Source organism: Lepidochelys kempii, chromosome 6 (assembly GCF_965140285.1).
Source record: "Lepidochelys kempii isolate rLepKem1 chromosome 6, rLepKem1.hap1, whole genome shotgun sequence".
Taxonomy (NCBI): Eukaryota; Metazoa; Chordata; order Testudines; family Cheloniidae; genus Lepidochelys; species Lepidochelys kempii.
Genome location: NC_136385.1, coordinates 13,695,328 through 13,835,935, shown reverse-complemented (window position 1 = coordinate 13,835,935; position 140,608 = coordinate 13,695,328). Strand labels below are relative to the sequence as shown.

The window sequence follows — 140,608 nt, the reverse complement described above, 5'->3', positions numbered from 1 at the left end:
TTGCAGTGGGGGAGGTTTCGATTGGATATTAGGAAAAACTTTTTCACTAAGAGGGTGGTGAAACACTGGAATGAGTTACCTAGGGAGGTGGTAGAATCTCCTTCCTTAGAGGTTTTTAAGGTCAGGCTTGACAAAGCCCTGGCTGGGATGATTTAACCGGGAATTGGTCCTGCTTTGAGCAGGGGGTTGGACTAGATGACCTTCTGGGGTCCCTTCCAACCCTGATATTCTATGATTCTATGATTCTATGATTCTATGGTTTCAAGGTTAACACATGACACTTAATTAGTACACAGTGTTTTCCATTAAACAATATATAGAGTGTGTTAGTATAAAATATATATGTTGAATTCTGATTTGGGATCCATAGGAATGAAGTAGCTCCCCTGATTGTCCAACAGGTACACACCTAGGAGTTAAAGCAAAAGGACAAATGAAAAGTATATAGGAATAAAGATTGTCTTTTAATTGTTCATTTGTGTTTCTAAGGCAGGCACTGGCAATGGCTTGGAGGAGAGGTGCACATCTGTGAGAGGGAGGATATCATACCTCATACTGAGATGTTTGAACCTCTTCCATAAACTCAAGGCTGGTGTGTAGGAAGGCACCTCTTCTACAGAAGAAACAGGGCCCCTTTCATTCCTTTGGTCTGTTTGCAACTTTGAGATAAAGCCCCCAATTATAATTTCCACCTGGCTTCTTGCTGACCAAGCTTATCTTAGCAAAAAGCAAGGTTGTCCTATGTTTGTTCTGCTTCTTAGCTAATATTGTTCACTATTTGCTAGGCCTCTGTCTTCTTGACCAAACTCTGGATTTTGGACCTGTAAAAAGAGCTGAGTCAGTCTATATATCAGGTTGTAACATAAACAGCATATGGATTTTAGCCCTTCATTGTGTTTCCTGGATTCCACAGAAGGAAGCTAATTGTTCATGGCCCCAGACATCCCTTGGGTTATTGCCAATGTATTTATTTTTCTGTATGGTAAAGGAAGCAAGGAAAGGTGCCTGCCCAGAGCCCTGGGCACCCTGCCATTGCTGAGATATACAAACTGTGCACATGCCAACAGCCCCTCCCCGGGACAGCAGCCTCCTTCACTCCAGCCAGGTCTATATGAGGAAATTAGGTCGGTATAACTACATCGCACAGGGAAGGAGGGGGGGGGGGGTGAAAAATCAACACCCCTGACTGAAGCAGTTAAACTGACCGATGCCCAGTGTGGACAGCTAGAATTCGCCTGATAACCTAGCTACCACCTCTCGGGCAGGTGGAGTACCTACGCCAGTCGGACAACCCTTCCCATCAGCATAGGTAGCATCTTCGCTGCAGCGTTTTAAGTATAGACAAGCCCCATGTAACAACCCTAGAACCCCAGCCCACCTCAGACCCTCTCTGCAGAAAGAGTCACATTGGGCAGTGGATCAGGCCCGATACTGCCACCCTTTTCCAGTGCCTGCGAAAAAGAGACCTCCTCAAGGTCAATCAATTCAGGCGATTTTTAGACCAGGTGGAGAACGCCCTGCCGAGAGCCCTCTCTCTAGTACTGGTTCTTATATAACCCTGTATAGCCTAGGTCTCAAAAGCACTTTATAAAGGAGGACAATATCATTTTGAAGGTGGGTAAACTGAGGCACGTGGAAAGACATGACTTGTCCACAATCTCCCAGCAGGCCAATGGCAGAGGGAAGACTAGACTGCAGTCCTCAGAGTCAGAGTGCTCTTCTCGAGTCACTAGCCAGCTCAGGTCTCACCCTGTATCATTGTCCGTCCTTATGCAGAGGTCATCCACCAATGCAACCAACTTCAGTGAGGCTCCTGCACAGGCACTGATAGTGATCTCAGCGGCTTGTGGTGGGTTTTTTATCTTTCTGTCTCAGTATCCTCTGTGCTATGTGTGCTTCTGTGTGGGACCTGGGAGAAAGCTAGCTCTCTGCTGTTTCTTTTATATGATCTTCCCAGTATCTCTTCTCTGTGTGTGTTTTGCGGGTGTGTGTGATAACAAACAGTGTCTGCTCCCATGGCTTCCTTCCTGTTTGGGAAATGAACCTTTACGTGTGTGATAGAACCCTGGTAGCATCCTGCCATCAGAAATGGACAAGGGGAGTGAAATTCTCAAAAGCTTTAGGAGCCTCAATTCTCTGAGGTGTTCCAGCTTAGGCTCCTAAGTCACTTGGGTCAAGAGCCTCAAAGGTATTTAGGTGCCTTTCAGAATTAGACTCTTTAAGCCCCTTTCTTGTCTCTGGGCCATATATCTTGCCTGTTCACAAAAGTTGTACTGCTTTAACTATATCAGTATAGCTATACCTCCTCTATAGGACTTTTTTTAATCCATCAATCACAAATGGGGAAACTGAGGCACTGAGAGGGGAAAGTGACTTGCCCGAGGTCACCTGAAAATCCAGTAGCACTAGGAATTGAACACACAGTTTCCTGAAGCCCAGGTAAGTGCTCCACCCACTATGCCCTCCACTGTCTCTGTGTAAAGAGCCCATACTAGGAGTTGTACCTATGTAACGATAGCTGTTAAAAATTGCCCTAACCAACAGAATCACATTGATGCGAAACCTGCAGGTAGAGCAGATCTTAGGCACTTCTGAAGTTTTTATCCAACAATCCTAAACGGATCAAGAGCATAAAATTCTACTCTTTGGCATAGCTGGGCTGATGTATGCTGTATTGGATGTGCCTGGGAGCGATACCTGTACCAACCTGCACCTGGTGTGTGAAACAATACCTGGTGTTTTGGTCCTTTACCAAGCTGGGTAGCTGTGTGATTCAGCTGGGGGGAGACTGCGAGCCAGTTTGCAATGAACTCATGTGTCAGTTGGGAGCATCAGAACAGCAGTCAACATTGGCAACGTTCAGCAGTCGCATTATCCAGCACAGCTCAAGGGTGACAGTGTAGCCTAGTGGGTGGAGCATTGGACCTCAGGAGACTTCCATTCTGTTTCTAGTTTGGCTGCTGGGGAACCTTGGGCATATCATGTCACTCTGTGCCTCACTTTACCCACCTGTAAAATGGGGATGATTGTGAAGCGTTTTGAGCTTCATGGATGGAAAGTGCTATAGAAGAGCTGTGTATTACCATCTCTGCTCTTCTTTTCTCAGCCTCTGGGCCAGAGTCTATCCTGTTCTAGGGCCTGATCTGAAGCTCACTGAAATCAATGGAAAGATTCCTATTGACCTCAGTATTATTGAAACCTAATATTGATTCCTATTGACCTCAATATTATTGAAACCTATTGACCTCAGTTTATTGAAACCTAAACCTCTGGTGCGACCCGTCTGGACTCCATAGCAAGGGCATTGGAACCTTTGTAGAAGTGGGGGGGCCAAGGCCAAAGTGTACCCTCCCTTTCTGCAGCTGGCTGCTCTGGCGGTTCCCTCTCTTCTGGCACCACAGCAGTCCCTAGTGGGTGAAAGATGTAATTGCAGCATCTCCCCAGCAGAATCTATTATTCTGCTGGGGATGTGGGGAACTGTGGGGAACATGAATTCTGCACTTATGTTTCTTTTGTTAAAAAGTGGGGGGCCATGACTAAGGCTATGTTTATGTTATGGAGACAATGGAAGTCACGGAATCCATGACTTCCAGAGACCTCTGTGACATTCTTTGTTTCAGCTCCAGGGGCCGAGGGACTGGAGCTGGCAGCCAGCGGGGCCCTGGGAGGATTCCAGCAACAGGCAACAGCCTCCTCATGGGGCCCCCTGCAAGGTTCCAGCAACAGGTAACACCCTCCTGAGGAGGCCTTCCTCGGGGTTCCAGTAATGGGTGACAGCCTCACGCAAGGCGGTGGGGATGGGGTGTGCCCTGGGTAAGTGGCTGGGGGTGTCCCATTTTCTCTTTGGGAAATATGGTCACCCTGCAGCTTCCAGCTGCCGTGGGCAGAGGGGGTACCCCACAGCTCCAGTGGGGGGAAATCATAGAGCTGCAGCAGCAAAAGTCATGGACAGGTCACGGCTTCCGTGAATTTTTGTTTTTTGCCTGTGTCCTCTCTGTGACTTTTACTAAAAATAACCATGATAAAATCTTAGCCTTAGCCATGGTCCCCTGCCCCGCCCAGTTCCAGCTCCAGTTCTCCATAGAGCACGTCTCACCATTGCCTACCCCTTGTGGAGCCATTTACACTGGGTCTGGGTGTAAGCCCTGCCATTCTGATTGGCTGTCGCTTGGCCCTGGTGAAAATGAAAACCAATGATATTACACCAATGTAAGACAGAGCAGAATTTGGCATTCCGTGCATTCTCCTCCTGTGGAAAGCTCTCTCCCCATGGCAGGATCCACTAACTTTGGATGAAATCAATGGGAGTTATTCATATGCTACCAGGGAAGAATAAAGCCTTCAGTTTCCATCTGGCTCTCTCTCTCCATGTCGTTTGCTCTCTGATGCTCATGGGAAGCCAGCTCTGGGCTCCTGCCAGTGGAAAAGGATTAGACAGGGACCTACAGAGGGAGTCTCAGAGAGCTGGAGAAGGAATATGCTTGAGATGAGGGAGGGAAATCCAGGAGGTTTGCAGTTACTAGGGTTTTGCCCTCTCCTGAGGAACTGGTCTGTTGAATGGCCCACACTAGAGCAAAGAGACCCAAATCTACTTGGGATTTTAGTCACATGGGGCACAAGTGGCCAGCCAGCCCATCACCAGCCCTGCTCAGGTGTTAGGACTCTGCCCCTCCCCAATCTATCCACTCTCCTCCACCAGGGCCCAGTAACCTAGAGATGACAGACTCCATTTGTGTAACCCATGCTAGAAGAGGCCTCTCTGGGTGGAGTGGGGATGTGACTGGGCCACAAAAGAGGATAAGAGTTTGCTAAAGCCATTAATTATGGGACTTTCTTCTTTAGCTCATGCTTTTAGTGCTGAAGGTCCCAGGTTCAAACCCCCATGTGGACCCTAACAGGGTGGTGTTAGATACATCTTGAGCTATGCACTCCCTTGAACTATACACTGTGGAAATCTCCAGGCCCAACCTGAGCTATCCAGACTCTCCCCCAGAGGCCATGCTGTCTGGGATACACTCAGAAACAGGTCCAGACATGTCCCAGGATTGGGGAGGGAGTGATAACGGTCACAACCTGCAGTTTGGGATGCCTGAGCCATCTCAGGAGTGAGGGCATGAATTGGGTAATACTTGCTCTAGCCATGTCTGGTACGTGAGGAGAAGAATCTCCCCTGATCTCCTGCATTGGGAAGGAAAATCAGTTCTTCCCCTGGGGTATTTTTAAGAGATTTTACAGGTAGATCTGTCCATCTCTAGTTGGTCACCAGTTTGATCCAACCCCAGGACTTAGAATGGAGCAGGGCAGCTCTCATCTGGAGGCAGCTAATTCAAGCCCAGCCCAGGATGGTGGGTACTGGAAGCTGTTACCAGCGGACACTTGAGTGGGAGCCTACATGGAATTAGTTTTGCAGGGCTCAGTGCCGTTGCAGGGGGTGCATGTGTCTACTTTGCAAACCCCAGGACCAATTGGCCCCCTTGCTGGCAGCCTTGGTACAGAGGCCAAGGGCTATGTGGGCCACAGAGCCTAAATTTCACTCTGACTCATAGGGGACATCTATCCAGGGCTGGGGGAGGGAGGCAGCCTGGCTGGGTGGGAAGCCTGCCCTGATGGTGCCCATGAGCAGCGCTGGATTAATGCAGGGGCTTTAGGGGCTGCAGCTCAGGGCCTTGGGCTAAGGGGAGCTCTGCAAAAATAAATCCATAATTATATACAATTCAGTGGTCGATCCTGGAGCCTCTGCCAGTTGATCGTGATCTCCAGGCCGCTAAAAGTCCAGCAGCGCAGCAGAGTTCAGGCAGGCTGCCTGTATGCCGTGGCCCCACGCCACTCCCGGAAGTGGCCAGCTGCTGGCATGTCTCTGTGGCCCCTGGAGGGGGGGTAAGGAAGCTCTGTGCACTGCCCCCGCCCCAGCACCATCCCTGCAGCTGTGGGGGCAGCACTTGTGGGCTCGGGCAGCGCATGGAGACACGCTGTCCCCCTGCCCCCGGAGGTGCACAGAGGTGTGCCAGCAGCTGTCCACTTCCAGGAGTGGCAAGAGGTCAAGGCAGGCAGGCAGGCAGCCTGAACCTTGCTGTGCCGCCGGCCGGGAGCTGCCTGTGGTAAGCGCCTACCGGCTGGAGCCTACACCTCACACCTCCTCCTGCACCCCAATCTCCTGCCTCAGGTCAGAACCCCCTCCTACACCCAAACTCCCTCCCAGAGCCTGCACCCCTCACCCTCTCCTGCACCCCAACACTCTGCCCCAGCCTAGAGCCCCCTCCTGCACCCAAACTCCCTCCCAGAAAGAAACTAATATAACAGCTGTTCTAAGGTAAGAGGTAGGCTATTTTGAATTAACTTAACTATATTCTACATGTTTTAAGACTGAAATGTAACCACAGAACGGCTTTATGATAATTAAAAGTCAAGTTTAGTATAGCATTAATAGCCTCGATGCCATAATTATGATCATTTTGTTTTAAATTAGGAAAAAGACTTGTATACAGTGGCCCCACAAAATCTAATAGCCCCGGGCCCACAGGAGAGTTAATCTAGCCCTGCCCATGAGCCATGGATAGCTGAAGGCCATTAAGCCTCCCAGGCTGTCAACCCAGCACTGAGTTCTCCTGAGGGTGGAACAAATCTCCTGCAGGTTTGCATGGGAATCAGCCGGTATGGGCTGTTTCTCTGGAACAACTGCAGCCTGCACAGTTCCAGGGCTGGGCAGGTCTTGCCTCCAGCAGAGGGATGGGGGGGGGGGGGGGGGCAGGAAACAATCCCACAGCTGGACCCTGCGCTCCCCTATCCCCCCAAACCCTAGGCTCTCAGCAAAAGCACTGAAAGAGGAGGCAACTCATGATTCCACCTCTCTCCTTTCTAGCAGAGTGGGACTGTCCCCTTGCTCGGGGCCACATATTTTGAGTATCAGACAGGTCCTGGGGTTATCCTCAGTGGCTTCCTGGGGCCCATTAGTCTGGTTCCTGGGGAAGTTGCTAAGGGAAAAGACTCCCCATAAATCTCAGGCTGATTCCCTAGATCCTTCTCTTTTGGTTCACAAAACCAGTATGGTAGTAACACAACAGGCCTGTCTACCTGTGGACATTATTCTGGAATAGAAGTGACAACTCGGGGAGCTACTCTGGCCAATATCCCCATGTAGACAAACCCTGATTTAACCCCAGGTGAAGAGAAGGGCTGTGAGAGAGAACTGGAGCCAGGAGCAATGGGCTAGAGCAGGGGTCGGCAACCTTTCAGAAGTGGTGTGCCCAGTCTTCATTTATTCACTTTAATTTAAGGTTTCGCGTGCCAGTCATACATTTTAACGTTTTTTAGAAGGTCTCTCGCTATAAGTCTCTGTATTATATAACTAAACAAGGTTTTCAAAATGTTTAAGAAGCTTAATTTAAAATTAAATTAAAATGCTGATCTTACACCGCTGGCCCGCTCAGCCCGCTGCCAGCCTGGGGTTCTGTTCACCTAGGCCGGCAACGGGCTGAGCGAGGCCTGTGGCCGGGACCCCGGCTGGCAAGGGGCTGGCAGCCAGAACTCCAGACCGGCAGCGGGCTGAGCGGGGCTAGCAGCCAGGACCCCAGACCAGCAGCGGGCTGAGCGGCTCAGCCCGCTGCTAGTCTGGGGGGTCTGTCCGCCGGCTCCTGCCAGCCAGGGTCCTGGCTGCCGGCCCCACTGCCAGTCTGGGGTCCTGGCCCTGTCCACGTAGAGTGGGTACCTACCTTCTCCCTGGTTCTAGCCCATTCTCTTCCTCTCTCTACACTGAGATGAGGCTGGGAGTGCGCTGAGTACAGGGCTGGGGGTGAAGGAGCAGGCTGGGGGATGGGGTGCAGGGTCTGGCCAGGAGCTAGAATGAGGGAGGGGGCTCAGGGTTGGGGCAGGAGGTTTGGGTGTGGAGCGCTTACCTGGGCAGCTCCCATTTGGTGTGAGGGGTGCAGGTGGGAATGTGGGTGTGTGTGTGTGCAGGAGCTCCCGTTCGGTGCTCAGGATGGGGGTGGGGATGTGGGGCGTGCAAGAGTCAGGGCATGGGGCTGGGGGTGTGTGAGTAGGGTGCAGGAGTCAGGGCTGGGGGGGCTGGGTATTTGTGGGGGGTGCTGGAGTCAGGGCTGGGGTTGTTGCGGGATGCAGGGGTCAGGGCAGAGGGCTGGGGGTGTGTGAGGGGGTACAGGGGTCAGGGCAGAGGGCTGGGGGTGTGGGCTGGGGTCGTGGGGGTGCTCCCAGCCCCCTGCCCTGAGCGGCTCACAGCAGGGGGCTGGAGGGGATATGCTGATTCCACCCCCCTTCCCCAAGGTCCCCGGAGTGTGCTGCGGCTCCACTTTTCCCTCTCCCCATGCGTAGCAAGGGCCGTCAGCTGATCGGCTGCAGGTAGGGCGAGAAGGAGGGGCAGGAACCCAGCATGCTGGGGGAAGAGGCGGGGGAAGGGGGAAGCTTGCCTGACCTGCAAGGAGAGAGCGGTGAGCAGAGAAGAGCGGGCTGGGCCAGGCACGATTTTTTAGGCGTCCCCGGCAGACAGCAGCATGCCATTAAAAATTGGCTCGTGTGCCGTAGGTTGCCGACCCCTAGGCTAGAGGCTCAGGATGTGTCTACACTGCAAAAGGAACCAAACCCTTAAGTGTGTTCTTAGCTGGATGGAGTTAGCTACATGGGGGTAAAATAGCCATGAAGACAGGGCAGCTCAGCTTCAGCCCCAGGCTCCCCTGTTTGGTTGAACTCCAGCTGCTAACCCAAGTTAGGAGCCACTGTGCTGCGTCTCCACAGCTAAGCCCAGCCCAGGTAAGAACACACCGTTCTGTGATTCAATGAAGGGAAAGAGACGAACAAATGTCCCAAGGAGATGGTGGAGGTTATGGTCTCCCCTTGTCAGTCTCCGATTTCACATACGCCCCCCAACCACCTGTCTCATATAGGCCCCTTCCCAGGGCAGCTGACATCTGTGTCCCTAACAGTTGTGGGCTAGGGGCGTTATCACCAGAGGACGGGGGAGAAGAAAGATAGGGGCATTGAACAGTGCTGCCGACTGGGGAGCTGGAGTGGGACCAGCTGGCTCCTTCCTTAGGCAAGCTGCCCCTTTTTTGTCTCCCTCCCTCCTTTTTCTCCTTCTCTTTCTCTCGCTCAATCTCTCCCAGCCATCCCTTTCTTGCAGACACAGGACACCCTTTCCCCTCCCCATAGGGGAGGACCCCTTTTCCCACACCCCCACTTCCAGACCTCTCTGTCCCACCCACTCCACAGGAAAGGGATTCTTCTCTCCTTGCAAGGTCATTGGGAGGGAAGCCTCCTCCCACGAGGGCAAAAGTGGGACAATGTGAAATGGGAGCAGGGTGGGGGAGGCGCTCATGGGGAGGGCATGAAGGCGGAGCACCCACAGGAAAAGATATGGGAGGTCTGTCCATGGCAGAACTGGGGTTCTATTGGTGGAGCAGGCTGCAAAGGGAAAGGGTGTCACCCTAGGGGGCAGAGGCAGTGTGCTATGGGGGGAGTAGTACGTGGGTGTCCCCCTCTGGGGTGGGATCCCGTGGGGGGAGCAGTGTGTGGGTGTCACCCTGTGAGGCAGGGGCAGGGTCCCATGAGGGGCAGTGTGAGGGGAGGTGGGGTCTCTCTGGGGCAGAGTCGGGATCTCACAAGGGGAGCTGTGTGAGGGGAGGGGGAGTTCCTCTGCAGCTGGGTTGGAGCCCCATTGCTGGTGCTGTGCATGTGTGGAGCTGGGATCCTGTTGAGGAGGCAGTATGGAGGGGACTGGGGGTATCCCTTCAGGGCAGAATTGGGGTCCCTTGCCAGTGCCATAAGAAGGTCTCCCCAGGGCAGGTTGTTGACCCTGGGTGAAACATAAAGCAGTCGGGGTCCCTACAGCCCTGTTTATCACCTCCGTGTCTCTGCCCCTTTCTGCAGGGCCATGGTGTTGTTGGGAGCATGAGGCCATGTCTGGCAGAGGTTATCCAAGGCAGGAAATGGAGAAGAGACAGGAAGGGGAAAATAGAGAAATGGGCCCAGGGCCCAGCTCACACTCAGCAAATCCCCAGCCAGCGTTAAATATAAATCTCTGCTTGGCAGCATCCTTAAACAAAAGGATGATTTGCCAAACAAAGGACATATGGGCCAGGGAATCCCTGCCCAGAGAGAAGCTGCTGCCCAGGAAGGTCCTGTGTCCACCATCCAGATTTCTGTCTCCTATTTCCCTCAGAGTTTGCACTCAGTGTCTGGGGGGATATGCAAGGATCCAGGGCTGGTTCTCTCCCCTGGTGCCTTCCTTCTCCACGCTCCCCACTGGAGTTTGTTCCCTTTCCATCCTGCAGTCTCCATCCTTTTAGGTCAAAAAATGCCTAATGCTGCCAGTTCCCTGCATTCTTTGCTGCTGCTGGCACTTTGCCCCAGTGATTTCATTGAGAACTTTGATGCTTTCTTTAAAGCCCCAGCTCCTAGAGTCAGGTGATCACGGCAGACTCTCAGCTTGCATTTGCAGAAAACAAAGAAAGTTTCTTAGCTCTCAGAGACCAAGAGGCAAGGGAAAAGAGCCCTATATATTTAATAGCATAATTTTTACGCCAATCTCGTGATGTTTTTGAGGCCTGTCGCATGACCTTCATATGTGTAGAGTTGGCAACGCCGCTCCCTCCACTGGCCCCAAATGTGGAGTGGCAAAGGATCCAAGCATCCAGGCTGCCTGGCACAGCAGCCCCAAGTGTGCCCCTTAATGGTGGGGTGCAGGAGAGCCGGTTTAAGAAGTTCTTCACTGTCACTACTCAAGGTGGGTCAGCTAATATTTCTGTATTGCCCCAACTTCTGTTGGTGAGAGATACCTGCCTTGTCTTGCTAATATCCTGGGACCAATATGATTACAGCAACACTGCAGTGCACATGGCTTCTTCTGAGCCCATGCGCAACGTGCCTCAGGTGGCACGTGACCAGGGTTCATCACCGGATTTGGGCCGCTGGTTGGATCATTAGCTTCTCTGGCCCGGGCTGGGTGCTGACAGGGAATGCAACGGGAATACTGATCAGGCATTTTCCAATGGAATGTCTTCCCGTCAGAAAATGCCAATTTGATTAAAGCAAAATATTTTGTGGAAACATGTCAATTTCCATCAGATTTTGTGTGGGGGAAATGGAAGTTTTGATAAAGCTGAAATGTTGCATTTTGTCATTTCTAGGAATGGACCGTTCTGGTTTTTTTTTTGTTTTTGTTTTGAAGAACAGTTTTATTTTATTTGATAGAGTTTTTTCCAAAATGTTAAAAATCAGAAAGAAACATTTAATTTCTTCATCTCAAAATGGAACATTCTGATTGATCTGAAGAATTTTGGTTTCAGAATTTTGTTGCAGGGGAAATTTCCTTTTGTTGTTGTTCATGTTGTTTCATTTTGGAATGGGGAAAAAAAATCAAAGGTGGAATTTCCTGGAAAGTGGAAATTCAGCAGGCAGGACAGACCTGGTGTTCTGTAGGGTGGCAAGACGGGTAACACTGAAGTCTGGCTGGCCTTGGTAATGCACAATGGCTGATGGCTCTACGCTTTAGAGCAGTCTAATTTGTGTCCCTAGTTCACTGGCTTCTATGGACCATTGCAAGGATGCAAAACCATGAGGGCCTTAACCCTGCTCCCAGATCCCTGTACTGGGGATCCCTAGGAATGGAAAGGGAACACAGGGCAGCCATTATTTAGTCCCCATGTGGCATTAAAGGTACCTAGCTCTTCCCTTAATTTTTCGCCTGTATAACTTAGCTAAGTAGCAAAGGAATGATAACAGAAGCTTCTATGCTTATCTAGTGCTTTTCATCAGTCGGTCTCAAAGTGCTTTACCCAGGAAAGCAGTAATCATAGTTTCCTAGAATCATGGGACTGCGAGGTAATCTAGTCCAGTCCCCTGCACTCATGGCAGGACTAAGCATTATCTAGACCAGTGTTATCTCCGTTGTACAAATGGGTAAACTGAGGCACAGAGAGGGGACGGGCCTTGCTCAGGGTCACCCAGCAGTGAAAGAGCTGGGAACAGAGCCCCGTTTGCCTGCCTCCCAGTGCTGTGCTCTTGCCACCAGGTCACACTGCCGCCTGTTACAAGTCCCCATGTCAGAAGGCAGTTCCCTCCTTTTCCTGCAAGCGAGTCCCTGGGAAAACAAAGGCTGGACTGTCATGCGGATTTCTCAGTTGCAGCTGGTGCTCTCCCAAGCCCCGCCACTCTGGCTCAGCCCTTTCCATGCACCCCGAATTCAAACCACATTGAATTGCTACACTCCTTGAGTGCAATGAGCTGCTCAGGAAGAGGTCTTTGACCCTGGGTTTTACGCTGCCCATGCATTGTATAATATATGAGGTTTAGGCCACTGTGGGCATGGCTACGCTGCATTATAAACCTGGCCTTGTGGACTCAGTGTTTCCAAGGCTATACGTCCACAGAGGCCTAGATTGCAAGGCCAGAAGCAGATTAAGGTTTCCTGAGGCCCTGGGCCAAACTAAATGGGGGCCCCTCCCCACCCCTTCCGCCAGCGGCCCCACCCACATCCCTACCCCTTTCTGCCTCTTTCCCGGGCCCATCCCTGTTCCACCCAGGATTCCACCCATTCTGCGTGCCCTCCCTGCCACTGCAGCCCCTCAACCCCTTTTGCTCTTTTCTGCCCCCCCTCCCTGCACTGCGGCCCCAAGACCAGAGAAGGTCTGTCCCCATGCCACAGCCCCGGGGTGTAGCAGGGAGTGAGAGCTCCTCCAGTCCCAGGGCCGCAGGGGGGTCCGGGTGCTGGGGCTTCCCCCACTACCCACTGCACATCTGCCGGGGACCAGGGTCGGGGTGCTGAGGCTTCTCCCACCCCACCAGCCTGGCAGTTCTGCCAGAGAGCGGGGTTGGGCACGGGGGCTTCCCCTGCTGCTCCACAGCTTCTGCTGGGAATGCATGGGGTGTGCTGGGACTTCCCCTGCCCGGGGGCTTCTGCCAGGGACACTGTCAGGAGCCACTGGTGGGGATGGGGAGCTTCCCCTATCCCGCGGCTTCTGCCAGGGCTGGGATCAGGCCTGGGCCGTTGTTGGGGGGGCTTTTCTGCTGAGGATGGGGTCAGGGGCTGCTGGCAGGGGGAGGGGCTGCCCCGTCCCACAGCTTCTGCCTGGGCTGGGGTCAGGCCTGGGCTGCTCAGGGCTGGGGGTCTTTCCTTATCCCGTGGCTTCTGCTGTGGATGGAGTTGGAAGTCGCTGGTGGGGATTCCCCCACCCTGCCTGCCTGGCACTGTTGCAGGGGCATGGGAACTTCCCCTATCCTGCCCGTGGATTTTTTTCTGGGGGCCCCCCAGTTGACCAGGGCCCCTGGGCACAGACCCTGTGGGCCCAGTGGCTCATCTGCCACTGCAGAGGCCTGAGAGCTACCCCCAATCATTCCTAAAGGAAAAGTTTGAAAAAAACATCCATCTTGCCTGAAAAATTGCCAGTGTTGGAGAATCCACCTCGACCATCCTTCACTGGTTGATTACCCTCACTGTCAAAAATTCACACCTTATTTCCAATGTGAATTTGTCTAGCTTAAACTTCCAGCCATTGGGTTGTGTTAGACCTTTCTCTGCTGGACTGAAGAGCCCATTATTAAATATTTCTTCCCCCTCTCGATACCTACAGACCGTAATCATGTCATCCCTGAACCTTCTCTTTGCTAAGCTTGAGCGTTCACACACCACATTGTAAACCTAAGTTGCTGGCCCGGGTCTCACAGCTGTGCCAATAGTCCGGCCAGCAAGATTCAGACCTTCTGACTCGGGTCTGCAGCTTAGGGCATGTCCACACTGAAAAAATGACAGGCCTTGGACCCCAGTCACATCGACCTTTGGCTCTGATCCACCTCCCCAGCATGGTCCTAGCGCCTGGGTAGGGTTGCCAGGCATCTGGTTTTCAACTGGAATGCCCTGTCGCAAGGGGACCCTGGCAACTCTGGTCAGCACTGCTGACTGGTCCGTTAAAAGTCCGGTCGATGGCACAGTGGGGGTAAGGCAGGCCCCCTGCCTGCCCTTGCTCTGCGCAGCTCCCAGAAGCAGCAGCATGTACCCCCTCCAGCTCCTATGCATAGGGGTAGCCGGGGGGCTCCACATTCTGCCCCTGCCCCAAGTGTCGGTTCCGCAGCTCCCATTGGCCTGCCCAGCCTCCTCCCATACTCCCCTCCTGCACCCCAAATTCCTCATCCCCGGCCCCACACCAGAGCCCACAACCCCAGCTGGAGCCCTCACCCCCCCTGCACACCAACCCCCTGCTCCAGCCTGGAGCCCTCTGCCTCACCCTTAACCCCTCGTTTCTGGCCCCATTCTAGCACCCACACCCCCAGCCCAGAGCCTGTATGCCCTTCCACACCCCAACCCCCAGCCTCAGCCTGAAGCCCCCTCCCATACTCCAAACCCCTCGGCTCCATCCCTCAGTTTGGAGCACCCTCCTTCACCCCAAATCCCTCATCCCTGGCCCCACCCCAGAGCCTGCACCCTAAGATGGAGCCCTCACCCTCTCTTGCACCCCAACCCCCAGAGCCAGCCCAGTGAAAATGAGTGAGTGAGTGAGGGTGGGGAGAAGGAGCGACAGAGGGAGTGGGGGATGGAGCAAGCAGGGGAGGGGCTTAGAGAAGGGTGGGGCCTTGGGGGAGGGGCGGAGCAAGGAGTGTTCGGTTTTGTGCGAGTAGAAAGTTGGGAACCCTAGGCCCGGGTCCTGAGTCAGACTGATTTGTGTGTGGATGGGAAATGGGACTTGGGCTCAAATCTGAGTCAGACGCTGGACTTAGTGTAGATGTACCCTACCAGAGCCAGGATACCCATCAGGAATCGTGTTTCAGACCTAAGGGAGCAAATCCTAACTTCCTGCATCTGTGCCATGTTCTCGGTCTCATCCCTGAGCTCACAGCAACACCTGGTGGTGGCTTCCATGTCTGTGGCTTTCCATTTCGTGTGCTCTAAGCCAGTGCTTCTCAAGCTTTCTGATGTGGGGGACTGGCAATTTTTTTTTCCAATGTGTGGGCAGACCGGCAGCCAATGGCTCGCGGACCGGCAGCGGTCCACGGACCACCACTTTGAGTAGCACTGCTCTAAGCAGCTACATCTCCTGTTGTTATTTCCTGCCTGTGTTTTTAACCTTTCCAGGTTCCTTTGTGTTATTTCCCTTTTCTTACTGGTGTTGGGGGCCCTTTACAATGCAAGAGCATCTGTGAACACCATTAAGAGGCTATTTACTCCCTTTTGCAGCTCATTAAAAATGCTGTTAAGCCAGAATGGGCCTAAACCTCTGGGGTGCCACCCCATACAACGCCATTTACCACCCTGAGGTCATAGGGCGATAGGACTTCCCAGACTGAATCAGATCACGTCCAGCCCAGCAACGTGGCTCCTGACAGCACCAGCTGCTTCAGCAGAAGGTCTCTAAACTCTGCTGTGAGCAGTCATGGGATAAGCTGCCCGCCCCACAGGCAAAGGGTTTTTTTCTGATCCCAGACTGTGGGAGGTCAACTCATTCTCTGAAGCATGAGCATTTATAGCCCTAATAAAACTCTTGGTTTCTCAACATCCCCTGCTGCTCCTGATTCTCTCATTGTCCCTACAAATGTCCAGTTCTGTTTGGAATCCGGCTAAGCGTTGGGCCCCAGGCAGCGGTGAGTCCCACAAATGATTACTGCTGCGTGTGAGAAAAAGCATTCCTATTTTGTATTGCTTTGTTTTGTTTTGACTTTCCCACAACGTCAATTTCATTGACTGGCATTTTGTTTAAATATCATGAGACAGGGAGAACAGATGGGCCAGATCTCCCGTCTCTGGACCAGTCATTCCTGGTTGAGCTTCCAAAGGCCTCACACTCAATATACGAGACCCTGATGGGGGGAAGGGGGCACACGGGGACCCTGGTATGTGGGAAGGAGGCCACATGGGGTCCCTGGAATGGGGGAAGGGGGCACACAGAGACCCTGGTATGCAGAAAGGAGGAAATGGGTGTGCATAGAGAGCCACTGGCTGAGGGGACTGGGATGACCCTAGTATGGGAGGAGGGGGAAATAGGAGCCACACAGAACCCCTGGCAGGGGGAGACTGGGGAGGGGGGTTCCACGGAGACAGAAGGGGATAGGAGGGTAGCTCACAGGGAGTTTTCAGGGGCAGGAGAAGAATGGAAGGATGCACAGAGCTATGAAGTGTGCACCCCCCAAGTTTGATCACATCCCCTCTTTTCGTGCTAATATTAATAGATGAGGAACCATTGTATCATCTAGGCTGACCTGTACAGCGCAGGCCAGAGAATTTCATCCAAGTGACTCGTGCACTGAGCCAAATCTGGAGTATTGCATCCAGTTCTGAGGCCCCCGCTACAGAAAGGATGTGGACAAATTGGAAAGAGTCCAGCAGAGGGCAATGAAAATGATCAGGGGGCTCGGACACATGATTTATGGGGAGAGGCTGAGGGAACTGGGCTTATTTAGTCTGCAGAAGAGAAGAGTGAGGAGGGATTTGATAGCAGCCTGCAACTACCTGAAGGGGATTCCAAAGAGGATGGAGCTTGGCTGTTCTCAGTGGTGGCAGGTGACAGAACAAGGAGCAATGGTCTCAAGTTGCAGTGGGGGAGGTCTAAGTTGTGTTGTGGAAAACGAGTCACACCATCTGTTTGGTTCAAACAGTCTGAGGTCCTTTTATTTGAATACAAGCATGCAGGGAGGAGGAGACAGAGATGGCCACATGCAGGTGCCACCCTGGTCTCTCTCTGTCCTGCTATAATACTAGTCTTATATAGTTTTTTACATTCAAGTCAAATGATACATTTCCTTAATTTTTTTATCACTCAAGCATTGTTAATAAAGCTTTATAAGTGTAAGCAGTGTCAGGATGAGCTCCACCCTGACATCTGGTGGTGAGGTGTGGCAAGTTGTGGAAAAGAACTTCAGGGGCTGATCTAATTTGCATAGGCACACCCACCCGGCCTAGAATGAGGCCCAAATGGTCACTTTGGCTGCTGTGGGATCCCCAGTGTCTCTGTTATTGGGGCAGAAAGAATAAATTGTTATTACCCTGATTATGGGAACTGTGCTTGGAACTGTACTTGGCCTTTTGTTATGATGGAGGGACTCACCATCAACTAAGTAGCACTAGCTAGGCAAGGGTCATGGGTTCCAAAACTGTGTGAATTGAGAGAGGCTGGGGACAAGTGTTAATACTTGGTGGCATGGGCCCCTTAGTAAGGGCCTTATATGCTAATTGCACTTCCTTCTCTCTCCACTGTGGAATATCAGAGTTAATTTTGATTCTATTAGGAGTCTAGTTACAGGCTGCTGAGCTCACTTTGGTGCACCAGCACTGAGGCTCCCCTACCACAAGCGGAATTCACATTGGAGCTGAAATCACTGAGTGTTGTGTTAAGTAGTGGGGGAGCCTGAAGATATATCGTACGCGGGCACGACCCCCTTAGTAGTGCCTGCAAGGACGGAGCAAGAAGTGCTTGTCATGAGTACCTGGCTGAAAGGCAGTAAATGGACGTTAGCAATGATAGAGCAGCCAATGGAAGGAGAGCTCCCTGAAGGAGTGCTGGTCCCCAGTGGAGTCATAACCCTACCTGCTGAAGCCCAGGAAAGGGTGACTATACTGATTGCTAATGAAATGAGTCGTGACATTGTTGTGAAGCAAGGACAAAAGATAGCAGACCTCTTTGAGCCTGAGTTGATTGTAAAACCCCAGTGTGAAACTCAAGTTCCGACAATAGACCCAGCAAAGTTTGACTTTGGAGATTCACCAGTGTCCAAGGACTGGAAAGATCGCCTGAGGAAGAAACTTTATGAAAGATCCAAGGTGTTCTCACGGCATGAGTGGGATGTGCAAAAGGAGTAGAGCACAATATCAGACTACATGACTCTCGACCTTTCAGGGAGAGATCTAGGAAGATTGCTCTCTCTGAGATGGAAGATGTGCAACATCATCTTCAGGCATCGCTGGCAGCGAATGGCATCATTACAGAGTCCCGCAGCCCATACGCCTCACCCATTGTGGTAGTCCATAAAAAGAATGGGAAAATCTGGATGTGTATTGACTACCGCACCCTAAACAGCCGTACTGTGGTCGACCAGTACACTATGCCTCGAGTGCAAGATGCCTTAGACCATTTGCTGGGAAGCCAGTGGTTTTCTGTGTTGGATCTTCGAAGTGGATACTACCAGATCCCTCTGGGAGAAGAAGATAAGGAGAAGACAGCCTTCATCTGTCCATTAGGGTTTTATCAGTTCGAACGCATGCCCCAAGGGATTTCTGGAGCACCTGCCACCTTTCAACGTCTCATGGAGAAAGTTGTGGGAGACATGAATTTACTGCAAGTGTTAGTTTATTTGGATGGCCTGATTGTGTTTGGAAGAACTTTAGAGGAGCATGAAGAAAGACTTCTTAAAGTGCTTGATAGGTTGGTCTGAAGCTTTCAATTGACAAATGCCAGTTCTGCAGAACCTCAGTGAAGTATATGGGTCACATCGTGTCCCAAGATGGTGTGAGTACTGATCCTGATAAAATAGAAGCACTCACTACATGGCCGCGTCCAAGTAACTACAGAGAACTCAAGACCTTTCTTGGATTTAGTGGCTGCTACCGCAGATTTGTGAAAAACTATGCTACGATTGTAAAGCCTCTGAATGATCTTACTAGGGGACATCAGTCCAGCAAGAACAAATCTAAGACCAAGAATAAGGGGAGGTCCACAAAGCCTCCTGTGCAGAGACACTATGGCCCCTTTGAACCATTTGGGCCACGGTGGGATGAGAGATGTGAAAGGGCTTTTCGAGAAATCATTAATGGTCTCAAGTTGCAGTGGGGGAGGTTTAGATTGGATATTAGGAAAAACTTTTTCACTAAGAGGGTGGTGAAACACTGGAATGTGTTACCTAGGGAGGTGGTAGAATCTCCTTCCTTAGAGGTTTTTAAGGTCAGGCTTGACAAAGCCCTGGCTGGGATGATTTAACTGGGAATTGGTCCTGCTTCAAGCAGGGGGTTGGACTAGATGACCTTCTGGGGTCCCTTCCAACCCTGATATTCTATGATTCTATGATTCTATGACTGGCTACTAGCTTACACAGCTAGAAGGATGAAATATGAAGCCCTTCACCTTTAGAGCACATGTTCCCATCCAGCCCTAGGTTGGGCTATTTAAATAATAGGCATTTTTTGATGGAAAACAGTTTTGATTAAAACTTTTTCACCATCTTTACCCTCCAGGGCAGGACTGTGGCACATTGGCAGGTATGTGGGGTGTGAACCTTGCATTTCTGCTTTTCATGCTCTAGTTTAGGGGTTCTCAATCTTTTCAACTTCCAGGCCCTCCTCGCATCTTGCCGGGACCTGCATCCCATTCAGCAATATGAGAATGGTCATAACCCTCAACGCTCATTTGTGATCCCCTGATGAGGGTCATGACTAGGAGTGAACAAAAAAATTCCATCAAAACTTTCATTTTCTTTTTAATCAAAAGTCTAGGTGTTCATTTAAATGAGACGTATCATTTAAATGAGACCTGAGAGTTTGGTGAGTAATCTGCTGGAGCATGTGGTGAGAAAGTTTGCTTTGCAACTAAGAAAGTTTCTCAAGTAGATACTAGTAAGCAGTTTATTTTTCTGTGACCATTTCTGAATGTTATGCCTCATTACTTGTACTTGCTTAAAATCTGTCTCTTTATAGTTAATAGGCTTGTTTTATTGTTTTATCTGATCCGGTGTGTTTAAGTGTCTGGGTAACTCTATTTAAGATAATAAAATGGCATATTATTCCCTTAGAGGAATAACAGACTTTACATATTTGTACTGGCCAGGTGAGGGCTGGGCAGTACAGGACATACATTTCTGGGGTGTGTTGGGGTTACCCTGCCATATAACCCAGGCTGGTCAGAGCCAGGGTATAGCTGGCAGGCTGCAGTTACACATGAACACTCAGGGTGTGGCTGGCTTGCATGCTGGAAGGCTGTTTGTGAGCACCCCAAGTGGGAGTTACTTTAGCAAGGTATTGTAAGACACCCAAAGTTGCACGGTAGGGATGACACAGCCCCCCACTAGTCTGGATTGTACCGTATGTCACACTATCCCCATACAATCAATCTCTCTCTCTCTCTCTCTCATCAAGCTATTTTCTGACTACACCCATCCCTCCATCCCAATCTCTAATCCATCTTCCCGTTTTTCCATCCTTAGGTCTAAACCATCCATCTGTCCCTCTTTTTGTATAACTAATCTAATCCATCTATCTAATCTGATTTCTACTCCAATATCTCATTCCTTTATCTAATCTCTAAACTCAACTCCTTGCCACCTGCTTGTCACCTCCTTGCCTCCTGCTGCTCTACCATCTAATCTCTGATCTAATCTAATCTACGGTTTACTTTATTTTAGGGAGATATTAATGACCAAAGGGTGGAGGCCAACAGGATCTCCCCATTATAATGGTGTGAGGGTGTTTGTGTAGGACAAGTATTAGTGGTGGAGGTCTGTGAAGGGGTGGAATAGGCCCAGTGGCCCCCTGCTGGATGCCTCAGTGTCCTGCCACATCCATCCCAGGAAACGAGTAGTAGAGGAGTCCTCCAAGCTACATAGACAGGCTGTCGGGGATGAAGCCAATCAGGGGGTTGCAGGCTATAAAGGAGGAGCTGCAATGCAGACCAGAGTCAGTTGCTGCTTAGAGCCTGAGGAGTGAAACTGGTGCTCCTAGCAGACTGAAGGACTGCAGCACCATGGACAGCTCAGTGCTGACAGGGATGGGGGAGTGAGGAAGAGCTCCTGGTTGGCTGCTGGGACTGAACATAGAAGAGCCCTGAGGTAAGGGTGAAGCACTGGTAAAGGCTGGGGCCACGGTGAAGTGGCCCAGGAACTGAAAGCAGTTTAGTTAAAGGGACACGGCAGCACAAGGCTGCTATTCTTAGGGTCCCTGGGACCCCTCCATAAACCACTGGGTAAGTGGCCTGCAATTGGACAGCAATAAACCCCCAGAAGGGGATCTGAATTGTTAAGAGGCCCAGGTGGATAGTTGGGTCCAGAACAGACCAGAGTGGGTGAAGAGTTTCTAGGGAGGAAGCCCTGGGACACAGTCCCCTACTAGGGCCAGGAGCACTTAAAGACTTTGTTGATCTAATGCCGCAGAAAGGGTCTGTTTGAGTTCTGTACAGACAGTGACTCAGCCAGAGGGCTGAGTCACTAGAAACAGCCAAAGAAACTTCCAGAAGGAGTCACCACAGACTGAAAGACACAGACACACACCCAAACAATGCGGTGCTTGCAAAAGGTGGGTGCCACCCCATTGCAAGGTCTCAATCACAGCCAGGCTTCCTCTGGGATATGGGCTAGCAGGGCTGGAGTGTGAATGCGTTGGGTGCTAAATCCTTGACATGAACGCATTACATTGGGTGAGAGGTAGTGGAGGAGATAGGATGATTTTTTTTGGCTGCTTAGGTGGGTGGATAGAGGTAGATTGGGAAAGGATCATTTTCATCCCTATGTCCTGGAGTCTTCAAACTCGTCTTGCCCTGAAGGGTGAGGGCCACTGGATAATGGGTCAATTCTATAGTAACTGTAGACAAACCAGGTCGAAACGACATAAGAATATGCTTGGATCCAAGCGATATGAATAAAGGGATATGAACAGAACATTTTCAATTGCCAAGAGTAGAAGAAATCACCAGCAAGTTGGCAAAAGCTGGAACTTTCACTGACTTAGAGGCCACTAATGGATTTAGGCAAATATAGCTGGATGACCAAAGTTCTAGACTCTGTATGTTCAGCACACCATTTGGAAGATACAGGTTCGCCAGATTTCCTTCTTATATCTGTGAAGCTCCTGAAGGGTACTGAAGCATGATCCAAGGTGCTGAATGTTATGTAGATGACATCCTGCTGTAAGGAAATTCCAGATGCGAACAGGATGAAAGGCTCAAAAGAGTTCTAGACAGGTGTCATGGCAGGACCCTGCAACTGAACAAGAACAAATGCAAATTGGCTCGGACAGAGAGAAAATAATTGTGGCGTCACACAAGTATCAGCAGGAACAGAGACCTCTGCCCAGAGGCTCTGCTCTGGCGAAGGCCCCTCATTCAGAATATCCCTATGGGTTGAACTTCTTCCATTATTCCATAAAGAACCACATCCAGGTGATGGGGCATCTGTAGGGAAATGCAGAAGATGAGCTGAATGTACAGCCTTCACTTCATCTCCCAAGACCATGCTACAGGGGCTGGGGCATGACGAGATATCTCTGCTGCATGGGCTAGCAGCCCAGGGCCTCTCTCCAAGGGATATGGTAAATGATGGTTCCTAAATATTTGTATTTTTAATTCTTTCAATTGTCTCCCCTTCCTCTGCCGTGTGTGGGTATGTTCAATAAATGTGTAAAGGAGTTTTTGCTCTTCTGGTGGTGCCCAGAAACCACAGCCAAGTTCCTAACTAATGCGGCATTAGTAGCCACCTAAAGGGTGAGATGATGTCAGCCCCATCAGCAGTGTTTGGAACTATTCCTTGGCACAGAAGAGACACACATACAAAATGTCTCCAGAGAACTCGGGCGAGCCAACAAAAGAGAGGAAACAACAAATTGTATCTTTCTAGGGTGCTCCAGGGCTTGGACAGCAAGTCCACATGGATGTGACACCTCCACCCATGTGGATTTATGTGACCCAAGGACCTCTTGATGCCAACAGGTGGAGGGTATATGGGGCACAGGGATCCCACTGGTTCACCAAAAGGGATCATGTAAGGTCTCTGCTGAAAGCTTGTCACATTGGTCGTCATAACCATTGTGAGACATATGTATGGAAAATATGTAAGGAGTAACGTATATCTACTCAAAATTATGTTCTCTAGGTTTGTAGTTAAAGACAGGTCGCCCAAAGGTAACATACCTTGAATCAAACATCTCCAGATGGGGGATGGGAGACACTTACTCACTGGTGGACCATTTTGAGTCATACATTAGAAGTGTAGTAGCATGCTGAGTTAAATGCTAATGAAGAACTGAAGGAAACTTTAGAAAGAAATTAACAGCAGGGTGGGAAGCCTATTTTCAGGTAAACACCACAGGTCTGTTCTGGTACATTTGGAGAGGCAGAGAGACACCCTGTCTTCCTTCTGTCAGTAAAGACAAGCTGCCAGCAGGCTTGATCTTATGAAAGTGGGATCTCAGCCCGCTTGGTTGAAAATGCTGGGAAAAGGATGTGAACTAAGCTATAGGAGACTGGGGAATGTCTTGTAAGCTAAATTTAGTCTTAGAAAGTAGGTCATGATTTTTTTAACAAAATTCTTATTTGCTATTACTTGAATCTCTGTTCTTTGATAATACTTACTCTTGTTTTTACTATATCACTATATCTAAGTGCTGAGTGGGGATCCTGAGTTGAATCTGACAAGCTGGTGTATCCTATTCCTTGGGAAATAGTGAATCTAAGCATTCTGGGCGTGTTCATTGGAACAGGGGCTGAGCAGAGGGACACTCGGAGGATGGTGTCTGCCTATTGCCCAGCTGCGCAGAATCAGCGAGGCCTGTGGAAGCCTGGAAGGCAGTGCTTGTGTTGCCACAAACTGGTGGAATTGGGGAGCTGGTTCACAGCCAGCACAAACAAGGCTTCCTTGCTGCATTCCCTCTAAGGTGCACACCTGGGTGGCCATGCAAGAGGGCATCAAGGGCTGTGCACCTAATTAGTGGAGCTGTGCAGGTGCGGTTCCACTAATTAGGTGCCTGGACCCTGGAGAGAACGCACATGTAGGAAGGTGAGCTGGGCAGGAGAATAGAGATAGGGGGTAGGTGGGGGGCAGTGGGGTGAGGTGGGGGGGGAGTTTGGGCACACAGGGCTGCGGCGACCAGGGAGAGACTCCCCTCTCTCCCAGCCCCAGCTCTGCAGTGACCGGGGACAGATGCCTCTCCTGCAGCCCCAGTTGGGCTGCGGCAGCCAGGGACTTGGGGAGAGAAGTGCTTTGTTGAATCAACCTTCCTGAATACGCCTTACTGCGTAACTTTCTGCTTCAATCACATAAACCCTTAGAAAGCTGGCTTCTTCTGCAACTGACATTCACAGCCATGTATTTGCTTTCCTGCTTCCTTCCTCACGGTCTCTATGCAGGGCCACCCTTAGGCATATGCAGCATACAGGACTGCGTAGGGCACCTGAAAATTTGGTTTCAGAGTAACAGCCCTGTTAGTCTGTATTCGCAAAAAAGAAAAGGAGTACTTGTGGCACCTTAGTTGTTAATTGGTTAGTCTCTAAGGTGCCGCAAGTACTCCTTTTCTTTTTGTGAAAATTTGGGGCACCCCGGGTCTTACTGTCCACCATCCCGCATCTTCCTATCCCTGTTCTGACCCTTCCTGCAGGCTCCCACAGCTAGCTGCTGCAGCCTGGTGACTCTTACTCCAGAGGGGATCTAGTAACTAAAAAGTGAGAGAGCCTTCCAGTCTGCCAGACCTACTAGCACAACACTGAAACTGTTAAAGAGCCATTCAAGTGGTAATGAAGCCATTTAACAGCCATTTGCCAACCCCTAGGTATATACTGTCAGTTTCTGAATTTACTGACTAAAACAGTTGTGCATTACTGTAATATTTACTCAGAACATGTTAATCTACAGACCTTCATTTAAAATTAGCTTTAAAAATATTTCATTAGAAGATTGCTGAAGATTATAAAATCACATCTCTAAAAAATCCTTGCATAGATTTTCAGATCCACAATCTGAGTATTTATCCTTAGCCTTAAATGCTTGGATCTTCAGACATACAGTTTTTTAAATAAATCTTTCAAAAGACCACTCTTATCTAAAATACACATTTTAATTACTATAGTACAAAAAAACTTGCTTCCAAGGTCTTCCTGTCCTTTCTGTCCATTCCTTTTTCCCTTCACCCCCCCTGTTGAAGAGAGGCTAGCCCTTAAAGTGACAACACCCCTTTCCTTCCAGATAGCCGGACAAACGAGTTTCCCTTTCTTTACTTCTGACTATTTGATGAACTAGTTTTAAGAGAACCCTCCAGCAAAATCAGTACCTTCGTAAGATATAAAATCCTTTGTTATGCCTAAAATCTTTGGAAACATATTTTATGAAGTTGGTGAAATTTCATAAACATGTCTATTGTTATGGAGATCACATCAAGTAAATTAGTGTTCCCTTTTTCTAAAATCAATGAACATTGTTATGAACACACTAAACCTCTGTGACTGATTAATTTAAAAGAATGTCTTTGTTTTAGTGAGTTAAATATGTAGTAATCTGGAATGGTTACTTTATGAAGGCTTAAGAGTACATTTAATATATAAAATCATCTTAGAAATATTGATTAAGAAAATGTAAAACAGAGAAGAGCTGCATCATATATTCCTTAATATTTAATGTTGTATTCAGCAGGGCAGCTGACTTGCCCTTACTACAAAGTTTTTGCAAATAAATCTCTGACAAACTTCAGGGTTTATCAAAATACCTGTGACTGACATTTTTTTCCCTAAATTTAGTGCTTTTAATTAGATACCTTCTGCATGTTCAGTCTTCACCTTCTGGCATGCAGTGGAAAACATGCTCCATTTTCTTTTGCAAAAAACACTCTTCTGCAATTTCTTTCTAATGTCATTTGCTTCATTTGGGTTCAGGGATTTGGCTGGAAGGGGGTGAACAGGGAAGGGGAGGGAAGAGAGGAGGGAGACTGGGGAGGGGCAGGGCCTGGCCAGAGTGGGGGCGGGGTCTGGGGCAGAGCAGGGGTGGAGTATGGGCGGGGCCCCAGGAAGAAGAGGTGGGCTGGGGAGTTAGCCTCCCCAAGCAGCAGCTTCACCCACCACCCATGACAGCAAGTAAGGGAGGATCGGCTCCCGCACACCCAGCAAGCGCTGCAGAGTCCTTAGGCAGGGGCCGTATTTACAGAGCCAAATGGGCCGGTGCTGTGCATTCTGTGAGAGGGAGAGGGTACGGGGCTCTCTGAGGGGAACTGACTTTCTGCCACCGTGAGGTGGGCCGGGCGGCTCGGTATTCTTTGCTGCCTCATCCCTTTCCCCTCCGCCCCCCAGGCTGCGAGCTCAGGCTGCCATCGAGCATAGGGGCACCAGTTTAATAATACTGTTTAGGGCCCCATAAATCCTAAGGATGGCCCTGTCTCCATGTCTTTTTTTTTTCCCCCACACAAAGCAGAGTTCATTGGATTTCCTGTACTTCTTCTCCGGCTGTTACCCTTAAAGTGACAGAGCCTGACAGCAATCAGGACCTCCCTCAAAATGAGGAAAGCAGTAGGGACAGGAGCAATTACAGGCAGCCGAGGTCTTTTCTGAGAAATAGGCATTAGGGCTCTGACAGAGAAGGCATGCAGCAGCTTCTGAGCTGCTTACCAACCCCTTGCACTCCTCAGGCTGTTCCTCCCATCCTCTTTGATTTGTCCAGAGATGCCTCTCCACCCCAGTTGGGCTGTGGCAGCAGGGGAGAGATGCCTCTCCCCAAACAAATTCTAAAAGCTAATGGAAATCACTTGTCTGGATTCACTTGTCTTGTTTGGGGAGAGATATTAGAAAGATCTGGCTTTAATTAAAAGGAAAAGGAGTACTTGTGGCACCTTAGAGACTAACCAATTTATTTGAGCATGAGCTTTCGTGAGCTACAGCTCACTTCATCGGATGCATACCGTGGAAACTGCAGAAGACATTATATACACACAGAGACGATGAAACAATACCTCCTCCCACCCCACTGTCCTGCTGGTAATAGCTTATCTAAAGTGATCATCAAGTTGGGCCATTTATGAAACCTGGCTTTAATTGTTTCCATCTGGTATAGTTCTGACTCTTCAGAGTACTCCCATTGATTCATAAGTAGCAAGCAGTTCTAGGTTTTTATCGCTAGGTGTTTTGTACAGCTTATTTGCAAGCTCTCTGAAGCAGGGCTCTGTCTGCAAACTCCAAAGCCATGTGTTAATGTGCTCTGTTTACTTAAGGGGCTTGTAAAAACTTAATGAGCCAACTCTGAGTTTTTTGAGTTGATAACACACACAATGTGAAACCAAGATAATTTTGCCTCTTTCTACAGGGCTCTGTTGCACTTGCACAGCCTGGGTCCTAAACACTCATTTAAAATACCCATAATAATACCCACTTGACGTTTTACTTCCCTTTGTATTTTCAGTGTTGTCACTTGTTTGTGGTTTTTTTGCTGTCTGTGTTGCTTTATTATTTATTTTTACTGTTCTATGTGTGTGAAGTATTAATCAAATTAAGAGTTGACACTGAAATTGTATAAGTCTGAGGGTATGTCTACAGTATGGAATAAGGTCGAATTTATAGAAGTCGGTTTTTTAGAAATTGGTTTTATATATTCGAGTGTGTGTGTCCCCACAGAAAATGCTCTAAGTGCATTAACTCGACGGAGTGCTTCCACAGTACCGAGGCTAGAGTTGACTTCCGGAGTGTTGCACTGTGGGTAGCTATCCCACAGTTCCCACAGTCTCCGCTGCCCATTAGAATTCTGGATTGAGATCCCAATGCCTGATGGGGCTAAAACATTGTCGCGGGTGGTTCTGGGTACATATCGTCAGGCCCCCCTTCCCTCCCTCCCTCCCTCCGTGAAAGCAAGGGCAGACAATCATTTCGCGCCTTTTTTCCTGAGTTACCTGTGCAGATGCCATACCACAACAAGCATGGAGCCCGCTCAGGTAACCGTCACCGTATGTCTCCTGGGTGCTGGCAGACGTGGTACTGCATTGCTACACAGTAGCAGCAACCCATTGCCTTCTGGCAGCAGACGGTGCAGTATGACTGGTAGCCGTCATCGTCATGTCCGAGGTGCTCCTGGCCATGTCAGCCACGAGTGCCTGGGCAGACATGGGCGCAGGGGCCAAATTTGGAGTGACTTGACCAGGTCATTCTCTTTAGTCCTGCAGTCAGTCCTATTGAACCATCTTATGGTGAGCAGGCAGGCAATACGGATTGCTAGCAGTCCTATTGCATCATCTTCTGCCGAGCAGCCATGAGATGTGGATGGCATGCAGTCCTTCTGCACCGTCTGCTGCCAGCCAAAGATGTAAAAGATAGATGGAGTGGATCAAAACAAGAAATAGACCAGATTTGTTTTGTACTCATTTGCCTCCTCCCCTGTCTAGGGGACTCATTCCTCTAGGTCAAACTGCAGTCACTCACAGAGAAGGTGCAGCGAGGTAAATCTAGCCATGTATCAATCAGAGGCCAGACTAACCTCCTTGTTCCAATAAGAACAATAACTTAGGTGCACCATTTCTTATTGGAACCCTCTGTGAAGTCCTGCCTGAAATACTCCTTGATGTAAAGCTACCCCCTTTGTTGATTTTAGCTCCCTGAAGCCAACCCTGTAAGCCGTGTCGTCAGTCGCCCCTTCCTCCGTCAGAGCAACGGCAGACAATCGTTCCGCGTCTTTTTTCTGTGCGGACGCCATACCAAGGCAAGCATGGAGGCTGCTCAGTTCACTTTGGCAATTAGGAGCACATTAAACACCACATGCATTATCCAGCAGTATACACAGCTCCAGAACCTGGCAGAGCAATACCAGGCGAGGAGGCAACGTCAGCACGGTCACGTGAATGATCAGGACATGGACACAGATTTCTCTGAAAGCATGGGCCCTGCCAAAGCATGCATCATGGTGCTAATGGGGCAGGTTCATGCTGTGGAACGCCGATTCTGGGCTCGGGAAACAAGCACAGACTGATGGGACCGCATAGTGTTGCAGGTCTGGGACGATTCCCAGTGGCTGCGAAACTTTCGCATGCGTAAGGGCACTTTCATGGAACTTTGTGACTTGCTTTCCCCTGCCCTGAAGCGCATGAATACCAAGATGAGAGCAGCCCTCACAGTTGAGAAGTGAGTGGCGATAGCCCTGTGGAAGCGTGCAACGCCAGACAGCTACCGGTCACTTGGGAATCAATTTGGAGTGGGCAAATCTACTGTTGCGGCTGCTGTGATGCAAGTAGCCCACGCAATCAAAGATCTGCTGATATCAAGGGTAGTGACCCTGGGAAATGTGCAGGTCATAGTGGATGGCTTTGCTGCAATGGGATTCCCTAACTGTGGTGGAGCCATAGACGGAACCCATATCCCTATCTTGGCACCAGAGCACCAAGCCGCCGAGTACATAAACCACAAGGGGTACTTTTCAATAGTGCTGCAAGCTCTGGTGGATCACAAGGGATGTTTCACCAACATCAACGTGGGATGGCCAGGAAAGCTATATGATGCTCGCATCTTCAGGAACTATGGTCTGTTTCAAAAGCTGCAGGAAGGGACTTTATTCCCAGACCAGAAAATAACTGTTGGGGATGTTGAAATGCTTATAGTTCTCCTTGGGGACCCATCCTACCCCTTAATGCCATGGCTCATGAAGCCGTACACAGGCAGCCTGGACAGTAGTCAGGAGCTGTTCAACTACAGGCTGAGCAAGTGCAGAATGGTGGTAGAATGTGCATTTGGATGTTTAAAGGCACGCTGGCGCAGTTTACTGACTCGCTTTGACCTCAGCAAAACCAATATTCCCACTGTTATTACTGCTTGCTGTGTGCTCCACAATATCTGTGAGAGTAAGGGGGAGACGTTTATGGCGGGGTGGGAGGTTGAGGTAAATCGCCTGGCTGCTGGTTACGCGCAGCCAGACACCAGGGCGGTTAGAAGAGCACAGGAGGGCACGGTAAGCATGAGAGAAGCTTTGAAAACCAGTTTCATGACTGGCCAGGCTACGGTGTGAAAGTTCTCTTTGTTTCTCCTTGATGAAACCCCCCGCCCCTTAGTTCACTCTACTTCCCTGTAAGCTAACCACCCGCCCCTCCTCCCTTCGATCACCGCTTGCAGAGGCAATAAAGTCCTTGTTGCTTCACATTCATGCATTCTTTATTCATTCATCACACAAATAGGGGGATGACTACCAAGGTAGCCCAGGAGGGGTGGTGGAGGAGGGAAGGAAAATGCCACACAGCACTTTAAAAGTTTACAACTTTAAAATTTATTGAATGCCAGCCTTCTTTTTTTTTGGGCAATCCTCTGTGGCGGAGTGGCTGGTTGTCTGGTGGTCCCCCCACCGCATTCTTGGGCGTCTGAGTGTGGAGGCTATGGAACTTGGGGAGGAGGGCGGTTGGTTACACAGGGGCTGTAGTGGCAGTCTGTGCTCCAGCTGCCTTTGCTGCAGCTCAACCATACACTGGAGCATACTGGTTTGGTCTCCAGCAGCCTCAGCATTGAATCCTGCCTCCTCTCATCATGCTGCCGCCACATTTGAGCTTCAGCCCTGTCTTCAGCCCACCACCTCTCCTCCCGGTCATTTTGTGCTTTCCTGCACTCTGATATTATTTACCTCCACGCATTCGTCTGTGCTCTGTCAGTGTGGGAGGACAGCATGAGCTCGGAGAACATTTCATCTCGAGTACGTTTTTTATTCTTTCTAAGCTTCACTAGCCTCTGGGAAGGAGAAAATTCTGTGATCCTTGAAACACATGCAGCTGGTGGAGAGAAAAAAAGGGACAGCGGTATTTAAAAAGACACATTTTATAAAGCAATGGCTACACTCTTTCAGGGTAAACCTTGCTGTTAACATTACATACATAACACATGTGCTTTCGTTACAAGGTCGCATTTTGCCTCCCCCCATTGCGTGGCTACCCCCCCAACCCTCCCCCCTTCCCGTGGCTAGCAGCGGGGAACATTTCTGTTTAGCCACAGGCAAACAGCACAGCAGGAACGGGCTCCTCTGAGTGTCCCCTGAAGAAAAGCACTCTATTTCAACCAGGTGACCATGAATGGTGGAAACGTGATAAGTAGATGCGGTCCAACTGGGAGTGGCGCGACCGATGGGCCTCCACCCGGACAAAGGTGAACGTCGAGACGTCGTCCGGGTGGTGGTCGCACCAGACGTCCACCAGGGAGTGATGGTCGACTATCTCCCGGAGGACGTCCGCGGCGGCCAGGCACTGCTTGATCCCTGAGCGGTCCCTTTGTATTAGTATTGTATTTGTATTGTAGAGTGTAGTATTAAACTCCCCGCGCAGGACCAGGCACTCGTGAGGATCTAAGGTGCCGAGGAAGGCGGACTCCTGCTGAAAGAAATACAGCAGCTCCGGGCCCAATGTCGGGGCATAGATGTTGAGAAGATTGACCACGAGCCCCTCCATACAGACCCGGAGGTGCAGCAGGGGGCCCGGCACAGCCTCGACGACCCCCAAGACCTCGGGCCATAGGTCGGGGGAGAACAGGGTCGCCTCTCCAGCCATATGAACTATGAGATGGCTAAAGTAGACCCTGTCCCCCCATTCCAGCCGCCAGCTATCTTCGGCGGCCGGGTCCGTATGGGTCTCCTGCAGGAAAACCACAAAGTACCCCCCCTCCTGAAGGAAGGAGAGCACCTGGCACCTGCGGAGACCCATCCTACAGCCCTGGGTGTTCAACGTTGCATTGGTGAGAGGTGCCATGAGGAGGGCTGGGGGGGATCCTCGCCGGCAGGGATGCTCGTGGTTCCCAACGGGCCGTGCAACAATCCATGACCTACCCCGTAGGTGAGCAAGGAGTCACAGAAGAGGCAGACCCGCTGGTAGGCCGCGGCGGCCTGCTTCCCAGTCCTTTTACCCACCCCCATGAGGGCCCTCGTGGCCCGGAGGATTTAATGGAAGTCCCCCCATCGCTGGAGAGCGAGCTGCACCTTGTTACGGGAGCCCCGGACATCCTCAAGGAACTCCCGCAGCTCCTCTCACAGCGTATGGGGGGCTGGGGTCACTAGCCCCTGCCTTTCCTCCAGAGGGACCACTGACACAGCCCCGTGGCCCACTGAAACGGGCAGGCAAGGGGCGGATCCCTGCTTTGGTGCTCGATGGGCTGGTGCCACGCAGCCCCCCTCAAACCCTGGCTTGATTGGGGGCAGTGGAGGGAAGATAGCAGCCCCAGGTGAGTCGGGACTGGGAAATACAGAGGCCGATCCCTGGGGGCTATCCTCTAGGAGCGAGGAGATGACGGCCCCAGGGGCAGCAATGATATCACGGGAGGTGGAGGCGACAGGGATGGGGTTGACATCGGGGGCAGGGCAGGGATCCAGAATAAGCAGGGCAAGGGTCAGGTGCAGAGCCAGGGAGAGGGGCAAAGCAGGATCCTGGGCCCCAGTAGCCAGGCCACTGGGAAATGGCCCGTCTCAATAGAGCTCAGGGAGCTGGGGTCGCGGAAGGGGGCCCTCCGTGACTCTGGGCTCCGGCATCACAGCCAGTATAGTAGCCATGGCATCTTCAGTGGGGTCCCCGCCCGGGAAGGAGGTCGGTCGCCCCACGCCCATGAGGGACAGCCTGTGGGGCTCGGGTGCCAGCTGCATGGCACCGGCGGTCACCTCAGTGGCCGACAGCAGGTTGCCACCTGCAGCTGGGCAGATGGAGGAGCCCAGGGAACCCTTAGCAGTGGGAGCAGAAGCAGCGATTACGGGGAGGGAGCATGGAGAAGGCGGGGCCGGGGTGAGGTTGCTCAGATCGAGGCCCGCTGGCAGAGGGTCGTCCTCCCCCTGGGTGACCGGGGTCAGACTCAGGGCCTCGATCTCCTCGTAGATGGAGGGGAGCTCTCCTTCCACCACCCCGGAGGTCTCCCCGGCAGTGCCCGAAGCGACGCTTGCCCCGGTGATCACAGGGGCTCCGGATGGTAATGGGGCAGGAGGGGCTCCATCGGGGGCCTTAGAGGGAAGGGACTCCAATGGAGGAACGGTGCTGCACTCCTGTGCTGCCACGTTTTCCCCAGCCGGTACCGGGGGATGGCACACGCCTGCGGGCAAGGCAGAGGGCTCGGCATCGGTCTTCCGGGGAGCTTCTGCATCGGTGGAAAGCTGCAAAGGCGGGGCTCTCCCACTCATCTGGGCGTGCTAGGGGGGAGCGCCCCTTGGGCTGAGTGGGAAGAGTGGTGGACTGAGTAGGAGGAGGGGCGGCTTCAGGCTCCGGGAAGACAGGGCACCGGCGGCACTGGATGCCTCTCCTTGCCGGGCCAAGGGGCAGTCCCTCTGGACGTGCCCCATTGCCCAGCAGAGGTAGCACCGGGTCTCCCCTGTGGAATAATGCACCCGGTAATGGGCCCCCTGGTAGGGGATCAAAAATGACCCCTCAAGCGCATCTCCATCACACGCTGCCAGCGGCAGTTGAAGCTGCACTTGCCAGCGGAATGAGAGGATGTGACGGAGGGCGGGGTCCTTGCAGCCCAGGGAAAGAGGGCTCAGGACAGAAATAGGCTTCCCCAGGGTCGAAAGGGTGGGTAATAGAGTGGCATTGGGAAGGAAGGGAGGAACAGAGGTCAGGACCAGGCGGACACCCAGATCGTCCAGCGGCTCCAGGGGGACGAACACGCCCCTCACCGCCAGGCCCTTCACCACCACCTCCTGGGCGGTGGCCTCCGATGCCAGGAAGAAGACCACCTTCCCGTACATTTTGGAGGCTGCCACAATGGCTGTGGGCCCCATCACCCTCGCCAATGCCCACACGTAGGTCTCCATGTGGGGTGAGGTGGGCACCAGGAGGCAATGGACGCCGTGCTTCCCGGTCATGGTGGGAAAGGGGCCCCGGCCGCTACAGCTGGTAGCGGAGGCTGTGGGCGGGAGAGACAACGTAGCGGCAGGTGGTGGGGGCTGCCGCCACCTGGGTGAACGCCCTGGGGGCCGGGGGAGGGACACCTGCAGAACTGGTGGAGGGAACAGCGGGGAGGGACGCCACTGCCGGTGGCAGGGCTGCGGCAGTGGGGGCAGTCCCTGCCATGGAGGGCCTGGTCTTTTGGGGGGGGCCCTTCCCCTTCTTCTTACCCTGGCCCTTCCTGCCGGCTGGGGGGGCTCCCCCAGAATCTGAGGGGGCGAGGGACGTGGCAGCAGCGGAGGTCACCCCGGTGCCTGCCGCTGCTGGCGCCTCAGCGGGGTCAGTGGCAGGTGGTTTGGCAGCGGCAGTTGAGGTAGAGACTTGGGGGGCTGAAGGAGGGGCAGGCAGCGGAGGGGTATCTGGGGCTGCTGGAGGGGCCCCACCGTCGTGTCCCTCGCCATAATGAGCGGGGAGGGAGGGGAAAACACCAGAGAGAGGAGGGGAAAGGGGAGGCAGGTCAACCACTCCTCCCCGCTAGGCTGCAGGCAGGGGAGGAGGGCTCCAAAAGGGGTGGGCTGGACAGGAGGGCTATCAAGGGCTTGTGTGGGGACAGTCACTGACTCAGGATAGGAATCCGGCTCCTCTAGCTGCACTAGGGGAGGGGGGTCATAACAACGTTAGGGGAGTGCAGTGAGATGGGGCAAACTCAAACAGGGGAAGGGCGCAAGCGCATGGGAGGGGGCATGGGTACACTGAGTAAGGGGCCAATCCGGTCAAGGGTACCACATGGGAAGGGGGGAGAATGAGGCTGGAGGTGGGACAGGGAACTAAGGAGCTAGCTTCAGAGGCTGGGCCGGGGCAAACAAACAAATGTTGCAGAGGGAAAAGGGCGGGGCAGGCAAACCAACTGAAGCTACCGAGGTGCTGGGTTAAAGGGAAGGCAAAAAGGCTGCAACGGGCAAATGGGGCAGGTAACAAGGGACAAAGCTGGGGGCTTGCCGAAGGGGGCCAGTCCGGGGACGGGGGGGAGGGAGACATGCGCCCACGTGCACTTGCAAAGAGAGACAGTGCGGGCTGGCTGCTGCTTCAGGCCCAAAAGGTGGTGAAAGGGGGCGGCAGGCCAAGCAAGCAACGGAGTCCCAGAGGCAGGAGCTTGAGGCAGACGGTAAGTGTCCACTGGGGGTGGTGGAGGGGGCAGCGACGACGGTGGTGGTGGGGGTTGGAGGGGGACACACAGATGGATTGGGGGGCAGGCTCCACACCACACCCCGTGTCCCACAAACACAGTCAAAACCCCCACCACAAGAGCACAGTTCAAAAGTTACTCAGCCTCCAGGCCTCCTCTACAGTGGTCTGCAGAGTCCCTGTGCGCTCCCCCAGCAGCAGATGGCCTTGTCCCCTCCTCCTTCGGGGTCCAGCAGCTCCCAGGCAGGAAAGGCAGCAGCAGCTCTAGGCAGCAGCCTGGTGGCCAGGCAGGCAGAAAGGACCCCTCACAGGTGGTGGTGGTGGTGTTCACAGCAGCAGTAGCAAAAGCTGGGGTAGGTGTCCTCGCTCCCCCCTTCTGGGGAGCAGGCCAGCAGGCCACCCCACCTCCCCGCAAGGGGCTGTAATTGGAGCAGTAGCAGCACCCAAGGGTTGGGGGAGTCCAGCAGCCGGCCAGCAACCAGGTAGCAGAGAAGGGGGGTGGTTGGTGTCTGGCCCAGCCAGAGGAGTAGCTGGGGTGACGACAGCAGTGGCAGCAAGAGCCCAAGGCCCAGCAGCAGCAATCTCCCTCCTCCCTCCAGGCCAATTGGGTTCCAGTTGGGTTCAGCAGAGCAGACAAAAGCAGATCTACTGGCCATATTGGGATCCAGGAAGTGGGTGGGCAAAGTCCACCCACTGCTAAAGGATCCTCCCCCAGCCTAAGGGGATGTCCACAGGACCTGGAAAATCAAATAATAACAGGGGACAACTAATGAACAACAGGGACAGGAGTGCGGTCAAAGGGTCAAACGAAGGGAACCGGACAGGGACACCAAGCAGAGGACCCCGGACAGCGCCCACTGCTCCTCAAAGGCGTCAAGGGAGTCAGTGGATGCCGCCCAGAGGAACTCTGCCCGGAGGTGTGAATGGACGGAGGATCGGAAATAGGCCCCACAGTCACAGGAGACTCCATCGGCCAACCTCCTCACCCTGGTTTTATAGATGGCCACTTTAGCCAGGGCCAGGAGGAGGTTGAGCAGGAGGTCCCATGGCTTAGTGGGGCCACGGACAGGGAGTGCATAGATAAGGAGGTGAGGGGAAAAGTGCAACCAAAATCTTAAAATATTCGTGAGGAGCCGGAATAGGGGCTGCAGCCTGGCGCACTCCAGGTAGACATGCGCCAGGGTTTCCCTCACGCCGCAAAAGGCGCAGGTGTCCGGGATTGGGGTGAACAGCGCCAAGTACACGCCCTTGCTCATGGCCCCGTGAAGGAGCCGCCAACTGATATCCCCGGCGGGCCTCGGGACCAAGGTGGAACATAGGCCGGCCCACTGGGGCTCCTCACCCTCTAGATGTGGCAGGAGGTCCCGCCACTTTGTGTCAGGATGGGACGTGAGGGTGAGGACGTGAAGGGTGTGGAGCATGAGCATGTATAGCTGTTTCCTTGGCATGGTCTGAAATCGGACTGGCTGCAGCTCGTGTAGCCGGCTCACAGTGAAGGGGCGGGGGGGTCGGTTGGGTCCACGGGGCAGGGGCCCAATGAAAAGGTCCAGAGGGCCTGGGGTGGAGGGTGGGTGGGGCATGCCCTCCCTTAGGACCCGGTTGAGGTAGACCCGAGCAGCGGGCAGCAAAGCGGCCCTCACCTCCTGAAGTACGTGCAGGGGAGTACGAGGTCTGGAGAGCCCCATGCGCTGAGCGAGCATCAGGGGATCCAGCCAGTTTCCCCGGTCGTAGTCCAGGAGGTCTCCGACTCTGGTAACTTCTGCCAGGACCAACCTCTGGTGCACCGAGGGGGACTCCGCCACCTGCACATGGAGCTAGGGGTTGTGTAGCGGGGGCTCTGCCAGGAGATCTTCCCCCACGGAGGCCGCCACGGACCTGGTCGCTGTGAACAGTTTCCAGGTCTGGAGGAGGTCCTGGTAGAAGACCGGCAGCCTGGAGCGGTCTCACGGAAGACCTCTCGGATGGAGATAAAGGAGCTGCCGGTCACATCGGAGCCCTCGGAAGCGGCGCAGGAAGGCGTGCGCCAGTGTGCTCCACACCAGACTACCTGCACCATAAAGGAGCCTCTGCAGGGCCTGGAGGCAGAAGACATGGACCTGAGTGCAGAGACACTTCAGGCCCTGCCCTCCCTCCTCCAGGGGTAGATGGAGGACCCCTGCAGAGACCCAGTGCAGTCCTGACCAGAAGAACTCCAGAATCAACGTCCAGAGGTTGGCCAGGAAATCCGGGGCCGGGACCAGGGTGTTGAGCCAGTACCAGAGCATGGACAGGACTAGTTGTTTAAGCACCAGTGCCCTCTCTCGAAGGGAGAGACACCAGAGTAGTCCTGTCCATCTCCGGAGCCGCTCTATCACCCTGTCCTCTAAACCGTGCCAGTTCTCTGGCACAGATGGATGCATGGCAGAAAGGTAAATACTGAGATAGAGCAGCGGACCTGTGCTCCACCGGTTGGCCTGAAGCGCGGGTGGGAGGGAGCTTGCCTGCCGCCAGTCCCCTACCACCAAGCCAGAGCTCTTGACCCAGTTGACCCGGGCGGAGGAGGCTGCCGACTAAACGGCCTGGCAAGCCTCCACTCGCACCAAGTCGCCCGGGTCCTGGACCACGAGGAGCACATTGTCGGCATACGCCAACAGGACCAGCCGCAGCTCCGCTCCTGCAGCGCCAACCCTGTCAACCTCCTGCGGAGGAGACAGAGGAAGGGCTCCATCGCCAGAGCATACAGCTGGCCCAAGAGGGGGCACCCCGCCATACTCCTCGCCCGAAGCTGACCGGTTTGGTCAGGTTCCAGTTGAGCCTGACCAGACACTCTGCAGAGGCACCTGGAGAAAACCAACAAACTGGGGTCCGAAGCCAAATGCTCGCAGAGTGCTCAGGAGATACCCGTGATCCACCCTGTCAAACGCCTTCTCCTGATCCAGGGACAGGCGGGTGAATGACAGACCGTCTCTACACCCGAGTTCCAAGAGGTCCCGGACCAGATATAGGTTATCAAAAATACTGCGGCCTGGAACGGTGTAGGTCTGGTCTGGGTGGGTCACGTCCGCCAGCACGGACCCAAGCCGCAGCGAGATGGCTTTCGCTACGACCTTATAGTCTGTGCGGAGGAGCGAGATGGGACGCCAATTTCGTAAATCGCAGAGGTCCCCCTTCTTTGGCAATAAGGTGAGCACAGCTCACCTGCATGAAAGAGGGAGGACCCTGCTCTGCAAAGACTCGGCCCAGATGGTGACTAGGTCTGGCCGAGGATGTCCCAGTACACGCGGTAGAACTCCACGGTCAGCCCGTCCATGTCTGGAGATTTATTGGTGGGCATGCGGCGGAGGGCTTCCGAGAACTCGGCCAGAGAGAGAGGCAGCTCTAGCCGGTCTCGGTTGCCCACGCTGACTGTCGGGAGCTCGTCCCAGAGCACTCTGCAAGCGCTAGGATCGGTCGGATCCGGGGAGAACAGGCCTGCGTAGAAGGCCCTGGCCCTCCCGCACATCTCCTCCGGATCCGTGAAGGAGGTGTCATCCTCTGCGAGGAGGCAGGTGACGTGCTTCTTGGCCCCTCTCTTTTTCTCCAGGGCGTAGAAGAAGTGGGAGCCGCGATCCATCTCCTGAAGAAGGTGGATGCGGGATCGAACAAAGGCACCCCTAGCCCGATGGTCCTCAAGGGCCCGGGGCTCCTCCCGCTTCTCCTGGCAAGCCCCGCAGAGGGATGGATCCTCAGGGCTGGCGGCCAGACGCCTCTCCAGCTCTAAGACCTCCTGTTCCAACTGCCCTATCACCACATCCCTCCGTCAGCTGGCGCCCTGGGTGTGGTCACGGCAGAAGAGCCGGGTGTGCACCTTCCCCAGGTCCCACCACTGCCGCGCCAAGGGAAAGGCACACCGTTGCCCACGCCAGTCCAGCCAGAACTCCCGGAAGGACGCCACGAAGCCCACATCCTCCAACAAGCTGTTGTTAAAATGCCAATAGGCCGGCCCCGGCCTCTCTGCGCAGAGAGAGACTGTCACTGTGGCTAAATGATGATCAGAGAACGGGGCCGGCCGGATGCTGGAGGAATGGGCCTATGAAAGGTGGAAACGTGATAAATAGATGTGGTCCAACCGGGAGTGGCGCGACCGATGGGCCTCCACCCGGACAAAGGTGAACATCGAGATGTCGTCAGGGTGGTGGTCGCACCAGATGTCCACCAGGGAGTGATGGTCGACTAACTCCCAGAGGACATCTGCGGTGTCCAGGCACTGCTTGGTCCCCGAGCGGTCCCGCTCCTCGAGGGTCATATTCAAGTCCCCGCCCAGGACCAGGCACTCGTGAGGATCCAAGGTGCCAAGGAAGGCGGACACCTGCTGAAAGAAACGAAGCCGCTCCGGGCCCGATGTCGGGGCATAGACATTAACAAGATTGACCACGAGCCCCTCCATACGGACCCAGAGGTGCAGCAGGCGGCCCAGCACAGCTTTGGCGACCCCCAGCACCTCGGGCCATAGGTCGGGGGAGAACAGGGTCGCCACTCCAGCCGTACGAACTGTGAGATGGCTAAAGTAGACCCTGTCCCCCCATTCCAGCCACCAGCTATCTTTGGTGGCTGGATCCGTATGGGTGTCCTGCAGGAAAACCACAGAGTACCCACCCTCCTGAAGGAAGGAGAGCACCTGGCACCTGCGGAGACCCATCCTACAGCCCCGGGTGGTCAACGCTGTGATGGTAAGAGGTGCCATGAGGAGGGCTGGGGTGGATCTTCGCCAGCAGGGATGCTCGTGGTTCCCAACGGGCCGTGCAACAATCCATGACCTACCCCGTAGTTGAGTAGGGAGTCACGGAAGAGGCGGACCCGCTGGTAAGCCACGGCGGCCTGCTTCCCAGTCCTTTTACCCTCCCCCATGAGGGCCCTCACGGCCCAGAGGATTTGATGGAAGTCCCCCCATTGCTGGAGAGCGAGCTGCACCCTGTTACGGGAGCCCCGGACGTCCTCAAGGAACTTCCGCAGCTCCTCTCACAGCATATGGGGGGCTGGGGTCACTAGCCCCTGTCTTTCCTCCAGAGGGACCACTGACACAGCCCCGTGGCCCACCGAAAAGGGCAGGCAAGGCACGGACCCCCGACGTGGCGCCCGATAGGCTGGCACCACGCAGCCCCCTTCAAACCCTGGCTCGATTCGGGGCGGTGGAGGGAAGATAGCAGGATGATAGCAGGAGTAGCCCCTGATGAGTCGGGACTGGGAAATACAGAGGCCACTCCCTGGGAGCTATCCTCTAGGAGCGAGGAGATGATGGCCCCAGGGGCGGCAATGATATCACGGGAGATGGAGGGGGCAGGGATGAGGTTCACATCAGGGGCAGGGCAGGGATCCAGAGTAGGGGCAAGGCAGGGGTCGGGTGCAGAGTCAGGGAAAGGGGCAAAGCAGGATCCTGGGCCCCAGTAGTCAGGCCATTGGGAAATAGCCCCTCTTGATCGTCTCAGGGAGTTGGGGGCAGGGGACCTTCTGTGACGCTGGGCTCCGGCACCACAGCCAGCGTAGTAGCCACGGCATCTTCAGTGGGGTCCCCGCCCGGGAAGGAGGTCGGTCGCCCCACGCCCATGAGGGACAGCCCATGGGGCTCGGGTCCCAGCCGCACGGCACCGGCAGTTGCCTCGGTGGGCTTGGCGGCCAACAGCAGGGTGCCACCTGCGGCTGGGCAGATGGAGGAGCCCAGGGAACCCTCGGAGGCGGGAGCAGAAGCAGTGGCTAGGGGGAGGGAGCATGGAGAAGGCGAGGCCGGGGTGATGTCGCTCAGATCGAGGCCCGCTGGCAGAGGGTCGTCCTCCCCCTGGGTGACCGGGGTCAGACCCAGGGCCTCGATCTCCTCGTAGATGGAGGGGAGCTCTCCTTCCACCACCCCAGAGGTCACCGCAGCGCCTCTCGCAGCGTATGGTGTAGCAACTCTGACAGTGAAAGGTTGGCTACCAACAGCTGCTACCACAAGGGTTCCTGGGCCGGAACCCAGAGTAGAAGGCAGGCCCGGGTTCCCCCCAACCCGCCACTACAGAAACACCTCCTGGTAGGGGAAAACAGGCCCTTGTCAGGACAGGAGGCTAAAATGTTTTAGTATGAGGTTGTAGGAGCAACAGAGACTGTGGGAATTCTCTCACCAACCTCCTTGCTGGCTTATGATGAAAAGGGCTCAGGAGACTGTATCCCTGGCCCTAGAGAGAGAAGGGCTATGTGAGGGTCACAGTGAGTCTCTGAAGCTAGCATAAATCCCCTGGAAGAGCGGGACCCATAGGGACAAGGTCGGAGCTCTGCCACAGTAGCTCACAGGGATGTAGATGTTGTCCTTAAAGTACTGCACAGGAGCTTTTCAGTGGGAATAAGGCAAAGCACCACATTTATTGGTAATACATGTATCAATCAACACTGTATCACATGTGTATGATACATATTACACTCATGCACTCACATACACACACACACACAAGCTGCCATAAATATAAAGGGAAGGGTAACCACCTTTCTGTATACAGTGCTATAAAATCCCTCCTGGCCAGAGGCAACATCCTGTTACCTGTAAAGGGTTAAGAAGCTCAGCTAACCTATCTGTTAACTGACCCAAAGTACCAATAAGGAAACAAGATACTTTCAAATCTTGGGGGGAAAGGCTTTTGTTTGTGCTCTTTTTTTACGTGTTTGTTCTCTCTTGGGATTGAAAAAGGCCAGACAGAAATCCATCTTCTCCAACCCATCCTAATCCAAGGCTCCAATATTGCAACCACTATCATAGAATCATAGAATATCAGGGTTGGAAGGGACCCCAGAAGGTCATCTAGTCCAACCCCCTGCTCAAAGCAGGACCAATTCCCAGTTAAATCATCCCAGCCAGGGCTTTGTCAAGCCTGACCTTAAAAACCTCTAAGGAAGGAGATTCTACCACCTCCCTAGGTAACGCATTCCAGTGTTTCACCACCCTCTTAGTGAAAAAGTTTTTCCTAATATCCAATCTAAACCTCCCCCACTGCAACTTGAGACCATTACGCCTCGTTCTGTCATCTGCTACCATTGAGAACAGTCTAGAGCCATCCTCTTTGGAACCCCCTTTCAGGTAGTTGAAAGGAGCTATCAAATCCCCCCTCATTCTTCTCTTCTGCAGGCTAAACAATCCCAGCTCCCTCAGCCTCTCCTCATAACTCATGTGTTCCAGTCCCCTAATCATTTTTGTTGCCCTTCGCTGGACTCTCTCCAATTTTTCCACATCCTTCTTGAAGTGTGGGGCCCAAAACTGGACACAGTACTCCAGATGAGGCCTCACCAATGTCGAATAGAGGGGAACGATCACGTCCCTCGATCTGCTCGCTATGCCCCTACTTATACATCCCAAAATGCCATTGGCCTTCTTGGCAACAAGGGCACACTGCTGACTCATATCCAGCTTCTCGTCCACTGTCACCCCTAGGTCCTTTTCCGCAGAACTGCTGCCTAGCCATTCGGTCCCTAGTCTGTAGCTGTGCATTGGGTTCTTCTGTCCTAAGTGCAGGACCCTGCACTTATCCTTATTGAACCTCATCAGATTTCTTTTGGCCCAATCCTCCAATTTGTCTAGGTCTTTCTGTATTCTATCCCTCCCCTCCAGCGTATCTACCACTCCTCCCAGTTTAGTATCATCCGCAAATTTGCTGAGAGTGCAATCCACACCATCCTCCAGATCATTTATGAAGATATTGAACAAAACTGGCCCCAGGACCGACCCTTGGGGTACTCCACTTGATACCGGCTGCCAACTAGATATGGAGCCATTGATCACTACCCGTTGAGCCCGACAATCTAGCCAGCTTTCTACCCACCTTGTAGTGCATTCATCCAGCCCATACTTCCTTAACTTGCTGACAAGCATACTGTGGGAGACCGTGTCAAAAGCTTTGCTAAAGTCAAGAAACAATACATCCACTGCTTTCCCTTCATCCACAGAACCAGTAATCTCATCATAAAAGGCAATTAGATTAGTCAGGCATGACCTTCCCTTGGTGAATCCATGCTGGCTGTTCCTGATCACTTTCCTCTCATGCAAGTGCTTCAGGATTGATTCTTTGAGGACCTGCTCCATGATTTTTCCAGGGACTGAAGTGAGGCTGACTGGCCTGTAGTTCCCAGGATCCTCCTTCTTCCCTTTTTTAAAGATTGGCACTACATTAGCCTTTTTCCAGTCATCCGGGACTTCCCCGGTTCGCCACGAGTTTTCAAAGATAATGGCCAATGGCTCTGCAATCACAGCCGCCAATTCCTTCAGCACTCTCGGATGCAACTCGTCCGGCCCCATGGACTTGTGCACGTCCAGCTTTTCTAAATAGTCCCTAACCACCTCTATCTCCACAGAGGGCTGGCCATCTCTTCCCCATTTTGTGATGCCCAGCGCAGCAGTCTGGGAGCTGACCTTGTTAGTGAAAACAGAGGCAAAAAAAGCATTGAGTACATTAGCTTTTTCCACATCCTCTGTCACTAGGTTGCCTCCCTCATTCAGTAAGGGGCCCACACATTCCTTGGCTTTCTTCTTGTTGCCAACATACCTGAAGAAACCCTTCTTGTTACTCTTGACATCTCTGGCTAGCTGCAGCTCCAGGTGCAATTTGGCCCTCCTGATAACATTCCTACATGCCCGAGCAATATTTTTATACTCTTCCCTGGTCATATGTCCAACCTTCCACTTCTTGTAAGCTTCTTTTTTATGTTTAAGATCCGCTAGGATTTCACCATTAAGCCAAGCTGGTCGCCTGCCATATTTACTATTCTTTCGACTCATTGGGATGGTTTGTCCCTGTAACCTCAACAGGGATTCCTTGAAATACAGCCAGCTCTCCTGGACTCCTTTCCCCTTCATGTTAGTCGCCCAGGGGATCCTGGCCATCCGTTCCCTGAGGGAGTCGAAGTCTGCTTTCCTGAAGTCCAGGGTCCGTATCCTGCTGCTTACCTTTCTTCCCTGCGTCAGGATCCTGAACTCAACCAACTCATGGTCACTGCCTCCCAGATTCCCATCCACTTTTGCTTCCCCCACTAATTCTACCCGGTTTGTCAGCAGCAGGTCAAGAAAAGCGCCCCCCCTAGTTGGCTCCTCTAGCACTTGCGCCAGGAAATTGTCCCCTACGCTTTCCAAAAACTTCCTGGATTGTCTATGCACCGCTGTATTGCTCTCCCAGCAGATATCAGGAAAATTAAAGTCACCCATGAGAATCAGGGCATGCGATCTAGTAGCTTCCGTGAGCTGCCGGAAGAAAGCCTCATCTACCTCATCCCCCTGGTCCGGTGGTCTATAGCAGACTCCCACCACTACATCACTCTTGTTGCACACACTTCTAAACTTAATCCATATAGGTAAGCCAGGCAAGGCGGATTAGTTTATCTTTTGTTTTATGTGAATTTTCCTTGTGTTAAGAGGGAGGTTTATTCCTGTTTTCTGTAACTTTAAGGTTTTGTCCGTCAGGCTCGGAGGGAGGCCACCCTGCATCACTATATCAAACAGCCAAAACGTAGGGACTTGTGACTCTTTGGCCTAGACTCCTGGCTAGGCAGACAACAATTAACTGTCTATAGCTCAGGCCCTTTGGGTGGGGCAGAGTCAGAAACAGTCTTCAGTCTAGCTTCCTGGCTAGGGCAGACAGTCACCACAGTCTGGGGTTCTGCCCCTCAGGGTGGGGCCAAGTAATAAGTAGTCTTTAGCCCAGGCCTTCTGGCTGGGCTGATGACCTGAACAGTCTGGGGCTTGGATCTTCTGGGTGGGGCACAGCAGGGAACAGTCTTGTTACCAGATGTGCCCGTTACTTTGGGTACACTTATTTATTAGGGTTACTCTTCTGCGGGGAGGGGTTCTGTAATTCTATCAGTGTACTGCTTTTGTCACTTGTGTGTTCATATGGAGTTCTACTTCTCCCTTCTGCAAGTCCCCTCCCAACGGAGCTAACCTGCAGGACCTACGTTCCCCAGGACTGAGTTCCTTCAGCCCCAGAAGCAGATAAACACACACACACACACACTAACAGAGCAAGTCTGAGTGGACCGGGTCAATCAGCACTCTCAGGCTGACCCCTTATATGTCCCTAGATTCAGTGGGCTGGGTCAAGCAGTATTTCCAAGCTGCCACCCTTATAGGCCCCTGGACTCAATAGGCTGGGCCAAGCAGCACTTCCAGGCTGCCACCCTGGTATGCCCCTGGACCCAGCAGGCTGGGTCGAGCAGCACTTCCAAGCTGCCACACTTGTATGTCCCAGGTTCAGCATGTCCCTATCCCCACTTTCACGTTACAGTTGTTCTGGTAGGAACCCACTTGATGAGCAAACCCCACAGGATTTTTGAGAGCTACAGGGATCTTTAGCTCAGGTGAGAAGAGCATTGCTGCAGAGTAAATGGGGAAGCCAACAACAAAAAAGAGTAAGGGGGGAGGGGGAGAGAAAAGAGAGAGAGAGAACCAGCTTAACCATAAAAGTTATTTATTGAATAATAGTGATAACCACACAAGCAGAGCCTAAACAGACATAACAGTTACATTATTAAAGATTTCAAAAACTGATCAAACAAATCAGGGTTAAAAAGTTATACCTGAGGTAGAAAAGAAAACAGAGCAAGAGGGAGCTGGGGTCTCACCAATCCATGAAGCTTGAACTGGTCGGGGTTCCCAGGCGATGGTGGTAGCTCAGGGTTCTAAGTGCTGGAGACAGGCAGAGCCCCCAGCACCATCAGTCAGGAGAAGATGAAGTTCCAGTGGAACTGATGCAGAGTTTGAATCCAGGCATCAGAACACTTACTTGAGCATGGGTAGGGGTCTTTGTAGGGAAACAACAATGGTTCAAGGGAGAACACTAGATTTGTTTATGGGTAAACTGATGATTCGGGGGTTTTCTTTAGGCTAGACAATAGGAACTAATCATTCCTGGCTATGGGTGGTGTTCCTTCAGGGGAACTCACAATGAAATTAGGCAGCTTCAGTATTTTGGATACCAGTTAAGGATTCAATACTAGAATTGGTCTGATAACTACTGAGCTGGGTGTGTGGAGGTAAGCAGTCAGTAGCAGCGGAATTTCCTTAAAAGTGGGGGGACCACTGGTACCCAAACCATGGCTCCAACCCCTGCAATGCCCCTTCCCCCTGAGGCCCGGCCCTCACGCCACCTCTCCCCCCCAAGGCCCCACCTCAGTGCCGCTTCTTTTCCCCAAGACCCTGTCCCCCTCTCACTCATCTCCCCTCTCCCCCCCACCCCTTGCTCACTCTTACAGCAACTAAAAAGTGATGGGGCCATAGCTCCCTGGTCCCCCCTGTTCTGGCCTCCCCTGTTAGCAGCCACTATCACCAGGACCTCTGAGAACACCCTTGAAGCTGAAGAGAGACAGAAGGGAAATATTCAGTATTGAAAATTATTCTGGTTTATAATAAAACATAGGTATTTCCTGTGTGATGGGTGTATCGCTACATGAAATTAGGTGTCTTGTAGGTCGAGAGCCAAAAACCTATCTCTTCCCTCTAGTGAAGGGATTATAGCTGCCAGAGTCACCACCTTGAACTTTTGAGATTTTACAAATTTATTTAGTAGTCTTAGATCCAAGATTGGTCTCCACCTTTCATCCATCTTTGGCACAAGGAAAAACTTTGAATATAATCCTTTTCCCTTGTGAGGAGGTCGGACCAGCTCTATGGCTCCTAACCGAAGGAGAGGGTTCACTTCTTCTCTAATGAAAGCTCATGAGAGGAGTCCCTGAAAAGGGACAGGATAGGAAGTGGAAGGAAGGGAGGGACTTACAGTGGCTGGTGTAGCCCTATGTTACCCACTGGTTCCACCACCTTTATCGTCATGCATGAGACTCTTTCCTGCAAGTGTCAAAGAACAGGTTCCTATACAGCTGGATAGGAGAAGACTGACTAGAGGTCTCCTTCATTCTCCTCGATATCCTCCACCGGAGGGCACCAGAAGAAAAGGGTGGAGAGTTCTGCAGCATCAGAGAGTGATGGTAATCCAGAGATAGGAGTCTCAGTACTGAGAGACACTCAGTACTCATAAAAAGAAAAGGAGGACTTGTGGCACCTTAGAGAAGTGGGCTGTAGCTCATGAAAACTTATGCTCAAATAAATTTGTTAGTCTCTAAGGTGCCACAAGTCCTCCTTTTCTTTTTGAGGATACAGACTAACACGACTGCTACTCTTAAACCTGTCAGTACTCAGTGGAGACTCCGGTTCCTCCATCACTGACAAGTCCTTAGAATACCTGAATTCCTGTGGTACTGAGTAAGAGATACCCGGTACCTATGTGGTCATCAAAGTACTGTTGATTGGGAGCGTACCAATGCAGGGGCCGATAATGTTTGGCCTCTTGGTTTGCTCGGTACCAAGGGTGCCGACTGGGGAGGTATCGATGACAGAGCTGTGCCAGATAAGACCAGTCTGGAGTAGTGCTTATCCTTACCCTCCTTGTCCTTCATAAACAGTACTGGGGGCCTGTCAGAGCCACTTTTTTCTTTAGAGCTCCAGGACTTTCCAGCACCGCCGGTGCCAGGGGAGCCTTTGCCTGTACAATACCAAGCCAAGAAGTCAAGGCTTCTGACACTGTGGATTTCATGGGGCACCTGGGCCTTATTCCTAATGGTGAGAGTCTGAGCTCCTCTTCTTTGAAGCTTTCCCTCCACAGCGTTCTCTTTCATGGGGGAAACCTGCGCTAAGGTTGAAGAGGGCATTACTCCACAACACAGGCATTGAGCATGGAGGAGTGCAAGAGAGAGAATTGGAGGGAGGTGGGAAGGAGAGGGGAAGATTGGACGGAGAAAGGACATGAAGGAAAAACTGGAATTATACATAAAAATATTTGTCTTCCTGTATATTATCAGCTCTGGGAGGGGAGTGGGATTTAGTGCAGCAGTTCCAAAACATTTTAAAAAATTATTTTAAAGAATTCCTCCCAGTATCCCAGACAGCATGGAGGGCATCATTTTGCAGAGCAATATGGTGTCCTCCGCACAGTGTGACCTCGTACATATGGTACACTCATGGTCACGCTATGCAGAGGATGCCATTTTGAAGAGCAATATGGCATCCTTCATGAATCGTGACCTCGCACGTCACATACATGAGAGGTCACAATATGAGGAGCAAAGGCATCCTCCGCACACTAGGGATTGCCGCAATCCACCTGCTGATGGTGTGAGCCACAGTTTGGGACCTGCTGATTTAGTGGGGCTGGAGCTGGGCACTAGGGTGTCTCAATTTTAGCCCAGCTCTGGGAGGAGAGTGGCAGCTGCTACCTCTCCCTGTAAAAGCTGAGCCTGTTCTTTTAATTCCTTATCCTCCTTTCTACATTCTGTGTGATCTGCCAAGTGCCCCTTTTTGCTGCAATTCCCTGTTCCTGGGCAACCCAATAAATTATTTTAAGATTCACAGCCTGTCCCCACCTGCCTAATCTCAGTCCCTCGTACTGGCTGAACCTTGTTTGATAATCTCCCAGCCTTCCCTTCATTTCAAGCAGACTGTAAGCGAGAGGGGTACTCAAGTTACTTATGCCTTCCCCTTGCTGTTTTAATTCCTCCTTTGGATCTTGTTCTCCTTTTGACCCTACTTTGAGTTCCTTAATTTCTTTCCTTATTTGTGAAGCTTGTACTTCATAGAATGTGTCCCAGGGGTCACTTTTGTGTCGTGTGGGCCTCCTGAGTGAACAAGCCCCCATTTAGTTAGTGTTTTACAAAAGATTCACAAGCTCCCTTATTATTGTTGGCCCGTTGTTACTGTTAAATCTTGTGCTTGGGCATTTTGCTATGTAAGCAGAGTCTGAATGAGCTCTCCCCTGACATCTAGTGGTGAGCTGGGGAACATAACTTCAGGAAAGGAGTACTTGTGGCACCTTAGAGACTAACCAATTTATTTGAGCATGAGCTTTCGTGAAGTGAGCTGTAGCTCACGAAAGCTCATGCTCAAATAAATTGGTTAGTCTCTAAGGTGCCACAAGTACTCCTTTTCTTTTTGCGAATACAGACTAACACGGCTGTTCCTCTGAAACCTGTCATAACTTCAGGAGCTGACCTTGTTTACATGGCCACACCCACCCTGCCTAGATGCAAAGCATAATGGGACTGCTTTGCCCAAATGATCACTATTGGCTGGTCAGTTATTGGGGCAGGGGCACCAAGGGTTGTTATCCTTGTGTGAATCAAGGGCAGCAGAACTGTGCTTGGCACACCCTGATTGAGGCTGCCCCACTAACAGTTCAACCCCCTGAAAGCTGTGTTAAGTGGTGGGACCTGAAAATAGCCCAGCAAAGAGAAGTAGCTGACCAGAGGTACAGCGGAGCAGCGGGTGGCTGGTGGAGAGGAGCCTCCTTGTCCCCCTTACCAGCACAGTAAGAGGTGAACTCTGTAGATGCACCTCCGAACTCCGGGTCTGCACTGACCAAGGACAGCAATTGTGATTGGGGTGTGGAAAAGGAAGGGACACATTAAAGGAACTTTTGGTTGCTGGACTTAAGAACCTGAGGGGAAAGGACTCTACCTAACATACTCTGGGGTGGGGCTTTTGCTCATGGTTTATGTTTATGAATCCTGCTTCTGGCATTTTCCAGAATTGATGCCGGATTACTTCCCTCCTTTTATTAAAAGTTTATTTTCTACACTCAGACTCAGTGCTTGCGATAGGGGAAGTATTGCCCACTAGAGGTGCCCAGGGTGTGGTGAGTAATTGTCCCAGGTCACTGGGTGGGAGCTCGAGCCGGTTATTTGTTGCATTGTTGACAAGGAACTCCTAGATATTGAACCCAGCCCTTGTTGCTGCCAACTCCAACTGGCAGAAGGGTTACAGTTGTTTTAGCCATTTGCTCTAAATAATCTCTGTGTCCTTACAATTTGGCATTTTCCCCAGAAAAGCACTTCCTTTTATTAGCTTCTGTTAACTGCTTATTTAAGGCATTTTGCCAAAGTCTGGACACAGAGAAAAGTTGCAATGACACGGATTCAAACTGAGATGGCTGCAGTTTGTGTGGCAGAGTATGAAACGCTACACAATCATCAGAACCTTCACCAGCAGCCCTTTCCACAGGCCCATGTCTTGCCATGCACAGAGCTCCTGACTGTAGGTCCTTGCAGGAAATGGAGAAATTGGGCTTTTGTTTGTATTGTCTTTGGTGAGCAACAAGCATTGTCAGGAACAAGCCCCCAGAATTTGGCACTGCAGTTAAGCTGCCTTGTAAACAGGAGATCCTGCATTTGACTCCCAGTGGTACCATGGGGAGCCAACCTTGTCTCTTTTTCACCTATCTTTCAAGGAAGCAGAAAAGGCCTCCCTTTCCAAGCCTGGCAAGTGCTTGTGAAAGAGAGTGCACCATTTTCCACAGAAAGGCTGGAAAGGGGAAAGCATCCTGTCCATATTTGGTAAAATGTTGCAGTGACTCAGAGCCTAACCGAGGTTGCTGTCACTCCCCTTCCCCCCACCCCACCCAAGCACTAAATACAATCTGCCTCTCTGCCTCATTTAGCATCTGGGACGTCCGCCTTCAACAGCCCGCTGCCTTCTCCTGCATCTCAATTCCAATGGTTAAATTAACACTAGGCCTTTTAATATCTGGTAGGCCCATGCCACAGCCATCTCTGAAATTGCTAATCAGGCACTCAGCACTCGTGGCAGAGCGTCTATCTCCACTCACAGACCGCAGGCCCAGCAGCGGCTTTGACTTCAGCGTCTGTAACGCTGCCTGGAGGGTACAAAGACATTGCCGAGTGTTTGCCTGGCCCAGAGGGTTGGCCTGCTGAATCCCCCACTGAGCTTCCCCACTCAGGGAGGGTGGGGTTACACCTTGATTTTGTCAACTCTAGCCTTGGGAGAGCTTAAGCTCAGCCACTGCCTTCGCACAGAGCTGCAGGGAGGGGAGAACCAAGTGCCGGGCTTGCGAACCCAGCCTGCATTTCATGAGCATTAGGAAGACCGGTTCCCTGGGGGCGGCTTCTCCTGTCGCTGCCTTCTGCTGGGTGTCTGACTCCGGCTGCTGGCACTGCAAGGGGCGCAGGGTGAGATGGGAGCCAGCGTCTCATGCAGTACAGCAAACCGCCACAGGATGGCGCCAAAAGCCAAGAGATGGGACCAGGCACAAGGGCTGTGATTTAGTGACGCTAGGTGGCTTGGAGAATTGTCCCTTGCAGCCCGTAACGCTTTGCTCAATCGAGGGGGCCTGTTTCCATCACTCTGAGCTGCTCGTTTAGGAAAGCTGAATTCAAACTGGAACAGGTGCAAAGAAGGGCAACTTGGAAGGACATCAGAGGAAGACACCCTGCCTTAGGAGAGGAAACACAAGGAGCTTGGCTTGATCTGCCTAACTAAACAAAGGCTGAGGGGAGATGTGATTGCTCTCTCTAAATACATCAGAGGGATACAGGGAGGGAGAGGATTTATTTAAGGTAAGCGCCGATGTTGACACAATAACAAATGGCTATAAACTGGCCATCAGCTAGTTTAAGCTTGAAATTAGAGGAAGGTTTTTTTTAGCCATCAGAAGAGTGAAGTTCTGGAACAGCCTTCCAAGAGGAGCAGTGGGGGCAAAAAAACCCTAACTGGCTTCATGACTGAGCTTGATATGTCTATGGAGGGGGTGGTAGGATGAGACTGCCTACAATGGCATATAGCTGATCTGCAACTCCTAGCAGCAAATATCCCCAATGGCCAATGATGGGACACTAGGTGGAGAGGGCTCTGAGTTACTACAGAGAATTCTGTTCCAGATGTCTGGCTGGTGGGTCTTGCCCACATGCTCAGGGTCTAACTGATTGCTATATTTAGGGTCAGGAAAAAATTTTCCTCCGGGTCAGTGTGGCAGAGACCCAGAGGGTTTTCGCCTTCCTCTGCAGCATGGAGCACGGGTCACTTGATGATTTGAACTAGAGAAGTGGTCCCCAAACTGTGGGGTGTGTCCCCCTAAGGGGGTAAGAGGCACATTCGGGAGAGAAGCACAGCAGAGCTCAGGCCAGCCCCCACGGGGGGTAGGGAGGGAGTGCCACATAGCCTTACTCTGCCCCCAGAGCACCTCCACCCTGTGACACTCAGTATCTCAGGGGAACACTCTGCACCCCCATGTTCAGCCTTATCATATGATTGTGTGGTATCCAGTGCAAAGTCTGTCATGTGGGTGTCTTCAGAAAATTCATGATGCACTGAGCATTGTAGTTATAGTGATGTTATAGGTTGTAATTTCATGTATATAGTTATGAGGCTGAAAATGTGTCCTCATGGCTTAAAACAAGCTCAAGCAAAAACTCTCCAAGAGCAGAGGCCCAGGCAAAACTCTCCAAGAGCAGAGGGGCAGTTCACACCTCCTCAGGGCATGGATGGGACAAACCCAGCCCAGCCTCACAGGAACAAAGGACATTGGCCTAGGCAGCAACAAAGGATCTGTTGGATTCTCGAGTGAGTCACCCCCCTTCCTTTGGTTGGTTTGGGACTACAATGAGGTAATGCTCACCTGACTCTGAAGGGGGGGGGCAAAGCCAAGAGGGAAGAAAACCATTCCTGCCCATCCTAATAGCCATTGATGGACCTATTTTCCATGAATCTATCTAGCTCCCTTTTGAACCCCGTTACAGTATTGGCCTTCACAACACCCTCTGGCAAGGAGTTCCAGAGGTTGACAGTGTGTTGCGTGAAAAAATACTTTCTTGTGTTTGTTTTTAAACTGGCTACCTATTAATTTCATTTGGTGGCCCCTTGTTCTTGTATTATGAGAAGGAGTAAATAACACTTCCTTATTTACTTTCTCTATACCACTTATGATTTTATAGATCTTTTTCATATCCCTGCTTAGTCGCCTCTTTTCCAAGCTGAAAAGTCCCAGTCTTATTAATCTCTCCTCATATGGAAGCAGTTCCATACCCCTAATCATTTTTGTTGCCCTTTTCTGAACCTTTTCCAATTCCAATATATCTTTTTTGAGATGGGATGACCACATCTGCACACAGTATCCAAGGTGTGGGCGAACCATGGATTTATACAGCGGCAACATATTCTCTGTCTTATTCTCTATCCCTTTCTTGATTCCCAACATTCTGTTCGCTTTTTTGACTGCCGCTGCACATTGAGTGGATGTTTTCAGAGAACTGACTCCAAGATCTCTTTCTTGAGTGGTAACAGCTAATTTAGACCCCATCATTGTACATGTATAGTTGGGATTATGCTTTCCAATGTGCATTACTTTGCATTTATCAACATTAAATTTCATCTGCCATTTTGTTACCCAGTCACCCAGTTTCGTGAGATCCTTTTGTAGCTCTTCACAGTCTGCCTGTGACTTACTATCTTGAGTAGTTTTGTATCATCTGCAAATTTTGCCAGCTCACTGTTTACCTCTTTTTACAGATCGTTTATGAATGTTAAATAGGACTGGGCCCAGTACAGATCCCTGGGGGACATCACTATTTACCTCTCTCCATTCTGAAAACTGACCATTTATTCTTACCCTTTGTTTCCTATCTTTTAACCAGTTACCAATCCATGAGAGAACCTTCCCTCTTATCCCATGACTGCTTCTTTTGCTTAAGAGCCTTTGGTGAGGGACCTTGTCAAAGGCTGAAAATCTAAATACACTATATCCACTGGATCTCCTTTGTCCGCATTCTTGTTGACCCCCTCAAAGTATTCTAGTAGATTGGTGAAGCATGATTCCCCTTTACAAAAACCATGTTGACTATTTCCCAACAAATTATGTTCATCTATGTGTCTGACAATTTTCTTCTTTATGATAGTTTCAACCAGTTTGCCTGGTACTGAAGTCAGGCTTACTGGCTCCAGCCCAGAAGTCTGAGCTGAGCAGGAACGGTGTGACTGGACAGAAAGAAAATGGAAGTGAAGGCCATTGCACCCACCTCCCCAGCCCATGTTGTTAAAGACCTACACATCTTCATTTATACATCTCCTGCAGTCCTCTAGGCATCTGCTCCCTCCTGCACCATTTACTCAACGCTGTTAACTCATTGTAATCGGATCCTTCCCCCTCCTACCTTACACATAATGAGGAGCATTAGCAAAGTTAACCACACTTTAGAAAATCTAGCTAGTGGCATCCTCAGAGCAATCTGCTCCGGCTCTCTGCAGACTCCAGCAGCATTGTCGCTGCAGTCACACTTCAGCCATCTCACCTTCTCTGAGCCATTGGCTCAGGCTATCTGCAAACTCTGGCAGAGGTTGCTGCAGCAGTCACACTCAGATCATCAGAACAGTAAGAAGGAGTTTTTGTTCTATAGGAAGTGGAGGTTCCAGAGAACAATTGAGAGGCTCCTGGTGGCCCCACCAACTCTTTCCTGACTTCCGCCCGGGGGCATTTTTCAGACTTCAGAAGACACAGGTCTAAGAACTTGACCTCAGGGCTGGAAGCTATGGGTTGCCGTGCTCCAATCCCAGTCCTGCCGCTGAGTCACTTGTGTGACCTTGCACACAGCCAACGCATCCCCATTTGTAAAATGGGGTTACCTACCCTTCTCGCAGGAGTCCAAGCTCAATAAATATTCAGAGCTAGTGAAAGAAGTAACTGGGGATGGTTGAAACTTTTCCACCAACTTTTCTGTTTTTTGACAGAAAATTAAGCTGTTGACTAACCAAAATTTTTCCACAAATAGTACCCATTTCCCATGGAAAAAAATTGAGTTTTTGTTTAAAAAAAAGAAAAAAAAAAAAGAAAAACAACACCCCAAAACACAAACATTTTGATTCCAAAGCAGTGCCTTTTTCTCTCCTTCTCCTCTTTGGGCTGGGCTCCCTAGCTGAACTATATTTCCCATGAAGCCTCAAGCCCAAATCCCTCATGTACCGCCCCTTCACCATGAAGGGATGCCATGGTGCATCATAGGAGATGTAGTCCCCTGACAGCACTCCACCCTGAGAGAATGGCAGAATGAGCCATTTGAACTACAACTCCGATAAGGCAGCGTGGCAGCATTTCAGAATCAAAACATTTCAGCATTTGATGGTTTTTGCTGTAAACTCAACATTTTAGTGGAGAATTTCAACCCCCCCCCCCCCCCCCCCCGCCCATCAAACAGAAAAAATAAAAATTCTGAGCCGCTCTCCCAGTACTATAAGTAGGTAAACAGGCTGAAGAGACCTGAATGGCACTGGATTCGACACACAAAACAGTGAAAATCAAATATTCAACATGGTTGGAATCTCCCATATTCAGACACCTCTCTGAGAGACGCCCTTCAAAGCCGCTCTTCCTGCTTAATGCACATGTGTGGATCCTAGATTCTAAGCTGTAATCAGCTACGCTGACCTCCTGTGTAACACAGGTCAGAGAACTGCCTCCAAATCATTCCTAGAGCAGAGCTTGTAGGAAAACATCCAATTTTGATTTAAAAATGGCCAGTGATGAAGAATCCACCATGCCCCTTGTTAAGTTGTTCCAGTGGTTAATTGCCCTCAAGGTTAAAAAGTTATACTTCATGTGTGGTTATCTCCTCAGTTCATCATACAGCAACTGTTTTGGCATTCCAGTGTCATCCATCCTCAACGCATGACCAGCCCAGAGCAACTGACATGATGCACGTGGCTTCTGTCCCTGCAGGGCGGCTGCATTCAAGAACCTCGTTATCGAGAACTTTATCCTTCCAGTTGATGCAAAGCATGCCACACAGATGTTGTAAAGGTACTTACACACTGTGATCAAGACACCCCTTAACCTTTTCTGTTAAGCTATACATTCTGAGCCCCTTGCATCCTGTTTGAAGCAGCAAAGCCAACAGGGCATCTCCAGAGAAGTAATTTATCGTGCCTGTTTCTGCTAGTCAAAGATATAGCACAGATTTCCTTTCTGCTGCAGATTGCAACTTCCTTAACACCCACAACAGCCATAGCTCCTGCACTAGTTGATCTCTCCAAGTCCCTTTCACTGTACATTTCTAGGATTCTGTGATGATTATTAAATTCCAGTAAAGCAGGGATTGCAGAGGCTGAAATCAGGGCCCCACTGTCTAGCCACTCCCTGCCCCCAGGAGTTTAGAGTCAAGTAGAGATAGTGGGAAATTTTTCAAGGATTTTTTAAAAATTATTTTTGGCCAAAAACTGTCAGTTCATTGACACCAAAACTGTTTGCAGAACAGTGTCAGTACTGACTCGTTTCCCAACTCAAAAAACCGTCGAGAAAAAAGTTTTGAAGTTGTCCAACATCCCCCGGTTGTTTTCAAAATTAAAAGTATCAGGTTCACCTTTGGAAAGATCCTTCATGTTTTAAAATTTAATGTAATTTGTGCTAAAAAAGAAAAGAAAAAGAATCAAAATTGAACAAAACATTTCAAAATGGAGAAAAAAATATTTCAATTGACCCAAACAGATTCTCTTCCCCGCATTTTCCTTTGAAAAAGTTGACAGACATTTTGGCTCCATTTGGGATGAAAAACCAAATTGAAATGTTGGAAATTCTCCCAGGCTGGGAAGACCATTTCCTGGCTGGCCCTACAGCCTACAAAACCAAGACAAAGGCAGGGACGGGAAGAACACATGGTTACGCTCCAGTTCTAACTCTAGTTAAGGAATGGTTTGAGGACAGGTCCCTGCCCTGTGTTACACAGGGCAGAAAAGATGGTCACAATGTTCCCTACTGGCCTTGGAATCTGAGTCACCTCAGTGTCATTGATGGGGAACAGCAACCCAACCCCCAAAGGATTCCTGAAATCAATGGAATTTAGGCACCTAAGTACCTTTAGGGATCTGGGCCTAAATAATTTGGGGAGAGAAAGTGTGTGGCACAACTGAAGCCAGAGCTGCTGAATCTCAGTCCAATGTCTTTGCCATGAGGCCTCCCCTTGTTCCATGCATGGCTTTATCTCCATGGGCAAAATGCAGGACCATCATTCTCCACAGATGGTGAGATCAGTTAAGGAGAGGACAGACCATCCCACTCATCATTTGGGCCAGGGCTTCTGGAGATAAGGGCCTATCAATAGGCTATGCCCGTAAAAACCAGAGTAGGAAAGCACCCGTCCCTCAAATGACAGCACTGATCTGCACCAAACCTTGTGCTAGTGCCCGGTGCCAGTTCCAGGTGAGACAACTACGTTTAAGAAGTTGTTAGACGTTCCATCTGGCTCTGTGAACTGGCCCACATCACACAACACGTACCGGGGAGGTCCATGGGTGTGGGCTGTGAACCCATCATAGTTGTCATGCCTGGGGCAATGCTCAATGGAGAGGTGCCAGTAAGAGCACCTGAGCCACACCTGCACTAAGGCTTCAACTCACAACCTATCCAAAAGCTGCTCTGGGGTGAATTACATGGCCGAGTTTTCCTTAGCATAGGCCACACCTGTCCCTGAGTGCAGAGCAACAATGGGGTGGATATTCCTGACCACAGTCAGCTCACCTAGCCTTAGAAAGAAACTGTATTTCCAGGGCCAGGTCCCAGCTGGGGTCAATGGGCCATGGCTCCACCGGGGTCAATAAAGCTGATTTACTGCAACTGAGTCTCTAGCCTGTGATGGATCCAGACCCTTTCCCCTGGAAGAAGGGGAGTGGGGACCGGGGGAGAAGGCAGAAGAGGAAAGGAAAAGTTTTGGGCCTGAGGCGAGGGACAGGACCTGGGGCAGGCAAGGTGTCACTGCCAGATTGCCTCAGCCACTCAGCACTACAGAGCCAGAGCTCCCGAGCTAAGCAGCCACCCGACAGGGCTCAGATTCTGCAGCCCAGCTCCCCCGCCAGGGCTGGACTCCACCAGCAGCTTGGCCCAGAGCCAGAGCCCACAAGAATGGCCTGCACCCCCCAACCCAACAGCCCCCAGCAGCCCAGCGGAGATGAATTCTGTGAGGCTTGGGGGAACAAGCAATCCAAGGAGCTCAGGGTGTCAGGGCTGGGTTCCCCTTGTGCCAGTCCTCCAGAAGGCACTCTGCAGGGTGCTATCCTCTGCCCCCTGCTGGCCGAGCATGGCCTAGTGAGCAAGGTCCAGGAGGTCAAAGGGATACGACGTAACAGGGACAAGCCCAAGACCGCAGCTGCCCCCACCATTACCCAAAATCGTTTATTGTTTCGTCAAGTGGCATAGAAAAAGTAATCTGTTGCTCTTGGCTGGGAAAGTGTAGGATAGCAGCAGAGAGTGAGCCAACTCCCTAGCCCCAGGACTCCCCCTGCCCGCGACATAGAGGGGAAGGGTCAGGGCTGGGCCCTGTCACCAATTACAAAATAATAGAGGCTTTAGACCAGGTACATGGTATAAAGGGCAGAGCGGAGGAAGCAGCCAGCTTGCAGGGACGGGGACAGAGGGACCCGGCAGCTCGGGGAGAGAGCGAGTGTGATACAAAGTGCATAGATGTGCCTCCTCTGCCCCCACTTCCACCCCCAAACAGCCCTGCCAGGGGTCCCAGCTGTGCACGGTGGGCGGAGGGGAGTCTCCCATCACTGCGCCGTCCCCTCTTCCACCCCGACGAGCCTCTTTGGAGAGTCAGCTGTCCCAGCCCCAGCAGCAGGAGAGAAAGGCCTGGAAGAGAGAGGAGAGACTGGCTCCCTGCAGTGTCACTGCCCCTCTGAAGGGAGCCTGGATAGCCACAGCTTGTGTCATGTGCTCCACACTGTCAAGGAAGATTCTCCCTAGCCCAAGCAGTCCACGCCTGTTTCTCCAGCAGGATCTAAGCTTGAGTGGCATAAAGGCAACTGTATAGTGCCAAACAGGGCTCCCAGCCCTTCGGCACCAGAAGGATGTTTTCCTAGGTAGACCCATTCGTGGCTATTTGGGGAGGGGGAGGAATTCCCTGGCCAGATCCATCCCCCTGTCAGGGAACGATGGGGCTCCCGGCCCTTCTGGCAGGGGGGACGATTCCCAGCTGGATCTGCCCCGTCAGGAAGTGTTCCCCTGCTGTTCAGTGTGAATATCCCCTTTCAACCGGCTTGGTTCCTGCCCTCCCCAGACAGGCTCAGAGCCATGCCCCAGAGGAAGGACTAGGTGCTAAGCACCACACTGTCCGCTAGGTGGTGCAAGGAACCCTAAGAGCCGCTGGCCACACCATTTTGCTGCACTCCGGCCTGAGTCACACATGGCTCATTGCTGGAATTCAGGAAGCAAGGGGTGAAGGATACCACCAGCCTGACCTCCCTGGAGTCAGCACAGCCCCCACCTGCTCTGCCCAGGGACGGGGACGGGAAATCTCCCATAGGAGCACCCAGGGGGCCAGGGGCCAAGACCTTCCCCAAAAACCACGTCCTGCACCCATGTGTCTGAGATCTGAGGTACCAGAGCCCAGTCTGGGCTCCGGCTGCCCGATTTCCACTGGCTGACAGCCCACTTGTACACGTGTTACACCCCTGGGTTTGGACCAAGTGTCCCTTGGCGGTGTCACACCCATTTGCAAGAGGGATTGTGCATCGCACCAGCCGGACGTGACTTTGCACAGAGCTCTGCTGGGTGTGCAGCATGTCGTGTGCAAACTGCCACAGTGGAAGTGCGACGCAGCTTTCGGTGCAGGCACATGGGGCCCTCACCTCAATGGGGCCGTCAGGATTTCTTCTTTTTCAGCTTCAGCGCTTGCAGCCAGTGGGGCGAGGTGGCATCTGACCTAGGGGGCGAGGAGGCAGCGGCCATGACAGAGCTGACAGGAAAAGGATAGAACTTTCTCACCCACCAGGGTCTACGCCCCCCGACACCATCACATCTACACAGCCCCAACCCCCCAGGGTCTATGCACCCCCCCAATACCTGCAGCCTCCCATTAACACCCCTAGGTGCATAGACACTTGCTGAAACCCACAAACCCAACCTCCCACCAGAGACACCCCCACACACACTCACCCTGAGGATTTCTCTGGCTTGGGGGGCAGCACCAGGGGTTTTCCCCCCAAGCCGGGAATCTTGCAGGACTTGGAGCGCTGGACGTGGGGCTCCTTGGGAGGGGTTGGCTTGGCCTCCCCCAGCTGGGCCCCCTCTTCTGCAGAGCGGTTCCGGCCCCGCAGCTTGGCCTGTGTGTGGGGGGGGGGGGGAAGGCGGGGAAGGTGTCTCAGACAGACACACAGATGCCCTGTCTCTGTCTGTACATCACCCCCCCACCCCCACCCCACAAACAGCACGTCCCCCTGACCGTCCCCAATAGGGTTGCCAACTGTCTAATTACACAAACCCAAACACTCTTGCCCTACCCTCTGCCCTGCCCCTTCTCTGAGGCCCCGCCCCCGCCCCTTCTCCGAGACCCCGCCCTGCTCACTCCATCGCCCTTCCCTCCCTCGCTCGCTCTCCCCCACACTCACTCACTTTCACTGGGCTGAGGTGGAGGGGTTCAGAGTATGGGAGGGGGCTCCGGTCTGAGCCTGGGGCAGGGGGTTAGGGTGCAGGAGGGGGGACAGGCTGCAAGCTCTGGGAGGGAGTTTGGGTGCTGGAGGGGGCTCAGGGCTGGGGCAGGGAGTTGGGGTGCGGGAGGTGGGGAGAGGTACGGGCTCCGGCCAGATTGTACTTACCTCGGGCGGCTCCTGGTAAGCAGAGCAGCAGGGCTAAGGCTGACTCCCTGCCTGCCCTGCCCCTGCGCCACTCCCAGAAGTGGCCAGTACGTCCCTGCAGCCCCTGGGAGGGGGGCCAGGGGTCTCCATGCACTGCCCCTGCCTGCCGGTGCTGCCTGCGCAGCTCCCATTGGCCGCAGTTTCTGGCCAATTGGACCTATGGAGTAGGCGCTTGGGGCAGGGACAGTGCACAGAGTCCCCTGCCTCCTCCCCAAGAGCCAAGGGGACATGCTGGCCCAACCTATTCCCCCCACACTTCCCATCCTGCTCCTCACCACCCAAGACCTCCTCCAGAACCCACCTCACCCCCCAGCCCCACTTCTCCTCTCAAGACCCCTCCTCCTCACCCCCTTCCCACTCCCTCTCCTACTCAGCCCTCTCAACATCCCATGGGCACTGGCTGCATCCCTGGTGGGCACCCCGGATCATTCCCACCCCTCCTCCGGCCCAGGAGCCCTGGCAGGCACTACCTTGAGAGCTGAGGGGTTCAGGCCTGGGAAGAGTGGCACCTTCAACCCCTTGGCCGCCAGCGAGGGCCGTGTCCACCGGCTCCGGGGCTCCTCTGCCGCCTCCTCATCTGAGGACACCCAGCGCATCGCTCTGGGCTCTGAGGGGAGACACAGGGTCAGTGTCAGGCCACCCAGGGCCACACATCAGCACCGCCACTGCGTGGGGACACACGCCAATGCCACTGCCACGGCAGCACATGTGCATTGGTGCCGGTGCCATGTGGGCTCACACGCCAACACACACGCTCCACCCGGGAGTGGGGCACCAACACCATGCCCTATAACACCCCCAATACACCCCCCACCCACAATGATGTGCCACCCAGAAACACACGTAACCATCATGCCACATGGCAACATCCACCACGGCCATGCCAACACCCCTCCGACACAGGACCACACGCTAACAGCACGCCAAGAGCATGCAAGACAAACACCACGCCAACATCACGGCACACCACTGAACAGAAAGCCAGATCAACACTAGGCTGGCCAGCGAGCCACAGCATGCCCCACCCCACGTCCCACCTGTAGAGTCCTGGAACATCCAGTCGGCCACCTCCGCCTCAGACAGTGCCAGGGTGCCCGCAGTGCGCGTGGCCGGCGCCCGGTGACCTCGCTTGCGGCCCAGGTTGGCTCTGCTCCGGTAGATGGTGCTGTCAAGAACTTCCATGCCCTGTACATGTCCCATACATGCCCCGGGGGGGGGGGGGAAGATACTGATCAGTGCCCAGATGCGAGGGGAGAGCCCACAGGAGCACCACGCTGCCCACCAACCCCGCAGCTGCTATGGCTACTGATCCAGGAGAGCCGCGGACCCATGCCGAGCCATAAGGGGAAAGCCCATGGGGGTGCCAGGCTGCCCCATCTGCCTTGGGACTCCAGCAGGGGCAATCCCAGTCAACCCCTCAGAGGGACCCAATCCCAGAGGCAACCCACAAGGAAGTGGGTATGGATGGGTGTACTCCCTCGGGGGCCCTGGTACATGATCAAGAGCCTATGTGACTCACTAAAGCCAATGAAGGGTTAGTCATCCAGCCCTGGACATTTCCAGTCAGGCTCCCCCGCAGCATGGCAGTGGGGGATTCTCAACCCAGACATGGGGTCCCCCAGCTGGAGGGTCACCAGGGAGGGCATGGGGAGAGTTCCCTTCTGAAGGCAGCCCACGATGCCCCCATGCCAGTCACCGCCTGGTGTCCCCATCGGGCAGGGAAAAGTGGGGGCTCGAGGTCACCTGCCCCCTACAGTCCCGGCTCCCAATGTGGACATGAGTGGTGGGGGAAGGAGGCCCATGTACCCAACCACAACCAGCACCAGGCCCAGGAGGGAGCAGAGGCTGCTGGGAAATCCCCCAGGGTCACCTCCAGGAAGGCGAAGTCCTCGCCTGGCGGGGAGGGCTGGCTCCCACAGCACCCTGGCTGGCTCAGCTTCCTCGCTTCTATTGGCAGCCAGCCCCTGTCCGTGGCATCCGACGGGCTGGGTGCGCCATCCCCTTCGGGCCGGGGCCCGCCATCCTCCTCTTGTGGTAAGGGAGAGGGGGGAGCGTCAGGGCTAGGAGGCAGCCCCCTCTCCTCTCTGGGGCTCTTGCGCTGGGCGACTGCCTTGGCCAACATCTCTTCCAGAAGGGGGCTCGGGCCAGAGAGCTGGGGGCTGCCGGGGCCACTGCTGGGGGAGAGAACAGTGAGACCCTGCTGTCCCTGGTCCATGGAGCCCCCCATGCCCCAGTCCTCTGCTCCAGACCCTTCCCCCACTCCCCTCCCAGCCTCCTCTGCTTCCCCTCCCCCATACTCCCCTCCCAGCTTCCTCTGCTCCCCCCTCGCTGTGCGCGAAGCCCACATCTACAGTCCCCTCACCTGGCCTTATGGGGCATACAACAGATGGGGCTCCTCGCAGCTTGGCCTGGGCACCTGCCCAGGAAATGAGCGCAACTCACCCCAATGTAGCACTAACTCTAGGGCACAAACACTCCCTCCAAGAAGATCAAAATCATTATCCCCATGAGGGAACTGAGGCAAGGGACAGGGAGGCGACTTGCCCGGGGGTTCAATAGCAGAGCTGGGGATAGAACCCAGACACATTCTGATTCCTTTAACCTAATTCACTGGGTAGGGCGGGAAGGTGTCCTGCCTGGGAGCAGCTGGCAGAGGCCTTCAGAGAGCCACAGGAGGGGTGCACAGCCTAGAGCAACAGGTGGGACAACAGAGCCAGGCCCCAGCACCCAGAAGATCCCTGGCATCAGGGAAGGAACATGCCAGCCAGAGAGGAGAAGCCCAGTGCTGCCACTCTCAGTCAGCAGGGTCTGGGGCTTGGGAAGAAGAGAATGGGAACCTGACAGGCTATCAGAGGCCAGTCAGCGGATGCAGATTCTGGGGCTGATCAGCCCACTCCAGAGGTTGGGCAGAGGCAGTTTTTAAACACTGGATACTCCCAGCATCTGGCCCCGAATGCTGGGAAGCTCAACTGGGGCTTTGAGGGTAGTGGCTCTCTTTGTGTTTTGGAAGATCTTCCTCCAGGTTCTCTCCCTGTTCCAAGGAGGACAAATGGAGCATGTTAGTAGAGCGCGTGGACAGCACACTGATGGGCAGCCTGAGAGGAGGGCCGGCAGAGTGACGGATGCACAGACACAGGATGAAGGACACACGTGGTACATCTACAGCCTCAGCTACCCCAAAAGTGGGGGGCAGAAACACACTGCTCTTGGCGGTGCCTAGATGCCATGGCTCGGCTGTTAGCTCTGCAGGGCCCTGATCCTGGGCAGCGCCCCGCTACAACCCTGGAAGCGGTGCAAACCCAGCTTAGCCAGCAGCCAGGACATTGAGTTCCAAGCCCCATGCAACAACTGACTGCTGGCTGGTTCCCATGATCTCCGACAACTGGACAGCTACTCCAGAACCAATTACATCATCCACCACCAACTGCAGCCTGAGTTCTTACGTGCCAGAGCCTTCCTGCAGAGCATGCAGACCAGAGCGCTGCTGTGAGTTCGGGGGGAAGGGTCCCCTTCTGTGGATGCATCCCCTGTATCAGAAGCTAATGGGGAACCAGGACTGCTCCAGGGACTCCAGAGGGGGAAGCCATGTGCCAGAAGCCCATAGGCTCCCAGGCTGTGAAGGGGGTACTTAGCTGTTGTGGGACGTCAGCACATTTCCATCCAGCATGGACCGCCACCTGGAAACCCCAACCAGTGTTCCCTCTAATTTTTCCCATCCGTGTGCAGAATGTATTTTGTTATCTGCACTGATATGGAGGTGATATGTGACACATCACCATCATATTGGTGCACGTAACAAAATTCATGTGGTGGGGGTGGGGCTGAGGGGTTCAGAGTTTGGGAGGAGGCTCAGGGCTGGGGCAGAGGGTTGGGGTACAGGGGTGTGAGGACTCCGGCTGGGGATGTGGGCTCTGGGGTGGGACCGGGAATGAACGGCTTGGGGCTGGGGCAGGGGAGGAGTAGGCTCCGGGTGGGGATGAGGGATTAGGGGTGCAGGAGGGTGCTCCAGGGCTATGGCGGGGAGACAGGACTTGCCCCAGCTCTCTCTCTCTCTCCCTGCAGCAGCACCTGGGCTGGGGGAGAGAGGCATCTCCCCCCGCCATGGCAGCTCCAGGGCTGGGACACAGGATAGGCACCTCTCCACAGGTCCGGGCCGGGGTTGGGTTCAGGGAGGGGCACCCCGGCTATGACAGGTCCAGGTCAGGTTGGGGGCTGGACTAGGTTGGGGCCAGGGTAGGGCTGCCTCTCCCCCAGACTGCAGAAGGTCCCTGAGCAGGTCCCTTGAGCGCCTGCGTGGTGCTAAATTGGCCATTGTGCAGCTGTGCAGCATACAGGGAATGTGGATCCCAACCCCGGGATACTCCATATGGGCCAAGTGAAGCTGTCGGACCCCGTGGAGGAACATGAAAGGGACACATTGCCTGAGAGCTGGGAAGGAATCTGAAGAACTAAGCCAGTGAACTAAAGGAGGCCGGTTGGGAACAGCTACTACACGGGAGGGAAGGGGGTGCTGATGATGCTTTAAGGGGAGCACCACAGCACACGAGATGTCTCCAAAGCAGCACAGCTCCCATACAGTGAGAGCTCCCCACTCTGCTCCAACGCCTTGGCTAAGCTCTCCTCCCTCTACCTGCTGGTGTTCTCCTCTGGGACTAGAGGCTGCTGCTGGCGATCAGCCCTCAGACAGCACCCAGTGGGGAAAAGCACAAAGTACACACAACAGCTGTTGGGGGAAGGGTTCTTGGCAAGGGACCCTCCCCCACAATTCTGGAACTTTCCCCTTCCATAGGTGTTAAGGCCAGAAGAGACCAATTGATCATCTAGCCCGACCTTCTGCATAACACAGCCAGTTACCCCCATCATGAGCTCAGTAATTTGTGTTTGGTTCAATGTGTCTTCCAGGAGGGCAGCCAGGCTTCATCTGAAGACACCAAGGGATGGAAAAATCCACTACCTCCCTTGGCCATCTGTTCAAAGTGTGGCCTTCCCTCCTAATCTGAATGTGTCATTTGATGAGGCTCAGGTGACTAGGATCCGGAAGATGACACAGGCCAGAGAACTGCCCCAACCACAGTGGCTTCCAATTTCCACAGTGGTTAATGATTTGGGGGGGGGGGGTAGCAATCTGAGACAGCTGAAAGGGGCTCAAGTTCTCAGAAAGCACAGAGCACCTCGGAAGAAGGTCCATTGAAGGCACTTCCAGTTGGGCTAATGAGTTTGCTCAGTGGCTCTAATGGCTTAGACAAAAGACCCTGCACTCGAGGCTACTGAGAGTACGGGAGCCGAGGCAGGAGGGGAAGCGCTATCTCTGATTTGAAAACAGGAAGCGCTGCAAGAATGGACGGCCTGTTCTCCTAGCACAACGAAGCTAGTGGCAGAAAGTCCCGTGGGCCTGATGCACCATAGACTACACGCTGGACAAAGGAGGAGAAAATAGATGGATAGCAACATTCACCAATGAGACAAAGCTACTGGATGGCCAAGGCCACCCACCGAGGCCAGGAAACCCAGCGACAGATGGAATTCAACAGACACAATCTAAGGTGTGTTGTAAGGAACAGCCTGCCCGCCTGGGCCAGGGGGCCTGCGTCTGGCCACCCCTGGTCGACTCTCAGGGCGAGCTAGAAAGGGGTTTTCTAGACTGGGCTGGGGGAGCTCAGAGGGAAGGAAGCTGGGCTTTGATTCAGGGGGCTGAACAGAGGTGGGCATCCTCCTTTCAGCACACAGAGATGGGAGGGAAACGTCTGGGCGCTGGAGCCCAGGGCAGGCAGAGGAGTGGTTCTCTGGGCGGACATCCTGCCTACGCTGAAGCATAAAACTGCCCTGAGACATAAGGATGGGCTAGCGCCTTCTGCCTGGGCAGCTGCCTCCCGGTCTGAATTAAACAGGCTGTGGGTGAACAACAGAACTCCTGGCAGGGCCACGGGCAGCTCAAAGCCAAGGCCAGCTGAGCCAGTGAGAAAGGGGACGAAGATGCAAACGGGAATGTTCAAGTGGTCATGGCAGCTCTTTGACTCAAAGCCAAGGCGCCGAAGCAAGGAGGGTTACAGGAGAGGAAGGAGGAGGTCCACAGGTGGTGGGTGGAAAGCAACTCAGCTGCCCGGATCAAGACAGCACGAGGAGGCACATGACCATGCTGGGTGGCAGTCCACGGGAGGCGTCCCCAAGGAGAGGAGGTGTTAAGCAGTGGAACTCACTGCTGCAGAATGTTTGAGAGCAATGAGCTCAGCAGCAGGCATCTGCCATTTAGGCAAGCGCAGCAGTGCTGATCTCCACAATGGGAGTACTCTGTCTGAACAGCCCCACACTGGGATTGGGACAAGATCTCCCCCCTTCCCCTCTGAAAACAGTTGCTTTTTGAGACCAGAACCCAGCCTAGGTGGGGCACCACCTGCTCTGATGAGCAGTGAAGGCTGGGATGGATCACCCTACACTTCTGCCCAACCTTCATGCACTCAGTGCAGCCCTCACCTGTCTCCATGCAGCTCCAAGCCAGTCATGGCTGTGGCATTGGTTTGTTTCCCACGTCCAATCCTGACCTCGCTGGCCCAGTCCATCTGCCCTGCTCCAGCCTCCCCGGTCTCAGCGGACCCCTCGTCCCCACAGCCGAACTCATGGCTCCAGTCAGTCTGTCTCGCACTGGCCTCTGCTGGGCCCACGCTCTCGAAGCCATGGGCTGTGGCCGGGCCTCCCGTACCGAGGTCGCTGGCCCCGTCTGGCTGCCCCACGCCAGGCTCTCTGGGTGTATCGAAGCCCTCCATCCCCAGACTGCTAGACGGATCCATGCTGCTCACGCTCAGTTCATTTGTCCAGTCCATCCATCCCCTGCTGGGCTCCTCAGGACTGATTGCCCCCAGGCCAACAGAGGGACCTATGCCATGGAGTCCTAGATCTTGGGCCCAGTCAGAGTGTCCCACACCAGCCTCTCTGGGCTCATCCAGGTCCACAGTCCTGGTATGGCCAGCCCAGTCAGTCTGGCTCTCTCCAAGCTCTGCTGGGCCCAGGGTCCTGATGGCACCAGATGGATCCAAAGCACTCAAGCCAAAGCCACCTGCCCGCTCAGTCCCAATGACACCATACTGGCTTTCGTGCTCAGCTCCTCCGATCCTGAAATCGCTGACACAATCCCTCCTAGCAAAGAGAAACTTGCTCTCCTGCCAGTTGGTGCCACTCCACCCTGGCTTCCTGGCACCAGGCTCTTGGGCTGAGCTGTCGGGGTCTCCAACACCAGAACCAAAGGCACTCTCCTGATCTATATGGTGAATGTCATATTCACCAAGCCAAGCTGGCTTGTCAGGGCTGAACGCTCTGTCCTGCTGGGCATCATCACTGAACTTGCGGGTCCAATCTGGCTTGTCCTCCTGGGCAGTATTGCCAACTTCATATTCACGGGTCCACTCTCTACCCTGCCCACTGGTCTTGACACTGCACTCATGGGTCCAGTCTGGCTTCCCAGCACCAAACTCCTTATCCTGGTGGTCCGTATCACTGAGACCGTGCTCATGGGTCCAGTCTGGCTTGCTGGTGCCAAACCCTCTATCCTGCTGGTCTGTATCACCGACACCGTGCTCACGGGTCCAGTCTGGCTTGCGAATACCAAACTCTCTATCCTGTTGGTCAATATCACCGACACCAGGCTCATGGGTAGAGTTTGGCCTGCTGGTACCAAACTCTCTATCCTGCCGGGCTGTATCACCCACACTGTACTCAGGAGTCCAGTCTGGTTTGCTGGTACTGAACCTCTTGTCCTGCTGGGTGTTGTCCCCAATGCCGTAGGTGCTGGTCCAGTCCAGTTTTCTGGTACTGAACTCCCCATCCGAGCTGTCGGCACCACCAATGTCGTATTGGCTGCTCCAGTCTGGCTTGCCGGGGCTGAACTCCCCTTCCTGCCGGCAGCTGTCCCCGATGCCGTAGGCGTCAGGCCAGTTTCTGTGTCCCACGTTGGAATCACCCAGCAGCTCTGTCTCTTTGTACACGCCACTCCAGTCCCGTGTGCCGGTGCCAAACTCCCCATCCTGCTCTGTCTCACCAGCTCTGTAACTGCCGGGCCATTCTGTCTTCCCCATGCCAGTCTCGCTAGCCCAGCCAAACTCACCGGCCCGGTGGGCCCCTCTGATGCCAAACTCGCTGCACAGATCCTTCCGCGACCAACCAAGGAGATCCTGAGGGGTGGGAGGGGAAGGAGAATAGGGTTAAAAGAGGAAAGAGTTTGTGGGGAAGGGGATATGAGAGGATCAGCTTCTCCCTCCCAAACTGGCCAGGTTGTATGAGAGGCAGGCAGGATTCCAGGGGAATCTGTCTCTTGGGGGCACTTCCCCCATAGCTGCAGCATTGGGGTCCTGGGTTACCCTCCACCCAGCAAGACAGGCAGGAGATTCATTCACCCTTCCTGAGGTCTCCGGTTCACTAGCCCCTCTGATCCTGCCCCAATGCCCTTTGCTTTCAGGGACAGCCCTTCTGCCACAGCACTTGGGAGGAGCAAGATCTCATTGGGCAGCCCCAGCCAATCTTAACTCCCACCCAACCCAGCCCAGCGGAGCGGCCACAGGAACAAGGTCTCCTGGGTCCCCCCACCCAGATGCTGCCAGAAGCACCATCTGTACTCAAAGCCAGACAGGGAGTGCTCCATTCACTCCCTTGCTGAGCACGCCCAGCCTCATCCCGCAGCTCCAAGTTAGCCAAGAGTCGCCCCAGGACAGACATCCTGCCAGCCTCCCTGGCCATGGCTGTGGCAGGCCACCCCATGCACCCCAAGAGGGATAGCCCAGGAGAGGCCAGCTCTATGGCTGCCTTCAACGGCTCTCCCTGTCCCAGCTCGCCCCAGCATGCTTCACTCTGCCTCTGCCCAACCTGTCCGACTGCTCTGCACACTCTGCCAGCGGCCAATGCCCAGCCCTGCAGAACTGAGCCCAGCTTGCTCAGCGTAGAACACCCACCCCTCGTCCCAGCAGGGATGGGCTGAGAAGGGGGCTTTCGCCTCCCCCACATTTACCTGGGGAGAGTGCCCCCTGCTGGGCCTGGGGAGATACCCCACCCACCCACATACCCTTGGGAGATGCCCCCCCACAGTCCCCAGATCCAGCAGGAGGTGCTCTACCCACAGTGAGACACCTCCCACACTCACCGTGGGGAGATACCCCTCCCCCACACTCACCCTGGGGAGAGCACCTCCAGCTGGGCCTGGGGAGAGAGAGACACACACTGAGGAGACGAAGTCCTCCTCCCACCCCGCATCCCACCCCCCCGGTGCCAAGAGATCCCCCCTTCCCTCCCGCAGACGGTCACCCCTCCTTTACCTCTGGCCCTGCAGGGTCCCTGGGCTCGGGCGTGCCCTTTCTCTTGGTCTCATCTGCGCTGGGCGGGGGTGATGCCAGCAGCTCATCCAGCCAGTGTGCATTGGGATGTGGCTCAGAACCCGCCCTGCCTGGCCTCAGGCCCTCCTGGCAGCTCCCCACTGACGCCAAGTCGTCCTCCTGGCATTGGTCAGCACCAACTGGCCGGGGAGTGTCAGACAACAGGACTGGGGCGGCTTGCTCCTGGTCTGGCTCTGGCTCAGTCAGCCGCAGGGGGGCGCCTAGCAGTGGCCTGCCTTGCTCCTCCCAGATAGTGGCCACCTCATCCACCACTGCAGGGCCCTTCAGCTCGGCCACGGCTGCCTCCGTTTGTGCGACGGGGCCCCCAGGACATGTGGCCTCCAGGCCCCCCACCTCAGTCGCTCCCTGATCACATGGGGCCCCCATGGCACCATCCAGGCGGGCAGAACTCCCTGCAGCCTCGGCGTCCTGCCAATCCAGGGCAGTGCTGAGTTGCCTTGCCCTCTGCCCCTCAGAGCTGCTGCTTTCCTCAGACCCTTTGGGGCTGGGGGCCAGGCCCTCCCCTTCCGAGTCCCCCTGCTCAGAGAGGCCAGAGTCATCTGCCTCTCTAAGGGGGGACCTGGGGGGCTCCCACTCCACAGCCCGGGATGGGAACGCCCACTCAAATGACTGTGACAGGTTCCAGTTGGACTCACCCTCCAGGGGTGGCCCAGGGTGGGGGGGCCCTCCCCTGGGCAGGGCAGCCAGGGAGCCCCGCAGCACTCCCATTCCTAGCTCCTTGTCTGGCAGCTGCACCACCCCATCTGAGGAGCGCTGTAGCCCCAGCTGTGGGCACTGGAAGTCCTCATCTGCTGGCGCAGGCCCTGTGAATGGCTCCGCATCACTGGAGAGTGAAGGGGAGCCCCGCTCAGGAGATTGGGAGCTGTATGGGGACACTGGGGACTCAGTGGGTCCATCGGGGGACCCCGGAGACCAAGAGACTCTGGTGGGGAGCTTAGGACACAGATTGGGGGTGTCTGGGGATGGAACAGGAGCTTTGAAGGCCCCTGGGGAGTGAGTGATTCTGTGGGGCAGCTCAGCAGGGATGCCTGGGGCCAGGGCCCGCCCTGCAGGGGGGCTACGGGGGAGCTCTGCGGGGGCATCTGGAGTGCCTGGTGCCATGCCTGCAGGGAGGCCAGAGGGGGGTTGGGACCCCTCACCAGGAGCCTCCAGAGACCCCAGGGAGCAGGAGATTCTGTGGCAGAGCTCAGCTGGAGCATCAGGGGCCGGGACTAGGCCTATGGGGAACTTAGCCAGAGACTCAGGGGTGCCTGGGAAGCCGGGCCCAACACTGGTGGGGAGTTCAGTGTGGGCAGGGGGCGAGCCCAGGGCAGGGAGCTCGGCAGGCACAGCAGGGGACCCCAGAGCTGAGGCAGGATGCTCGGCAGGGAGGTAGAGGGCCCCTGGGGCCAGGGCAAGGCCAGCAGAGTTGCCAGGGGCCACCCTGAACGGGAGCTCAGCAGGAGCCACAGGGATGGGACAGGTCCGGGCCAAGGCGAACTGTGAGAAGAACGGGAGATCATTATCCATGCACCCCCCCAGATTGATGGGGCTCCCCCCCAAGACGGCTCCCAACTACCACTGCCCAGAGCTTCCATCACCATCCCCCGGTGCATCCCGCTCCCCAGCGCCTGGAGCTTCCCCCCTCATCTGCCAGATGGCCCATGACCCCCATCACCAAGAGCTTCCCCCCACCAGTGTCCAGGGCTGTGCCCCATCCCCTAGACAGCTCCCAACCTCCAGCTCCCAGGGCTTCCTCACCCCCCCGACCCCCAGCATCTGGGGCTCCCCCTGCCGGATGGCCCCCCAACCCCCAGGACTACACCCCCCCACACACATTGCTTTCCCCCCAACCCACACCGCCTGAGGCTTCCCCCCATCCCTCAGACAGCCTCTGACCTCCACCACCCAGGAATCACCCTTGGATGCCCCCTGACTTCCACTGCCCGGGTCCCCACTAGAGTGTCCCTTCCCCATGTGAAGTGTCTCACTGGAGGCATTAAAGAAGTTTCCCATGTGACTCAGCCCAGCTGGATCCCAATCTCCTTTGGGGGTGCTGCTGCCTAGCCCTGTCCCACCCTTTGGGCTCAGGCGACCCCTCCAGCCTGGCTCCTGTCCCACGCCCAGCTCCCTAGCTTAGCCTCAGCTGCAGCTTCCCATGATCTAGGGTGCCCGCCCCTTCCCCACTGCGAGGAGCCCCATGGCAGGGAGATGAAGGCAGAGAGGAGGAGGAGGAGGAAGGAGGAAGCAGGAGGAATCAAGCCATATGGCTGCAGAGTGGCATTCAGGGCTTTGGAGACCCCCAGCCCCAGGGCAGGAGGGTCAGATGCCCCCTCCCCCACCAGGGAGAAGGGAAGGGGGCCCCAGTGTCAGTTCCCCACTCCGCCCCCACCAGGAAAAGGGAGTTAATGGTTAACCTCTTCCTGGCTATCTCCCAGGAATCCTGAGAGGAGTGGCTTGGGGGGGGGGGCGGGCCCTCTCCACCCTCCCTGCCTAGAGGTTTGGCCAAGGGCCCAGTGGGGCTGGGAACCGCCCGCCTGCTGCATACCTGCCAGGTCAGCGAGCCCAACACGGTGAGTCAGGGCTGCTCCCTCCTGGGTGCAGGCATACAGACTGAGAGTGAGCGCTGGGTTCCCAGTCCCCTGGGCCAACCACCCAGGGCTGCTGCCACGGGGGGAAGCACCCCCCTCAGGAGATCCTGATTATATTGGCTGGCGTGGTCTCGTGTGTCCAACCCGCTCCCCAGGGCTGGGCGAGATAAAACAGCATTGGCCTAGGAGCCTATGGGTGGAGGACCCATGGTGCCATGCAGTACACCTGGGTTCTTGATCACTCCCTTTCCATGCCTGGGTGAGGTTCAATAGGCTCAGGGACCCATGGTGTCATGCAGGATGCCTGGGTTCTTGATTACTCCCTTTCCATGCCTGGGGGAGGTTCAATAGGCCCAGAGACCCATGGAACACCTGGGTTCTTGATCACTCCCTTCCCATGCATGGGGGAGGTTCAATGTGCCAAGGACTCAACAAGTGGGGGACCCATGGTGCCATGCAGGACACTTGAGGACACTTGAGTTCCTATGGCCTCACCTCCCGGGAGAGCTGCAGGAGCTGGTGCCCTAGGGCTGGCAGAGAAGGGAGAGGAGACACGCACCCCAGAGAGAGGGAGCCCAGGAGGAGACAGGAGAGCCCGGAAGGAGAGCACTGAGCAGAGCAGCTGCCACGCTGGAGGGGGCGAGCCGAGAACTCACACCAGGGGGGGACGGCGGCTTTCTGCGTCCGGACTGGTCCCCGTTGCAGCTGGCGCTGGCTGGGGAGGAGCCACTGAGAGAGAGAAAACATGGAGAAATGGGGGGTTAGTCTCCAGAACAAGGAATATTTTAGTCAGCAGGATGGAGGCAGCATGGCTTAGCGGGTAGGGCACTGGACTCCGGAGGTCTATTTGCAGCTCTGCTGCTGAGTGCCTTGGATATCCCTTCCCTGTGCCTCAGTTTTCCCATGTGTAAAATGGGGATAATGATATTGACCTCCTTGGGAAAGTGCTTTGAGATCTATGGATTTAAAGCTCTCCAGAAGAGCTTGATACTATTATCTTCACCAGGATCCACCCTGTCCTCTCTAACTCCACAGTTGCATCCCATTCAACTCCCACCTCCATTGATGGCCCCTTCTCCTCTCTACTAAGAGCCCTTCACCCTCACATCCAAAGCCAGTGAGAACCTCACCACCTGCCCACAGCTGATCTTCTCCCATCCTCTCCCACACCAGCCACCCAGTGTCCCCTGCACCAGGATCATGCTCCAGGTCCACTCTCCTCTTCCAAACATTTCTCCAGGGTTCCTTCCTACCTGGCACTCTCGCCACGTACCTCCATGTTGTGTGTCTCAGACTGCCAGCTTTCAGGGAATGGGAACATCTCCCAGGCCTCATCTACTGTCAACTCACCTTGGTTTAATTAAACCAAGCACACAGTCCTGACATGTGGACCCTTACTGAACAGCTTATTTTGGTTTAGCTTAACCGCATTCCTAACCAACTCAAAATAAACCAAGGCCTTGTGGACATGTTACAATTATCTAATATCCACTCCCTTTGGGAATCATGCCAAATTTGTGACCTCAGCCACATCCTGTGGCAAGGAGTTCCACAGGCTAACTCTGTATTAAGTGTTAAGGTCTTGTCCATATGCAGAGCTGCACTCATCTAACTACCGAGTTGATTTTATACAGGTGTCAAAGAGCTGTTTGGATGCCTCTAGGATTCTCCTCTACATCCAGGAAGCACCATGTAACAATCCCCTTTCTGGCTTCCTCTCCGCTTCCCTGGGGGGAAGATCTGGCACCAGATCCTAGCGCCTTTGCCAGATTCTTACCCATAATGTAGTGCAGCACACCTTGCCCACTCCTCCTCCACACACACCCTTTCCAGCACAGAACAGACAAGGCCTTTACCCACAATGTCCTGCATGCCCCACCTCTGCACATCAGCCCCTCACCTTTCCCTGGAGGCTGAGCCAGGGTGTCTCTCTGCTTCTCCATCTGAGGGCTCTGGTGGAAGTTCTCCAATGGGACTCGGGCTTCCTTCCCTCTTCATCCTGCCAGCGACCGGCTTGTCCCCACAGGACGCTCTGCTCTCCTGTGCTTCGGGGGGCCCAGATACCCAGGAGGCCTCAAAGCGGGGGGCAATGGCGTCACCTTCCCCTCCCTCAGCACTAGGCTGTCTCCGAAAGGCGGCATAGCCTTTGGGCCCGAAGCGGGAGCTGCCATCAGGGCTGAAGATTGAGCGCGGGCCCCAGGCCGGGTCAGGACTGCCCGACCCCTCTTTGCAGGGGTGCTCCATCTTGGCCAAGATCTCTTCCACTGTGGTGCCGGGGAAGCGCTCCCGCTTGGCCGCCACTGGCACCGGCTTCACTTTGAACGGGGCAGTGCCCTTGAGGACTCCTAGGGGCCCCTGATCAGGGAGCGTCACAGGAGCAAGCGATCTCTCTTCCGTGGTACAGAGTGGGGCTCCCACTGCAGGTGGCGGTGCCCCCTTCCCATTGGAGGTCTCCCCTGGGGGGCTCTTGAGGCCAAAGGACAGGCGTTTAAGGGCTGTGCTGCTGCCACCGTATGGCTTGGGACCCGCCAGCAGGTTGATCTTCTCGGCAGAGGGGAACTCGAGGCGGGGAGGCCGCGACCCAGGGGACAGTGCCGGGGTGCAGGGCTTGGCAGGTACAGCCGGTTTGGGCAGCATGCGGGGTTTGGGCCCAACTGACGGCTTCAGGCAAGTGTCACCTGGGGCAGGGGGAGAGAAAGAGCTTCTCTCAGAGCCCAGCCACAGAGCAGTCACTGCCCTGGCCAGCCCCCCAGCAGGGGCAACCCAGACAGCCCAAGCAACCCCACCCCTGCAGACTAGCCATTCCGGGGTGGACATGGCTCTCCAGGGTCTGCGCTGACAGATGCTCAGTGCTGGGGGGTTGTGATGGTTGCACCATTCTGAGAACTCAAATTTGTCTCACAGATGGACCCCTGAAAAGCATGGCCCTGTGTCCCACCTCCCACCCCCAGAGTCAGCCTGGGGCAGGATCAGAGCGGATGGCCCCAGAGGGGAAAGGTTCTGTGTCCCACTCCACACACCCAGGCATTTTCTGAACTCTGTGATGCTCCTCATTCCCCTGTGCCCATCACTCAAGCGAGCTGCTCCCCAGCTCTGTTATTCTCCATCCCAGTCCCCCTCTACTCTTCCCTTACCCACTAGCACGTACCTGTCTCGGGGCTGCCTGCCGGCTGCCCACCTCTGGCCCCCATGCTGCCATTGGAGGTAGGGCAGGGAGGTGGGGGGCGCAGGGGGTGTGTCTGGGAGGCCATGGTGGCACCTGGGCTGAGGCTCAATGAACTCAGTGCACGCGTCAGCCCCTAGGTGAGAGATGGTAGATCAGGGCTGTCTTAGAAAGGAGCAGTCAGATTTGGTCCTCCCCACCCCCACCCCAGCTCCCAGCCATGGCCTGATTTTCCAGCATGCCCCTCAGCTCCAGCTGCAGCCCCCTCCTTGCTGCTCCTGTGAAAGCCCCACATGGCTCCCATCAGCCCCCGCCTCCCTCTGGTCACATCATGCTGTCACCTCCCGAGGATGCCCCCTAGCCACGCAGGACATTGTACCACCACAGGCCCCACACTCACTGCACAGCCCCAGCCGCACCTCGACCTCCATTGCTCTGCACCCCATGTACAGCTGCCAAACAAAGTCCCCTACCCCAACTTCCACCCTGCCCACCCCACACATAGTGCCGACCCCAGCACTCCTCCCACAGTGCCAGACCCTTGCCTCCCCTCAGTGCCCCCATGCACAGTATCAACTCCCCACCCCACCCCCACACATGGTGCCAAACACCCACCCCGCCTTATTCAGTGCCAACTCCCACCCCCCCCAGTGACAGACCCCTGCCTCCCCTCAGCCCCCTATGCACATCACCAACTTCTCACCCCTACCCCCCCACACAGTGCCAACCCCCTGCTCCTCCCTACGCAGTTCCAAACTCTCATGTCCCTACAGTGCCAGACCCTTGCCTCCCCTCAGCACCCCCATACACAGCACCAACTCCCCACCCCTACCACCACATATGGAGCCAACACCCTCCACAGTGCCAGACCCCCGGCCCACACCCCCAGCCCTCCCCACACATGCCAAGCCCCTGTACATAGTGCCAGTCCCCCAGCCCCACCCAGCCCTCTGCACACAGGTCCAAGGCCTCACTCCCCCACAAACGCCCCAAGCCCTGTCCCATTCACAGCGCTGACTCCCCACCCACACAGTGCCAACTCCCGGTGCCAACCTGGCCCCCAACGCACGGTGCCCACACCCCTCTGGGTCAAGCGTGGTTCAGCACCAGCTGGACTCTCCTGGGCCGGCCGCTGGGAGCCTGGCTCACCTTCCCGGCAGCTGCCTCATCGTAGGCCGGGCTGGGGTGCACAAGCTCCCGTGACTCAGGCTGCAGGGACGAGAAAAACCAGCTAGCTCCGAGGGCCTGACTCCGAGCCCTCCCCTTCCAGCCCCAGCCCCAGCCCCGCCTCCCTCCCCCGCCCCACTCCCCCAGCCCCTCCCCTTCACCCCTCCTCCTGCCCCACTCCCCCTCTCCTCACCCTCCCCAGCCCCGCCTCCCTTCCCCCAGCCCCTCCCCTTCACCCCTCCTCCTGACTCATTCCGCATCTCCTCTCCCCCCAGCCCCTCCCCTTCACCACTCCTCTTGCCTCACTCCCCCTCTTCTCTCCCCCAGCCCCACCCCTAACCCGTCCCACTCCCCCCAGCCCCGCCTCCCTTACCCCGCCCACTCCTGCTCCGCTCCACTCCCCTTTTCTTCTGCCTCCCTTCCCCCTCCCCTCCACCACTCCTGCTGCCCTATCCCCCCTCTTCTCCAGCCCCACCCGCTTCCCCCATTCCGTCTCCTAACCCGCCCCCCACCCCCAGTCACAGTCTCCCCATCCCGGCGCAGTGGGAACCGATCTCCGCCCCGCCCCGCCCCGGGGAGCTGGCGTCACAGCTGCCCCAGCCAAGCCGGGCGGGGCGGGCACATCTGGAAGCCATCGGGTTTCTCTCCCCAATTCCCGCTCACCCAATTTCCCAGCCTCCTGGCGCGGCGCTGGGATCCGAGGCGGCCCAGCTGCGCCGCGGCGGCCGGCTCCTGCCTGAATCTGCGCAGCGAGCCAGAGCCGGAGCAGGGAGAGGAAGGGGTGGCGGTCCCGTGCCAACCCCACACGGGCTTCTAAGAGACAGGGCGGCGCACGAATCGCGGGGTGCTGGGAGGGCGGGGCAGGAGGGAATTGACGGGGGCTGCGGGGCAGAACAAGCATCAGGGAAGACTAGGCATGCGGAAGTTGCTTTCCCCCCTGCCAATACCCCCCCCAATCACACCATGCCCCCTCCCGAAACCCTGCCTTCTCCTACTGTGCCAACCCACTCCACATAGCATCCACACTCTGCCTCCTCCCTATGCCAATACTCCCCACATCCTACCTCCCCCTGGGCCAATACCCCTTATATCCCATCCACACCACACCCGCTCCCCACACCCTGCCTTCCCTCCACTGTGCCAGTACCCCCCCCACACACATTTCCCCACTGCCTCCCCCACACTCTGCCTCCCCATGCTAATACCCCCCATGTCCCATCCACACATAGCCCCCTTCTCCACACCCTGCCTCCCCCCATATCAATACCCCCTTCCCACTCCTCCCTCTTCCTCATGCCCACTCCTCTTGTGCCCCCTGACCCTCTCCTGCTTCTTCCCAACACTGCTGCAGCCTCCTGCCCATGCCCCTTGCCTTCCTCCCGCACCAGGCCCTGGCATCACCAGACCTTCCAGCTGAGTGAGGATTCCTAGCGCTATCACCATTTGCCAGCAGTCAGCGCCCCTCCCTTACCTCCTGAGCTCTGCTCTGAGACCCTGCACAGTGCTCTCCCTTCAGTGGATAACAGATCCCAGCTTGTGCCAATCCCTGGGCAAGCCAGACTGCACAGAGGCAGGATCTGAATATCTGTGGCTCTCCTGCCTGCTGCGGGGCGAGTGGTTCAGTGGGCAGGTGCTGGGGGAGGCAAGGATGGTCACGGAGGGACACTCCTCTAGTGATCTGCGCCCCCAGCCTGCCTCCCCCACTCCTGGGGAATCCTCCTGCACCCCAAAAGTGACATACCCCCAACACCATTGCAGACAACCACACAGCTCAGGCCAGGCCCCTGTGGGCTCTGCAGATAACTGAACCATTTACACAGCGATTCAATTACAGCACGGGTGGTCCACAGGCAAGGAATCAAGTGGAAGAGGATTTAAAAGTGGTTCAGGCCCCAGGGAGAATTAAGCTGCTTACAGATGAGTCCTGGGAGGAAGGCAAGTCTCAGGGGCCACCACAGGAGAAGGCTCATGGAGGAGGTCAAGTAGGGATACAAGAGCCGGCTATAGGGTTCATGGGATAGAGTCATAGAACTTAGAAGGGTCTACAGTGATCATCTGTATGTAACACGGGCCATAGGACTTCCCTGACCAACTAGAGCAGAGCTTTTAGGAAAACATCCCCTCTTGTTTGAAATCTTGCCAGTACTAGAGAATCCATCACAAGCCTTAGTAAGTTGGTCCAGTGGTTAATTCCCCTTACTGTTAAAAATGTCTACCTTATTTCCAGTCTGAATTTCTCTAGCTTCAGCCTTGGCTCATTAGACCTTTGTCTGCTAGACTGAAGAGCCAGTCATCAAATACTTACTAAAAGACCAGGTTGCTCCACAGAAGGGGTTGAGAACAGGACCAACCACGTAGACCGTGTCTACAGCCAATCATGGACCCAAAGAAGATGTCCAAGGACACGGGAGTCGTGGTTTGGGTTCTGCATAGGTGCAAGAAGGTGGATTGCAGCTTCTGGCCACACTGGGACATGGAGAAGGGAAACAAATCATCAAGGTGAGAGGAGATCCCTGCGGGACGAGCCTCAATAAAGATAGAGTCCACGGGCAGAGTAGCAAGCAAAGGAGACTTCGGCCATGTCTACACTATGGGCATTCCAGCAGCCCAGCTAAGGTGCTGTAGCGATGCTGCTGTAATGCTGTAGTGTAGACACACGCTACAGCGGCGGACGGAGGTTTTCCATCCATGTATCAACACCACCTCCCTGAGTGACAGTAGCTAGGGTGATAGAAGCATTCATCTATCCACCTAGCCGCAACTACACATGGATTATTCAGACCTTGGAGTGCAGAAAAAGTATCTAGCTAAAGCTAGATCTACATACACTACACACTTACTTCGTTATAACTATGTCATTCAGGGGTGTGGAAAATCTAACCCTCAGTTTAGGGAGCACTGTGTTGGCGGGAAATCTTCTCTTGCCAGCGTAGCTATTGACCTCTCTCCCGTCAGCTTAGAGCATCTTCACTGCAAGCACTACAGCGGTGCTGATGCAAGTTTCTAGTGTAGATTTTAAGTGGAGACCAGGCCTGGGGACAGAGGACAGTTCAGACAGAAGGAGGCCAAGGTTACTGGCAGAGGGTAAGCTGAAGCAGGGGAGGGAATACCCAAGGGTGCCAGGCCTCTGACGTGGGTCTTCCCATGGGACACCTCCATGTTCATATTGGAAACGTTCAAACCAGGCCAGGAACTATCTTAGGACAGGCAGAGGGAATGAGCAGGAAGGAGTCCAAAGCTACATGCAGCTAGTCATGGTCACAGCTAACAGTGATGCACAGGAGACCAAGGGTTTGTCTGCACTACAAAATTAGGTCAACTTCAGTTAGGTTGACCTACAGCCACCACAGCAATTAAATCAGCTGTTGGTGTCCATACTGCTCTCCTTCTGCCAGTGGTGCACATTCTCACCAGGAGCGCTTGCACCAACTGAAGTGAGTCATTGTGGGGCAATGACAGCCACACAGGGCTCACAAAATGTGAAATAATAGCAGCTGTGAAACTGACAAAAATGTCAGTTTCACTGCTGGTTGGCACCCTGCTGTGAAATTGAGCCCCCTGGCTCAGACTTGGGCCCCAGGTCAGGGGGCAGTTCCAGCTGTGTGCCCTATGCCCGACTGACAGCTCAGGCTGTCAGCACTGGGAAGAGGGGGGAGGGAGACTCCAGCTGTCAGCTGACATCTGGGGCTGACAGCCAACCTAAGTAACGCAGCATCTATACAGACACTGCATCACCCTAAGCACTCCTCCTCCACCACAGGTGGAGTTATTAAGTCAGTGTAGTGGGGAACTTATATCGGCAGGAGCCCCACTGTAGTGTAGACACTGACAGAGTTAGGTTGACCTAACTGTGGTGCAGACCAGGCCCACGCCTGGGGAGGCAAAGTGAAAAGAGCAAGAGGGCCAAGCCCTGAGTGGCTCCAGGGATCAGCACAGTGCAATGGACAGGACCAAGCCCTTGCTCTCAGGGACTCTGGCACCTGCAGAGCTAGGGGCCAGCCCAGCTGACCAGGCACTCGGATCCAGGAGGGTGAAAGGCAAAACTGAGCCTTCACCTTCCCCCTCCAGCAGGAAGGAGAAGCCTATTAGCTACTTTACGGAGAGTGGCTGTGAGCTGTTGTAGCCAGAGGGAAACCAGCCCAGGCTGCTGCGGGAGGGAGAGGAAGGGTGGCAGGGAGCCGTGCAGATGGAGAGTGCTGGTGAGTAGAAGGTGTTCAGCAGCTGGGGTGGGGAGGCTGGGATCAAGATGCTGGACAAACACGGCCAGGCAGGGGTGGAGGCAGCAGGGCGTGTCCAGCTGTAGGCAGGCAGGAGGTGGATGCAGGGAGGGGTGGTCAGGAAAGAGTGGGTTGCTGATGAGGGCACAGGTTGGACTTCAAATGGGAGGGTTGGGGGGTGCCCTCCTGACAGAAACCTGGGGCCAAGTGGCTGAGGGTGGCACTGTGAGCCCTGTCTGACCAGACCGGGTCCTCCCAGAGACACAGACACACAACCCTTTGCAGGCAACTCTATGAGCTAGTCCAGGGCCTGGCTCTGGCAAGGGCCCAGAGGGCTTGGCCAACCGACGGGAGGAGCTGTGGAGGAGATACAGGTTGAATCCTCCAGGGCAGGCTGAGGCCAGAGGTCAAGGAGTGGGAGCTGGGAACAGCCCCAGGGTGTGGCTGAGGCCAGGGCCAGCTCTAGGCACCAGCAAAACAAGCAGGTGCTTGGGGTGGCACATTTCTAGGGGTGGCTTTCTGGCGCCGGCCACGCCGCCCCAGGAACGTGCCCCCACCGCCCCAGCTCGCCTCCACTCCACCTCCACCTCTGCCTGCTCCCCTGAGCGCGCCGCCGCCGCTCCGCTTCTCCCCGTCCCTCCCAGGCTTGCCGCACGCGAAACAGCTGTTTGGCGCAGCAAGCCTGGGAGAGAGGGTGGAGAAGCCGAGTGGCGGCGTACTCGGGGGAGGCGGCGATGGTGGAGCGGAGGTGAGCTGGGGCAGGGAGAGGGTCCTCTACCCCCCCCCCCCCGTTACTTCCTGCTCTTCCACATTTCCCCCCCACCCTCGCTCACCTCCACTCCGCCTGTTCCCCTGAACGTGCCGCCTCTCCCTCGCCTGAGAGGGAGGGGGGAGAAGCAAAGCGGTGGCGTGTTCAGGGGAGCAGGCGGGCGGAGTGGAGGTGAGCTAGGGCGGGGGGGAGCTGCAGGAGGCAATGGCGGGGGGTGGAAATGTGGCACGCTCAGAGGAGGAGGCAGGGCCGGGGATTTGGGGAAAGGGTTGGGAAGGGGCAGAGTTGGGGCAGAGCCTGGGACGGGGAGGGAGGCATAAAAAAAAAAGCAGGGGCGGCCAAAAAATTTTTTGCTTGGGGCAGCAAAAATCCTAGAGCTGGCCCTGGCTGAGGACCAGTGATGCTAGCGATAGGCACCCTGGGACACTGTACTGAGACCCTCAGTGACACATGGAGCTGAGTGACACACTGTATCTGGCCACCCTGGCATTCATAGCCTGCCCTTCCCCTCCATCACCCCCTCCCTGCTGCCATGCCCCCCACCGCCCAAGTTGTTATACTCGGGAAAGTTTGTTGACTTTCCTGCTCCTACGCATGCCTCGTCCCTTCCAAAGCCTCAAAACCCCATACCCCCTTTCCCACCACCTGCAGCCAACAAACACCCACCCCTCAACCTGGGACCCCAATCACCCATACACACCCCACTCCTGTTCTCACCCTCAACCCCACGCACACCCCATTCTGGGGACCCCCAGTCACACCACACACTCCTCCTTCCAGAAACTCTCAACACAGACACCGACGTCCCCTACCTACCCGGATCCCAGCAGCTCCTCACCGGCCTCCGCGCCGCGCTCGGAGTCAGCACCGCCCCGACCCCTCTGCGGCATATTCATGAGAAGCAAAACAAGCGCAGGGCGGCTCCGCCCTCTGTTGCATATTCATGAGCTATGCAAATAACCACACCCTGTGTACTCTCACGTGTGATCTTGCTGAAGCCATCATCCAACAGGCAGGGTTAGCCATAGAGGGTGGAGCTAGAGGGGCCCCTCTCCTGTCCCACAGGTGGGCTGCGTCCTCCCCAGCTGTTACTGGAGTACCTGTCTCTCCACTCCTAGTTATCATTAGGGCATGACCCCTTCATCCCTACCACCACAGCCTGCAATGTCCCTGGGGCCTCTGTCAGCTGGAGAGCCAAGACCCCACCGGCACTAATCCCTAAGTGCGGGAGGGATCTCTTCCCCAGCTCATGTGTGTGGAGTGTGTGTGTGTTCACCCTAGCTTTTATCTAGGGTGATCACAACAGGCAACTCCATGCCTGCCAGCTGCAGAGGGCTGGCTACTAGCCCCCACAGGTTGGTACCAGATGTCCTGCACCCAGAGAGCCAGTGCCCCCTAATAAATAGAATCACTGCAATCCTTGATGCCCAGCTCCAGAGACATCTTAACTATTCACCCATCCTTGTCCCCTTGCTCCCCTAAAGCCTGCTCCTCTGTCAAATGGGAGGGTTGGGGGGGTGCCCTCCTGACAGAAACCTGGGGCCAAGTGGCTGAGGGTGGCACTGTGAGCTCCTTGGTGTAAGAGTGACATGAACTTTAATGCTGGAGGGGCAAGGCCAGAGGCCAGAGTCCCCTCTCCGGATACACTCATGCCCACCTTGCTCAGTTTGTGAAAGCCTGTTCGTTAATTAGCATCTCTTGGGAAACCACCAGCAAGGAGGACAGGTCGGGGCAATAGCTCAGGGAGAGGACATTTGTCCGCATTGTGCTAGACTTAAAACCCTCAACTTGTTTCACCCCCATTCAGACACATCAAGTGTCGCTCACTGAGTGTGAGACTCACTCTTTAGCATGCTGTTTCACTCTCACATTCCTAAGCTTCTCTCATTTTGAGAAAATAGACAAAGATTTAAAATATTTTTACTTGGGCCCAGCAAGAGACAATACATCCAGGGCTTGGAAAGCCTCTTTCTAAGCTTCTGTACTGTGGTGACCATGGAGACTACAGGCTTGATCTGTAGGAGAGGCTGGGGGGGGGGGGGGGGGAGGGAGCTACCTGATGATCAAGAAATTATGGGTTTGCCAAAAAACAAGCAGGACTTGATTGAAAGTTTGCAGGTTCTGCAAAATAACAGTTCAAAATTTAAACCACACTGGCCAAATTCATGTCCTCCAGGCTCTCCAACCATCTAGGGTTTTATTTCAACCAGCTAATAATTATTAAAATCCACTGCTTTACATTGCATAGAGACTTCTGAAGTGCCCTAGACTTTAGTATGAATTAGGACATTTAAGTGTTTCATATGCAATATTAATCAGGGTACACTTTAAAACAAACTATTAAGTGCTGGTTACATTAAAATCCTGGACTGCTGGGTGGCACCAAGGACGAAAGATGAGAGCCCCCGTCTTAAGCAATGACCTAACACATCACCTGGAAAATCTCTTTGGGCCTGTAAATCTCACTCTTAAGAACAGCCAACCCTTGGACTCTCTGCACCACATTGCCCCTGCCAGGCAGCCACCCCTCATAAGACCAACCAGTCTCATCATGGCAGCTGCTTACATTGCCCAGCACCCAGGGAAAAACAGCCCCCTAATTACAGCTGTGATAGGATTGCAGGATGAACACAGGAAGGGCAGAGGCTGTTGTACCCACTCCTTGCTATAGCCTTGTGATGGGAGAGGTGAAAAGGGGAAGCCGCCGGGGAACAGAGGTTAAGGCTGTGGTATGATTTTGGTTGTTGGGTTTAGGGTGCAGGTGTTGGGTGGCTGTAACATCCAGGTGGGCAGACGTCCCTGCTGGTTTTAAACTCCACAACATTACTGGACCCGTGTTCTAGCATAGTACATGGTGCTTGAAGAGAGGAGTTGCCATGGCTGCCTGCAGCCCTTCCTTCCCATTTACTCCTGGCAGCTGCAGAGTTCTGGTAAATAACCCACAGAAATTAGGCCAAAGGAAATGGGACCCTGGAGAATTTCCCATGGGAGCCAGCTTCCATCTGCACAATTAACCTGCTGCAGCCTTGGTTATAAAAGCCACTGCCTCTGGGGCACATTCCTCTCCCTCCCACAGCACACACAGCTCTCTTCCCTCTCTGAGAGCTGCAGCCTGGCAGAAGTGCTGATTCAATTAGAGTGAGGCAGAGTGTGCCCTCTGACACACAGGTGATTGGAAGTGGAGCCAAAGACACTTTAATGGGGCACTGAGGTCCGATAATAGGCTCTAATCAGATCAGGCATCCTTCCTCCAGCTCAGATTAGTTGTCCTGGCAGCAAGGCACACTGAAGAAAGGCTTGTGATGGCTGTAATGGAGATGGATGCTGCATCCACCTGCTGGTCAGCACCTCACACTCCTCATCACCCACTCTCGGAGCTGGTCAGAGCTCCAGGCCCAGAAGGGATAGCGATGAGGCTCTCAGCCCTCCATGCAGCCCTAAGGGCGGCCGCTAGCAGAACCAGGTGGATGGGAAGTTTTGGATGCCAACCAATTGCCCACAGCTCCAAGACACTGCATCCCTCAGCAACACGCAGCTGGGAGGTACTGGGTATGTCAAGGAGGGAAGGGCTTCCCCAGCCTGGGTCACAGCAGCCCCTGCTGTCCTAGAGTTCCCTACATTAAGCCATCTTGGGAACCCTCCCAGCTTTGCTGAGGCTGGTGATGGCCCCAGCAGCCAGAGAGGGGAGGGAAGGGAGCCCCTAACACTTGGCTAAACCTCACTGCTATCGACTGCCTCCTTCATTAGGTGGCTCCCCAAGGCGCCAGATGGCCTTTAATACAATCAGGGCCACAGCTTACTGGAACACAGTGAGATAAGGCTCTGGCCCATATTCAGCCCCATGCTGCAGGCAGAGCCGCTCCTGCTGCGATGTACGGGAAATGCGGCCGTCGGGAGGGGAGACCGCAGCTGCAGAGTGGCCTCTTTCCCCCTCTGGCAAGAGGGGGCTTTGCCTGCTCTAGAGGGGAAGCTCTGTTGGCACTGGGAGATCCGTCCATCTGTCCCCTGGCCACGCTCCAACAGACAGGAGCGCCGTCCGAAGTCGCTTGGTTTTTATTCCGTCCAATTGCCGTGTGAACAGACCAGAAATACAAAAATAAACAGAACATAAAAAACACAGATGGAGCCCGACTACAGGCCAGGGGATGGACCCCTCCCAGCCAGCCAGCTCCCCCCTGCAGGGCCTGTGGGCCATGCCCCCCACCGTTTGCTGGGAGGGCCTCCTGATAGGACACAGGGGGGCTCCCACAGCATTGAGAGAAAGGAGGGATGAGCCCTATCCCCTGCTCTCTAGCACCCTGTGCTTTTATCCAGAGTTTAGCAAAGGTCCTGCAGTTCCATGGGGGAGGAGGGTCAGGGAAGGTCTGGAAGTAGGGCTGGTTCGAGCCAATGGAGCAGCCACGTCACCCCTTCAGCCCATGCCCCTGGCAGAAGGGAATTGGGAGCACTGGGGAGAGAGGGTATGTCTAGGCCTCAACTCAGTGACCTGTGCAGTCAGGAAAGGGGCAGGGCTAAAGGGAGGGGTTGCTCTAATCCGAGCCAGATGCTGAGTCCTCCATGCTGGGGGGCGTGCTAGCGATTTCCTCCTCTTCTGAGTCCTGTGGGGGGAGGGGAAGTGTGTTAACAGGAGACCACATACAGCCACAGCTGCCAATTGGGGCGGAAGCCCCTCCTGCCCCACCCGCACCTACCTCCTTCTTGTTGTCACCAGAGCTCTCCTCACTGGAGACGAACTCCTTGCTCTTGAAGCTCTCACCCAGCTGCTTAGCGGGGGACTTGGCTGGGGCCTTGGATGGTGCTGCCTTCCTCTCTGCTTTCCCCTTCCCCTGCTGCTTCTTCTTCTTGGATTTCTCTCTGTGCAGGGTGGGAGACAGCGAGCAATCAGCAGTCACCCCGAGCCCCTACTGCACTGGTGGAGGTGCCACAGGGCAGGGAGGAAATAGACAGTCCTCCACTCCTTGCGCTCCACATGGGCCACACCTTTCCCTGTCATCTCGCGCCTACCCTCCAGTGAGATGGGCCAAGGCCCTTCGTCACCCACCCCAGTGTTTCCAGCAGCTCAGCCAACTCACTTCTTGGAGTTCTCAGATTTGCCCCCCTCGCTGTACTCCTTCATCGCCTTCTCATAGTCCCTTTTGGCATCTTCCGCCTTGCGATCCCACTCCTGCTACCAGAACACAGAGTTGGTAATGACCCTCCTTGCTCACCTGCCCACAGTTTAACTTCTGATCCCCATCAGACACAAAGCTACCCCAAGCCTGCTTTGCCAGCCCCCCAAAACCAGAAGCCCATCCCCATCCCCTCCCTAAACAAGACACAGCCTCTGCCCCATGTTGGGGTGGCCTCCAAGACCTCTTCCATTTGGTTCCCCAAGATTTCCCAAGCCAGGCCTACACCCAATACTACCCCTACCATCCCCAGACACAGCCCTGCCAGCCCACACAGCCCCCTTCCTCCTCCCCCAAACAACCACACCACCAAAAGAGAGTTAGAACATGCCCCTGACCCCCAACCAAGGCCACCTCTTTCTTCTCCTTGGACATGCCCTTCCAGAGCTCCCCAGCCTTCTTGGACAGGTCCGTGATGCTGATGCCAGGGTGGTCTGATTTGATCTTCTCACGGCTGGCATTCAGCCACAGCATGTAGGCAGACATGGGCCTCTTTGGGGCGTTGGGGTCTTTCCCTTTCTTACTCTGGCAAGAGGAAGTGGAGGTACAGAGATAGAACAAGAAAGGGATCCATCAAGAAGTGGCTCTAGAGTTCCTTGGACCAGAAGCTCTGACCCCCATGGCAAAGGCCCCTTGTGCCCCCCATTAACACTGGGGCAGGGCATTTGACATCCCAGCCCTTCCCCCCAGCAGCCAGACACACTCATGGGGCCCAGGCAGCACAAGACTAAGACAAGGCAGCGAAGGCCAAGGAGCCTGACGGAGCCAGCGGGCCCAGCTGGGGCAGGCTGTCAGGTGAGGTTGGGGGAGCAGCACAGGGCTGAAGAGCTCCGTGTCATGGCGGGGACGGAGTCACTCACCCACAGCTGGAGGCTGTCCAGTGTCCTAAGCTGGGGAGTAGCGGGACCTTCAGGACAGCTCCCCATCACAGAGGACACTCACTCATGGCCTCATCAGCCCCTAAGTAGTGCTCCCAAAGGCTCAATCTCCCCACAGGGTTGGCCTGTGCGCTGGAGGCAGAGGATCCCACCCCTCAGAGCCAGCGGTTGGGAACCACGCAGCCGCCTCTGCCAGGGCGGAGCTCTCACCTCCGATGACTTCTTGCAGAACAGCGTTGGAGAAGGTAAGTAACCATTTTTTCTGTTGCATGAAAAGTTTGGAGGTTTTGACACTTGTTCCAGTGTGTTGGAAAAAGCCCAAGACTCCTTGAATTTAAGGGATGGGGGATAGGGGGGCAAAGAGAGGCTGGGAGTGGCCTCTATCCCCAAAATGGCCAATAGCATGGTTTAGGCAGACTAGGGGACTGGAACCTGCGTTTTCCACATCTTTGAGTGCCATAACCATTGGGCTATATGCTGTTCTGGGATAGGGGATCTCTTTCTTTTGTCCACAAATTCCACCCTGTTCCCGAGAAACCTTTCTAATTAACATTTTGTTGAAACAATACGTATCTGAAACATTTTAGTACTCTGAGATAGCGCGTTCCCATCCCTGGGTGTCACCCCAGACCTGCTGGCAGCAGAACCCGAGTGGCAATGCCAAGAACAGACATCCCCGCTGGAGAGACGTGGGCCCCTTTGAGCAGAGCATGGGGCTGCTCCCTCCAGGCCACTTCCCAGCCTTCCAGGCGACGGGTTCCCTGTTCCTGACACGGGACCTGACCTGGGACCGAGAGGGAATATTCTGTAACATTGTTATGAACCTCATTTCATGCCTCAGTTTCCCTCTATACTTTGCATGGCTATGCAGGGGTGCAAAAAGGTTGAATCTGCTCGAACAGCAAGAGCCACAAAGTGTGTGTGTCCCGTGGCTGGTTGGGGTGGTATGAAGGGTTGGTGAACACCAATCCACGTCAATGGAGAATCTAGCAAGAGAGCGGGAACCCCAATGACCGGGCTGTTCACCCCTAGCAGCCACCAGCCAGGAGGAGGGAGATATTCTCCTGGCCCTCAGCTGGGAAGCAGTGCAAAGGCCCCAGTGGGAGAACAAAGGGGAAAGGAGGCTGGTGGCCAGGCCTCGGGGCTGACAAGGAGCCAGATGGAGATAGAGGCCATAACAGCTTGGCTGGCTAATTGCACCAGCGCTGGCCAGGCTGGACTATGGCTCAACCTTTGACTCTCTGTGCTAACCCAAGGCCTTTCTGATCCCATGGACCAGGCGGCTAATACGCTGTTCCCCCGTGCCTGGGAAGACTGCTGATGTTGCTGCAGATATCACTGACAGCACGGCGCCCCGAAGGGGGATGGTACAAACCTCCCGCAGGGGTCTGGCTCGGCTGGATTTGCTGCAGGGAGCCACGGAGAGAGGCAGGGATCGCTGGGGCCCCAAGGCCCAGTTTGGGAGTCCTGGAGGCCATGGGCCTGCCCCTGTGTGGGTCCTTGGGGCCTAGCACACTGAAGGGGTCACTCCCAAGGAACTGGTTATAGGCTGGGCATGGACTGGACACTATCTGTGACACCATCCCACAGCCCAGTGGATCTCGGTGGTGGGAAATCTTCGCCAGAGTTCTCCCTGTTGCCATTTGCTCCCATCATGCCCTGAGTAGCACCCCCAGATTCCTGGTCCTCCAAGGTCGAGGATTCACAGAGCTGTACAACGTCTACCCACAGTTATTGCTGTTCCATGCTACAGAGGCATCTTCCCCATCATTCCCTCAAGTTGCAGTGGGGGAGGTTTAGATTGGATATTAGGAAAAACTTTTTCACTAAGAGGGTGGTGAAACACTGGAATGCGTTACCTAGGGAGGTGGTAGAATCTCCTTCCTTAGAGGTTTTTAAGGTCAGGCTTGACAAAGCCCTGGCTGGGATGATTTAACTGGGAATTGGTCCTGCTTTGAGCAGGGGGTTGGACTAGATGACCTTCTGGGGTCCCTTCCAACCCTGATATTCTATGATTCTATGATTCGGCAGTCCCCTCAGCCCCGATCATTTCTGTGACTGCCAGCAGTGTTCCCTCTGGCAGGCGTGCCAACTGCACTGCTCCAGCTCATTCCAGAGCACAGATCTCTGCAAGCAGCAGAGGCAAAAACCTAGTGCATATCCTCTGCTCTGAAACCACTCTGCCTCATTCAGGGAGCCTATTATTTGTATTGTGGTTGCACCAGTCAGAGATCAGGGCGCCACTGTGCAAGACGCTGTACAGGCACATAGCAAGAAAGACAGTCCCTGCCCCAGACAATCTAAGCAGCCCATTGATTTCAGACAGTTGTACAACCCAACACTGAGATGCAGCCACCTCAGAGGAGAAAGGCAGAAGCTGTTTAACAGCTCAGGACAGGAAGAGAAGAACCCCACGTTCAACTGGGGCTACAGGGCAATTTAGGCCAACAGAAGGGTTGATGGCTGGCCACTGAGCCTAATGGCCTTAACCCTGTGAAAAGGGCCAGGGAGACAAAAACCTCAGACAGCACCACCAGGCCACCAAGCACACTGGAGCACTAGCAGAGGTGACAGTGCCTCCTGCTGAGCCATCTGCTCTGGAGACCCCACAAAGGCAGAGCACCCCATACTGAGCCACTCGCTGTGCATGGCACCCCATAGCACCAGAGGGAGGCCAGCACTGATGGCACTACATGTTCAATGTCCTGCCCCTGTGGCCCCCGTGCGGAGAGTTCCCATCTGAGAATGGGCCAATCAAAGGGCGAGGTCACAGCCCGAAAGCCCCATGCCAGGCAGCCCCTGTCCCCTACTCACTCTTCTGCTACATCCTCGTCCTCCTCCCCCGGGTTAAATGACTCATCTGGAAGGAAAAGGAATGCACTGGTCATTCTCCCCCTCTGGGTGGGGGGCGGGGCAGGAGAGGGGGATGGGGATGGCAACAGCCATGGGGAAAGGGCTGAGTAAAGAGCATGGGAATGTTTCTCTGACCCCAGCTGGGGGCAGATCTCTCAGCCATGGGGAGGAGCCCCAGTCGCTGGACAGCCTTGGGCAGATCTCACAGCTGGGGGAGGAGCCCCAAACACTGGACAGACAGGGCAGATCTCACAGCCAGGGGGAGGAGCCCCAGGCACAGGAGCACGTCTCACCAGTCTCCTCCCCAGACTCATCACTGCTGTCATCAGCATTCTCCTCCCGGATCTTTCCCTCCTCCTTCATCCTCTCCAGGTAGGCATCATGCTGGTCCTCGTCAGAGTCAGCGTATTCATCATAGCTCTGTGGCATGGACTGCAGGGGGAGCAGGGGGAGGTCATGTGAGTGCCACTCTCCACCCCTCCCACCTCAGCAGAGGGGAAGGGCAGATGCCACTCCCCACCCCAAGTGTGCAGAAAAATGAGAACTACAACTCCCAACATGCTCCTGGGTGCACCCCCCACTCCAGGAAAGAATCCCCAGCACTTCCAGCACAGGCTGCATGCACGGACCAGAGGAGTGGTGTTAACCGGGTTAGGTGGGGCCCACTTGGCAAGGAGATCCGGGGCAGGGGGGGGGAGGCATGGCTCCCCCCTTCCCTCCCATGGCTCACGCGGGGTTACTGTGATTAGTAGAGAGCACCACAGCCATGCAGAGGAGACCTGCACCAGGAGGAGGGGAAATCGCACGGACCTTTTTCTTCTACAAGGGCAAGGAGAGAAGAGAAAGTGAGGAGGCAGAATCTGCAGGGAAAGAGAGAGAGAAAGAACCCCTGCCCTCACCCAGCACCCCCCGGACGCTATGGGGCTCCTGGTTGGGATGGGACAGGGGACCCAGCAAGTGCCCCGCCCCACCCCACCCCACTGCAGGTACCTCCTTGTGGCCTCGGTTCTTGATGTTCAGCTTCTTGGCGTTGACAAAGTCAAACAGCTTCCCGTACTCCTCCCTGCAGGTGGGTAACAGTAGGGAGACGGGGTCACGGAGAGGCGAAGTCTAACGCTCCCCCAACCATGAGCAAGCGAGAGGGCAGTGCACAGTGATGGCATGGAGAATGGCACTCCCCTGCACTGCCAGGCTGTGGTACGAATGGCTTCCCAGGGCTGAGTGAGGAGCAGGATACCAGTGCAGGCCGTGAGAGGGTGGCGGCGGCCCAGGAGAACAGACGGGGCAATAGGCAGTACAGCCATGGGTACAGAGGGGAGAGAGCAGACAGCAGCTGCTTGGGCAGGGGTTCACCCTCACCTCTCTATACTGCTGAAGGTGTACTGCGTGCCCTGCTTGGTCTCGATCTCGAAGTCGAAGGAGCGGGTGGTGGTGGTGCCGCGGGCGAAGTTGACGAAGGAGATCTCATCAAAGCGAATGTGCACCGGGGGCTTGTGCACATAGATGAAGCCACGCTCCAGTGGGTAGAGCAGCCCCGAGCTGGCCTTGTAGGAGCAAGTGATGCATTGGGCTCCCGAGTGCCTTGGGGGAGGGGGAGAGGAGGGAGACAAAGTGGGGGTTACACCAGCAAGGCTTCCTTGCACAGACGCTCCCCCATGGGACAGCAGCCAACGGGGGGCAGAATAAAGGGATGAGAATCTGTCACACGTACCTCTGAGGCACAACTCTTCTCCCACCCACCACTGGGAACTCCCAGCCACAGGATGGGGAAAAAGTCCACCAGAGCCAGGTGTGTAGGGACGGGACCTCAGATCAGAGTCATTTCTAAGCATTTAATTAGCAACAGACTCTGTATCCCATTCCCTGCCACCCGAGCTAGCCAGACCAGAATCGTAGCTGGTGCCCCCTAGAGATGAAAGGGCCCATATTCGATTCCCCACCCCAAGACAATCTCCCACCTGGGACCAGATTGGAGCCAGAGCCTGTTAGAAGGAAAAGGCCCCGTGTCCCATTCACCACCCCCTGAGTTAGACATTACCCATGCCCTGGGACAGGAGCCCCCTAGAGGGGAAGGCTCCATGTCCCACTCCCCTGCACGCTGTGTGCTCACCCCTGGAAGTTGCCGGGCACAGTGATCTTGCGGTTCACCAGCGCTTTCATGACCCGACTGACCATCTCATAGAGTGAGCCGGACATGTTCTTGGTGAGTCGGCCCTCAAAGCGCTTCTCCACCTCATCCCTACAGCATGGGGAGAATGGCAGCATGAGGACAGAAGGCAGGAGAGAGCCCAACACCAGCAGGAACAACACGCAGGAGCTCCCATGCCAACTGAGAGACAGCATGCCCTCAGCACCCAGAAATGAAAGGGCCACCAAGGAGGACAATGCATAGTCCTCGGGCAACCTCTTCTCTTGGGAGTAGATGCTAACCCCCGCCCAAGGCTTGGAAGTGAGTCAGTCCGGATGGGGATGGCCAGACACTTATGCCAGACAATGGTTGGGAGTCCACATGAGATTGGAGGGATCCTGCCAGGAGCATGGCAAGGCTAGTAGAAGATGGGGGGTCTTGCCAGGGGGCAGAGCCAGGATGGCAGGAGTGGGCAGAAGAGAGGGGGTCAGGCCAGGGCACAGGGCAGGGCCAGGCTGGCAGGGGCAGAGGGATCCTGCGAGCGTACGGGGCTGGGGGCAGGGCCAGACTGGCGGAGGAGGGAAGAAAGGCCACTCACTCATTCATGTTAAGGGTCAGGGAGATGTCCTCGTCTTTGGAGAAGAGCAGGATCAGAAAGTGATAGCGTGTCTGGCCCTGCTTGATCGGAGGGTCTAGGCTGATCTGGAAAGGAAGCCAAGGATATGGACAGGTAAGGGATCCCAGAACCCCCAAGGGCTCTCCTCCATTCCAGCCTGCTCCCACCTTCATGCAACATCCCTCCCAAGTACTGCAGGGCAGTCCCCGCCCCCCCCGAGTTCTCAGCCCCCAACACAAGTAGCTGGTCTGGGCCTTCTGATCCGCTGGCTACCCTACCCCCCAGGCACACTGGAGTGGGATCTACCAGCCCCCCCATTCCCCTCAAATGCAGTGGGGGATCTGCCAGCTCCCTGCCTCCCTCCTCACCACAAAGAACATCTGGCGCTGGTCCTTATGGGGCAGCAAGAAGAGGCGCAGCACAGTGGTGTAGGGGATCTTGTAGTCAAAAGTCTTGCCGTGCAGGTGCAGGAAGGTGGGGTAGATGCGGATATCATAGCGGCCACGTGGTGTCAAGCACTGCAGCTCCCGGAAGATGCAGATGGCATCCCCAGTTGCCTGGATCACATCCGCCTTGGATAGCACATTCTGGGCAAAGGCCTAAGGGTGGGGGAGGATGGGGGGCTTTATTCCGGACAGCTGTATGCAGCCCCCCCATAACCCCTCCAAGCACCTTCACACAGGCCACAACCCCATCCCACATGAACTCCCACCTCCACATGGGCCACGCCACCCCCACCCCGGCCCACACGCACTTCCACAGGATCCAAGCCATCCTCCTGAGTGGGCGGCACGTAGAAGCGGACCTCCATGAGTGACACCTCGGCGTCGTCATTCTGGTGGAACTCCAGCGTCACCTCATTCTTGCCCGTGGTGCACTGGGACACATTGCTGAGCGGGATCTCGAACACGGGCTGCTCCCCAATGTCAAATGACAGGAGCTGGCCTGTGGGGAGGGGGAACCCAGTGAGTCAGCAGGAGGCAATGGAGCACCTCCCACAGCCAGCTGCTCCTCTTGTCAGACAACCTCCGCAGTCAGCAGCCCAGATGGCAAGGACAGGGCTGAGCACCTTATAGCTGCTTATAGCTGGTACTGGGCAGACAGGAGCAACTCAGAGCTCCCCACAACACAGCGCCCCCTGCAGGAGAAGGTGGAGCTACAAACTACTTCCTCTCTGCAGCACACTGAGCCATCCACTCCCAACGCTAGCCCCCAAATCCAAGTCACTGCAGGAGCTGTGCTCCTCTCCCTGCTATACACCCCTCTTTTCCCAGAGCTGGTCTTCACCGGAGAGACTTAACTCCAGCTCAGTCACAGGTTCTTCCCCAAAGTGCTCTGTGTTCACACAGCCACATGCCGCAGGCGGCTGTCAACATGTACTGCTGCCCTGAGGTAGATGCAGTCAAGAAACAAAGCCATAGGCGCTCACACCCACTGAGACATGAGATCCTCCAATCCCTTCCCATCAGCCCCCTGACCAGAAATGGACTGTCTGTCTTCCTCTGCTCAGCTCTCCATTTGCAGCCTCTCCACTAGCCTCCATCTGGTAGAGGAGGAGGCGGGCTAACCTGCCCAGGGATGAGCATCCAGGGCAGGCAGACAAGTCGTCCCCAATGCCCCATGAATACGAGCAGAGTGACACAAGGAGTTGTGGTGCTATGAACCTGGAGCTAGCTCTATGGCTTGCAAGGACCAGATACAGTGCCAGCACAGGTATGGGGTGTGAAAGCAGGGTAAATGCACTGTCATGGGTTAGGCTACCACAGGTAAATGTGTCCCAAGCTTCACAAGCAGCGAAGACATAGCCCCAGAGTCACCTCCAAACTTCACAGTCCCCCAGTTCCAGCCCTTCACACACAGATCCTTCTCCGCCAGCTCCAGATGATAATGGGACTTGAAGAATTCTGACAGCTTGTCAAACTCCTGAGTGGGAAGTAGAGAACAGCCATCAGAAGCCACCATAACCTAGCAGCCTGAGACGTGGTTCCTGGGCTCCTTCCCTCCCAGAGAGGTCCGGCCACTGCTACTACCCCACAGCTCCCCCTTGGTAACAAACAGCAGCAGCGGGGAGCTCCAGCGCTCTTCCATCTAGGATGGCTCGCTGCAACACACTGCATGTGCCAGGAAGCAAGTGAGCTGGGGAAAGAATCAGTCACTAGGAGAACTACGACCACAGAGCTAAGGGAGAGCAAACAGGAGTTACCAGCCCTGCATCTTTGCTGGATGCTCACGTGGAGCTGAAACCTCTCGGAGGGATACACCCACTACATGACTGGCACCTGCAGAGGCGTCAGCCAGAGTCCCCAGCTGATCGGAGCAGCTGCAGCCAAAGCAGGGACACTTACATGTTCAAAGAACTCCCTGCAGTTTGACTGGACTTTTTCTACCTGGTGCTGATGGGCTGTTTGTTCCAGCCCTCCCACTCGCCTAAGTTCCCTTTAAGCTGTGTAGCAGCCTATTAAGCACTGCGCAGGCACTCAGGGCTGTGGTGGGGAGAGATTCCTCTCTCACAGCCCCGGACACAACCCAGCCCGGCTACAGACCTGCTACGGTCAGGGAAGAAGTGCCCCTCCCCTGGCCCAAATCCAGTCCCGGCCTGGACCTGCCACAGCCATGAGAGGCACCCCTCCCCCCCCCAGCCCAGGTGCTGCTGCGGGGAGAGAGAGCTGGGGGGAGTCCTTTCTCCCCGCCATAACCCCAGGGCAGCCTGCACCCCAAGCCCCTCATCCCCAGCCCCACCCCAGAGCCATCCCTTTAGTATGGTGAACCAGGACAACTGCTCCAGGCCCCACACTTCAGTGTGTGGGGGTCGTGCGGGGGGTGATAGGCTGGCCCAGGAGGGGTGGGGTTAGGGGGCCCAGGCCAGCCCAGGAGGTTAGCAGGGGGGCCTGGCGCTGGCAGCAGGGGTCGGGCCCGCACTAGCCGGCAGGAAGCGCGCGTTGTATTTCTTTTTCTTGCTCGCCTGCTGCCACCATCCTAGTGCTGCCGGAACAAGCCAGGGCCAGGCTGACCCTATCCATTGCCCTTCCACCCCGGACCCCTCCCTTTTGCAGGATCCCCCAGCACAGGGGGCCCACTGGCCCCTAGCACAGGTGCCACCCTGTGACTCTGCATTATCCCTCGCCCCGCAGCACTGGTGTCCCCTCCCCACACCAGATTTCACCTTATAAAAAATGTTAAGGGGGGGCCCATACAGGCTGATTTGTCCCAGGCCCCACACCCCACTAGGGATGGCCCTGTCAGAGACCACACCCACAGCTGGAACCCTCACCTCCCCCCACAACCCTTTGCCCCAGCCCTGAGCCCCCTCCCATACTCCAAACTCCTTGGCCCCACACCCACCACATGAATTTTGTTACATTCACCAATATGAAGATGATGTGTCACATATCACCTCCATATTGGTGCACATAACAAAATTCATTCCACACATAGGTGGGAAAAATTAGAGGGAATACTGCCCCTCGTTCACAGTCTCTTCACCTAAATTTCCCTCGATACCTGTTCCATTCTCTCCCCCCATTCCCTTTGGCTGATCCCCTCCTAACTACACCCACCAGGAAAGAACACCAGGGCACTAACAAGACACTTGCTGCCATCACACAGTTCACTGGGCTTGTGCTTTCCACTCCCACCCCAGTGTCTGTCTGGTCTATTTAGACTAAATTCTTCAGGACAGGGACTATCTACTACTCTGTACAGAGCCTAGGGCAATGGGACCCATTCTCAGCTGATCCTTAGGCATTACCATAATAAACACAATTAATTGAAAAAGACTCCTAGGAGAGAGCCTGGAAGCTTAAACTCATGGCAAACGGTTTGGGCCAAGAACAGGATCCTTACGGCAGGGCGAGAGAGGTGTTTACACAGAGCCACATGGGATCCAGGGCTCGTGAGCATGTGGGCTGCACTGAGGCACTCATGCCATGGGCAAATCCGGGAGGTTGCCAAGCAATTGTCACCTTGTAGCTGGTTGGGGATGCCCACCCACATAAATTCCCCCTGGGAGTCCTGACACACGGTGGGGTGGGAGCTTCTAGGAGGGGGAGCTGGCCAGGCCAAAGGTCTCACCGATTCCCTGAAGCCGTCATACTTGTAGACGTGTCCATTCTTGGTGAGCAGCTTGAGGCCGTGGCCTAGTGCCACACGGCGCCAGATGCCCTCTGCTAGCTCTGAGGCCTGGATGTTGTCCACCTTGCCTGTCTTGCTGTTCTTGAAGATGACACCCTGGCGGCTCAGCCGCAGCCGCCCATCATTCTGACAGAGAGAGATGGGTTGGTAGGGGGCACAGGGACAACACGCTAGTGAGAACAACAGTGGTGACACTCTGGAATGGTGTCAAAGAATACACCCGGAACCCCACATCAGCCAGTCACACCCTTCTTCTTCCAGGGAAAAGGCTACTTAACACCCACCCCCATGCATTTAAAACAGAAACCCCACCATCTCTCCTCTCCCACACGGGGTGCACTCACCCCATATCCAACTAACACCACCCCAAACACACTCCCTCACCCACATGCAAGCTTCACTCCAAGATTCCCCCCTCCTCCCCCTCCAACTACCCCCACATGCATCACAGGGCCATAGCACCAGCTCTGCAGTTTAAGTCAGCCAGAGCGGCACCATAAAGCCTGTATTCGCTTTAGCTTGAGGACTGACTGGCCACTTAGGAACAATAGCCCAATCAAGGGCATTTCTCAGATGTAGGGACAACATTCCCCAATGTAACCCTCACTACTAACAGCCAAAGATTTGGATTTCTTGGCATGGAAACCGACTCATTTATGAAGCTCAGGCCACCATGCACCTTCGCTGTAAATTGACAATGATTAGGGGTTTGAAACGGGTCCCATATGAGGGGAGATTAAAGAGGCTAGGACTTTTCAGCTTGAAAAAGAGGAGACTAAGGGGGGATTTGATAGAGCTATATAAAATCATGAGTGGTGTGGAAAAAGTGAATAAGGAAAAATTATTTACTTGTTCCCATAATATAAGAACTAGGGGCCACCAAATGAAATTAATGGGTAGCAGGTTTAAAACAAATAAAAGGAAGTTCTTCACACAGTGCACAGCCAACCTGTGGAACTCCTTGCCTGAGGAGGTTGTGAAGGCTAGGAATATAACAGGGTTTAAAAGAGAACTGGATAAATTTATGGAGGTTAGGTCCATTAATGGCTATTAGCCAGGATGGGTAAGGAATGGTGTCCCTAGCCTCTGTTTGTTAGAGGGTGGAGATGGATGGCAGGAGAGAGATCACTTAAACACTCATGTCTGGGAATAAACAGGATCGTGCATTGCATTTTCTGAAAGGCTCCCAAGTTTCAGCCATTCAGGCTAGGCCAAACGTCAGTTCCCACAGCACTTGGTGACATCATGCAAGAGTTTAGAATGAAATGCAAGGAGTCTGCTCCCTGAAGTCCAACGGGCTGTGAACTTCGGTCAGCTGAGTGTTACCTACCAGAGCGGGAATGCAGCCAGGAACTGGCGCTAACTCCCCAACACCCAGGAAAGTGTCACTGGATCTTTAATACTTACAGGGGTCTGGCCATGTTTTGTCTCATCCCAGGTCCCCTAGCATGCTGCTTGATCTGTGGGTTCAGTAATGACTCAGGGGAAAAGCACACACCCCTCCCCCAAGTCACTTACAGCTTCTATGTTTTACTTTGGGGTGGCACTCCAGCTGTGACCCCACTTAGCTTGAGAGCTGTAATGAAATCGGAACCATGGTTCAGCACCTTCTCTCAGCCCTAGACACACCACTCAACCAGCCACAATAACGACACCTTCCCAGACTCTGTGCTTCCCACCCCCAGGAAGGCATGGCTTTCCAGGCTTCCTGTGTCTCTCACCATGGACCCCTTCACCTCCTGGTATATTTCGTTGAACTCCAGCGTGTCCGCCATGATGGCCCCTCCCCACCTCGCCCACTCTGGTGGGGTCTGTCTCCCAGCAACCGGTTTGGGAGAGCTTTGGAGACTAGGTCCAGTCAGGGAGCTCTCCAGAGATGATGAAGTTCTTCAGTCCCCTCCCAAGTCCCACATGCCCAGAGTAGCACAGAGGGGAGGAAGCCGCGAAGCACCTGGGGAGAAAGGAGAGAGATGACTCCACCAGCAGATGAGGCCCAGCAGGGACCCAGCTCAGGAACCCCCAGAGACTGAACCCATGGGGTAGCCACAGAGTAGATACAGGGGCTGGCTCCCATCCAACCAGCGAGCCTCACCCAGCCGGGCCTGGGCAGCTGGAGAGCATTACAGAGCTCTCCAGGGGCTGGAGGCTGAGCACCAGCAGAAGGATCACACAGAACCCTCCCCATCCCTGGCTTCACCCTGCCACCAGACCCTCCTAGAGACCAATCCCCTCCCTGCCCCCCCCAACCCAAACACACACCCCACCCTGCGCCAACCCCATCCCCAGACACCGACCCCCCCCACTTCCCCTCCCTGCCCCAGAACCCCAACACACACCCCACCCTGCGCCAACCCCACCCCCAGACACCAACCCCCCCCCACTTCCCCTCCCTGCCCCAGAACCCCAACACACACCCCACCCTGCGCCAACCCCACCCCCAGACATGGACCCCCCCCACTTCCCCTCCGTGCCCCGGAACCCCCTGCCCCGGGCACTGACCCACCTCTGCCCCAGGTACACACACACACACCCCCACCCCTTGGGGCGATTTCCCGCCTGCGCAGCACGAACCTCATGCGGAGCCTCCCTCCCCACCGGAAACCTCCCTCCCTCCACCTTCCGGCCCGCGCTACCATAGAGACGCCGGCCATGAAGGGCGCCTCGCGCGTGCGCACTGCTCCTACCATAGAGTCCGAGTGCGGCTTCGGTCGATGGGGCCCTCTGGGGCGGTTCGAGGTCCGTCCTCGAGCTGTCCTGCGTTAGCTTGTCTGGCAGCGCCGGGATGGGAGGCGGAGCTGGGGCCGCGAACACACCGAGCCTCCCCCCAGCCCCCTCCCTTCGCCAGCCTCCTAGACACCGCCCGCAACCCCCCCTCCCCGGCCTGTATCGCCAGACCACACCCCTAGGCCCCTCTCCCAGCTCCCCCTTGACCCTCCGGACTCTCAGCCGCCCCTTCGCCCGGCTTTGACCTCGCTGGATGGTCCCGCACAGCCGGCGTGACCCCCAACTGCGAACCGCTCCACTGGGACACTGTAATGGAGGCTGCGATCCCTGTGCTCGTGTGACCGAGGAGGCCGCCGTGACTAACAAACTGGGGGCCTCGCAAGCTGCTACAGCTTGACTGAAAGAACCACGGGGCTGCTCCCCCTCTGCGTAGGCCTGGCTCGCTCTGCTGCCGTGCTCTTTCCAAGGGAAACTGTCTGGCAAGGGGAGATTACACCAGACATCTGCCCCCATTGCAGTATACTTGTGCAGCCTAGCCATCGCTTACATTGCAGTTACTGCTCACACAGCACCCTGTGCCTTGGAGGAGCAAACCTTACTGGATAGTCCATGGGAGGCTTGCGGCCTGGGCGAGCTGCTGCTCGGAGGGGCCTGGTGGGATTTGCATGTCTCCGCAACACCCTTCCCCAACTGACCTGGAAAATCCACCCCTAGGGCTGTGGGAAACGACCAGGGGTCATTTCTTTTCTCTAGCAGAATGGGGGTGTCAAACACTGCAGAAGCCACCAGTCCCACTGGCGCGAGTTACTCAGGTGACTCCCTTCTTGGCAGCCTAAGCAGAGGGGGCAGGGCCACGGATAGCCTGGGCCCTGGGGGATGGGGATCTGTCTCACAGGGGAAGCCAAGCAAGAGCCCTGCATCAGCCCATACTGTGCATGCTCTGAGGATAATTACAGAACCTCAGGCTCAGGGACTGCCACTGCCCAGCATATTCCATCAGCTGCTAATTTGTCTCCAGAGAAAAATCAGTGTGGTATTTGTTTAGCTGGCTCTCCTTTCTGGCTATTCTTCCACAGCTGCCTGTGTGTTGGGCCAGGGATGGGATAGCCAGGGGCTGCAGGTTGAGATTGAGGGACACCAGCAGAGCTGGGGTGCGGTGGGGTGGGGGGAGCCCATGGCTGGAACAGGGGTTCGGGTTGGAAGTGAGGGGCACCAGCAGAGCTGTTGCAGGAAGGATGAGAGCTGAGATGAAATGTGCAGAGAGCAGATTCCTTTCTGGACTCATGGAATGCATTAAAGACCTTCCCCCCCCCCCACACACACACCCCAGAGACTCCAACTGGTAATGGATGGGCTAGGAAGCCCCACCTTTCCCTGATGGCATCACCACAGGGGTGGGGGGGGAGGTATATTAAAGGGGTCCCTTGGCTCCAGGCAGCCCAGAGTAGCCGCAGGGCACAGGAAGACTCCACTTCTGTTCCCTATCTTAAAGGGACAGCCCTCCCAATTAGCCCTGGGCATCCATCACCCCCTGGGGTACTCCTTGTCTCTAGTCCAGGCATCTAGTCTGCCCTGGGCTGGTGGGCCACGCCCTGCTCCTGATGCCCATGCTCTCCTCCAGCATGAACTGCGTAGCTGAGTTCTTCACCTATGAGACCACCAAGTCGGTGGTGGTGAAGAGCTGGACCGTTGGCGTGATCAACCGGGTTGTGCAGCTGCTCGTCATCTCATACTTCATCGGGTGAGTGCCCCCCAGGCCAGGGGAGTCTCCCTGGCACTCGGGCTTCATGGCCAAACCCCTTTCCCCTTGGGCCTCGTCCCAGAGGACCAGGAGGATTATTCTTCAGGGTGGGTACCACCATACACTGATCTCCAAAGAGCCCCACTCCCGGAGGAAGGAGGCTGGGGGATGATTCAACCTCAGCTTGGCACAGGATCACTCCCCAGGCTAAAGAGTCCCGCCTGCCCACCGACCCGGCCCTGCATGTGGGTTGCACAGGGGTCGGGGTGGGGAGGAGATGCTCTCTGGGAGAAATGTAATCAACTCGTCCAACAGCAAGGGTCTCTCTCCTCCCCGCTCCTTGCTGCTGATGGGCGTTACCAGGTGGGGCTGTGCTGGGGGACACAAGAGGTCTGAGCCCTGCTGGCCCTAACCACTGGGGCCAGACAGCATCACCTAGAGAGGCAGCTATCCCCTTTTTGCCACCAATGTGCTGAATCGAAGGGTGGGAGGCTGGTTTTGGAGAAGCCCTTGGTGCATGGTTGTACACACTGTCCCGCCTGACAGTGCCCATCCCCGCCCATCAGCTTCCCCGCAGGAGAGTGTAAAGACAGTCTTTGGGTTGGGTGTCCGAGCAGGGCTGGTGTGTATGTGTGACTCTGTGTGAACAGGAGAGGTAGGGCTCTGTGTGGATCTGAGAAGTGAGGGTGGGGAAGGTTGTGCAAGCTGAGGGTGAGCTGGGGGGCTGTGTGAGCTGGGGGTGGGGCTGGGAGGAAGGGGTGCAGCAGAGGTTGTGTGAGTGGGGAGGAGGGGCTGGGAGGACAGAGCAGAGGGTTGATGGGCGGGATGCATGGGAGGGGGAGGGTGGGGCACTTTCTTCACCATCAGTGAAGGCCAAGGGAATTAACCTCCAGTCCTTCCCCAAAAGGGATGCTGTACCACAGACAGCATGGGGCTGCTGAGCACCCTCTATCCCCCACCACAACCCTCGTGGCTCTCATGCACCCCTTCCCCCGCAGCCCAGTGACCCTTGCATGGTCCCCCAGCCTAGTGACATTCACACAGCCCCCTCTCCTTCACCCCCTGCCCCGGTGATCCCCTTGGCACTTTTGAAAATGGGACTTGTACTCCTAAATCACTTAGATGCTTTGGATTATTTCATCCTAAATCTCTGTGATTTCCAATGAGGTTCAGGGCCAGATTTTCAAAAACCTTTCACTCCCTTTCATGCCCCAAAACAAAAGCCCAGATTTCCAAAATATCTTAGCGATTGGCCCTGAGTTCTTGTAAATAATTAGGCTGCACCAGAAGCCATCATGTGCTTGGCGAATTTGGCCCCCATCGTGTGCCAGGTGACTGCAAAAAAAAAAATCTGACTTTGTGCTCTTTTGAAAATCTCTTTTTCGGGCTCCTAAGTCCTGGGACGTTAGATCCTCCATTACCTGGGCACTTTTGGAAAATCTACCACGGAGCTATAAGAAAAAGCAGTGAAGGTGGTGGGGATACAACTGCAGAGAAGAATCTGCAGGGGGCCACTAGGTGGCACGAGATGTGTAGGAAGAAGAGCTCTGTGTGTCTTTTACAGCCAGGCTGGCTCTGAGCCCGTTCCTCTCACTTGTTATTTTAAAGGGACATTTTAACATTGGCTGCCGCTTTTTAGAAGGAAGTGTCATTTCAGTAACTGGGGTTACTGAATCAAGCCGCCCCCAAAATCAGGCAACAATCTTATAAAATTCCTTTGCCTTCTGGTTCCTGAGCTGGTAGGCGACATGGGGGGTCCTGTTATCATGTTCTTCTTGGTAATCAGCAGGGCTAGACACTTGCATTTGGTTTCTGTTGATGAAAGCAAAGTGTGTGACCTCAGCTCGCCAAGGGGCACTGCTGGCTGTGTGACAGCGTTTAAACAGGGAGGTGATCCCACAGCAAGGAACGCAGGTAAACAGATGAGCTGCTCCAGGTGGGCAGCAGTGTAGTGTGCGAGGGCAGCAGGAGGGAGGTCAGGAGCAAAATGATCGTTTTGAAAGGGGAATTCCAGGAACTCAGTCTGAAAGAGCTCACTCGCTTCCAAAATGGATTGATGAATGCGGCACAAGACGCTGGATCGTTTGAAAACAGGACATGTGTGTGGACCCAATGCAGTTTAGGCTGAAGAAAACTAAAGTTAACCCGAAAACAAAACCATTTGCATTTAGACAAGACCTAAGGTTGTCACTAAATCCCATGACTCCAGGAGGTGGGGCTTTAGCAAGGCCAGCAAAGACTCCCAATAAAATCCCAAGAGTTGGGGACAATGCAAAGGGATCTTCACAGCTCTCTACCGAGCCTGTCCCAGGTTGGCGAATTGTGGGGGAGTTTCCCCAGCCTGCCCCTCCGGTGAGAGGCTAATGTGGGTCTCTGTCCCTCTCCCCCCTCCCCCCGCAGCTGGGTGTTTCTCCATGAGAAGGCGTACCAGGTGCGGGACACCTCCATTGAGTCCTCTGTGGTGACTAAGGTCAAGGGCTTCGGCAAATACACCAACAGGGTCATGGATACGGCAGACTACGTTACACCCCCACAGGTAATCCTCATGCTGGAGGGCCAGTACCAGAGGAGTGGTTAAAAATAGTCAGGACTGGGGTATTGTGTGATTGGAGCTAAGGATGCCCAAAAGGTCTGGAGGGACTTGATTATTATTGCTATTATTCATGTTATGGTAGTGTCTAGAGGCTCCAGCTGAGATCAGGGTCTGGTCATGCTGGGCTCTGCTCAGCCCGGACACACACACAGAAACAGGCCCTACCCCAGCTGAGACCCAGGCCCTGTGGGGCCAGGCGCTACACAGACACATGGCGAGAGAGAGGTCCTGCCCTGACTGAGAAAATGAGGAGGTTAATAATACTTTGTCTAATCTTATCTAGCTAGCTCTTTGGGGCAGGGACTCTCTCTTACTAATGTGTGCAGCACCTGGCACAGTGGGGACCCTGATCTTGGCTGATACTACATTGATACAATGAATACTGGTCCCTACTGTCTGCTGCTTCAGTCTCTAAGCTTGAATTCAAAGAACTATATCCCTGATATGTGCCTTATTCAATTAAACAACCAGCTGTCAGCCTGTGTACTCCTGAGTTCAGGAAATGCCCCCTGCGTGCCCCCTCACAGAATCGTGGCACCCCAGCAATCCCTTCTCTGAGAGGATGAGGACCCTAGATCAGAACAGGGAGAGATCTGTGGGCGTCATGGCAGAGGAGGGGGTTGAAAGAGGAGAAGGCAGCAGCTTTATGAAGATGGAGGGGGAGACACCCATACACACACGCGTGGGGGATCTGTGAAGGGACCCATGAGCTAGGGGAATTCTGTTCCTTTACTTTGGCCTCATCAGAATCATAAAGCAAAATATCTGATCCCTCCTAAGAACAGCTTAGGACATAGGAGGTTAAATATAGCATTTTTCTGAGCCATCAGCAGCTTTCCTGTGTCCCCTTTACAAGCTGTGTGCACAAGCACACAGTGTTCAGGATAAACAGACGGGCCTTGACATTGAATTGTAGCTACTGCTCCTTCCCCTAGCTCAAACAGGGACTACAAACACAGTGCTCTCCTGCTTGGAAATTCCCAGAGCAGGTGCAGAGTAAATTAGGAAGATGGAGGATACAGAACTAGAACTGAGCAAAAATTGTAGTTGAACTGGAAGGGAGAGGGGAGCAAAAATTGGTCTAACCCCTAGATCATGCTCTTCCTGGAGAAACCACAAGAACTCAGTATGGGGCGCTTTCTCCCTCTAGTGGCTGCATCATGTAAAGCCTGCTGCTGGCTGTGAGCTGACAGCTGAATGAGATAATATCTTTTAATGGACCAGCTTCTGCTGGTGAAGAGCCAAGCTTTCAAGCCACACAGAGCTTCTGTTCAGGTCTGTGAGCTGAGATAGGAGGGGCTCATGCTTTTTAGTCTACAGATCCTGGGTGAGTCAAATGAAATTCTGTTTACGTTGTTCATTTCTAATCACCTGTTTTTTGGGTGGATTTTTCCTTTTTTGCATGTTTTGAAAAAAATGGGGCAAATTTGAATTCAAAAAAGCAAAGTGAAAAATGACACAAACATCTTGAAATGAAATGTTTTGATTTTTCGATGAAGGATCTGTTTGTCAATACAAATAAATAATTCTCCCAGCTCTGTGCACAGGGATCAAATCAAGGTGCTTTGATCTAAGAGACTTGCTGGTTGAAAAATTTCCATTAAAACTGTTTTTTAGTGGAAATGGGGTTTTCAGCTAAACACATTTTTTGAGCGAGGTGCCCTCTTTCCTCAGAAAATTGGATTTTTTTCATTAAAAAGACCAAACACCATAAACTCAAAAAAATATTTCAGTCAGGAATTACTGCGTTCATTCCTCATGGGAGTTGTAGTTCATTTGCCCCTTGTTCCTGTTCTGTGTAGGTTGGGCTCCTGGGCCAGACTACATTTCCCATGAATGGTCAGGGGCTTTCATGACACACCCACTTCCCTTCACTATAAGGGGAGACTGCAGTGCATCATGGGAGGTGTAGTCTGGCCAAGAAACCGGGCCTAGAGAGGAGAACCAGGGGATGAATGAGGCACCAGAACTACAGCTCCCATGAGGCACCACAGTGATGTTTCCAAATGGAAATATTTTGATTTCTGGTTGTTTTTGCCAACAATTCAAAATTTCCTGTGGAAATAAAAGGCATTTTCAGACCCACTGTTTCTGGGAGAAGGAGCCACTAGTGCTGGGGCTGCAGATCTGGCCCATTTACTTCAATGGAGCCATGGCCCATTGACATGAGCTGGGGATCTGGCCCAGTGTCCAATACACACGCACACTGAAAAGCTGTAGCTGCAGCTATGCTGAGGCTGACCTTATTCTGAGGCTTGGCTGCTCAGCTGCAATAAGCAATTTGCTCATTTCCCACCAGCCCCGTGATCTGCTCTGGTCATTAAAGGGACCAGGATCATTAACCCTTCCCAAAAGGACTTGGGGGTGTGTCCTGACAGGCTGGTGAGGCTGCCTGTCACAGAGGAGGTCAGTGCCATTCAGTCATCTTCACTCATGCGAGCCCCAGGGAGTGCTAGTCATGGGGCTGCTTGCCTCATGCTGAGAGGCAGGGGGCAGAGTGGGTTGGCCAAGCCCTCCTCAATGGCCCCTGTGTCTCAGCCTCGCCTACTGTCCTGCTGCAGCTCCCTATGGAGGGCAGGCCAAGGGAGTCCTCAGTGGGCATGTGAGACACGCTTGGTTTTCTGGACTTCACATCTGAACGTGATGGGTGACCGCTGCTCAATGCATAGTGAGACAGGCTTGGGATGGCTGGCTGCTGGGCTTATTCTGAAGGCTAACTGTCCTCCGCATGTCACTGCCCCACTCTGTGCCTCAGTTTCCCCTCCCACCCTTTGTCTTTCAGATTGTAGCACTTTAAGGCAGGGACACAACAGGGCTCCGATCTGAGCTGGGACAGGGCCCGTCTCTCACTGTGTGTCTGTGCAGCGCCCCGCCCCATGGGGCCCTGATCTCAGCTGGGGCAGGGCCTGTCTCTCACTGTGTGTCTGTGCAGTGCCCCGCCCCATGGGGCCCTGATCTCAGCTGGGGCAGGGCCTGTCTCTCACTGTGTGTCTGTGCAGCACCTGGCACAACAGGGCCCCGGTCTCAGTTACTAATCTCATACTGCTACTAAAAATTTCACATCCTGGCTTGTACATCAGAGGGAAGTTCTCACACACACGCTCTCTGGTACAACCACTGACACAGTTGTCACTCACGTTGTCTGGGATCACTTTGCTTCTCTGATATCACAGGATGGATGAGCCCTAGCTTCAATCTGGCGAAGACTAAACCCTTGGGTTTGCGAAAGCTGTCTGCATCTAGCCTCAATTTCCAGCGTGCTGAGAGTAATCCTTGTGCTATTGACCCAGCAGTCTGGGGAACAAATTGGGGTTCCCTTTTGGATCATCTTTGCACAATCAAAACATATGAGGGCTTACAGCTCCCCTGGCAGGGACTCCCTTGTAATGTGCGCTGGGCTCTGTGGTTGAGAATGCTGTAGAACAGCAGTTGTTATTGCTTATGTGCCCTCTGGCTCGGACTGGATCCCTGTCCACAGGTTGTGCTATAGAGACCACAGTGAACGTTTAGCCAGCTGGGGTTGGTAGGAAAACCTACATGGAAACTCCAGCTCATACAGCACCCAGCTGCCCACTGGCCTGGTAAGTAGAGACCGCAACAAACCCAGGGCGTGAGCTCCACCAGCTTGCTGGATCGAATGCAAAGCCCTGCTCAGAATCTACAAGGTTTAGGATTTCAGCCCACCACCCACACATGGTGCCTCATACAGATCCCAGAGTTCCTGGGGTGGGGGGTGAGGCTTTAGGTAGGGGGTTGCCAGCTATGCAAGACATGATCAGGGCTGATCAGATGCAACACGTGCATGGTCAGGAGCAAGCTGTGAGGCCTGTCTCCAGGGAGGAACACACCCTCCCATGCAAGTTACCTTCAGGAACCAACAACATTTTGGGTTCATTGGCAAATAGGAAAAGTAGGGGCTGGGGGAGAAAATGTTTCAGGTCCACCCAAAAATGAAGTGTTTTGAAATTTTCAGTGAACTGGGGGAAAAAATCATTTTGGATAGAATAAAACAGTTTGTTTTGATTGCAAGTGGATTTTAAATAATTTTTAGAAAAAAAATTGATGGAAGTTTTGAAAGGAAAATCTGCTCTGCACTAAAAAGGTGGAAAGGTTTCACTGAGCAAATGTCTAAACAAAATGTTCTGACTTTGTAAAAATACACCCACTGATATGAACAACTCGGCAAAACCACCCTGAATTTACAAAACGTTTTGGAGGCATGGCATCTACATTTTTCACCCAAAAAAGGTTTTGGGTGATTTTTCCCCCAGTGCTGATCTTCAGTGCAGAGTTAGCTCCAATGTTGCCTCAACTGGAGCCCTGTCCACGCACACATAGAATCATAGAATATCAGGGTTGGAAGGGACCTCAGGAGGTCATCTAGTCCAACCCCCTGCTCAAAGCAGGACCAGTCCCCAACTAAATCATCCCAGCCAGGGCTTTGTCAAGCCTGATCTTAAAAACTTCAAAGGAAGGAGATTCCACCACCTCCCTAGGTAATGCATTCCAGTGCTTCACCACCCTCCTGGTGAAAAAGTTTTTCCTAATATCCAACCTAAACCTCCCCCACTGCAACTTGAGACCACTACTCCTTGTTCTGTCATCTGATACCACTGAGAACAGTCTAGATCCATCCTCTTTGGAACCCCCTTTCAGGTAGTTGAAAGCAGCTTTCAAATGCCCCCTCATTCTTCTCTTCTGCAGACTAAACAATCCCAGTTCCCTCAGCATCTCCTTATAAGTCATGTGTTCCAGTCCCCTAATCATTTTTGTTACCCTCCACTGGACTCTTTCCAATTTTTCCACATTCTCCTTGTAGTGTGGGGCCCAAAACTGGACACAGTACTCCAGATGAGGCCTCACCAATGTTGAATAGAGGGGAACGATCACGTCCCTCGATCTGCTGGCAATGCCCCTACTTATACATCCCAAAATGCCATTGGCCTTCTTGGCAACAAGGGCACACTGTTGACTCATATCCAGCTTCTCGTCCACTGTAACCCCTAGGTCCTTTTCTGCAGAACTGCTGCCGAGCCATTCAGTCCCTAGTCTGTAGCGGTGCATGGGATTCTTCTGTCCTAAGTGCAGGACTCTGCTCTTGTCCTTGTTGAACCTCATCAGATTTCTTTTGGCCCAATCCTCTAATGTGTCTAGGTCCCTCTGTATCCTATCCCTACCCTCCAGCGTATCTACCTTTCCTCCCAGTTTAGTGTCATCTGCAAACTTGCTGAGGGTTCAATCCACACCATCCTCACAGATCCTTTCCTCGGTCACGGTGGTGCTCCTAAGCTGAGCTAGCCAGCCCAAGAAGGGGAGAGGCCAAGGACACTGGAATCTTTGTAGAAGTGGGGGGCCAAGGCCAAAGTGCCACTTCCCTCTCTGCAGCTATCTGCTCCGGTGGTGAGCCAGCTGCCTTCTCTTCTGGCACCACAGCAGGCCCTGGTGGGCGAAAGGTGTAATTGCAGTGCCTCCCTGGCAGAATCTATTATTCTACATGGAAAAAAGAAATCTGCAGGGGACATGAATTCTACACTTGTGCAGTGGCGCAGAATTCCCCCAGGAGTACACAGTGTGTCTTGCCCTTTAGCAGTACAATTGTTTTTCCCATAATGCATATGTTTCTTTTGTTAAAAAGTGGGAGGGGATTGGTCCCCTATACCTTTGCCCCTGGTTCCAGTGCTGGTGGGAGAGGCGACAGCTCAAGTGAGCTCACGTTTGCAGGCCAGTGTCATTTTGCAGTGTGGAGCTCTCACTGGAGCTGAGCTGACTCAAGAGGAGCTAACACCAGCATCACTCGAGTTATCTCTGCAGTGAGAGCAGACCTTTAGGAAAGACCCAGATGCTGTATTGCTGATTTACCCTCATCTGGGAAACTGATCTGCAAGACCCTGGATGTCTGCCACTGCTCAGCAGAGGGGGGACACAGGAGTCAGAATGAAAGGGAATGCGCTCTTGAGATCTCTCATTCAATCCTCACTTATGTCTAACATGTCATTAATCACATCGATCCTGTTGTGTTCATGGCATACAGGCTGAGCAGTTAGATAAAAATTAGGACTGTCAGTTAATCACAGTTATCTCACGTGATTAACTCAAAAAAATTAATCGTGATTAAAAAATTAATCACAATTAATCGCAGTTTTAATCGCCCTGTAATACAATAGAATACCAATTGAAATTTATTAAATATTTTGGATGTTTTTCTACAGTTTCACAAATATTGTATTCTGTGTTGTAATTGAAATTGAAGTGTGTATTATTTTTATTACAAATATTTGCACTGTAAAAATAATAAAGAAATAGTATTTTTCAGTTCACCTCATGCAAGTACTGTAGTGCAATCTCTTTGTCGTGAAAGTGCAATTTACAAATGTAGATTTTTTTGTTACATAACTGCACTCAAAAACAAAACCATGTAAGTCCACTCAGTCCTACTTCTTGTTCAGCCAATTGCTAAGACAAACAAGTTTGTTTACATTTACAGGAAATAATGCTGCCCTCTTCTTATTTACAGTGTCACCAGAAAGTGAGAACAGGATTTGCATGGCACTTTTGTAGCTGGCATTGCAAGGTACTTACGTGCCAGATACGCCAAACATTCGTATGCCCCTTCATGCTTCAGCCACCATTCCAGAGGACATGCTTCCATGCTGATAACGCATGTTAAAAAAATAACGCGTTAATTCAATTTGTGAATGAACTCTTTGGGGGAGAATTGTATGTCCCCTACTCTGTTTTACCCACATTCTGCCATATATTTGATGTTATAGCAGTCTTGGATGATGACCCAGCACATGTGGTTCATTTTAAGAACACTTTCACTGCAGATTTCACAAAGCGCAAAGAAGGTACCTGTGATGGGTTCGGTCACAGAAACCCTCTTGGGACTGTCACCTGATGTGCTGAAACTACCTCTGAGCCCACTTTCTTTGATGGCTTGTGTCATAAATATAAAGGGAAGGGTAAACCCCTTTAAAATCCCTCCTGGCCAGAGGAAAAATCCTCTCACCTGTAAAGGGTTAAGAAGCTAAAGGTAACCTTGCTGGCACCTGACCAAAATGACCAATGAGGAGACAAGATACTTTGAAAAGCTGGGAGGAGGGAGAAAAACAAAGGGTCTGTCTGTCTGTGTGATGCTTTGGCTGGGGTCAGAACAGGAATGGAGTCTTAGAACTTAGTAAGTAATCTAGCTAGGTATGTGTGAGATTACGATTTCTTTAAATGGCTGAGAAAAGAACTGTGCTGAATAGAATGACTATTCCTGTCTGTGTGTCTTTTTTGTAACTTAAGGTTTTGCCTAGAGGGATTCTCTATGTTTTGAATCTAATTACCCTGTAAGGTATCTACCATCCTGATTTTACAGAGATGATTCCTTTACTTCTATTAAAAGTCTTCTTGTAAGAAAACTGAATGATTTTTCATTGTTCTCAGATCCAAGGGTTTGGGTCTGTAGTCACCTATGCAAATTGGTGAGGATTTTTACCAAACCTTCCCCAGGAAGTGGGGTGCAAGGGTTGGGAGGATTTGGGGGGGAAAGACATGTCCAAACCACGTTTCCCAGTAAACCCAGATAAAATTTGGTGGTGGCAATGGAAATCCAAGGGTAAAAAAATTTTGTACCTTGGGGAAGTTTTAACCTAAGCTGGTAAAAGTAAGCTTAGGAGGTTTTCATGCAGGTCCCCACATCTGTACCCTAGAGTTCAGAGTGGGGAAGGAACCTTGACAGCTTGGGACTCCAGAACTCTGTCTTGTTGAGCCAGACACGCAAGCCTGGTGCAACACAGACCCAGGGTCTGAACCACGCCCCCAAAGCTGCAGACTTAACAGAAAACAGCTCAGAAAGTGTTCCTGTCTTCAGCACCCAGACACCCAGCTCCCAATGGGCTCCAAACCCCAAATAAATCCGCTTTACTCTGTATAAAGCTTATACAGGGTAAATTCATAAATTGTCCGGCCTCTATAACACTGATAGATATGCACAGCTGTGTGCTCCCCCAGGTATCACTTACTCTGGGTTTAATAATAAACAAAAGTGATTTTATTAGGTATAAAAAGTAGGATTTAAGTGGTTCCAAGTAATAACAGACAGAACAAAGTAAGTCACCAAGTAAAATAAAGCAAAAACACGCAAGTCTAAGCCTAATACATTGAGAATCTGCATACAGGTAAATCTCACCCTCAGAGATGTTCCAATAAGCTTCTTTCACAGACCAGACTCCTTCTTAGTCTGGGCCCAATCCTTTCCCCTGGTACAGTTCTTGTTAGTTCCAGCTCAGGTGGTAACTAGGAGATTTCTCATGACTGCAGCCCACTTTGTTCTGTTCCACCCCCTTTAATAGCTTTAGCACAAGGCGGGAATCTTTGTCTCTCTCTGAGTCCCCACCTCTCCTTCTAAATGGAAAAGCACCAGGTTAAAGATGTATTCCAGTTCAGGTGACATGATCACATGTCCTGTGAGGCTTCATTACCCACGTGCTGGCACACATGTATACAGGAAGTCTTACAAGTAAACAGAGCCATTTACAACCAATTGTCCTGGTTGATGGGAGCCATCAAGATTCCAAACTACCATTAATGGCCCACACTTTGCATAATTACAGTAGGACCTCAGAGTTATATTTAATATTCCTAGTTTCAGATACAAGAATGATACATTCATACAAAAAGGATGACCACAGTCAGTAGATTATAAGCTTTGTAATGATACCTTACAAGATACCTCTTTCATAAAGCATATTCCAGTTACATCATATCCACACTTATAAACATATTTTTATAAAAATATGGAGTGCAACGTCACAGTACCAATGTGAGATTTCTAAAGATAGCTACAGCACTTGACCCAAGGTTTAAGAATCTGACGTGCCTTCCAAAATCTGAGAGGGATGAAGTGTGGAGCATGCTTTCAGAAGCCTTAAAAGAACAACACTCCAATGCAGAAACTACAGAACCTGAACCACCACCACCAAAAAAAAAAAAATCAACCTTCTGCTGGTGGCATCTGACTCAGATAATGAAAATGAACATGCATCAGTCTGCACTGCTTTGGATTGTTACCAAACAGAACCCATCAGCATGTCCTCTGGAATGGTGGTTGAAGCATGACGGGACATATGAATCTTTAGCGCATCTGGCACATAAATATCTTGTGATGCCAGCTAGATTCCATGCTCTCAAGTTGCAGTGAGGGACATTTAGGTTGGATATTAGGAAAAACTTTTTCACTAGGAGAGTGGTGAAGCACTGGAATGGGTTACCTAGGGAGGTGGTGGAATCTCCTTCCTTAGAGGCTTTTAAGGTCAGGTTTGACAAAGTCCTGGCTGGGATGATTTAGTTGGGGATTAGGTCCTGCTTTGAGCAGGGCGTTGGACTAGATGACCTCCTGAGGTCTCTTCCAACCCTGATATTCTATGATTCTGTGATTCTAACAGTGCCATGCGAACGCCTGTTCTCACTTTCAGGTGACATTGTAAACAAGCGGGCAGCATTATCTTCTGCAAATGTAAACAAACTTGTTTGTCTGATGGTATGTCTACACTATGAAATTAGGTCAATATTATAGAAGTCAAAAAGAAAAGGAGTACTTGTGGCACCTTAGAGACTAACCAATTTATTTGAGCATGAGCTTTCGTGAGCTACAGCTCACTTCAGCTGTAGCTCACGAAAGCTCATGCTCAAATAAATTGGTTAGTCTTTAAGGTGCCACAAGTACTCCCTTTTCTTTTTGCGAATACAGACTAACACGGCTGTTACTCTGAAACCTGTCATTATAGAAGTCGATTTTTAGAAATCGATTTTATACAGTCAATTGTGTATGTCCACACTAAACGCATTAAGTTGATGGAGTGCGTCCTCACTACCATGGCTAGCATCGGCTTATGGAGCGGTGCACTGTGGGTAGCTATCCCACAGTTCCCACAGTCTTTGCCACCCATTGGAATTCTGGGTTAAGCTCCCAATGCCTGATGGGGCAAAAACATTGTCGCGGGTGGTTTTGAGTACATGTCAGTCGCCCCTCATCCGTGAAAGCAACAGCAGACAGTTGTTTCACTCCTTTTTTCTGTGCGGACGCCATACTGCTTTCAGCAGACGGTGCAGTAGGACTGCTAACCGTTGTCATCCACCACTTCTGCTGCAACTCTGCTCTGCTGCTATTGTCTCAATAGCGAATTTCTCCATGTTGTCTGTCATGGGCTCCTGGGTATGTGTGTTCTTCCTCGGGAAATGTGCACGGTGCTAACTGTCGTAATCCACCGCTTCCGCTGCAACTCTGCTCTCCTGCAGACGACATACCACGGCAAGCATGGAGCCCACTCAGATCACCGCAGCAGTTATGAGCATTGTAAACACCTCATGCATTATCCTGCAGTATGTGCAGAACCAGAACCTGCAAAAGCAGGCGAGGAGGCGATGGCAGTGCAGTGACAAGAATGATGAGGACATGGACACAGACTTCTCTCAAAGTACGGGCCCCGGCAATTTGGACATCCTGGTGGCAATGGGGCAGGCTCATGCCATGGAATGCCAATTCTGGACCCAGGAAACAAGCACAGACTGGGTAGGACTGCATAGTGTTGCAGGTCTGGGATGATTCCCAGTGGCTGCGAAACTTTTGCGTCCGTAAGGAACTTAGTGACTACTATCAGGGAAGATCGCTCCCAGCCAAACGCAGACAGCTCAGCATTAACCCCCCCTACCCCCACCACCGTATGGCTAAAGGCAGGGATGATTTCTTTTCGGCCACAGGCAAACAGCCCAGCAGGAATGGCCACCTCTGAATGTCCCCTTAATAATGTCCCTGGAGGATTTCCGCTCCATCCCCAGACACGTTAACAGACTTTTGCAGTAGTTGTACTGGCTGTGAATGCATCCCAAGTCTTCAGGGCAAATTAATCATTAAACACGCTTGCTTTTAAACCATGTATTATATTTACAAAGGTACACTCACCAGAGGTGCCTTCTCCGGCTTCATGGTCCGGGAGCCCACCTTGGGAGGGTGTTGGCTCCAGGGTGATAAAGAGTTCCTGGCTGTTGGAGAGAACAGTTTCTCCACTTGCCTGTTGGGTGCTGTCCTCCTCCTCCTCCTCATTTTCCTCATCCCCAAAATCCTCATCCCTGTTGCTTGAGACTCCCCCCTTGCAGGTGTCCACGGACAGGGGTGGGGTAGTGGTAGGGGCACCCCTTAAAATTGCATGCAGCTCATCATAGAAGCGGCATGTCTGGGGCTCTGACCCGGAGTGGCTGTTTGCCTCTTTGGTTTTTTGGTAGGCTTGCCTGAGCGCCTTAATTTTCACGCGGCACTGCTGCAGGTCCCAGTTATAGCCTCTGTCCATCATGCCCTTGGAGATTTTTTCAAATATATTGGCATTTCGTCTTTTGGAGCAGAGTTCTGATAGCATGGCTTTGTCTCCCCATACATCGATCAGATCCAGTACCTCCCATTCGGTCCATGCTGGAGCTCTTTTGCAATTTTGGGACTGCATGGTCACCTCTGCTGATGAGCTCGCCACGCTGGCCAAACAGGAAATGAAATTCAAAAGTTCCTAGTGCTTTTCCTGTGTACCTGGCTAGTGCATCTGAGTTGAAAGTGCAGTCGAGAGTGGTCACAATGGAGCTCCTGGAGGCCAATACCATCGAATTGCGTCCACACTACCCCAAATTCGACCAGGCGATGTCGAGTTCAGCACTAATACCCTCGTCAGGGAGGAGTACAGAAATCGATTTTAAGAGCCCTTTAAGTCGACAAAAATGGCTTTGTCGTGTCGACGGGTGCAGGGTTAAATCGATCTAACGCTGCTAAATTCGACCTAAACTCATAGTGTAGACTGGAGCTGAGTGATTGGCAGAACAAGAAGTAGGACTAAGTGGACTTGCAGGCTCTAAAATTTTACATTGTTTTATTTTTGAATGCAGGTTTTTTGTACATAATTCTACATTTGTAAATTCAACTTTCACGATAAAGAGATTGCACTACAGTATTTGTATTAAGTGAATTGAAAAATACTATTTCTTTTATTTTTTTACAGTGTAAATACTTGTAATCAAAAATAAATATAATGTGAGCACTGTACACTTTGTATTCTATGTTGTAATTGAAATTAAGGTATTTGAAAATGTAGAAAACATCCGAAAATATTTAAATGGTATTCTATTATTGTTTAACAGTGTGATTAATCATGATTAATTTTTTTAATTGCTTGACAGCCCTAATAAAATTATCAAATGCTCTTGCTGGAAGGCTGCCACATAACAGGGTTTTATTTCTTAGAACTCAGAACCTTAACATACTAAAACCAAAAGCAGAGCGAAACAAAGCAGGCTGCTCTCTAGTACAACTCACCCCCCACCTTACTCTAGGCGGGCTCTCTGCAGATTGATGCTGATTGCATGCGGGCCTGGAAAAATCCCAGAGAATTTAAAGTGATCAATCACAATTTTAACAGTTTTCAACACGCCCTAGCTCCTGGCTGTTTCACTTGCTCTGTTTCTTCTCTGCGCCCTTCCCTATCCTGTCTCTCTGACCCCATCCCATCTCTGCAGGGGACGTCCGTCTTTGTGATCATCACTAAGCAGATTGTCACGGAGAACCAGGTGCAAGGCTTCTGCCCTGAGGTAAGCAGGTGAGGAGTGCGGGAGAATGGTGGGAGGGCTTGGGAAGGGGAAGAAGGGTTGATCTTCCCCAGCTGAAAGTGAAGCTATTCTCTGGAGAGGTTGCCTTGAGGTACCCGCTGTTGGGGCATTTAGGGTCCCCACCACCATCAGAGCGGTGGCAGGGGGGGGGGCAATCTATATGCCTGCCTGTCTGTCCCTGGGGCTCATTCCCTCTGCCTGCCTCCCCCTTGCTCTCCTTTTCCAGAGCGAAGTGAAGTACAGCTGTGTGTCTGACAGTGATTGCCAGAGGCCTGTCCCTACTACAGGAGGCGGTAAGAACCCAGAACCACACAGCAGCTCCAACAGGAGGCTAGGGCCTAGCATGTGGGAATGGTGGGTGGATGCCCTAGTATGGGGCGATGGCCAGGAGGGAGCAGCATCAGCCTGTGGGGTGAGGGAGAGGGATCGGTGAGGGAGGAGAGAGTGAAGAATAGATGAGTGGAAGAAGAAGGGGTGGATGGATGGATTGATGTCTGGCAGTGTCTGAACCTGCTGCATCTGGATGTAAAATCAGGAGTTGCCATGGCGTGATCGAAAGGCCAGGCCGGCCAGCTGGGAGTTGGTAGCCAACTCAAACCTCTCTGCAGGATCTGGGCTCTGTGGGGGTGGCAGCAGGGACCAATGTGGGCACAGGAGGCAGGGTGGAGGGGCTGGGAGTGGGGTTTGTGATGCTAATAAATGGGGGGCGGTTCCACAGGGATCCTGACTGGCCGGTGTGTGAACTACAACAGGAGCCTGTGGACCTGTGAGATCCAGGGCTGGTGCCCGGCTGAGGTGGACACAGTTCAGGCGTAAGCTGGGCCCTTCGGGGCAGTCCCCCTTTCCCCGCTTCAGCACCCTGTTCTGTCAGCGTAGGGGTCCCCATTCTGAGAGCCCTCCTGGAAGTCACTGGCACCTAGAGGAGTCTGGGGCGCCGTACCAGGGCCACCTTCTGGTGGCAGTTGTGCTTGGCTGGGTCACCTGTTCCGCATGGCCAGGTGCAGAGAGCCTCCCACATCCTCAGCTCTCGACATGAAGGGGGGACCCCACTGTGCACTATTCTCTGACCCATAGGGGGTGAAGCAGGGATGTGGTATATCAGGTGGCACTGCACTGTGGTTATTCTCTGCTGTCCAGGGCCAAGAGAGGACAGATCGGGGTCGTGGCCCGGGTGCACTGTGCTGTGTCTCTGCTCTGCCCCCCAGGGCCTATAGGGGCCGTGGCCTGGTGGCACTGTGCTGTGACTATGCTGTACCCCACAGAGTCCATAGGGGGTGGACTGGGGCCATGGTCGGGTGGCACTGTGCTGTGGCTATTCTCTGCCTCACAGGGCCTATAGGGGGTGGATTGGGGCCATGGCCGGGTATAACTGTGCTGTGTCTGTGCTCTGCCCCACAGCATCCATAGAGGGTGGATTGGGGCCATGGCCTGGTGGCACTGTGCTGTGACTATGCTCTGCCCCACAGGCCCAAAGGGATCTTTACTGTTTAGTCACCTTGAGCTCAAGCTACTGCCATCCACACTGTACCTGGCCTCAGAGCCCATCCAGCCCGACAGGATTATTCTCAATCACATCAGCGCCCCTCAGCCCAGGCCATGTACAGCTTTCCCTGATTGTGCAAGGAGCTGCACAGACTCCACAGACACAAAGAGCCCTAAGCTGCGGTGGGTAAATAACAGGAGCAGGGGGGCAGATGGGAATGGGACATTGCCACCCAGGCAGGCCCCAGGCCACAGCCCCCTGCCTATATCCAATGTGGGTGATTTCTCAGGGCACTCTCCCTGCAGGCCCATCATGCTGGAGGCAGAGAATTTCACCCTCTTCATTAAGAACAGCATCCGCTTCCCGCTCTTTGACTTCGAGAAGTGAGTACTCGGGGCGTTTGCATGGGGTGTGTACAGGACCCATCCGCCTCAGCTCACCTTGGGGTCAGGGGCTGACACTCAGGGACATGGAATTTGCTTTGCCCTGCATTGGCAGTGTAGAGGGGCCTTGAGGTGGGTGGAAATGACCTCTGAGGAGTCTCCCCAGCTGGCATGGGACTGGGGAGGGCCCTGCATGCACCCTACTCCCAGACACTAGATCAGAAATATGGCCCAGGTGGCACTGCATTGTGGTTATTCTGTGCTCCCCAGGGCCCATATGGGGTGGATTGGGGGCTTGGCCAGATGGAACTGCATTGTGGCTATTCTCTGCCCCCCAGGGCCTATAGTGGGTGGAACGGGGGCATGGCCAGGTGTCTCTGCGCTGTGGCTATTCTCTGCCCCCCCGTTTCCCCCAAGTCCATAGAAGATGAAGCAGGGTCATGACTGGGGGTGATGGCACTGTGGCTGTTATCTGCCCCCCATGGGCCATAGAAAGTAAGGTCTAAGTCCATGCAGCCCTGAGGCTGCTCTAATTGATACTAAGGACCAGGCAGGCCCCCAGAGTATGGCGAGTGCAAAGCAGGTCTGAAGCCCCTTTACCTCCCCATCTGAGCCTGCCCCAAGCATAGGATCTGGCAAGCTGAGGATTGGACCTTCTGCCTCACAGAGAGCCATGCCCCCAGGCTGTGTGTGTCTGAGCGGCTGCATTGCAGATAAACAGGACTTCCCAGCTCCTGGAGCCACCCTCCTCCTGGTGATGGTCAAGATTTCCCTCCAGCTGGGAATAACAGCAGGGGAGCCTGTGGCCGAGCCAGCCAGGGGTTGGGGTTGGGGTTGGGGTTAGGGTTAGAGACTATGGAAGGGGGTTAGGATTGGGAGTAGGCTTTGGGTTTATGGATGGGGTGGGGTTAGGGATGGGCTTTCCCCATGGGACCCTGTTCTCACAGTCCCCTCTCTGTGTCTCCCTCCCTCCAAGGGGTAACCTGCTGCCCAACCTCACGGCCCAGGACATCCGGACGTGCCGCTTCCATCCTGTCACCCAGCCCTTCTGCCCCATCCTGCGCCTGGGCGACATCGTCCGCTTTGCTGGCCAGGATTTTGCCAAGCTGGCCTCCACGGTGAGATTCGCGGCTTCCCCCATGGGCTGTGGCCTGACAGCCTCATGCCAGGAGAGAGCACATGTGTGTTGGCGCATGTGAGCTAGGACCATCTCCATGGAGTGTCCTTCAACACGCAGCGGAAGCGGGGAGCTGCAGGGGACTCTGGGGCCTTGGTCAGTCCCTTAGCATGGGGGAAGGGGTCCGTCCAGTGACCTGGCGTAGTGGCCCCTCTATGATGCTGCCTGGGGTAGTTTGGCTTAACACCCCATCTCTGTGCACAGGGAGGAATTCTGGGAATCAAGATCGGGTGGGTGTGTGACCTGGATCGCTCATGGGAGCACTGCGTGCCCAGCTACACCTTCACCCGCCTTGATAGTGTCTCCGAGAAGAACAACGTCTCTCCCGGCTACAACTTCAGGCAAGCACAGAGGGTGTACATGCACACATGCAAACACAAGGAAAAAGCTGTGTGAGACCCTGGGGTTAACTCACTCGCCTGGACACTCTCTGGGCACATGTACCTCTTCTCACACGGGCATACTGTACCTTCCAGCTACACACAGACACAGCACATACCCCTGACTATGTACACTGCCCTCTACATACACACTGACACACCAGATACACCCAAGTACACACACTGCTTTCCAGATACACACTAAAACACCAGATACACCCAACTACACACACAACACACACTGCCCTCCACATACACACTAGATACACCCGACTCACTGTTACACACACTCTCCTAGTTACACACCCACACCTACATACTGACTCACCGAGTTACATACACCCTCCCTGCTACACACACGCAACCACTACCTTCATACCAGACCCTTTCTTCCACACACTGTGTGTCACACCCCCCTCATACACAGCCGCCCGTCGGTGTGCACACCTTGGTGCAGCGGGGACCAGGGGATGGCAAGTCACAGTCCCTCTCCCTGTCCCCCAGGTATGCCAAGTACTACAGGCGAGAGAATGGCACCGAGTACCGGACCCTGATGAAGGCTTTCGGCATCCGTTTCGATGTGCTGGTCTACGGGAACGTATGTACGGCCAGGCAGCCAGCAGGGTCACTGCGAGGAACCAGCACTGAAGCCCTAGGACAGGGGAAGGGAGCTGATGGGGAATCACCAATGTGTCTGAGGGGTCTATACAAGGCTTGTAGAGACCACCCTGTGAGCATGTGTAGCTCTTGGCCAATCAAAACATTGGAGCTCCTCCTCACCTCCATGTGGTCCAGGCTTGGGACTGCCCCCATGTGCCTGACTCTCGACGCCACCCCACCTCTTGTTGGTGAGGAGGGTTCCAGGTTGGCCCCTCACTATCCCTCCTCCCCATGCAATGAGAATGGAGGACTCCCCCGCATGGACTCAAGCCCCTGCCGAAGCACCATGGGGTGTAGGAGGAGTTGGCTGGGTGTGGTCATGCATCTGGAGATGCAGTGCCACCTGGTGGCCATGTTTAATGAAGGAGGACAAGAGTGCTAAGACTCACGTGCCCAACAGAAACCACAAGGCAGGAGGGGAGGGGACACAGATCCTGAGGCTGGCTGTGGAGAGGGGGTTACACCACCCTGTACAGGAGGAGGGGGCCCCCCCTCATGTGGCGTCCTAGGGGCAAACCTTCCCTCCCCTAACCACTAACTCCACTCTCTGTCCTCTCAGGCTGGGAAATTCAACATCATCCCAACCCTGATAAACACCGTGGCAGCCTTTACCTCCGTCGGGGTGGTGAGTGCAACAGTCTCTCTGCCTCCTTCTTCTTCCCCTCCGCCTGCTCCACAGGAGCCAGGGTGAGCAAGCCCCGGGCTGCAGGGAAAAGGGAGGCCCTGGGCCGAGCAAAGAGCTGCTCATCTGGGCAGGCCTCCTCACTGCTTAGTGAAGCCCTGAGTCAAAGGTCAAATCCAGGCTTGCCAGGGACAGCAGAACCACAGAGAGAATCATAGAATCATAGAATCATAGAATATCAGGGTTGGAAGGGACCCCAGAAGGTCATCTAGTCCAACCCCCTGCTCAAAGCAGGACCAATTCCCAGTTAAATCATCCCAGCCAGGGCTTTGTCAAGCCTGACCTTAAAAACCTCTAAGGAAGGAGATTCTACCACCTCCCTAGGTAACGCATTCCAGTGTTTCACCACCCTCTTAGTGAAAAAGTTTTTCCTAATATCCAATCTAAACCTCCCCCACTGCAACTTGAGACCATTACTCCTCGTTCTGTCATCTGCTACCATTGAGAACAGTCTAGAGCCATCCTCTTTGGAACCCCCTTTCAGGTAGTTGAAAGGAGCTATCAAATCCCCCCTCATTCTTCTCTTCTGCAGGCTAAACAATCCCAGCTCCCTCAGCCTCTCCTCATAACTCATGTGTTCCAGTCCCCTAATCATTTTTGTTGCCCTTCGCTGGACTCTCTCCAATTTATCCACATCCTTCTTGAAGTGTGGGGCCCAAAACTGGACACAGTACTCCAGATGAGGCCTCACCAATGTCGAATAGAATCCAAGATGGGACCATGGTGATGCCACGGGAGGTGCTCTGGCGCTGTGGTGTTGGCACAGGGGAATCCAAGTTGGCACTGTGGTGATGGCACGGGGGCATCCAAGATGGTGCCATAGAAACAGGGTGGGAATCCAAGACAGTGGAATCCAAGACAGTGCTATGGAACGGTGCAGGGGGAATCCAAGATGGCACCATGGCAGTGGCCCGGGGGAATCCAAAATGGCACCTTGGCGATGCCACGGGAGGTGCTCTAACCTCCATTCAGCAGTTTGTCACCCACCACACGCAGTGTAGGGCTCTGTCCCTGCTAATGGTGGCCGGACCCCAGAGAGAAGTTACTGATGCTCCAGCAGTGTAGGCTCTGAACACACGAGTCCGGGCACCTGCGCTCAGCCCAGCTCTGAAGGGGAAGGGCTAAGCCAGCTCATCAGCCTCTCTTGGCTAAGGATCCAGGATCCCCCTGGCCTGTGGGCCCTGCCCTGCTACCTTTGGGCCCCTGTCATCCCCAGGTGATTGGGGACGGCCCCACACCCAGAAAGGAAGGCCCCGCTGTAACGAGGCTGGTTCTGGTGGGACCCAACTGAGAGTGCCAATTCAGGACAAATTGCTTAAAGCAGGGCAGTTTCAGCCCAAGGCTGGGGTTTCTTGCACACCAAGGCAAACCAAACCAGCCAAACAGAGAAGACTTTGGTTTTACCCCACTGGCTAACCACAAGTCACACAAGCAATTCCCTTCAACATTCCACTTTCCCAGTATCACCACCAGTGCAACTCGTCATGGGGACAAATGGTTATGAAAACCAGTACCCCCGTAAAAGAAAAAAGGTTCTCTCGATCCCAAAGGACCAAGGCTCAGACCCAGGTCAATATACAAATCAGATCTTACCACAAATCACGCTGCTGCCAATCCTTTAAAATCTAAAATCTAAAGGTTTCTTCATAAAAGGAAAAAGATATAGATGAGAGCTAGAAGTGCTGAAATGGAATCAATTACATACAGTAATGGCAAAGTTCTTGGTTCAGGCTTGCAGCAGTGATAGAATAAACTGCAGGTTCAAATCAAGTCTCTGGAGCACATCCACAGCTGGGATGGGTCATTCAGACTTTTGTTCAAAGCTTCAGCGTAGTAAGGTTCCTCCAGAGGTAAGAAGCAGGATTGAAGACCAGATGGAGGAGCTGCAGCAGCTTTCTATAGTCTCTTGCCATGTGGTCTCTCTTTCTTTGTTCCAAAGACAAGCTGTCCATCACATGGCCTGGAAACACCTCAGAGTTCTGTCCATAGGCAGGTCCCTGCATACCTTGCTGAGTCGCAAGGCGTATCTGCCTTCTCTCAATGGGTCAATTGTATAGTTGATGGTCCTTAATGGGCCATCAAGCAGGCTAGGCAGAGCTGACACCAACTTGTCTGGGGTGTTCCCCAGAACCATAGCACAAGTTTGTAAATACAGACAGTATAGAGCCAATATCATAACTTTAAGTACAAAATGATACACACATATAGACAGCATAATCCTAACCAGCAAACCATAACCTTGTCTTAGACACCTCATTTGACCGTCTTCATACAAGATTTGGTGCCACTACAGGACCTTGGTTGCAACAATGATCTATATGGTCCCAGATTATGTCAATAACTCACACACCCCCTCTGCTGAGCCTGGCTGGGCCCCCCTTCAGCTTGTCTCCCCTCCCCTGCAGGGCACTGTGCTGTGCGACATCATCCTCCTCAACTTCCTGAAGGGCGCAGAGCAGTACAAGGCAAAGAAGTTCGAAGAGGTGAGTCCAAGGGAGGCGGAGCCTGGCATACCCAGCAGAGAGCGGAGTGCAGGCTCCTGGGGGTGCTCCTGGCTACTCCAGTCCTGATGTCTCCCAGCAGGGGGTGCTGCAGGGAGCAGGGTGGGGGCGCTGGCTGTGGGGGGAGCTTCCGGCTGCTCCAGTCCCAGCCTCTCCAAGAAGGGGGCACTGGGGGGAGTGGGGTTGGGAGCGCTGGCTGTCGGGCAAGGAGAGATCACTCCATGCCCTTGTGGTGGGCACTGACCCGGCTCTGTGCCTCCTGCAGGTGATGGATGTGACCCTGTGCCACAGCCCCGTGTACAGGAGCAGCCAGATGCTGGGAGGCCGGAACGATGAGAAGCAATCCACCGACTCGGGGGCCTACTCCATCGGCCTCTAGTGCCCCTGCCCCTGGCAACTAGACAGTTTCCTGCCTGCCCTCTGTTGCCGCAGGCACCTTGCCCCTGCTCATTGGCAAGGGCATCTTTTGTACACTCCCCTCCTCTGATCCTTTGCTTCTTCCATCTTCCTCATCACCGACCAGAGTCTTCCTCATAGGTTCCTTCGCCAAGGGGGTGGAAATCTCTCCTCCGGAATGTCCTCAAGAAAGCATTGCCATCTCCGTCAGGAAGCGTGCACCATTCCTTCCCCATCGAACCTGGACAGTGCCAAGGAGCAGGCATGGCAGGCAGAGACCAATGTGGTGGCTGCTGGTACTGGCACCACTCAGTTACCAGCATGCCTGGCACTGTACAAGAAATGGGCAGCACTCTTCACCCTGGGGAGCACGTGCTCCTCAGCAGGGCACACTCTCTCCGGGTTTGGCTGGGTGCTGAGAGCTCAGGAGGGAACCCTTTCAACGGAGGGGTGGATGGGATTGGTTCCCTTGTCCCAGCAGGGGGCTGTCCTTCCAGCTCAGGCACTCTCTCCAGCACTGAGAGGGGCACCCCAAGGGTGGGAGTGTGGGGTCTCTTTTCGCCAGCGGGGGGTTCTCTCCCCATCTTTGCTCCTATTTCCATCCTGGCAGATTTCCAGATTCCGGAGGGGGGAGGAGGAGGAAGCAGGCCTTGGCGGGACAGGGCATCCGGACCCAGGGACATGCTATTACCCCCCTCCAGTGCTGACTCCATTCTCCCACGCCAGGGCTTTTTAATCAATAAAACTCACTTTCTTGTCGGTGTCCCTCTGGACTGTGCTGGGGCAGGCGTGTAGGTTGCGGCTCTCTCCAGGGCTTGCTGGGGGACATGGAGGTGGCAGGCACATGTAACAGGAGCTTTCTGTTCTGTATGGCCGGTGTTACCATCACCACTGATCAGCGCTGGATTGGCCAGAGCCAGGGCTCGTCTGTTCAAGCCCAACTAGGGAGATTGCTGAGATTTCAGCACCATGACCCCACTGCTTGGGGAAGCGGTCGTACTGCTGCTTACCAGAAACATCTTAGCCTGTTTCAGGCTGGGGCTCTCCTTGGGGTGTAGCCTCAGCTTCTGAGCCCTCAGCTACAGCAGAAGTTTTACCAGTCCTGGCACGACCCCCACCAGTGTGGACCTGGTTAGTGTCACTAGTTGGGGCGACTGCACCTGTATTTCCCTTCCTTAGTCCAGCCAGGCCACCATCCGAAGGCTTCTAGCTCCAGGGCGGTCCTTACCCATACACAAAGTATGCAGCTGCGTAGGGCACCAGGAAATTTGGAGCACCAAATTTCCTGGTGCCCTGTGCAGCTGTGTGCTGTCCAGCCCCTGCCACGCCTCTTCCCCATGGCCCCCGCCCCTGCTCTGCCCTAGCCCTGCCTCTTTCCACCCCTGCTCCACTCCAGCCCTGCCCCCACTCAACCCCTTCCCCAAAGCCCCTGCCCCGCCCCTTCCCGCCCCCACTCTGCCCCACTCCCCTGAGGACTGAAGCAGGGCCGGGCCTGCCCTCACCAGCAGCAGGAAGTGCAGCAACCCGGCCCCAGCTGTGCTGCCAGTGAGTGCTGGGGGGTGGTTCCGCCCTGCCTCGCAAGCCAAGCCCCGCCCACCCTGTGGAGGCCTGCCCCCCTTGCGGGGGGGCTGCGTAGGGCCCCAGAATAGCTAGGGACAACCCTATCTAGCTCCCCAGCCACTGCCTTTCACAGGGAGAGACCCATGTTTGTCTTTCTCTTGCCAGGCAGCACAGTGTTATTCCCTCACAGTGCACAGAGAGGGGAGTCATCCCCCAGCAGGGAGCGCTTTCCCCACCTTTCCCCTTCACGTGTGTCCTGGCCCATCCTTTCAGGATCAGACTGCCTATGTAGGCCTGCTTGCTTTCTCGCCGTCGGTTAACAACAGCGTAACTGCCCACAGTTAGAAGGTACCACTCAGCTCTTCTAAGCAAGCACATTTTATTCTTGTGGTAAAGGCACTACAGAGAAAACATTCAAACCGTAAAAGAACCTACGTGCCTGCTACTCAGCTCATCCGAGCTCAACCCCTCTAGCATGGGGCTGGCAGGAGCCACCCTGGCATTACACATTTGTCATACTTTGCTCAGAAAGAGAACAACCTGTTACTGAGTCAATCATTGCTCCCATTTGGGCCTGTGAAGAGATCCTGAACAGGCCATCAGACAGACACTGGGTCACTGCTCACCGTGCCGCTGCAAAAGGAGGGATTTGAGGTGGGTTGTTTGCATTTTCCTGCCCCTCCGTGGATTTCCCAGCAAATCCACTTCAGATGTATTGCCCCCAAAAGTCATTTGACGTCCCTAATGTCTTCCTACAATTGCATTAATCGTGGCTTTCCCCCTTTGCCATCTCCCAATAAGAGCAGAAACATTTGCATTTTCTCCCTGATTGGGAGTGTCGCAAGCTGTGCAGTGCTGGGGAGGAAGCACAAGGGGCTGGGAGCTGGCGGGGGAGGGGAGGGGACCCCAACCCTGGCACTCAGGGGGTCATTGGCAGCAGCCATTGGTGGCTTCCCTGTTCCCTGTTGCCCAGCGCTGCGGCCTGAGGTGAAACGTCCCTGGGGTTATCGGGACGGCCCAGGCGCTGGGTCACAGCGCAGCCATTACTGTGTGAAATGCCCTTGCGAATCCTGCCCAGCGCAGTGTGGAAATGCTTATCTGCAGGGACGCCCCAAGCCAGTGCACGGCTGGTCCTGGGGGCAGGGGAGAACAGGGGCATGCGACTGACAGCAGTGCTTCTCAGTCCTGACCCGCAGTCCCTACTAGCCCAGCCCTGGCCTTCCCCACCCCCAACAGCTCTGCCGACATGCCTCTGACACGCAAGACCCTGCGGCATTGGGCTCTGAGGAACTTCCAGAAATCAATGAGCTGCGTCCTTCCAGCCCACTGCCCGCTGTGCCATGATGGCCAATACCAGGTAGAGTCCTGCCCCACTGACCATTATGGCACTTTCCCTGCTGGGGGAGTTTCCTGGGGGTGGGGGGAGGTGGGAAAGTGTTGAAGTCCCCAGAGAAGGCAGTCCCCATCCTTCAGGCTGTGAAATTGGCCAAATCACAAACTATGGTAACACCCACTGTTTCATGTTCTCTTTGTATATAAATCTCCCCACTGTATTTTCCACTGAATGCATCCAATGAAGTGAGCTGTAGCTCATGAAAGTGTTGCCGGCACCCAGTGCCGAGAGGCTGAACAACAGCTTGAGTGGTTCGTTACCCGGTGTGCTACACCCAATAATCACAACGGGGTGGAGAAGCAGAAAAGTTTATTTGCAGCTGCAAAAAGGTACAGGGAGAATAAAATCTCAAATCCTGCACAACAGAGCAGGTAGTTACACGGGCTTTTATACATCCTTTTTCCCAGCATACTTACCCAATAGCAAGCTGCCCCAAGTATCCATATAGCCAGCCAATCCAGTTCCCAGCTAGTGCCCTGATTCTCTGTATCATTTGTTAAACTATACATAAAGCTGCTTTATTCAGCATTGTTCTTCCATATCTCCCCTGTTTGGCCTTGCTTAGTTTCAGGCAGTCTGACTCTGTAACATACTGTTGCAGATTCTCAGCATAACTGCTGTGTGTGCCTCCAGGCGGGGGGGGCCAAGGACACTCGGGCCTAGTACGCAGAGCTGCTGCAAGTGCCTCCAGGCGGGGGGGGGGGGGGGGGGGGCAAGGACACCGGGGCCTAGTGCGAGGGGGCTTCATCGACACTCGTGGTCTTCCATCCCCTCGAGTTACCTAGTGGCCATGCCCCAGTGTTCCCAACAACTCCCCCCTTTGAGAACACTCAACAGCCTTGGCTCTGAGTTTTCTCACTTGGGCTACTTATTTCTTTACAATATGACTTTGCATAAGCACTTTGTGATAGCCCTGAAGAGAATGACTTATTAACTTTTGCAAAAGGGCCCTGACACATGATACTGCACAGCATAATACCAGTAATACAAGCAATACAGGAAAGAGAATTTTCAATAGCAGACTAAATAAACCACCAAGCCAAGACAACAAACCCCAGCCTGAAAACAAGGTTTGCAACCAATCGTTCTTTGGGGCAGTATAGGCAACCTGTGCTCCGGCTCGGGCATGGGCCTCAGCCTGTACCACCTTTTCATAGATCTCATAACTGCTATCATTGACATATACACAACATTGGGGCCCGACGAGGGCACAAACCCCTCCTTGGGATGCCAAGAGATAGTCCAAAGCCAGCCTGTTTTGGAGGGAAAACGTCCTGAGCTGCTGTACCTCTTCATTTAATGTTTTTACTGTTGACCCTAAATCACTAACCGAGTCCTCTAACTCTAAGGCCACCTTCTCAAATACCATCTGCAGCCTTATAGTATAGCGGCCTATGCATGCCATGGCTGGCCCGGAAACCAGTGGCGCTATTCCCAGTACAGAGCACCCTACAAGCTTCTCGGTTGTGAGGGGATTCTTCATATTGCTCTCCAATGCCGTAGTCAGTCGCCGCAGGGTATTTTCTCGTGACTCAACAGAGGTGTCTCGGGCATTTCTCATCTTTCCTTTGGGCAGTGTGGCAGTTATGGAAAGATGAGGAACTCCATGAGCTATATAACAGCTACCTGTCCAGTTGGCTGGCAGCACCTTGTAAGCCTTTCGGCCACATACAAAATAGTGACCCTGTAGGGCCCAGTAAGGACTGTTTCTTAAGGGGATTCCTGGGATATTTAAGGCTGCTTTGGCTGCTTTTTTAAACAATTTATATGCCCCTAAGGGGGCATCCCATCCTCCTGATTGGGTACAAGTGGGGGCATTTCTAATTGTGCCGTTCAAATTACACTCGCCATAGGGACCACTACAAACCCACCATTGGCTTGCTACATTGGAGATGTTAACTGGACGGCAAGTTATATTTCCAAACCCTTCTTTTTTGTGGTAAAATTATTTGTAAGAGTTTCCCTAAAAGGGGAGGAACCATTACACCCACACTGCTGGCCTCCCCTTTTGGTCTTTATTCAATACCCATCAGCCCACTGTGTAATAACACAGGAGCTCTTTCCCACAGGATGCCCATAGTGATCAGATTGGTTTTGGGTAAAACATAACACTCCCTCAGTGAGTACTGCAACTGAATACTCCTGGTCCTGATAGGTGGCTTGCTGTAAAGAGGTCTTGTTCCAGAACGGCGAGTCCGTTCTTTCCTGCTCTTTGGTGGTGGCTAATTCTGCTAGGGTCAAGGGCAGCATATCAAGGGGCATTCCCGTTTTGGGGGATAGTGGAGTTGGAGCACACACCCAGCAATCAGTCTGGTTTGTTAAATTAGCAACATGGTGCGCAAGCAAAACAAAGGAGTTATGCTCCCGATATGCACAGTTTGGAAATACCAATACAGAGAATAACAATGTTACCCAATTAATTATTACCAGAGTCTTCCCAACCCAGGGTCTCCAGTACCTGGGTGGGCCCATTTTAGCATTAAGGTGCCCGCTATTTGTGTCTTTTAAACAGTAGCTTTAGCCCGAGATCGTCACTAGATGAGGAGTCAGCAGGTTGGACGGTCCACTGTTCTGCTGACGAGGGGGCGGGTACTGCCTTCAGACAAGAGTGATGGATCCAGTTCTTGTGTCCCTCGATCTTTGCCGCTGTATGGGAGATCAGCAGGACGGTATAGGGTCCTTTCCACTTTTCCTGGAGAGGCTCGTCTTTCCAGGTGCGAACAAGCACAGAGTCACCGGGCTGTAAGGAGTGAACGGGAGAGTCCAAGGGGAGAGGCTGGGAATCCTTGGTATACCTGTGAAGAGACAAGAGAACAGCAGACAAGGAACACATATACTGTGACAAAAAACCATTACCCAATTCCCATTCCCCTGACAGAACCGGGGTGCCATTCATAGGCCATGCCCTTTCAAACATAATTTCAAAGGGACTGAGCCCTAATCTACCCTTTGGGAGAACGCGGATACGGAGTAGGACGAGGGGCAAAGCGTCAGGCCATTGCAGTGAGGCTTCTTGGCACACTTTTGAGAGATGCCGTTTAAGGGTCTGATTGGTACGCTCCACTACCCCACTGGCTTGCGGTCTCCAGGGCGTATGGAGTTTCCAGGGGATCTGTAAGGCATGTGAGATGCTTTGAATGATTTTTGACGTGAAGTGTGTCCCGTTGTCAGATTCCATCCACAGGGGGAGTCCAAAGCGAGGAATGATCTCCTTAACAAACTTGAGGGCCACTGTTCTGGCAGTGCAGTTACAGCATGGGAAGGCTTCTGGCCATCCGCTGAACCGATCCACTATAACAAGGAGATATTTGAACCCTTGGGTCCGGGGAAACTCAGTAAAGTCTATTTGCCACACTTGTCCGGGGCCCGGAGTGGGTTCTAGGGCAGCTGGTGGCACAGGATGTCCCGGTCGGGGGTTATTCTTTTGGCAGACTAAGCAGTTCACTTGTACCTGGGCAGCCAGGGGTCGGAGTCCGGAAGTGATAAAGTATTTTCCCATTAGTTGGATAAGTGCTTCCCTGCCAGCATGAGTGGTTTGATGTAGTTTCTGCAGCACTGGCCGGATTAGGCCCTTTGGTAAGAGGACCTTCCCTTCTGGGGAATGAAGCCATCCCTCCTTTCACAACAGCATAACCCGCCCTCCTTTGCCCATCTATTACAGTACTGCTACCATCAGTGTACCACTCATAATCTGCATTTGGGAGGGGTACATCCTTTAAATCCGGACGGCTGGAGTACTGGACATCTATGATCTCTAAACAGTTATGTTTCTGTTCCTCTGTTTCTGGCAAGAGAGTGGCTGGGTTAAGGGAGGGGCAAGGCTGTAAGGTGACTTCAGAGTTCTCTAACAGCTTAGCCTGGTACCGAGCAATCCGAGCCTGGGTGAGCCAAAGCCCTCCCTTTGCATCCAATAAGGCTCGGACGGTATGGGGAGTATAGATTTGCATAACCCCTCCCAATGTTAGCTTCTCGGCTTCCTCAAGCACTAGGGCTGTAGTTGCGACCGCCCGTAAACATGCCGGCCAACCCTTTGCAACCTGATCCAGTTGCTTAGAAAAATAAGCCACGGGACGTCTCCATGCTCCTAACAGCTGTGTGAGCACTCCTAGGACCAGCCCCCTTCGTTCATGTACATACAACTGAAACGGCTTAGAGAGATCCGGCAGGCCCAGAGCTGGGGCTTCCATCAGTTTTCTTTTCAGGATTTTAAATGCCCTGTCAGCCTCTGGGGTCCAATAGAAGGGGTCATGATCCGCTCCTTTTACACAGTCGTACAGGGGTTTAGCCCACAGTCCAAACTCTGGGATCCATATCCTGCAAAAGCCTGCCATACCCAGAAATGCCCTGAGCAGCTTACAATTATTTGGAGAGGAACTTGACAGATAGATTCCTTTCTTTTTTTTCGCTTGAACGCTGACGCTCCCCTTGCCTTAGCTGTAACCTGATCCCTCTCCACCTCAGACAACAGGGTTCTCAGGAGGATATTACAGTCGTCTCAATCGGCTTGTGACTACTGAGGCACCCCTCAAAGACTGAAATAAACCTGCTTGCGTTCGTTGAGAATTCCCCAGCCTGTGTTTTAAAAGCTGCTAGGTCTATTGGATTGAATGGCACATGGGTGTAAACTTGCATAGTGGTAGCCTGACGTCCATCTGCCCCTGGGCAAGCCACAACAGTCTCGGTAAGCAAAGGATAGAGTCCCACCGAGGGGGCAATCTCTGTAACCCGAGGCATCCTACCCTTATACGGTGAGGGTGTGGGGGCCGAAGGGGACACCGGCTCTGCCATTACAGTGGAGGTGGGGGTCTGGGGACTAACATTAGCTACTTCCGAACCAGTCGGAGTCAGATTACAGTGCTGTAAAATATCTGGTCGAGTACATAAAGTCAGAAACAAATGCGCATACATATGTTCATTCCATTTCCTTGTTCTCTGACAGAACAGGAGTAACTGAAGGATCGTGTTGTAATTAATTGACCCTCCTGGTGGCCACCACTCCTGGTCCTCTAGTTGATATTGAGGCCAGTCAACTGTATAGAATCGTTTTAATTGGCTCTTAGTCATCGGATCCGCACCAAATACCTTCCAGTTTGCTAGAATGCACTCTAGGGGCGTACACCGTGCCCTAACCTCTGAGCTCTGTCCCTGTCCCATACCTACAGGGTAACTCTGGGCGTCCCCAGGTTCCAACAGAGCATATAATCCGGATTTTAAAAGGTTCCTACCTTATCCAAGGGACCGGTTCTTCACCGTGGCCCGCAGCTGCTCCTCCCCCATGTCTAAGGGACCGGTTCTTCACTGCTGTCCACAACAGCTTCTCCACTATATGAGTGCGTTGCACCGTTGTGCCCTCTGGGGTTGATCAAATCGCGTCTCCTCCGAGGCCCCCGATGAACTCACCGGTGCGCGCTGGGCGTCGGTTCTCGCCACAATCCTCGACCTCCAGGAGGGGCCCGGGCAAGGCTAAATTGCAGCCTCGTCGCCCACCCAGGGACGCCAAAAGCTGTTGCCGGCACCCAGTGCCGAGAGGCTGAACAACAGCTTGAGTGGTTCGTTACCCGGTGTGCTACACCCAATAATCACAACGGGGTGGAGAAGCAGAAAAGTTTATTTGCAGCTGCAAAAAGGTACAGGGAGAATAAAATCTCAAATCCTGCACAACAGAGCAGGAAGTTACACAGGCTTTTATACATCCTTTTTCCCAGCATACTTACCCAATAGCAAGCTGCCCCAAGTATCCATATAGCCAGCCAATCCAGTTCCCAGCTAGTGCCCTGATTCTCTGTATCATTTGTTAAACTATACATAAAGCTGCTTTATTCAGCATTGTTCTTCCATATCTCCCCTGTTTGGCCTTGCTTAGTTTCAGGCAGTCTGACTCTGCAACATATTGTTGCAGATTCTCAGCATAACTGCTGTGTGTGCCTCCAGGCGGGGGGGGGGGGGGGCCCAAGGACACTCGGGCCTAGTACGCAGAGCTGCTGCAAGTGCCTCCAGGCGGGGGGGGGGGGGGGCAAGGACACCGGGGCCTAGTGCGAGGGGGCTTCATCGACACTCGTGGTCTTCCATCCCCTCGAGTTACCTAGTGGCCATGCCCCCGTGTTCCCAACAAAAGCTTATGCTCAGATAAATTTGTTGGTCTCTAAGGTGCCACAAGTCCTCCTTTTCTTTTTACACTGGCACTGTAAGGGACGTCTCAGCTCGGGGCCTCTCCTTCTGCCCCTCCACCCCCACGAACATGATACAGTTCTGTGGTGACCTAGAATCCTATTTTCGATGTCTCCGACTCAAGTAATATTTCCAAAATACCTCTGAACAACATACTAATCCACAGAGGCCTCCCTACCAACACTACAAAAAGAAAGATTCTAGGTGGACTCCTCCTGAAGGTCAAAACAGCAGACTGGACTTCTACATAGAGTGCTTCTGCCGACATGCACGGGCTGAAATTGTGGAAAAGCAGCATCACTTGCCCCATAACCTCAGCCGTGCGGAACACAACGCCATCAACAGCCTCAGAAACAACTCTGACATCATAATCAAAAAGGCTGACAAAGGAGGTGCTGTTGTCATCATGAATAGGTCGGAATATGAACAATAGGCTGCTCGGCAGCTCTCCAACACCACTTTCTACCAGCCATTACCCTATGATCCCACTGAGAGTTACCAAAAGAAACTACAGCATTTGCTCAAGAAACTTCCTGAAAAAGCACAAGATCAAATCCGCACAGACACACCCCTGGAACCCCGACCTGGGATATTCTATCTACTACCCAAGATCCATAAACCTGGAAATCCTGGGCGCCCCATCATCTCAGGCATTGGCACCCTGACAGCAGGATTGTCTGGCTATGTAGACTCCCTCCTCAGGCCCTACGCTACCAGCACTCCCAGCTACCTTCGAGACAGCACTGACTTCCTGAGGAAACTTCAATCCATCGGTGATCTTCCTGATAACACCATCCTGGCCACTATGGATGTAGAAGCCCTCTACACCAACATTCCACACAAAGATGGACTACAAGCCGTCAAGAACACTATCCCCGATAATGTCACAGCTCACCTGGTGGCTGAACTTTGTGACTTTGTCCTTACCCATAACTATTTTACATTTGGGGACAATGTATACCTTCAGATCAGCGGCACTGCTATGGGTACCCGCATGGCCCCACAGTATGCCAACATTTTTATGGCTGATTTAGAACAACGCTTCCTCAGCTCTCGTCCCCTAACGCCCCTACTCTACTTACGCTATATTGATGACATCTTCATCATCTGGACCCATGGAAAAGAAGCCCTTGAGGAATTCCACCATGATTTCAACAATTTCCATCCCACCATCAACCTCAGCCTGGTCCAGTCCACACAAGAGATCCACTTCCTGGACACAACAGTACTAATAGACAATGGTCACATAAACACCACCCTATACTGGAAACCTACTGACCGCTATTCCTACCTACATGCCTCCAGCTTTCACCCTGACCACACCACACGATCCATCGTCTACAGCCAAGCTCTGCGAAACAACCGCATTTGCTCCAACCCCTCATATAGAGACAAACACGTACAAGATCTCTGTCAAGCTTTCTTACAACTACAATACCCACCTGCGGAAGTGAAGAAACAGATTGACAGAGCCAGAAGAGTTCCCAGAAGTCTCCTACTACAGGACAGGCCTAACAAAGAAAATAACAGAACGCCACTAGCCGTCACCTTCAGCCCCCAACTAAAACCCCTCCAACGCATTATTAAGGATCTACAACCTATCCTAAAGGATGACCCCACACTCTCACAAATCTTGGGAGACAGGCCAGTCCTTGCCTACAGACAGCCCCCCAACCTGAAGCAAATACTCACCAGCAACCACATACCACACTACAGACCCACTAACCCAGGAACCTATCCTTGCAACAAAGCCCGTTGCCAACTGTGCCCACATATCTATTCAGGGGACACCATCACAGGGCCTAATAACATCAGCCACACTATCAGAGGCTCGTTCACCTGCACATCCACCAATGTGATATATGCCATTATGTGCCAGCAATGCCCCTCTGCCATGTACATTGGTCAAAATAGACAGTCTCTACGTAAAAGAATAAATGGACACAAATCAGATGTGAAGAATTATAACATTCATAAACCAGTCGGAGAACACCTCAATCTCTCTGGTCACGCAATCACAGACATGAAGGTCACTATCTTATAACAAAAAAACTTCAAATCCAGACTCCAGAGAGAAACTGCTGAATTGGAATTCATTTGCAAATTGGATACTATTAATTTAGGCTTAAATAGAGACTGGGAGTGGCTAAGTCATTATGCAAGGTAGCCTATTTCCCCTTGTTTTTTCCTACCCCCTCCCCCCAGACATTCTGGTTAAACTTGGATTTAAACTTGGAGAGTGGTCAGTTTGGATGAGCTGTTGCCAGCAGGAGAGTGAGTTTGTGTGTGTATGGGGCGGGGGGGGGTGAGAAAGCCTGGATTTGTGCTGGAAATGGCCCACCTTGATTATCATACACATTGTGAAGAGAGTGGTCACTTTGGATAAGCTATTACCAGCAGGAGAGTGAGTTTGTGTGTGTGGTTTTTGGAGGGGGGTGAGGGGGTGAGAGAACCTGGATTTGTCCAGGAAATGGCCCTCCTTGATTATCATACACATTGTGAAGAGAGTGGTCACTTTGGATGGGCTATTACCAGCAGGAGAGCGAGTTTGTTTGTGGGGGGGCGGAGGGTGAGAAAACCTGGATTTGTGCTGGAAATGGCCCACCTTGATTATCATACACATTGTGAAGAGAGTGGTCACTTTGGATGGGCTATTACTAGCAGGAGAGTGAGTTTGTGTGTGTGTGGGGTGTGTGTGTGAGAAAACCTGGATTTGTGCTGGAAATGGCCCAACTTGATGATCACTTTAGATAAGCTATTACCAGCAGGACAGTGGGGTGGGAGGAGGTATTGTTTCATGGTATCTGTGTGTATATAAAGTCTGCTGCAGTTTCCACGGTATGCATCCGATGAAGTGAGCTGTAGCTCACGAAAGCTCATGCTCAAATAAATTGGTTAGTCTCTAAGGTGCCACAAGTACTCCTTTTCTTTTCACCTGACAAAATGGGGCATCAGCCCAGCTAGGGTCAATGGGCGGGATCCAAGCTGGTGTCAATCAGCCGTAGCTCCACTGGAGTCAATGGGCCAGATCCCAGATGGTGTAAAGCATATTTGGCTCTATTGACCCCAACCTCCCAATGGGGGCGGGTCCCATTGAGTTGCTGTGTGTGTAACATTCCCCTCCACACCTTGGCACCCAGTGCTGGGGACACCAGGTCTGGAGTGAGATCCCAGGGCCAGGGTCCCACATGGCTCTCACAATGCCCCTCAATCCCTTCCCACCCCCACTGCTGTCCCAGCCCCCCCACAGCTCAGAGTCACACCTCAGAGCCAGCCTTCTTAACAGCCTGATATTACAGTTTAGATGAAAGGGGATGATGTGACTTTCTGCTTCTTAGCTCATGGCTGCTGCTGCTTACTAAAGAAAAAGGCCACAGACCTTACAACACATCCAACACTCCACCACCCAATGTACTCCCCCATCATCTACAGCCCTCCCCGTACTCCCTAAAGCCTCCAAACACCCAACACCCCCCCACACACACACCCCTGCATTGCCCCAGGGTCCCATCTCTCAGACAGATGCTCCCACCTTGGGGTGAAGCTGCTAGAACCAGGGCAGATGCTGACAGGCAGCCCTTAGGGACCCAGCCCTCTCTCCCCAGTCTGGCCACCCTGGCTCCACCCCTCACTTCCCCTGGCCCAGCCCCATGGAGCTGAAGGGCAGTTGGTGCCCTGGTCCTGGGGCAGGAAGGAGCGATACCAGGGGATGATGCAATTTTTTACTGCAGGGAGTCACAGGCACTCACCAAGAGTAGGGGACAGGGGCTTCCCCACCATGTGGGGAGCTGGGGCCAGGCTGGGAGCAGAGCCAAGTCCATGGAGCAGAATGGAAGGGCTTTTTCTGTTGCTGGTCAACATGACTCTCTCACTGGCCAACACGACAGTCTTCAAACCAAGCTGGGCATGCGGCACAAAGAGTCCACGGCTACTAATGGGCATAGAAGACTTTTGGCCTCTAGATTGCTGGGTCAAATACAGCCTGGCTTTGAACTCCAAGCCCATACCGTATGACAGCTGTTTGGTGGCTTATGGCATGTGTGAGTGTAAGCAGAGTCAGGATGAGCTCCACCCTGACATCTGGTGGTGAGGTGTGGCAAGTTGTGGAAAAGAATTTCAGGGGCTGATCTCATTTGCATAAGCACACCCACCCCACCTAGAATGAGGCCACAGCTGCCCAAATGGTCACTTTGGCTGCTGTGGGATCCTCAGTGTCTCTGTTATTGGGGCAGGAAGAATAAGTTGTTATTACCCTGATTATGGGAATCAAGGACAGTGGAACTGTACTTGGCCTTTTGTTATGATGGAGGGACTCACCATCAACTAAGTAGCACTCGCTAGGCAAGGGACATGGGTTCCAAAACTCTGTGAATAGAGAGGCTAGGAACAGGTATTAATATGTGGTGTTGTGTGGGCTTTATATGCTAATTGCATATAATTGAACATTTGCATTTTCAACAGCGCTGGGCAACAGGGAACAGGGAAGCCACCAATGGCTGCTGCCAATGACCCCCTGAGTGCCAGGGTTGGGGTCCCCTCCCCTCCCCCGCCAGCTCCCAGCCCCTTGTGCTTCCTCCCCAGCACTGCACAGCTTGCGACAATCTCAATCAGGGTCTGTCTGGTGCCTGGCACAAAGGGGGCCCTGATCTTGGTCAACAAAGCCAGGCTGAAAGGCGGAGGGGATTTGCTGACAATCAGTGCTGAGTGCCAGTTGCCTGGTGGGAGCTTGGGCCCATCCAGAACAGTGAGTTCAGCCAATCTTAAATCTCTGGCAGCCAGGAGCTACAGTGTGAGGGTAAATTGACACCGTGCTGTGGCGAGATAAGTAGCAAAAATTCCCAGGCCAGTGGTCCTTCCACTAGACCACAAAGTTGCTCTCCAATTCTGCCTGCCCCCTTCTGTACAGTTTGGTGCAGTGCAATTGAAACATTTGCAACATGTAGCTGCTAACTGGACCGCTGTGAGACACCCCACCCCCTCCCATGGACTCTCTGGTCCCGAACCTTGGCAGTTTGATGACCTGATTGTCACTGTAGCTGCAAAGGTGTGTGTGGGGATCTCTCTCCTTCTCCACCCCCTGCCCCACCACAGGAAGTCCCCCAACCTTGCCCACTCCCCTCCCCTGCCCAGTCCAGGAAGCCATTTACTAGCTCTGCAGAGTCCCTGAAAACGAAAGCGGTGGCCCTAGCTGTCTCCTGCCCTAGGCTGTTGTGTGCACCTGTCACAGGCAGCTGCTTATTGGGGGGGGGGGGGCGCCCACTGCCGCCCAAGCTTCACAGTGTGTGGGGTCCCCCACTTTGCTCTCCACCCCCGGTGGGGCGCCTGCCCCTGCTGCAACCACGCTTCCCCAGCCCAGGTCCCTCCTCCGAACCCAGCCCCTCACCCCCACTCCAGCTGGCCCCTCCCACAGGGGTGGTGTGTGTCCAAATGGGCCATTTCCTGCTTTTCAGATGTTCCTGATCCCCTCAGTTCCCCCCTTCTGTCCCCTATCCCAGCACACATGGTGGGCAGGGATGAGGGGCTCAGGCACCTGCAGAGGGACAGAGCCTCTCAGAACCCCTCCCATCCGAACCCCTCACCTGAGCCCCTTTCCTCCCCTACCACTCATTCACCCCTCCCCATAATACCCCACCCCTTGCCACAGTCCCAACCCTCTTGCCCCTGCTAGCACCCCAAATCCACCGCCCCGTGAGCATTCCCATGTGCCATTTATCTTCTCTTCTGAAATAGTTTCCACCCATTCTGGCTGATTTGCCCTGCTCAGATCCCCATGCGAGTCCAAACCCCACACCCTGGATGAAGGTGGCTTTTCCCCACTTGGCTCTACCTTCTTGACAGATTCCAGCCAAGGGCCGGTTTCAAAGTTGCCTGACCTGTGAACTTTATGAAATGCCGGCATTTTGCTGGGGGTGCTGTATCTCAGCAACCCCTCAGGCCAACGACCCCACATTTGGGTTGCTTGCCCTGCCCTATGCGCCTATAAGGCCTGGCGCATTTCAAGCCAGTCCATGGCCGCGGGCGGATTTTGGAGTACTGAGAAGACTCACAGAGTCGGCCTTTAACTGGCAAAGGCATCCTGCCACAATCTATAGCCTAGCTGGCGCCAGGTTGGCAGGAGCTCTGAAGGGGCTCTACGCAGCTCTCTGCAGTACTGTGGGATCAGAGTGGGACACTCCACACAGCTGAAGGAGAACGCCCCGTGGAGATGAAAAAAGCCTGAAAACAATAGCTCGGAGCTGCTCCCTGCATGTTAGCAGCTGTTCCCATCCCCCTGGCCCAGGGCTGCAGGGCCTGTGATATTCATCAAGCATGCCCAGTCTCAGCTCCTCAGCACAGTGTCCTTGGAGCATGCACCAAAATGGCAGGGCTTAGGCCAGTTTACACCAGCTATGGCCCATTGACATCAGCTGGGCTAGAAGGAGGCCGTAGGTCGGGGTTGAGGGATGTCGGCAGGCTGGGAGCGTGGGGAGCTCAGGGCTGAGCTAGCAGGGGTCGTAGGTCAGGGATGAAGGCAGCTGGCAGGGCAGAGTGTGTGGGCACCCCAGGGCTGGGATAGCAGGGACCATGGGTTGGGGCTGAGTAGGGTGACCAGATAGCAAGGGTGAAAAATCAGGACAGGATGTGGGGGGTAATAGGTGCCTATCTAAGACAAAGCCCCAAATATTGGGACTGTCCCTATAAAATCAGGACATCTGGTCACCCTAGGGTTGAGGGATGTCGGAGGGGCTGGGTGTGAGGGGAGCTCAGGGCTGGGCTAGAAGGAGGCCGTGGGTCAGGGCTGAAGGCGGTTAGCAGGGCAGAGTGTGTGGGGAACTCTGGGCCAGGCTAGCAGGGGGCTGTGAGTTGTGGTTGAGGGAAGCTGGCAGGGCTGGGTGTGTGGGGAGCTCAGAGCTGGGCTAGCAGGGGCCGTGGGTCAGGGTTAAAGGAAGCTGGCAGGGCTAGGTGTGTGAGGACCTCAGGGCTGTGCTAGCAGGGGCTGCGGATGAAGGCGGTTGGCAGGGCTGAGTTCGTAGGGAGCTCAGGGCTGGACTAGAA

At 53.7% G+C, this 140,608-nt stretch overlaps 3 protein-coding genes across 16 annotated transcripts; 1 reads left to right on the top strand and 2 right to left on the bottom strand.

The window, feature by feature from the left end:
* Positions 1-57,593: 57,593 nt before the first annotated feature.
* Positions 57,594-85,272, bottom strand: TNKS1BP1 (tankyrase 1 binding protein 1). Of its 12 annotated transcripts, none has more exons than XM_073346807.2 (16): positions 82,145-85,272; positions 79,183-79,374; positions 78,648-78,808; positions 77,006-77,223; positions 76,229-76,384; positions 75,161-75,311; positions 73,913-74,690; positions 72,669-72,741; positions 69,365-70,921; positions 66,540-68,230; positions 61,939-62,242; positions 61,106-61,253; positions 60,539-60,675; positions 59,371-59,537; positions 59,064-59,170; positions 57,977-58,065 (listed from the first exon to the last, which is right to left on the bottom strand). In XM_073346807.2, the coding sequence occupies exons 6-15, from the start codon at positions 75,261-75,263 to the stop codon at positions 59,077-59,079; spliced, it is 5,052 nt and encodes a 1,683-aa protein (XP_073202908.1). In that variant the 5' UTR covers positions 75,264-75,311; positions 76,229-76,384; positions 77,006-77,223; positions 78,648-78,808; positions 79,183-79,374; positions 82,145-85,272; the 3' UTR covers positions 57,977-58,065; positions 59,064-59,076. The 12 variants fall into 12 exon arrangements, with proteins under 12 accessions (XP_073202916.1, XP_073202908.1, XP_073202903.1 ...); XM_073346802.2 differs by having other exon boundaries at positions 76,325-76,384; XM_073346813.2 differs by having other exon boundaries at positions 59,064-59,137; positions 76,325-76,384.
* Positions 85,273-85,363: 91 nt separating this feature from the next.
* Positions 85,364-99,692, bottom strand: SSRP1 (structure specific recognition protein 1). The gene is made up of 17 exons (XM_078853237.1): positions 99,606-99,692; positions 98,824-99,053; positions 97,043-97,228; positions 94,789-94,894; positions 93,726-93,916; positions 93,340-93,570; positions 92,954-93,057; positions 92,338-92,466; positions 91,587-91,808; positions 91,218-91,290; positions 90,521-90,659; positions 90,189-90,234; positions 87,585-87,636; positions 86,851-87,021; positions 86,401-86,492; positions 86,020-86,182; positions 85,364-85,926 (listed from the first exon to the last, which is right to left on the bottom strand). The coding sequence occupies exons 2-17, from the start codon at positions 98,875-98,877 to the stop codon at positions 85,858-85,860; spliced, it is 2,028 nt and encodes a 675-aa protein (XP_078709363.1). The 5' UTR covers positions 98,878-99,053; positions 99,606-99,692; the 3' UTR covers positions 85,364-85,857.
* A 1,295-nt stretch (positions 99,693-100,987) lies between these two features.
* P2RX3 (purinergic receptor P2X 3) lies at positions 100,988-124,958 on the top strand. 3 transcript variants are annotated; one of them, XM_073346821.2, is made up of 12 exons: positions 100,988-101,567; positions 103,968-104,103; positions 116,701-116,772; positions 117,017-117,083; positions 117,509-117,602; positions 118,579-118,656; positions 119,633-119,774; positions 120,038-120,174; positions 120,718-120,811; positions 121,433-121,498; positions 123,961-124,038; positions 124,322-124,686. In XM_073346821.2, the coding sequence occupies exons 1-12, from the start codon at positions 101,428-101,430 to the stop codon at positions 124,433-124,435; spliced, it is 1,218 nt and encodes a 405-aa protein (XP_073202922.2). In that variant the 5' UTR covers positions 100,988-101,427; the 3' UTR covers positions 124,436-124,686. The 3 variants fall into 3 exon arrangements, with proteins under 3 accessions (XP_073202922.2, XP_078709250.1, XP_078709251.1); XM_078853124.1 differs by lacking the exon at positions 120,038-120,174 and having other exon boundaries at positions 124,594-124,958; XM_078853125.1 differs by lacking the exon at positions 120,038-120,174.
* The last annotated feature ends 15,650 nt before the right edge of the window (positions 124,959-140,608 follow it).

Excerpts from the sequence above, each read along its gene's own strand:
- TNKS1BP1 (XM_073346807.2), bottom strand. The coding sequence starts at position 75,263 with ATGGCCTCCCAGACACACCCCCTGCGCCCCCCACCTCCCTGCCCTACC. Across the intron at positions 72,742-73,912 it reads GGCTCAGCCTCCAGGGAAAG|TGGCTCCTCCCCAGCCAGCG; the intron begins GTGAGGGGCTGA and ends TCTCTCTCTCAG. Across the intron at positions 60,676-61,105 it reads GATGTTCCAGGACTCTACAG|AGCCCAGAGCGATGCGCTGG; the intron begins GTGGGACGTGGG and ends GTCTCCCCTCAG.
- SSRP1 (XM_078853237.1), bottom strand. The coding sequence starts at position 98,877 with ATGGCGGACACGCTGGAGTTCAACGAAATATACCAGGAGGTGAAGGGG. Across the intron at positions 93,058-93,339 it reads AGCGCCAGATGTTCTTTGTG|ATCAGCCTAGACCCTCCGAT; the intron begins GTGAGGAGGGAG and ends CTTCCTTTCCAG. Across the intron at positions 87,022-87,584 it reads TCTGCAAGAAGTCATCGGAG|AGTAAGAAAGGGAAAGACCC; the intron begins GTGAGAGCTCCG and ends TCCTCTTGCCAG.
- P2RX3 (XM_078853124.1), top strand. The coding sequence starts at position 101,428 with ATGCCCATGCTCTCCTCCAGCATGAACTGCGTAGCTGAGTTCTTCACC. Across the intron at positions 118,657-119,632 it reads CCGCTCTTTGACTTCGAGAA|GGGTAACCTGCTGCCCAACC; the intron begins GTGAGTACTCGG and ends CCTCCCTCCAAG. Across the intron at positions 120,812-121,432 it reads ATGTGCTGGTCTACGGGAAC|GCTGGGAAATTCAACATCAT; the intron begins GTATGTACGGCC and ends CTGTCCTCTCAG.